Source organism: Panicum virgatum, chromosome 3N (genome assembly GCF_016808335.1).
Source record: "Panicum virgatum strain AP13 chromosome 3N, P.virgatum_v5, whole genome shotgun sequence".
Taxonomy (NCBI): domain Eukaryota; kingdom Viridiplantae; phylum Streptophyta; class Magnoliopsida; order Poales; family Poaceae; genus Panicum; species Panicum virgatum.
In genome coordinates, this window is record NC_053147.1 from 31637007 (window position 1) to 31780065 (window position 143059).

Consider the following 143059-nt stretch of genomic DNA (forward strand, 5'->3'; position numbering starts at 1 on the left):
TAGGTTAATGTTTTTGGTATAAGTGTGCGTAGCCCGCCAAGCTGCCAGTATAATGAAAATTTTCCCCTCGCCCCCTGTCTCGTGCTGCGCCCCCCCCCCCCCCCCGAGCCACCGAGAGTGTCGCGCCGCCCCCTCCCAAGCGACGGACCAGAGCGCCCAAGGCTCAGGTCGCGCGGCCGGCGCAAGGCTGCTCCCCCGATCCGGACTCCAGATCCAGGAAGAGAAGGCCCCACCGCGGCTCCTGGTCTCCGTCGCAGCGCCCCAGGCCTGCTGGACCTGCCCCCCCCCCCCCCCGGAGCGACGGATTTTGCTGTTCCGGCGGCTCGCAGCTCCGGCCTCACCCGCGACCTTCTCTCCGGCCGGCGGCCCAGCTGCGTCGATCTTGGATGTCGCATCCAAGGTAAGCACACATTTCTTCCCACACTAGTTTTAGGGATTTATGCCTAGGGTTTGGATTTGATTAGTTCATGACTGAAAATTGGATGAGCGTAGGTAGAAATATGGGTCTGAGTACTTGTATGTTGCTTATTGTTGGAGTAATTTTGTTAGTATAGATGTAAATAGTAGCCTTTTGGTATTTTGTATGGCTTGGAAAATGCTAGTCATGTTTTAGATGTGCTTTTGTGTAAGCTCAATGAAACAATTGAAATAGTACGATTATATAAACTAATTTTACTATTTAATACCTTGTTTCTATATGAAAATATTCAATATTACTCTATCAAAAAATAATATAAAATAGCATTAACCAAGCTGTTCAGACAAATAATTACGGTTCACAAGTAATCAGGCATTCATTATACCAAAAGGGTATTTCAGACTTTCCACTCAGCTCAGCAGCCAGCCATCCAAAAGCTAGGTTGCCAAACAGGCTTGCTTATCAGGCCAGCAGATTCTCAGACCAGCAGCTTTTTGGACCAACAGGTGAGCTCCTCAGACTAGCAGCTTTTAGAAAAGCTCCAGCTACCCCAAACAGGGCCTATATTGGCCCAGCAGAAGCGAGTTGCACTGATGGAAGGCACGGCTCACGGCTCAGGGCCTCAGATCTCCTCTCCTTTCCCTTCTCTCGAACCCTCTCCTCCCTTGCTCTTCCTTCCCTGGCGGCGACGGCTGGGCGAGCGGCGGTGCCATTTATCACGTCTTCACCCAGTCCTTTGCCGGCGCCGGGCATCCACTAGGTATGCCCCCGCCCCTTCTCTTTCCTTCTGCTGTGCGAGACGGAGCACCCCGAACCCTAACAACACTATCTGTATTCGGATCTAAATCCAGTTACAATATATTACCTACTAACTATAGAACTTACCTTTTAGTTTTTGTGGCACCCTCCTGTCACAGAGGACACCAGAAGCTTGACGCCATTTCAACCAACCAGCTGAGATTCTATGTCTAACATCTTCATCAATGTCGCCATCTTTTTGTAGCATCGAACCTAAATACCGAAAAGTGTCCTTATGGGCCACCACTTGCCCATCGAGACTAACGTCACCACCCTCGTGCCTAGATGCGCTGAAATCGCACATCATGTACTCGGTCTTGGTCCTACTAAATCTGAACCCTTTTGACTCTAACGTGCGTCTCCACAGCTCTAACTTCTTATTTACCCCTGCTCTACTCTCATCCACTAGCACCACATCATCAGCAAAGAGCATACACCAAGGGATATCACCTTGTATGTCCCTTGTGACCTCATTCATCACCAAAGCAAATAAATAAGGGCTCAATACCGACCCCTGTTGAAGGCCTATGTCCGGACAAACGTCATCGCATTCTTGTACATATTTTTGACTTAATATGTTTGAACTAATTATGTTATTCTGTACTTGTATACCGAAGTGTCTTGATTTCCGAATTGTACAATGGATAATACCGAATTGTACTAGGAAAAAGATGGTGCGGCGTACCCTATGTCAAAATCCTAGGTCCCACTGCACCAATGTCCAATGCTGGGTCTGCCCCTGTTAATAGATTGTACCTTTATCCGATTGTCCGAGTTCTTCTGACAGTAAATTGCATATTGTCTGTTTCTCGATTTGGGAATTGCATTTGAAGTCTGTTAAGATAAGCTTCAATGGATGTGATTCAGTTGCTATGTTGGGGAACTTTATTCTTTTTTATGGAAAGAAAAAGGATCATATGCTATGCTTTGAGTTGTATAAGTTCATGATGGTGCCAAGACAAATTGTGGTGTGCTATGTTTATAATTCACAGGCAGGTAATATTCTTTCTGAAATGACGTTCTGTTTTTATTACAAGAATCTGAATTAAGACGAAGTTTAGCGTGATGCCTTTCCTGAGATTGTTACCTCAAAGACTACCCCGACTTATCAGGTGCACTTTACCTTTAAATTTTCACTAAGCTGATGTATGAAAGATACTCCGTTTATGTGTTTCCGCAATTGCCAGTTCATATGCTTTCTTGATGCTCTCTCTCAGGCAAGTGGAGCAAGATGTTGAGACTGTAATCCATGTTCTCCAGCCAGGTACAATAGGAATTGTGGAGCACAAATTCACAGACGTGGAGATCCTGGAGGCTAGGGCCACAGTAAAAAGAGCAGTAGATAATTGGCGAAGGAACTGGGCCCTTGAGAGAAATCTTGGCAGCACTTCTTTTGATAAATGGAAGAAGTAATATACCCCTCATGACTCTCAGCTGCAGTATCTGAAATAATAGGATGCCATTGCTGGATGCAACCTTTGCCATTCAATAGTTGATTTTTTTTCTCCCTTGATGAATTCATGGAACTGTGGAATACTTCATGTTCCTATCTGTGACTGTGTGACATGTTGCTGTGAACAAGGTTTGATTATCGAGAGTTTTGTAGATTGTTCTAATCTCTGAAACTCTCTGCAGGTGCTCTTTGATGTCTGTCTGTGTAATGCATTTTTTTCCACCATACTTATCTACTGCAAATTTCCTTTCGTCCATATCATTGCTGTCTTTGCATATTGAATGTGAGCCAGACTGCTTGCTGTAGTTGCTGCACAAAGATTCAAGTGCACAACTCTAGGATGTTTTATGCTAGTAGTTAGTTACGCACTTCAGGGTAACAGCGAAGTTAGTTATTTACAAAGGCTTCATGCACTGAGGTTGGATTTTGCACATGGTGTAACAGAATGAAATAAGTTTTTTACAATCCTATTGATCAAACTGCTGGAGTAGCTTGGTTAGAGCGTGTCGCGGTTAACCACAAGGTTGGAGGTTCACTAATTTAGTGCTTTATTTTTTAAAAAATTTCAACTTATTCTTTTGAAATGAGGGTGCTTTATTTTTTTTTAATTTTTCCACTCTGACTGTTATTTCACCTGCTTTCCATCCTTTTGTTTCCTTTTTTTTGAAACGAGGGTGCTTTCCATCTTGTTTGAATTGAACTTGAACAGCCCAAGTCGGTGTCTTGTTGGTTTAACAAGCATTGCTGGTCCATAAAAAGTGCATTACTTCTTAAAAAAAAGGCATTGCTTCTTAAAAAAAAGGCATTGCTTTGAACTCGGTCATAGACCTCTGAATATTTCTTTTTGAGAATTCATAGACCTCTGAATCAGGCTGATGCTTTCAGCACTTGGGCATATCTCCCTTCTCCGTTACAATGACCTTATTCCTCTCCCATAGCATCAAGTATTGCTGCTGCTCGTAATTGTTATGCAATTTGCATCTTCCATAGTTCCTCGAACATGCTTTAAGCAGAAGATGCAGGAGCCAGACTTTCTTTATTCATCTGCTTCGGGATGCTACTATGTGCTAGATCTTTAATTTGTTTTGGACATGCTTTTATTGGTAATCTCACATTCACATGCCCTGAACTTCGTTTTTCCAATCAAAAACCTCATCCTCTCCACCAAGCTTGCAGCATGCCATTTTACGGATTGGGTTTTTCTCGATGATTCGACTAATAGCACTAAAGACTTGATTGATAGTAGTATCGTACTATCAAAAATTCAGAAAAGGATTAACGGATTACAATTTTTTACCCCCTTCTGGTTGTTTCTTTGTTCCCTCTCCAAGCAAATTACAATCTTATTTACTTTTTATCGTCTAATTTATTGGCGGTGCTCCTGGGTCTATTTGAGAAATAAACTTATTTTACACCTTTGTGCTAGAGAACTTTCATCAGGTGCTTCTTTTTGGTTGAAGAATCAGTGGGCATTCTTAATAACTACTCCCTCCGTCCCTAAATAACTGTCGCTTTCGCTTCCCGAGAAATAATTTTGATTAATTTTATATAAAAAATATTAACATTTATGATACATAATTAATATCATTAGATAGATCTTTTAATCTAGTTTTTAACAAATTTATTTGGAGATACAAATATTGCACATTTTTTTCTACAAATCGAGTCAAACTTATGGCACGCACACCGATGACGACAGTTAAAAAGGGACAGAGGGAGTATGTCCCCGCAAGGGCTTATGTTCGGATAATGTTTTTGTATCAGAGATATAAGTTACTATAAAACCTGTGATAGTGACTTGTTTTCCTTTTCTGATATGCGTGTTTTGTGTGCCTTGGTGTTTGAATAAGAAGGGGAAAAGAACGAGGTTGACTTAATGATGATTCTAACGTTTTTCACAATATTATTGGAGGATAAGTATATACTGTATACCATTTTGCAAATAACATTTTGCACAATAACTGTCATTTTAAGGAATTTATGTAGACATGGTCATATGGTCATTAGTTTAAATCTTCTTCCTTGTATTTTTAAAGTTCTTCAATGTCGTCCAATCCCAGTACTTCCAGTTTTATGTTAAGGTAATATATGTACTAGATCCATTTCAAGACTTGCGATGCTGCTTCATTCCAGTCAAATGGCTAACTCAAGTCTAGCTCCTTTCATTTTTCTGGGCCCTTTGGAATATATGCCTCCATTAAATTTTAATGCAAATCCTACTGTCATCAAACCCTTAGATTCAACAACAGTACATTCGTTTTGAGGAATATTACAACCCACCATCTTTCCACTCTTAAACTTTTGTTTGGTTTGATTGATGGAATGGGCTGATCCATCACCATTTTCATCCTTGAAAAAGCACATGATAACCATATAGGGTCAATTACTGAACGTAAACGAGACCACAACAACATCTAAAACGAGGTCATCCCGAGTCTTACTTATCTACCTTCAAAAACAGTTACAATCCAGGCATATATAGAAAAACACATGCTGATTATGTTTTTGTATATTCTACTCATACTCCAAGTCTCCAAAGATAAAGTTGGTGAACATAGATGCGTCCCTTTTATAAGCAGCAATCTAGGGTTACATTTTTTTTTGTGATTGCTATATAAATACCTCAGTCATTTCACCACAAATTGGCAATAGATAAATGAGTCTTTTACCTGTATACCATTACGAAAGATAGTCTTTACCTGTGCGACACTAAAAAGTTTGCTCGCACCTCCATACCATTGACCGAACTTTCTTTACCCTCCATGCCATTCCATCCGTCTTCCATCCATCTTCCCACTTGACATGTGGGCTCCAGTGAAAATGTTCAAATACACCCCTCACTCTCTCCCAAGTTCCAATAATTAGTTCATCGCAGCGGTTTCCAATCACCAGACCACCACAACCTCGTCGAGCTCAGCTCCGTGCTCCCTTTCATCCGCTGCTTCTCCAAGGCCGAGGGCGCCACACTATGCAGCAGGGCGAGCAGGTGGCGGCGCGACACTGCATGAGGTCCTCAAAAAACATGAATTCCTGAACGACCCTGACATCATCGTGTCGTAAAGACACGTTTTTGATCACCGCATAACTGCTCACAAGCGATCCAACAGATCTTTTGAGCTTCCTATCTGTCGGAACTAGAATTTCGTCGTCCAAAAAGGCTAACGCAAATTCATCTGAAATGAGGTTTGCTCTGACAGTGGGGTTATTGAGAACATCCACGTCCTGATTCTTGATGCGGCAATGGAGGGATGAAGAGGGGGAATTGATCTGAATAGGTTTCGAGGACAACTCTCCTTCTTTCAGCCATTCGTTACTCATCATGATGATCGTCAGACCCTTTATGATTTCGCGAAGGTATTCCTTCTCGGAGGGATCCAAGGGAGTGACAGGGACTTGTGGTCGTCTCTGATATGAATAATTAGAGGTGTTTCCATAGTCTTCAAAATGATCTTCCTCGAAATTTTGGAGAAACACCTGAGGTTGAGGATCCTCCTTCTCTGGTGTTTCGAATTTGAGTTCAGGAGAGGGTTCAAGAGTCGAATCTATGTATTGGCTTTCTAGTTGTCCAGACTCGATCGCTGGAACTTCCTCATGACACACCTGGGGTTCTACTGAGGATGGTTCGTGCACACAAAAGAAGGAGGTTCTATCCAAGATTTTGTCAAGGATTTCTTCTCTCGGTTGGGGTTAAATGTGCAAAAGATCCTCCAGAAGAGATATTGAGGTGGTGTGCAGACTCCTTGTCAAGCCCCGTATAGAAATGTTGTAGTAACATATACTCGGGCAAAGACAAGTCAGGACCTGATTGAACCAATAAGGTAAATCTGGTTCATGCTACACCGATTGATTCCTTCTCATTCTGGCGGAAAGTCAAAACTTCCACCCGCAGAGCATAAATACGAGGAAACGGAAAGAACGTAGAACAAAATTTGTCCCGAAGTTCAATCCAGTTTCCATGTATGCTTCCTGGGACGCGAGATTACCATTGTTTCGCATCCTCCGAAAGAGATAACAAAAACAACTTTCATTTAAGAGTGTCGTGTGTCATGCCCAACATTTTTAGACATGAGCACACTTGCTAAAATTCGCGCAGACGATGGTAGGAATTCTCAGAATCCTTCCCAGAAAAGGAATTTTTTTGAACTAAGGCTATAAAGCCTGAGCTGAGTTCATAGCTAGATGTGCGGATAGGATCAGAAGGTGATCGCTTATAGAACTTGTTGTTGGGTGAAGAGAGCTGATGAAGGGACAACTGCTCCTTGGATAGCGGGGGCAAAGGTAGAAATCAAGGAAAATGAAAAAGATACGAGAACGAACTGAGTCCAAAGATAAAGTAGCTGTCCTTCCCCGGCGCTAGAAAGCTTGTTGCACTTCCTAACATCACTACTAGTTTAATAGCAGCGACACAAGAAAGCAACCTTGGGTAACAAAACCTCATGAAAGAATTTGCAAGCGTATAGATACTGATGTAGCTTTCACCTCAGAGTATTTCAAGGGTTATCGAATCCAAGGGAACGTGAGTACGATAGCTAAGGTTCAGGCTCATCCAAGGACACAACACCGGTAGGATCAAAGAGTAGAGAGGACTATTCAGATTCAAGGTAAGATCAGACTAAGAATCAGCTGTAAACGTCGGGTGCTGGCTTCGCCTGGTCAAACCAGAAATTCCGACATAGTCTTCTATCATGCAACCGAACATGGAGGATTGCATGGATATACCTTACCTCTTTTGTAACTATCCGAATAGGCATAGGACTAGTTGTACTACAAGGAAACTACCCGATCTGGTTGTACTTTGACTCCAACAGTACTCGGTTAGGACTTTCCATGTAACTCTGTCCCCCAGAGTATACAAGGGTGGGCAGCGACCCCCTCGAAATATAACAACACTTAAGGCAATACAAGCAACCATACAAGACGTAGGGTATTATGCACCTCGCGATCTGAACCTATTTAAACCCTTGTGTTCTTTGCATCATCGAGTTCCAGAGCTAGTCGATCAGCGGGTGCATCCGAAGAAGTGATGTCCTCATCAGAGCGATTGCACGTGACGCCGCAGAGGGGCTGCAGGAGGAATTCCACGACTGGGAAACGGGAAGGACGGGAGGGGGAATAGATGCCAGTGCTTGGATTTTAGCTGTGGCCGTGCTCGGACCTGGGGATACGGTCGTTACTACAAAAATGATTTGTAGGAACATCTCGATTTTTTTCTAGGAGCTGATTAAAATTTGACCCATTGCTATAAATAGAGTGAAGTTACTGTAGCACCTGACTCACCATGAAAATACATTTTTAGGGGCGGGTCACTCCCTCACCTGCCCCTAAAAATGCCATTTGTAGGGGTGGGTCGGATTTTCAAATTTATTTCAGAAGTTTGTTTAAATAAAAATAGCAAAACACGTTAAAAAGTGAAATTTTTATTATAAGCCTATTTTGATCTGTAGAGCTATAAAAAATATTAAAAGCACATTTCATAGTATAAAGTGATTATGAGTGTGGAAACCACAAAGTGAGCCTTGAGTTGTATGAATTAAGTTTGTGTGGAAGCTATTCATTGTGGATTCCACGTCTTGAACTAATATGGGCACTCAAATAAGATTTTGGTATTTTTTCTAAATATTACAGGTCGCAATAAATTTATGGTAAAAATTTCACTTTAAAGTATTTTGCTATTTTTAATGAATTAACAATTTTTAGAATAAATTGAAATTTTTTTAGGGGCAGCCCGCCACTAAAAATGATATAGATGGCTGTGTGGTGTGGTGGTGGTGTCACACCCGTCACCCGCCCCTACAATTCAACTTCAAAATTAATATAAAAGAATATCATACCGATTTGAATCATAAGTCACTGTATGGTGTGGTGGTAAGGAAGGAGCACCCGAGGCTTGAGATTGGTGGTTCAAATCCCAGGTGATGCAAGTGTGCATATTTCGCCAAAAGAACGCATTTCGATAGAGGGCTTGTGGTGGTGGCTGGTTGTTTGGAATATTTTTTTTTATTTTCTTGAATTTTTTATTTTCTGGATAAGGATTTGAAGGGGCGGTCGTCATGCATGGCCCACCCCTAAAAATCTTTTTTTAGTAGTGGGTGGCAATTTGTTGTTTTTGATTTTTTTTAAATTTTTTTATTTTCTGGATATGGATGTAGGGGTGGGTCATGCATCACCCCTCCGTAAATTTTTTTTTGTAGTAGTGGGTGGCACGTACTCACGGAGAAGAGGATGCACAGGTCCTATGTGGTGAGGTATGAGGTGAGGAAGTAAAATAAATAAGAAAGTTCAAAATAGTATGGAATCATATTAAATATGCAATGCTTAGATTGGTAATTTGGCGAATTCATTTTGTTGGATAAGGAAAAGTGGCATGTTTGAAGTAGTAAGAGCCTGTTTGGCAGAGGTCCGGCTCCTCTAAAAACAGCTCTGGCTTCAGCTCCTCTGGTGAAGCGGCTTCTTTTTGTAGCTGGAGCCATTTTAGAGAACGTTTGACAAAACAGTTTCACCCTATTTTCATGAATGGATTGAGGAGGACAAATGTCTAATATGCCCTTAGCTATTTTTTTATTTTTTCTCACTTTCTTTTTCTTTTTATTTTTTTTTTCCTCCATTCTCTCTTCTTATCCGTTTCCTCCCTGTGCGCCTCCTTCCACTGCGGCCGGCGGCCTTCGCCCATGCCTCCACCTCCCGCCGGCGGAAGCATCTGCCCGTGCCGCCTCCTCCCGCCGCCGCAGGCCTGTGGCTGCGGCTCCACCTCCTGTTGGTGCCGGCCTCTGCTTGCGCCGCCTCCTCCCACTGGCGGCGGCCTTGACCTGCGCCTCCACCTCTCGCCGCCGGCCAGCCTCCTACCATGCCACGCCCCGCCCCGCCGCCGGCCGGCCTCCCGCACCGCCCCATCCGGCCTCCTGTCGCCGCCACACCACGCACTCCCTCCCCGCCAGCCACCGCGAGGAGACGCCGCGCGTGAAGAGGCGTAGCGCGCGCGGCCGGGGACAAAATGGTCTTGGACCGCGAGCCTGTGGGAGGAGCCGCTCGGAGCCACGTTTTCGTTAGGGATGAAAATGGACGGGAACGGATGGAAAAATCCCTCAACCATTTCCGTTTCCGTTTTTTATTACAGAAAACGGGAGCGGAATAGCCGGGTACGGGAGCGTAAACGGGATATAATGGTTACGGAAATAGGCGGGAACCGGAAAATCTACCGGAATACATTATTATTTAATCACCATTCACTTTGCATGAATATAACACTGACACTCCTTTACACAAGCTATTTTTCAAAAATATAATCAATGTTTGTTGTTTCCAAGTACATGTATTGATGTTAAAGAACATGAGAGGATACATGATGTGCCTATTATTTTTTTTATGAATTTTATAAATACGAGACTAATACGGGATTATCCCGGCTAAAAAAGGATCCCGCAAATACGAGCGGGATACACCCCTTCCCGCTTTCCGTCCTATTTCTGTATTTTCCGTAAATACGAAAATAGACGGGATAAATATAGAAATACGGGCAGGACAGGACGAGATTTTTTTCGTTCGTTTTCATCCTTAGTTTTCGTGGCTCCACCTCCTTTGTGGAAGCCGCCGCCGGCTCCAGATGCAGCTCCACCCGTGGAGCTGCTGCAAAAACATCCGTTTTGGAGGGCTTGGCCTGGAGCCGCGCAAGAAGCCCTCCCAAACAGGACCTAAGTTGGCAAAAAACTCAATATTTTCTCGTGATTGAATGAAGAGCCGACACACGTAGACCATCAAGCACCTCGAAGGAATGGAGCGCTCAGCCAATCGCGAGAAGTGTCAGTTTGAGATCACACGATGGAAAAAAAAAGAAATTTCACCGATGTGGATGGCGTGACGGGGCGCGGAGCCCCCTCGTTTAACATATAGAAAAGAAATGTAGAGATGAGATGGCCTTTTTATCATAGGATGCTGGCTAGCTGGTATTTGTGGGTTGCGGATCTCCTTAGCTCGTGAGCTCGAGCGGTTTGAGCTGGCTCGTTAAATTTAACGAGCTGAAATGTTAGCTCGGCATGTTACTAAAATTACTGTTTGCGTATACGGCTGTTTGGCTAATTTATACGCTAAACAATTGCTTACCGTGTATGTATAATCAGACATTTATCCCATTTAATCATCATTTAATTCGTTTAAATGACTATTTAACCTGAATAAATAGTTAAACAATAGGTGACCGTTTAGTCCGTTCAACGTTTAGATTGACATTGACTAAAATATAGTGAGTCGAGTTGAGCCGAGCCGAAATAGCATTTAATTGAGCAAGCTAACAAGTCACGTGTTTTTGTCTAGTCCTCCCGGTTGAAGAATGAGAATCATAAAGTTTTTTTATGCTCTTCATCATGCCCTACAATTTGCCATTTTGTCATGGAACTCGTGGAGACTATATATTGTCAAGTCTAAGTCAAAACTTGTAAAACATTAACTGTGCTACGCATTGATCGGCATTCAAACATGACAGACCTATATGATTTTGCTTCGCGAATATGTGCACAAAAGAACAGCCAGTACATACAAAGAATATACATCGTCCAATGGTAAATGGTTGCGCTTGTCTATAAATATCCCCAAATAAACCTGCCATGTTTCCAGGTATAGCATAGCATAGCATAGCATCAAAATTGTTAATAGCTGCTGCCTGGTGCTCGCACCACAGCGCTCCGCCGGTACGGCGGGGACGCGTGTCGCCACGCCGCGCGTCCCACTTACCGCGGCGCGGGAGCGAGAGCGCGCTCCGCGCGGTGGCAGCGGCCACGTAAGTGCCGGGGCTCGCTGACCGGTGGGCCAGCCGTCGGGTGGAGCCCGTTTGGCGGTGGCAGCGCCTTGCTGCGGCGCGTGCCGCGCGGCGGGAGGGAGCGCGCTCTGTGGCGTGCCTGCGGCCTCCTGGGCTCCCGCGCTCGCTGCCCAGTGGGCCTGCCGTCCGGTGGAGCTCGAATGGTGGCGACGCAGCTCCCTGCGGCTAGGGTGGAGAGGGCGTCCACCGCGTTGGTGGATAGGGCCGGGGCGGACCGCAGCGCGGGCGGCGACGCGTCGAAGCGAGCGGCGCGTGGCCGGCCGGCCCTCATCCACAGTCTGATCGGTGGGGGTGCCTCGCTGTGGAGCCCGGCTGGCTGTGGCGGGGGAAGGGAGCGGCGCCCGGGTGCGCGGCTGCGGCGGACACAGTGCCTTTCCAGCTGGGCGCGGCTGGATCCGCCTTGGATTCGCTCGCCTCACCGCGCCGAAACAGTGGCCCCCCACCAGAACAGTGCGCAGGTGGCGCCTCTCCCGACGTCCTGTCGGAGCCGTGCCCCGAGACCACCTCGTCGCGTCGGCATGCTCCCGGAGCTTAATGCCCGGCCCGTTTCCCGCCGAGATAAGAGCCGCGGCCCTTCCCCCTCCTCTTCCTCCTCTTCCCCCGTTTCTTCTCCCTTCTGCTCTCCTCCTCGTGTTCTTCCTCTCTGCCGGCCGCTTTTCCCATCTGCTCTGCAATCTGAGGATCTGTGAGCCCATGCGCCTCTTGCCGTCGCCGATCTTTCCTTTGGTTGCGCATTGCTAGATCCTAGCCTGATGTCTATATTCGTCCTCGTGTTCTGCAGGAGCTGGATCCGCGATAGTGCACGTAACCTAGGGTTTCGACCTCGATCTGCTGGGAGAGGTAGGTCCTCCTCCACTGCCTTCTCTTGCTTCCTACTGGCGTGCCTTGCCTTGGTCCTTGCATGATTTCCCTAATGCCGCCGCTTTTTTTTGATTCATGCATTGGTCCTTGCTCTCTTGGATTCTCTTCGATTATGAAGCTGCGTTCGCGTTGGGTTTGCCTGCGCTACAGATCTTCAAGGTACGCTCGCTGTACATCTAAGCTTCAGTCTTTCCTTAGATTTAAACGATTTCATTTGTGCTGTTGTTCCCTGCTGCTATTAGATGATTGCTTTTGTTGAGCTGGGTGTTCCTGTGGAGCTGATGTGTGTGTGCTACTAGATAGAGAGCTATCGTGTCTTGATGCTTTATGTTGTGATCTTTTTTTCTTATATGTGGTTCTTGCTGGATCTTTCATTTGGAAGAACTTGTCTGAGGATCACCTCGGCAAAGTTTGTGCAAGTGGTCTTATGTACAGCTTCTATTGTCACAGTCTCTGAACAAATGCTTTGGTGTGGTTTCTTTCATGTGTTCCTCAATATGGGTTGGCTGTTTATTGTAGTGTCTATGCAGTATATTTAACCATGTATGATGCTCTTGTGGTGGTGCCTTTTAAAGAGTTGTTAAACCTAGCACTTAGCATCGGGATAGTTTTGATCTAGAACGACAAATAAATATCTGCCAAGATAGGCTTTTTATAGATTGTGGGTGGTTGTGATAATATGGTGACTCTTACTTTGATCTATTTAATTTTGCATAGAAATCATGTGTACCAGATTGTCAAGGCGTGGTTGAGTTTATTTACACAAATTTATGCCTACATTGTGATGATTGTCTTAGCATCTGACTAGACCTGTCTTGTTTGCATTTCTGGAACATGATTTTGCCATTTGACAGATCTATAGAAATTCTATCTATTTGCTTAAAAAAAGACAGATTCTGGATGGTTGCATTAGAATGCACCATCAGATTCTTGCCCTTCAGTTGCTTTTGGTGTGAGACAAATCGATGGGGTGCATGCTTTTGAGATGTGTGTTGTGTAATATGAACTAATGGAAATCTGAATTATCTGTTAATTTAATTGCATGTGCTAATAATGTATTAGTGCACAGGATGCTCTGAAATGTATTAGTAGTGTTTGCTTCTCCATTATTGGGTGACTTCCTTGCTGTTGGAGACTTTAGAGTTAATGGTTCTTTGCATGTTCAAGCTATTAAAGACTGTTTGCCCAAACAGAATTTACTGATTTGTAGCCTTAGATTGATATATTCAGGCCTTATGGCTACGGCCTTGACATGTCCAGAGGTTGTGCCTCTTCAAGTATGAGGCTTCTCCCTTCCTGTGTCTTGCTATTGTGGTGTCCTTTTTAAAAAGTTTGTTATGTGACCCCTATAGGACAGTTTGCAGATATGAAATTTTATTTATATATGTTCTGAAGCTACCAAATTGTATTTATGTGTGTTCTGCTATATGGTTGCTAGGCTGCTGCTGCTGGGCACAAGCTGGTCCCTGCTTTGCTTCTGCTGCAACGTGTTCTTGTGAAGGTAAGTCATGTTCGTCTTTGCCTTCCTTTCATATCAGCTCTTTTATATGCGATCCATTCCCCCTCTCTATGTGCACCTCTCTCTCCTGGTCTTGTGCTTCTTTTACCCCAGCCCATCTTCTATGTTGGAGACTTTCCCTATGCATTTATATCTGAGTAGCTGCTGTGCGTGCGCATGTTTTATTAAATATTTAGTACATGCTTCCTGCTGTTCTTTTTGTTTAGCCATGGCTGGGTGTGCGAGTGAGAGAGTGGCACGTTGTCGTGAGAAGGTCCAAAAAAGGAGGGCTGTGCCACAGAGTGTCCTACATGCTTACCCTATTGTCCGTTCGTTCGGCTGCTCTAGCGAGCATGCTTTTGCTAGCGGCAGTGGCCATTCCTGCGAGCCTGGGTTGTTTGGTCCATCCAGCCAGCCATATCTGGTGCGCTTTGGCCAGCCTTGTCACCAGACTCCGTTTCCCCCAACAAAAACAAGTGAGTTAGTTCCAGACCTAAATGATCCATTGAATTACCCGCGAGCTTCAACGACGATCCTTTACTAATCTGAAATGAGCAGGAAAATGATCCTTGATGGACTGTCCTGCAAACATCGCTGCGCAGAACCGCCGTTACCGAACCAGTAGGATGCGCTATAAGAGATGCTCTATGAATGATCCTGCTGTTACTCTGCCAATCCCTCCTAACAAGGCTTCTGTAGACAAGCTAAAAGGTCTTCCATCTATCCTTTTAGATCGCCTTTTAATTCTTTGACCTGCTAGCCATATAACACTGATCCTGCCTTCCGCTCCTGTAGAAGCTTACCCAGGCAGATCATACTACGGTGGCCCATCTGATGAGTGCCCGTACTGCGGTGCTGTGTTTTGGTTTCAAGAACAAGTGAAAAGCGCAACAAACCTATCGAAAAGAAAAGTTGTGTACAACCTTTGCTGTAGAGCCGGAAAAATCGATCTAAAACCTTTCAAAAGACCTCCTGCACCTCTATCTAACCTCCTCAGATTTGATGGTGATGCGCAATCAAAGCGGTTTCTTAGGCAGATAAGGTCGTATAATTCCCTGTTTGCATTCACTTCTTTAGGTGCACGTGTTGATAAGACGATAAACAATGGTACTGCTCCTTATGTCTTTAAGATAAATGGGGTTGTCCACTACCGTATAGGTTCTTTGGTGCCCCAGCGTGGTGCTAAACCTAAATTTGCCCAGCTGTACGTACATGACCCTGAACACGAGGCACAGAAACAGCTTTCCCTTTTCGAAGATGATGGTGGCTCCGCTAACCAGCCCGACCAAACGATAGCGCTATCCCTTTTACAAATGTTGGACAGCCACAACAACCTTGTGAAGGCGTTTCGTTGCGCTAGAGAACGATTGGAGGATGCTGGCGACCAGTCACTAACTCTAAGGCTGCTAGGATGTAATTCTAGGCAAGATGTCCAGTACAATCTGCCGACCAGTGGTGAAATAGTAGCGATAATAGTCGGTGGCTATTCAGCTGATGAATATACCTACGACATCCTTGTTAATTCTAAAAACGGCTGTTTGAAACGGGTTTCCTGCCTGCACCCATGCTACATGTCCCTTCAATACCCACTTCTGTTTCCCTATGGCGAGCACGGGTTCCATCTTGGCATTAGATACACAGATGCAGACCAGGAAGGCATCACACGTAAATATGTTACCATGCTCGAGTACGGTAGATTCCATATGCACTATAGGCTTAACGAACCAAATCCCTATACTTGCTATGGTAGATTGAGTGATCAGTTAGTTGTTGACTTTTATTCGACTGTTGAAGGCTCTAGGCTAAAATGGATAGCTGACCACCAGAAAGAACTTCGCTATGAATCTGTTCAGGGAATAGCTGATGCGATTGACAAAGGTTTGACTTCCGCGGACTCTGTTGGCGGTAGGATGGTTGTTCCTGCAAGCTTCACTAGGGGTAGAAGGTACCATGTAATGAACTTTCAGGACCCAATGGCCATATGCAGAGTATTTGGACCTCCAGATCTTTTTGTGACTTTTACATGCAATACAAAATGGAGAGAAATAGCTGATGCCCTTCGTTATGAGCCAGGCCAATTACTAAGCGACCGATCTGACTTAGTTGTGCGAGTCTTTCATATGAAAGTTGACGAGTTCATAGAAGATATAAGAGAGGGCAGGACCTTTGGCGCTGTTCGGGCAGGTAGGCCTCCATATAATCTGGCAGGTATTGCCAATTTTCTATGCTTCCTGTAAGCATGACTAACTAGCCCTACTAATCCTGCAGTTCTATACACAGTTGAGTTCCAAAAGCGTGGCCTTCCCCATATACATTGCCTTGTGTGGCTGGCCGATTCAAATGCGCACTTTAACGCTTCCACTGTTGATCACTTTATCTGTGCAGAAATACCTGACATAGAGGTTGACCCACTTGGTTATGCATTAGTTGATGAATTTATGATACATGGTCCATGTGGCAATGACAATAAAAAATGCCCATGCATGAAGGACGATAAGTGCTCAAAGAATTTCCCTAAGTCTTTCCAGGAAGAAACTATAGTAGATGACTTTGGCTTCACCATCTACCGGCGTAGGGAAGACGGTTGGCATGTGATCAAGAATGGTGTTAGACTGGATAACAGAAACGTTGTGCCCTATAACATGAACCTTCTTAAGAAATACAATGCACATATCAACGTTGAATGGTGCAATAAATCAAATATGATCAAGTACTTGTTCAAATACATCACTAAAGGAAGCGATAGGGCCAAAATTTACTTTGAGGTTACTTCGAAAACAGCTAACGCCTCTCCTGGCCCTGGCTTAGCTCCACGCGATGAGATTCAGGAGTACATAGACGCTAGATACCTATTTATCTGCGAAGCCTTGTGGCGTGCCTTTGAGTATGATATCCACTACAGAGTACCTCCTGTAGAGCGGATGTGTGTTCATCTTCCTGGAATGAACCATGTCCGTTATGAGCCAGGGGCTGATTTGCAAGCTTTGCTTTCTAGCCCAGCAGCGAAAAGCACAATGTTGACTGCATGGTTCGATGCTAATGCAAAACACAGTGATGCTAGAAACCTGACCTACTGTGATTTCCCTAAAGAATGGACTTGGTGTGCTTCTGACCGTTGTTGGCGGAAAAGGGCACCTTGTGCCAAAATTGGTTGCATGTATTATGTGCATCCAACCGCTAGGGAGCTCTACTATTTGTGCATGCTCTTGATGATAGTTAAAGGTGCGACAAACTATGCTGATGTCCGAATGTTCAACGGTAGGGTGTACAACACATACCGAGAGGCGTGCGAGGCAAGAGGGTTGCTAGAGAGCGACAATGAGTGGATCCTATTGTTTGATGAGGCTATTGTCTCAGCATCATCCTATCAGCTTAGATATCTATTTGTCACCGTTGTGCTTTACTGCTCTATCGGTAATGTTTGTGATTTATTTGATAAGTACTGGCTTTACCTTACCGATGATATACGCAAAGGACTTGTGAATGCTCTTGGCAACCCCGGATATGCTGTTCCGCACGAGCAGCTGATGAACATTCTTATACTAAAACTGACAGATATGTTTGCAAACTGGGGGGGGGGGGGACATAGCCATGTATGGTCTGCCGAGTTTGACAATACAAACCTATGGTCTGTATGATAACCGACTAATTAACGATGAGCTTGATACTGAGCCTTTGATGCTATCCATGCACGCTTCATCCTTAGTGTCACAGCTAAACCCTGACCAGAAAAATGTTTTCGATCGAATCACTAACTGCATTTTAAACGGGTCAGCTAGTTTTTTCTTTTATGTGCGGTCATGGTGGGACTGGAAAAACATTTTTATGGAACGCTATTATAACTAGACTCCGCTCTGAAAAAATGTCCTGGCAGTTGCATCATCTGGGGTGGCTTCCTTGCTGTTGCCTAGAGGACGCATTGCGCACTCGCGCTTTAAAATACCGTTTGACATAACTGAAACTGCCGTATGTTCTGTCAAAAGGGGTACTATGCTTGCTGAACTTATACAGGTAGCGTCGCTTGTTATATGGGACGAGGCCCCAATGACCAACCGTTGCTGTTTCGAGGCGTTGGATAGAACGATGAAGGACATTCTGTCTGAGCATAAACCTGGCAATGCCATGCTTCCTTTTGGAGGCAAGCTTGTCGTTCTTGGCGGTGATTTTAGGCAAATCTTGCCTGTGGTTCGAAAGGGTTCGCGTGCAGCTGTGGTTGGCGCATCAATTACGAACTCTAGGCTATGGAGGCATGTAGTTCTCCTTAAATTGCATACCAACATGCGCCTGCGGGACCCTTCATTGCAAGGGGCCCAGCGCGATGAGCTTCAGCGCTTTAGTGAATGGATCCTAGCAGTTGGTGACGACACTGTCCATACCGAGAGGAGAGGGGACGAACACGAGCCCTCATGGGTTACTATTCCTGACGATCTACTAATTCACACCGAGGGTGACAAGATTGCTGCCCTTGTATCCGAGGTCTATCCTGGTTTGCTAAGACGCTATCGCGATCCTTCATATTTATCTTCCCGAGCCATTGTCTGCCCAAATAACCAAACGGTCGATGAAATCAATAGCTACATTGTCTCCATGCTGCATGGCGATGCTATGACATATATAAGCTGCGACACCATATCAAAAACATCAGAGCAGATTCCTGATTTTGACATCGTGTATCCCGTTGAATTTCTAAACTCTATTGAAGCAAATAATTTCCCTACACATAAACTTGTGCTTAAAAAGGAACCATAGTGATGCTGTTACGGAACTTAAACCAAAGTATAGGCCTTTGCAATGGAACTAGGCTTCTTGTTACTGAAACTGGTCAGCGCCTTTTGCACTGTATGATGCTAACAGGGACAAATATTGGAGAGACCGTTTTTATACCTAGAACAGCTCTTAACACAACTGATGTAAAATGGCCTTTCACTTTGCAGCGCAGGCAATTCCCTGTCCACGTGTGCTATGCGATGACAATTAATAAAAGCCAGGGCCAAACACTATCAAGAGTAGGCCTTTATCTAAAAAAACCTGTGTTTACACACGGGCAGCTGTATGTTGCGATTTCAAGAGCCATGTCAAGAAGTGGACTTAGGATTTTGATCGAGAACGATGATGGAACGTGTGGATCTCAAACTCGCAATGTGGTGCATCGAGAGGTTCTTGCTGCCGCTGACGCGGCAGCAGCCTAGACCTTTGCAGTGCAAATTTTTTTGTTGTACATAGATTTTGTGGGCTTATAGGATTCTATTTTGAGACCTCCACTGTGCAAGAAACCCTTGTGCTTTTTGCTGATTTATGCCTAATACGAATAGACAATGGTTCTTTGCATTTTGCTAAGATCCTATTCTTGATTGGCTGCTGTCCTTCATATTTTCTATTCATGCTCTGTTCAGGTTAGCTGCCTATGTTCACACTGTTTTCTTGTGTTTGCAGATGGCTGACCTGCTTCTCCCAAACCTTTTGACTGGGAACTGCAGCGATCGCGTGTGCGTTCACGTTTCCAGGTTCTGGAACTTCTATGACACTAATAACGAAACAAAACTCCTTCACGCTGACATGGTCCTCATTGATGAGGAGGTAAGCACCTCTGATCTGCTCCTTAATTTACCCCTCCAGCCTCTCTTATCTGTTGTTAACCAGTAATTATGGGCTGTTTATGTGGCGGAACCGCCCAAAATACTGGGCCCGGGTGCACTGATCTTCATTGCTAGGCAACTCTGACCCAATTTGGCACGCACCGGTAGTTCCTCAAGTGAAGCCTCGATAAAAGCCACGCTACTCCAGGATCGCACAGACAACACACACACGAAGGTGAGCACAGAGATTACAACACAAATCATCTCATACATCTCAGAGTTTGCAGTGGAAAGGAAATTCATTACAAACCATGTTCAGAGTAGCAAAGTACTACAGAAGTCCAAACTACACAAATTATTCATGTCTGATTATTGCAGCGGAAGGAGTAAACGACTACTAGCGAAACGGGTGACGCATCGATAAAGCCCGTACGAAACGCGTCACTCAGTGGGAGGGTGGTCAGCACCAGCTGAAGGGCCATCCCACTCAACAGATCAGCCCGGAGGCAAAGTGCACGGCCAAGTCAGACTCGCAATCATATCCTCAAAGTTAGTATCTGAAAAACAGTACCACAAGTAAGGCTGAGTATACTAATACTCAGTAAGACTTACCCGTCACCGGATATAACTTAGTCCGATAACTAGACATGCCAGGCTTTTTGGTTTGTGAGGTTTGTTTTGCCAAAAATGCCATTAAGAGTTGATCCTTACTTTCAGATTTTACTTAGCCATATTCTAGTTGAATTAACCGTTCTAAGTTTGTAATCTAACTCTACGCAAACATGGTAGAGCAAACATTTAACCATACTGCAATATTATCATCGTCATGTTCCACTTGTTACTCTATGTGACCGAAAACGTTAAGCAGTCTCATGCCGTGAGAGGCGGATGATTCTGAATCGAATTTCAACCTGTCCAGGGGAACCTAACACACACGCATGGGATCAACGCCGCTTTCGCCCACACAACTTTTCCCCTTTCTTTCTAGTCCGTGGATTCGAGTCACCCTCCTTGACTACAGAGTCTGACCACTCTGCACCCGTACGTCGCGACAAAAATAAATCCTACTTCTACAAAGAGGGTGAATGGTCGTTCCACTCGCCGGTCCAATCAGGTACTTAAGCTTACCGATTACCATATTTCTCGGCATCTGGCTAGTACTTTTAAATGCTTAACGAAATGAGCCACACACCGCGATCTTAACCAATTTCAACTACACCAACAGGGTATCACAACTACACAACCCCGCCCGTTGTCCTTATATTTCAGCAGGAATTAAAGTCAGTCAATTCCTAGATGCTCGCGAGAGGCAGGAAACCACTCGACTTCTACCGTTCCTAGTTAGCGGGGCAATTAGTCGATAAAAAGATCCGGATGTCAAACATAGGTTCCTATGGGTCAAGCATATAAGGTTTTCGATCAATGCCTAGAAAACATAAATGTATAAATAAAAATTATTACAACATATACAAATAGTTAGATGAAAGTTAACGCGGAAAATAATGGGTTATGCATCGGGGCTTGACTTCTTGGGCACCGTCAAACTGAGAGTCCTCTGGGGCTTGGCCCAGGTCTTGAGCTATGTTAGTACAGTTAAGATCAATGCCCACCGCAGTAAGAGAGTCTGAAGGAACCAATTCGTAATCGCCGTCAACGAGATTAACCGATTCTATATGCGAATGCAAAGATGTGTCATTATGACATGATATGATTTTCTTTCCTTCACGATAAAGTTGTAGTCCAACAAAAGTTAATTCAGTGATGATCTCAAATTTCATTCCATGGGCAGTCATTTATGGAGTAGTAATTACCACTATGTTTCTTCATGAATGAGTGTGGGGGTTTGGTTTTCATTTTCAACATTAAAACATAGCAGGTTTTCACAATTTCATAACAGAAAATCTACTCAAGATCTAGTGATGAAAATTAACTGCAGAACAGCTCAGATACTCTAGCATCTACTGTAGAAATTTCAGCACCTAACAACAAAGCATTTAAACATGAAAAATCTTGCAAACAGATTAACATAGGAACTTCACCAAATTGCACAGGTTGTTAGACATGGTTTCTGAAGCTAATATTTTTACAGAAGCATCTAGACAAGGCATACTCTGTACTGAAATTTTTCCAGATTTGATCTACTCACATAACAGGAGTTATAAAATTAACAAATGCAACATGCTAGCAAAAAAATAAATTCCACAGAGAGTTCTCATAGGATATGAGTCTCAAAATTTTACCAGAGCCTAAAAATGGACTAAAAATTCTTCAGAAAAATTATCAATCATTATTTCTACTAGATGAATTAATTATGTATTTAAATTTTCATGAGCTAGCGTATTAATTCAAGTTTCAAGATGATCAGTACTGCAGGTGAAAATTTTAACATAGGAAGAATATACTCTAACTAAGAACATGTCCAAAATTCATGATCAGATATGGTCCTGGGCACATGTACATGCACGGCGAGGGAGGTGTGGGGGAAAAGGGTCAGGGCTCGTTTGCGCACCTTGGGGTGGTCGTTGTTGGGTCGGGGATGGTCGGAGGAAGCGGCTCCACGGCGGAGCAGAGACGGCGGGGGAGTTCGTTCAAGTCCGGTGAGCTCCGGCGAGCTCGGGCCGGCGAGGCTGGGCTTGACAGCTTCACTGGAGGCCGAGGAAGTCACGACAGGGTTCAGTTGGGGCAATGCAGGGGCAGAGGAGGCTCATCGGTGCGATGCAGGGCATCGCCGGCAATGGAGGAGGAGGCGGAGCAGGGGAGGCGGCGTTCGCGCGCGCGTGGCTGGGTCTGGGGGTTTATATAGGCGTGGGGAGTAAGAGGGGGCGAGTTTGCTTCGCCTAGGAGGAAACGCGCTGCCGAGGGAGGTCGGAGCCCGCCTGCCGGCGAGCTCGGGCGGAGCTGGCAGCCGGCGGGTATCGTGGCGGCTCGGGGAGGCGTCGGGGACGCGTGCCTGCGCGAGGAGGGGCCAAGGGGCAGGCCAGGTGGCCTTGGAGGGCTCCCTCGGATGCACTTGGCCGCGGACGCGTCATGGACGAGGTCCACCGGAGGCGTACGGGCGAGCGGCGGCAAAACAGAGAGAGGAGGGGGAGCAGGGACTCGTTTGCAAATTTCAAAAGTTTAGGGACCTCCCGATAAACTAAAATTATCTCTTTCTTGGAGGGCTCAAATGGAAAAGTGTTGAATACCAAACTTGTGTAAATTTTCAAGATTTACAAATTTTGTTTTAGGCAAATTTTCATTTGAAGTTCATATTTTGAACTAATTCATAATTTCAAACTTGCAATGAAGGGCATTGATTTTTATTTGATTTTTGAGTGGATTTAGCTGAAACATGAATTAGGCACATGTCATTTAAGGTACTAGCTGCAACCCAAACTTATTTTTTTGTAGTTTTTTAAACATGATTTGAATATGTTTTTAAATTGTTTTAGCCCTCACATTCAATATCCAATTTGTGGTTTGAATTATATTTGACTTTTTCTTATGAATTTAATTCCCATATCCCCTTCCATGATTTATTTGAATTAAATGGAGTGTCCTTTAGTGTACAGACACCAGGGGTGTCACAACCTACCCCCCTTAAAAAGAATCTCATCCCGAGATTGGATGAATAAAGCAGGAACAGAGATAAAGGTACCTGAGGTAGAGCTAAGAAAACCCGGAAAATGTCGATTGAGATAGTCCTCCGTCTCCCAGGTGGCTTCTTCTTCAGTGTGGTGTGACCACTAAATTTTGTACATCTTTACCACCTTTCGACGAGTACCTCTCTTTTTGATCCAAGACTCGAAGTGGATATTCGACATAAGAGAGATCGGGCTCCACTGATATTTCCTATTGATCAATGATTTCAGTCGGAACTCGGATACATTTCTTGAGTTGGGATACGTGGAAAGCATCATGGATGGCTGCGAGTCGCGAAGGAAGTCGCAGTCGATAAGCCACGGGTCCACATTCTTCAATGATCTCATATGGTCCGACGTAGCGAGGTGCTAACTTGCCTTTGACTCCGAAACGCTGAACGCCTCAAGTTGGTGATACTCGTAAATAAACATAGTCACCAACTCTGAACTTCAAAGGGTCCCTTCTCTTATTAAAATAACTCTTTTGCTGGGATTGGGCTGCTCAAAGATTTGCTTGTACTATTTTTACCTTCTCCTCAGCCTCGACCACTAATTCGGGTCCAAATATTTTGCGTTCTCCAGTCTGAGTCCAACTCAAAGGAGTTCGACACTGTCGACCATACAAAGCCTCGAATGGCGCCATTTTCAGACTGGCCTGATAACTGTTGTTATAAGCAAACTCGGCCAAGGATAAACATTTGTCCCAGTTCTTGTCATAATGGATGACACACTCTCGAAACATGTCCTCAAGAATTTGATTTACCCTTTCGGTCTATCCGTCAGTCTGTGGATGGTAAGCTAAGCTTCGAATTAATTTAGTTCCGAGAGCCTCTTGGAGCTGCTCCCAAAACCTTGCCACAAACTGAGTACCACGATCAGAGATAATGGTTTTAGGTACACCGTGCAAACAGACGATTCGATCGATATAGATCTCGGCATACTTCTTGGCCTCGATATTTAGTATGTACTGGAATAAAATGAGCGGTCTTGGTGAGCCTATCGACAATAACCCAAATGGAATCATGATGCTGAGAGGTATTTGGTAAGCCCACAATGAAATACATGCTGATATCTTCCCATTTCTAGGACGAAATTGGCAGAGGTTGGAGAGTTCCAGCAACTTTCAAGTGACTAGCCTTCACTCTCTGACATGTGTCACACTCTGCGACATATCTAGCAATTTATCGCTTCATGCGAGTCCACCAGAAATTTTGCCTGAGATCCTGATACATCTTGGTGCTACCCGGATGAATGGAAAATTTAGAGAGATATGCTTCGTCCATAATTTGTTTCCGCAGTTCGTGATTTTAAGGAATGACAAGGCGATCCTCGAACCATAAGATTTCTTTATGGTCCACACGGAAACACTTGTATTTGTTTTCGCCCTCTAGCACTTTCTGTTTGATGATTCGGACACTCTTATCATATAATTGTGCCATGTTGACTTGGTCATGAAGTGTCGGTTCCACAGAAATGTGAGTCAACGATCCTTGGGGAATGATTTCCAAATTCAACCTTTGCATTTCAGCACACAACGATTGTTTGTACGTCTCTGCTGAAAGGCAGTTGCAGTGAATCTTGCGACTAAGCGCATCGGCTACGACATTGGCTTTGCCCGGATGATAATGAACTTCCAGGTCATAATCCTTGATTAATTTCAGCCATCTTCGTTGCCTTATATTCAGCTCACTTTGGGTGAAAATGTATTTGAGACTCTTATGGTCGGTATAGATATTGCAGTGAGTGCCCATAAGATAGTGTCTCCAAATCTTAAGAGCATGAATAACTGCTGCTAGCTCAAGATCAATAATTTAGCTCATGTGGCCGAAGAGCTCGGGAAGCGTATACAATAACCCAATTGTCTTGCATTAGAACACAACCAAGAACAGTACCCGATGCATCACAGTAAACATCGTAGCACTTGTTGTTGTCAGGTTGAGCTAAAACTGGTGTTGTGGTTAAATGTGCTCTCAATGTATGGAATGCTTCATCGCACTTTGCATCCCATTTAAACTTGACATCCTTCTTTAGCAGTTCTGTCATTGGCTTTGCAATTCTGAAAAAGTCCGGAATAAACCTACGGTAATAACCCGCCAAGCCGAGAAAACTGCGAATCTTATGAACTGAAGTAGGAGGTTTCCAGTCCATCACTTCTTAAACTTTGCTGGGGTCAACGGAGATGCCTTCACTGGATATAGTGTGACCCAAAAATTTGACTGTGTCCAGCCAGAATTCACACTTGGAGAATTTCGCATACAGCTTATGATCTCGAAGGCGTTGAAGAATAATACGCAGATGTTGTTCATATTCTACCTCATTCTTGGAATAGATCAGAATATCATCGATGAAAACCACAACAAACTTGTCAAGTTCTGGCATGAATACCGAGTTCATGAGATACATGAAATAGGCGGGAGCGTTTGTGAGACCGAAAGACATCACTAGATATTCATAGAGACCATATCTGGTTGAGAATGTGGTCTTGGGAATATCGCAGGGTCTGATTTTTATTTGATGATACGCCGAAACGAAGATCAATCTTGGAGAAGATCTTTGCTCCAGCCAATTGGTCAAACAGTACATCAATGCGGGGAAGTGGATATTTATTTTTGATGGTTACCGCATTGAGAGGCCGGTAGTCAACACACAACCTCAGACTGTCATCCTTCTTCTTTACGAATAATGCTGGACAGCCCCAAGGTGAAGCACTTGGGTGAATAAAACCCTTGTCCAGAAGTTCTTGCAGCTGGATTTTTAATTCAGCCAATTCTTTAGGCGGCATTCGGTACGGCCTTTTTGAAATAGGTGTTGTACCAGGCTGCAGTTCAATAACAAATTTGATATCCCGATCTGGTAGCATACCAGGCAAGTCGTCCAGAAAAACATCTGCATATTCCCGGACTACAGGAATATCTTCTAAACGAATTTCTTTCATGGCATAGGCACAAGAGTGGTTGCATTGGTGATGAGGTAAATATAGAACCGAATGACCATGAGTTGGAGAATTTATTTCAATGGCTCGGGAAGAGATATCTAACAGTACCCCATGTCTATTCATCCATTCCATTCCTAGGATGACATCCATTCCTTCTAGTGGTAATAGGATTAAATCGGTTGAAATTATTTTACTGCCCAACTTAAGCGGTGCGGTTCTAACCATTTGGTTGGATGCTACTTTACGACCCGGAGTAGATATCATGTAAGAGCCTTTGGTGTGACAAAAATCTAACCCAACTTTTGCTCCAAATTTAGAACTAATGAAGCTATGAGATGCACCAGAATCGAATAAGATAATTGCGTGGTGATGGTTTATAGAGAATGTACCCGACATAATTGGTACTCCCTCTGAAAGATCAGCCAAGTTGGTAAAGTTAAGTCGGCCTTGCCTGACTTGAAAAATTTGTTTCTTGCCCTTGTTCTGATCATTTCTGCGAGAAGCCTGGCCCTGAGATTGTCCCGCCTGGGGGCACATCTTGGCAAAGTGATCCGGACTCCCGCATTTGAAACAGTGGTTATTGTTGTCAGGGCGAGCGGCTTGCTGAGTATTCGGCCTAGGGCTGGTCTACTGCTGCTATGGTGCAAATCGAGCTTGCTGAGGTGGCCCCGAATCGAGCCGGATGCTGCTGCTGAGGAGGACGAAAAATCCAACGCCCTGGCTGAGGGGCCTTCTGAGAGGGTGCGGGTGGGTTATTTTGCACAATGCAATACCTCGGTGCATAGGCACTCGAGGGTCCAGCAGGTGCCTTGCGCTTCTTCTCCGCACGATGAGCCATAATGAGATCCTCCTGAGTGATAGCCAAATTTACTAAATCATTGATAGAGTCCGCACGAACAAGATTCATCCTTTCTTGTAACTTGGTACTAAGGCCTCAACGGAAACGTTCACGCTTCTTAGCGTCGGTGTTCGCATGGTGACTAGCATATTGACTCAAGTGGTTGAAAGCCTGGGCATATTGTAATACGTTTTGAGTGCCCTGAGTTAATGCCAAGAACTCATCGAGTTTCCGATCGAGAATACCAGCCGGAATATGATGAGCTCGGAAAGCATCCTTGAACTCATTCCAATTCACCACGTGATCATCCGGTAGCATTCCGTGGTAATGATCCCACCACATTCGAACTGATCCGCGAAGTTGCTACGTGGCATAGCGAGTCTTGTTCGCTTCGGAACAAGGAACAAACATCAAAGAAAACTTGGATTCAATCATGCAAATCCAAGCATCCGCATTGAGTGGCTCTTCTGCCTTGGTGAAAAGCGGGGGCTGCGTACTCAGGAAATCTTGATAGCTCGGTTCTTGCGGTTGATGAGCATGGTGCCCACCTCGCTGCTGCTATTGAGCTTGCACCAATTGCCGCAAGATTTCGGTTTGAGCGGCTAAGACTTCAGCGATGCCCGGTGGTGGAGGAGGTGGAGGTGGATTGCCATTTCCTCCGGCTCCAAAACCACTAGGACTTCCACGAATTGATCCCACCATCTGAAACATGAGTAGTTTGCATTAGGCACAACATTTTCAACATCTCAAATGGAAATATACAACTCAAGACAGGAATGGAAGAATAGGAATGGCATAAATCGCGTTACACAGAAAACTGTCGATACGAAAAAGTGCATAACTGGAGTTCTATGCATGATATGGACTTGAAAGTTTTACAGGAGATATATAATTTCATGACCTACAACTTTGGTAGTCAACGCAAAGTCAGAATCCCAGAGTAAGTTAGTCGAAAAATTCAATTACTACTCCTCTGGTTTTCTGAGTCCACAGAAAACAGAGCCTCTGTATTTTGCGTATATCTCCTGCTGTACACCTCTGTTTGAGCTGAAATTTGGTGATCATTTAGATGATGAAATTTGGAACAACTTTGGTATTCAACTCATGAGCTGATTCGGAAAGTAAATAAGGATAAAAATTCGAACTTGCTGCTGATTTCAGCTTTTCACTGTCTGCCAACACTTTACATAAGTAGCATAAGTGGCATTAGAGATCCATTACATCCATCATACTCTCACTTCTACTTGATTACTCCTAACATCAGTACTAAGGGGTTACTCAACTCTGAGTTAGCCTAGTAGCCCTTGATCCAAAATTTAGGCTACACTAAGAGGAGTCTACAAAAGTCAGGAAACAACGCCTCGGTCTACATGTTGACCGATGCCTCGCTCTCCGCGGGAGAGTGGGTCTCGACCAGTGCGGGCTGCAGCGCCTGCTCCTCAAAGTCAACCTCAGAAACACCCTGAACCTCCTGGGGCTCGTCCTCACCGTCCACCTGCATCTCGTCGGGTGGTGCGTGAAGGGCGTCATGCATCTCGTGGAGCTGCCCTTGGGCGTCGTCGACCTCTAGCTGAAGGTCATGGATCTGGTCATCGAGGAAGTGAATAGTGGCATCGCGATCCATCACGGTGTCCTGAAGCTCCTAGACCTGGCCCTCGAGCTGGGTGATCAAGGCACCCCTGCTCTCGAGCTCGTCACTGGCCTCGCGAAGCTGCTCGTCCCTCAGCTGGACGGTCAGGTGTAATGCCTGAGCCTGGTTGATCAGCTGAGCGGTGGCATAGCTCTGGGAGATCTGAAGGTGGTAAAGTCTGTCCAAGCACAAGGCTGTCGTCCGCAGTGCTCCAACGGGGTCGAGGGTAGCGATCGCTGCCACGTTGGCCATCCTGTCGCGCCAAAGCGGGTTGGCCGGGTCGTGCGTGGGGAACAACCCGAACGCGGACACAAGAACCTCCATCGGGTGCTGAGAGCAAAAAGTGATCATCGTCCTCATCGCTGTGGTCTCCCAAGTGTCCAGCAAGCGGTGGCCGATCACCTGGGTCACGATCGGCTCCCACCCGTTGAGCGGGTGCTGTGGGATCACCATCGTAACGGTGCAACGATGCACCCCGCTCTCCACGAAGTCGTGGCCCTCGTAGAGCGGTGGCTGGGGGTACCTGGCTGAACTCAGGAGTTCCCAAAGATGGCGAGGAAGTCCGTCCTAGTGCAAACAAGCTGAGTGCACGTGCCCCTGCGCGTCCATCATCACCAGCGCTTCCATCTGTCCCAACAAAAGACTGATGGATCAGCTGACAGTCAAACAGAGGATGGCTGGTTCTGAACAGTTAAAAAGATTGATCAAAACTATAGATATCATGCTCCGAAAATTCTTAAAAATTTACAGAAGATGCCTATGGTAGTGGGAAATATTTCATCTAGTCAACATGAAGGCCATATTAGACCCTAACAAGGTGATATGACCATGATGGTGCAATGATGTCAAACCAGGAATCTGATTGTCCAGAGAGTGTGTAATTTGACCATAACTACCAAACCAGTTAACCAAGATAATTCAAATTTTTTTGGTAAGTTCTTCATCAAGTTACCTACAACTTTTATGTTGTACAATTTTTCATTTGAGCAACTTAAGTAGGTCGAAAATTCAGTTGGTACAGACTGCTCAAGTTTGACAGATTTGCAGAGGGGTACAATAAATTCGAAATATCAAGGTAGAAGGCTTCAAAAATTCTCAACTTTTTACAGTAGTTTGGTGATTTATGTGGATACATTTCATCCTACAGGCCAAACTTAATTTGAGGTTATCTTCATATTTTAAAAATTCAAAGAAAACAGAATTCCAGATTTCACAGATTACCTAGGTTATCCTTAAGAATAGGTTTTTATCCTTTTTGATTGCGATTTCTTGTGCACATTTCTTTGATGATGATTTAGGGATGAATGCAGATCCTAATCGTCCTCACCAAAAGAAAGAACTGCCAAGTAATCTTGGTCTTACGCAGTTAGTTAGCGGTGGCATACGTAATACTCTCTCGCTATATAACTACTCAATATAACTGTCTAGCCTAGGATTCGATTTCGAGTTAGCGTACCTGCAGAAAATTGACAGTATATAAATGAACCTTCTATGCCATCACTCACAAAAGCGTTCTCATATATTACCGATCACTATAGAACCGGCATCCATACAATTCCCGCCATATGGACAACGTTAAGCATATGTCATCGAAGTAACGTATTGACTGAGTACCATCTTGGACGGGGAATTGAATTCCAATTTCGAACCATTACTCCCCATATATTCAACTGATGGTTGCTATATGGGCAGCAGCTCAAGTAGGCCACTGCTTGAGCTCCAGCGTTCGGCTCGCATCACCGATGGGAAGGTCAGACTCCCTCAGCTGACTGAGTAAGCATACCTCCGCGGCGACGATGTAGTTGCAGAATTTAAATTGCGGAATTTAAATACTGAAGGTAATGTGCTAGAAGTTAGCCATACAATATAAGCCACCAAGTTTTGAAGTCAAGTTTTAATTTGTTGTTTTGAAAACTGAGGCTGCCATCTCTAGTAGGCTGTCTGCGAGCTCTGATGCCAGCTGTGGCGGAACCGCCCAAAATACTGGGCCCGGGTGCACTGATCTTCGTTGCTAGGCAACTCTGACCCAATTTGGCACGCCCCGGTTGTTCCTCGAGTGAAGCCTCGATAAAAGCCACGCTACTCCAGGATCGCACAGACAACACTCACACGAAGTTGAGCCCAGAGATTACAACACAGATCATCTCATACATCTCAGAGTTTGCAGCAGAAAGGAAATTTATTACAAACCATGTTCAGAGTAGCAAAGTACTACAGAAGTCCAAATTACACAAATTATTCATGTCTGATTATTGCAGCGGAAGGAGTAAACGACTACTAGCGAAACGGGTGACGCATCGATAAAGCCCGTACGAAACGCGTCACTCAGTGGGAGGGTGGTCAGCACCAGCTGAAGGGCCATCCCACTCAACAGATCAGCCCGGAGGCAAAGTGCATGGCCAAGTCAGACTCGCAATCATATCCTCAAAGTTTATACCTGAAAAATAGTGCCACAAGTAAGGCTGAGTATACTAATACTCAGCAAGACTTACCCGTCACCGGATATAACTTAGTTCGATAACTAGACATGCCAGGCTTTTTGGTTTGTGGGGTTTATTTTGTCAAAAATGCCACTAAGAGTTGATCCTTACTTTCAGATTTTACTTAGCCATATTCTAGTTGAATTAACCATTCTAAGTTTGTAATCTAACTCTACGCAAACATGGTAGAGCAAACATTTAACCATACTGCAATATTATCATCGTCATGTTCCACTTGTTACTCTATGTGACCGAAAACGTTAAGCAGTCTCATGCCGTGAGAGGCGGACGATTCTGAATCGAATTTCAACCTGTCCAGGGGAACCTAACGCACACGCATGGGATCAACGCCGCTTTCGCCCACACAACTTTTTCCCTTTCTTTACAGTCCGTGGATCTGGGTCACCCTCCCTGACTACAGAGTCTAACCACTCTGCACCCGTACGTCGCGACAAAAATAAATCCTACTTCTACAAAGAGGGTGAATGGTCGTTCCACTCGCCAGTCCAATCAGGTACTTAAGCTTACCGATTACCATATTTCTCGGCATCTGGCTAGAACTTTCAAACGCTTAACGAAATGAGCCACACACCGCGACCTTAACCAATTTCAACTACACCAGCAGGGTATCACAACTACACAACCCCGCCCGTTGTCCTTATATTTCAGCAGGAATTAAAGTCAGTCAATTCCTAGATGCTCGCGAGAGGCAGGAAACCACTCGACTTCTACCGTTCCTAGTTAGCGGGGAAATTAGTCGATAAAAAGATTCGGATGTCAAACATAGGTTCCTATGGGTCAAGCATCTAAGGTTTTCGATCAATGCCTAGAAAACGTAAATGCATAAATAAAAATTATTACAACATATACAAATAGTTAGATGAAAGTTAACGCGGAAAATAATGGGTTATGCATCGGGGCTTGACTTCTTGGGCACTGTCAAACTGAGAGTCCTCTGGGGCTTGGCCCAGGTCTTGAGCTACGTTAGTACAGTTAAGATCAACGCCCGCCGCAGTAAGAGAGTCCGAAGGAACCAATTCGTAATCGCTGTCAACGAGATTAACCGATTCTACATGCGAATGCAAAGATGTGTTATTATGACATGATATGATTTTTCTTTCCTTCACGATAAAGTTGTAGTCCAACAAAAGTTAATTCAGTGATGACCTCAAGTTTCATTCCATGGGCAGTCATTTATGGAGTAGTAATTACCACTATGTTTCTTCATGAATGAGTGTGGGGGTTTGGTTTTCATTTTCAACATTAAAACATAGCAGGTTTTCACAATTTCATAACAGAAAATCTACTCAAGATCTAGTGATGAAAATTTACTGCAGAATAGCTCAGATACTCTAGCATCTACTGTAGAAATTTCAGCACCTAATAACAAAGCATTTAAACATGAAAAATCTTGCAACCAGATTAACATAGGAAATTCACCAAATTGCACAGGTTGTTAGACATGGTTTCTGATGCTAAAATTTTTACAGAAGCATCTAGACATGGTATACTCAGTACTAAAATTTTTCCAGATTTTATCTACTCAAATAACAGGAGTTATAAAATTAACAAAAGTAACATGCTAGCAAAAAAATAAATTCCACAGAGAGTTCTGCATAGGATATGAGTCTCAAAATTTTACCAGAGCCTAAACATGTAATAAAAATGCTTCAGAAAAATTATCAATCATTATTTCTTCCAGATGGATTAATTATGCATTTAACTTTTCATGAGCTAGCATATTAATTCAAGTTTCAAGATTATCAGTACTGCAGGTGAAATTTTTACCATATTAAGCATATACTCTAGCTAAGATCATGTCAAAAATTCATAATCAGATATGGTCTACTTTACCCAGAACAAAAAGAACAAACCTAGCCTTGATATACTAAGCAAGATTTTTAACTAGAGCAAAACTCAGTAACTATTCTCAAACTTTGCAGACATGGTTAAAAGGCTAAAACAAAGTTCCAGAATTAAACCTAGATTTTTCTAAGCAAAGAATCTATATACCATGAATTAAGTTCATATAACAAGCAATAATTGGGACATACAGAAAACTAGATCAAAAATTTATCAAACTTGTACAGAAACAAGGATTCAGTACCATGTTCTCACAGAAAAAATTTCATAACCAAAACATGTCTACCTTAACCAGCATTAATGTATGAAGGTAGCTAGTAGATCTAGGGGAAATGATCATTGACACAAGTAAATGAACTCAAATTGTGCTCATCTTTTTACCAGAAGCTTGTAACTCTACTAGGTTCATCATACCCAAAATTCAGAGCCATCTAGTGAGCCAAACTACCAAAACATTTATGTGCCATTTATACTAATCTTTTTTTTAGATTAAAAATTATACAGAATATGAAGATTTGCATGTAACAAAACTTGTAGAGTTCATCTCATAGATTCCATAACATTTAGAATTACATTTTTCTGATTTTTCTACGATTTTATACGCATTTTTGAAGTTCACTGAAAATCATGTTCTTGAGTTCATGTAGCTTTTGCAGTTTAACCCCTAAAATCAAGTTTTTCTCTTACAAAGAGGTCCTGGGCACATGTACACGCACGGAATCCGAGCGATTCCGGTGAGGTCCGTCGTCGGCGGCGAGGGAGGTGTGGGGGAAAAGGGTCAGGGCTCGTTTGCGCACCTTGGGGTGGTCGGGGTTAGGTCGGGGATGGTCGGAGGAAGCGGCTCCACGGCGGAGCAGAGACGGCGGGGAGTTCGTTCAAGTCCGGCGAGGTCCGGCGAGCTCGGGCCGGCGAGGCTGGGCTTGACAGCTTTACTGGAGGTCGAGGAAGTCGCGACGGGGTTCGGTCGGGGCAATGCAAGGGTGGAGGAGGCTCGTCGGCGCGACGCAGGGCATCACCGGCGACGGAGGAGGAGGCAGAACAGGGGAGGTTGCGTTCGCGCGCGCGGGACTGGGTCCGGGGGTTTATATAGGTGCGGGAGAGTGAGAGGGGGCGAGTTTTCTTCGCCTGGGAGGAAACGCGCTGCCGGGGGAGGTCGGAGCTGGCCTGCCGGCGAGCTCGGGCGGCGCTGGCAGCCGACGGGTGTCGTGGCGGCTCGCGGAGGCGTCGGGGACGCGTGCCTGCGCGACGAGGGGCCAAGGGGCAGGCCAAGTGGCCTTGGAGGGCTCCCTCGGGTCCACTTGGCCGCGGGCGCGCCGTGGACGAGGTCCACCGGCGGCGTACTGGCGAGCTGCGGCGAAACAGAGAGAGGAGGGGGAGCAGGGACTCGTTTGCAAATTTCAAAAGTTCAGGGACCTCCCAATAAACTAAAATTATCTCTATCTTGGAGGGCTCAAATGAAAAAGTGTTGAATACCAAACTTGTGTAACTTTTCAAGATCTACAACTTTTGTTTTAGGCAAATTTTCATTTGAAGTTCATATTTTGAAATAATTCATAATTTCAGACTTGCAATGAAGGGCTTTGATTTTTTTTGATTTTTGAGTGGATTTGGCTGAAACATGAATTAGGCACATGTCATTTAAGGTACTAGCTGCAACCCAAACTTGTTTTTGTGTAGTTTTTCAAACATGATTTGAATATGTTTTTAAATTGTTTTAGCCCACACATTCAATATCCAATATGTGGTTTGAATTATATTTGACTTTTTCTTATGAATTTAATTCCGATATCCCCTTCCATGATTTATTTGAATTAAATGGAGTGTCCTTTAGTGTACAGACACCAAGGGTGTCACAGTTTATTTTTTCCCTCAACAGGGTAATAGCATCCATGCTTAGGTCTATCCTCCAGCTGATGAATTGTTCAAGAACCGTGTCAAGGAAGGCGGTGTCTACACCTTCTCCTACTTTCGGGTCAGAGCCTCCAACATCTACTACAAGCCAGTAGAAAATGACCAGATGCTTGTGTTCACAAAATGGACCAAGGTGGAAGAAGTCCTTGCTGTTCCTCCTGCTTTCCCAATGTATGTCTACTCAATTGCCTCACAAGAACAGCTTCAAGCACGTATTGACAGCAGGGTACAGTTTACAGGTAAACAATGCTTTTCCTGTTGTGTACATTCGTTTTACAGTATCGATGCGGTATATTCCTCCATACGTACCCTGTTTAACCCATGCCTGTTTCTCCATGTAGACGTTATTGGAGTCATAACTGCCATTTCAAATACTGGGACAACACAAACAAAGCTAAGGCAGGGCGGCAACACCAAGAGGACCGTCACTATACAGACACCAAGGTGATTTTATTGCTCAATATATACTTATGCACATTCTGCCATTTTAGGCTAATTTTTCTATTGTATTACAGCCTATAGATCCCGCCCCACCAATAGTTATAGGATTTTGTTTAAATGCCTATCTCTAACTAAGCCTTTCATCAATGGTGCAGCAACATCCTCTTAGATGTTGTGCTTTGGTCAGAGCGTGCCACAACTTTCCCAGCAGATGAAGTACTCAAAGATGGCCAGACTTCTCCACAGGTTGTGTTGTTTGTTGGTACTCTTGTCAAAAGCTTTGGAGGTATGTCCTTGTCCGGGAGTTCGTCTTGCAAGTGGTACATCAATCCTGACATTCCTGACACAAAGAAACTTCTAGCTAGGTGATGTGCTCATCTACATAGCTGAATTTTTAGATTGCCAGTATTTATTCAGCAGCTTCTAATGCCTCATCATTCCTAACAGCGCCACAGCAGGGTATAAAGCCAATTGCTTGGTCTGAGAGCTCAAGTGCTGCTGTCCAAAAAGAACCTGCTCAGGAAAAAAACTCTCTGAGATTTTAGATCTCAATCCATTTGAGTTCCAGGTGCAAATTTCAATCCCTTCACGCATTCCATGCTGCTTCCATACTGCACTTCTACTGTCAGGATTTTATTAGAATCTTTTAGGTTTAGTCTCATTCAACAATTTATTGTAGCCTTTGTTCTCTTCTGACTTATGCTACTATATGCAGAAAATTGAGTTTATAGTCACTGTCACTGTAAAGAAGATCGGCAGCAACTGGTGGTACAATGCGTGCAAGAAATGCATGAAGACAGCAAAACGCCATGGTGATTCCTACAAGTGCACAAATGTTAAGTGTAACAACATTGGGATACCCAATCCAAGGTTAGTTATCTGAATTTGAACTTCTCATCCTTCTTGATCAGATACTTTCTGTTGCCTATTCTGATCTTAGCGTCAATAGGTTCAAGTTATCCATACTAGCTGGTGACGACACAAATGCTGCCGAGTTCATTCTGTTTGGGAGGCAAGCTCAGCGACTGACAAGGAAATCGGCTGACACCCTTGTGCCTGAAAACCCAACTGACTTCATTCCAGATGAGATTACAAGGCTGCTTGAGAAGATGTTCACATGGATAATCAGTTTTACTGATAGCACCATAGATTCCGGCACCATAACACTCCAAGTCAACACAGTGGTTGGAGAAGTCGGTCAAGGAGGCTCTGTCATTCCAGCCATGCCGGCCACATCCCAAACATCCTCACTCATGCTGTCAGAAGGTGGCACCACCAGCGTGCATGGTGCTTCTCACCAGGGTGCTTCTCACCAGAACCAGGCTCTTCCTATGTCACCACTTGCTGCCAGCTCTATTGATAGCCATGCCTCCAACGCCTCCCCAGTTAGGCCTGCCTTACCTACATCTGATGCGCCGCAGTCTCCACAAAGTGTGAAGAGCACAGCTAATTATAAGGTACACGCTCCTCGATTTGTTATAAACTGCCTGCTGCTTCTTACAGCACACATTTCTGATCGACTTTGCATCTGTCATCATAAGACAAGTCTGAAAATCCTGCTGTGAAGCCTTCTAAGAGTGCTCTGGTGCCACAGAAGACATCCACTAGGAAAAGGTGAGCCATCCTTACAAATTCTCACATAGACACACGTCTTTCTAGAAATGCTTATAATGCTGCTTATAGGTCCCGTTCAACAAGCAAAGGAAATGTGGCCAAGAAACTCCTAATTGATGAGGAGGCCGAGGAAGACGACGGTGGCAGCAGCGGGGTGCGGCCTCTACTGATCAGCAAAGGTGCCCTTTCTATGTCTCTCTTTTAAATCAAAAGCCTAGCCTATAGACCCTAACAAATATGTTGATGTTCCTTTCAATCCAGTTATGTGATCGAGGCTTATATATCTGATCACATACATTTGCTCATGAACAAACTGAAACCTGATCTGCAAAGCTTCCATGAGCCTTCTTGATTTATAGACCAAAAGATGGATATAAACATATACATCCTGCATTTTTTTTGTTGAGTTTATGAAACAAATATTTTGCCTAGCTGCTGCCTACTTTTTTAGAACACTTGGTTGATATGTGGATGTTCAAATGAACTAGACATGTCAGGTTAGATGTGAATTTGAAAATGATAGCCTAGGTGGATATACTTGCTATGCTATTGCTCAAAGTTCTCTCGATGCACTCCCTCAAACCAGGTTCATCACTGTAAATTCTATGTTCCTAGGATACATGTGCTAAGCCTGGAATGAGCTGGCTATTCTAACTAACCCAGAATACCTCCGGTACATTATAGCAAGTAACTTTATAGCAAAATGTGGCAAGTAACTTTATTTACACATTACATGAGGACTCTCCAACGTGTTTTGCGTGCTTCTTTTACATCACCATGGTAGATACATATTGGGAATTTAACTTCTGTCATTTTGCAGCCCTAGCAAGGAGGCATGAGCAGACAGGCTTGTGCTCATTTTGCCGCTCCATGTTGCATCCAACTTTTGGGGGTCTTTAGTCTGTGTCGACGCATCATCTTCGTCGGCATGTGCCTGCAACATGTGTAGTGTTTTGGTTAGGTTTCTCTTCCAAAGACAATTCAAGTTAGTATCAAAAGCTACCGGCTAGGCTGCTTGGTAGCTACTGATACTGGTTGTACCATTTATGGTGATCGGATGTGCTCTAGCTATGATGTCCTTGATGCCAGACATATGCAAAAAAACCGGTAGGATAGTTAGGTGATAGGATGTGCTGTAATCTTATGTTTCAAATTGCCGGACGGACACCTCAGATCTTATCGGTAGGGTAGCCCAGCTGGATGAATGTGTTGTAATATTCGTCGTTTAAGTGCCGAACAAACACATAGACAAGGTGGTGCATGTGTTGTCATGTTAATCGTCTAAATGCCAAACAATCACCTTCGATTATAACTTCCTCGGATGTGTTTATATGCCTGGAATGCACATGCCAAATAACTCATGACGATTACCTTTTATTTTCTTACGTGCTTTTTGATTGTTTATATGGTACGGCGCGCATCGCGTGCCGAATGGTCTAGTCTTTTTAACAGGTTGCTGCATTCCGTACGTAATCACGAGGCATCCGTCACGGCAGTAGTAGTAGGTTAGAAACAACAATGCAAATTAATTTAAAGTTGCAAACCGTATGAGAAAGCGACTAGGAATCACATCTAATTTTAGCCGTGCGCCATGCGATCCCGAAAAGATCAGTCGCGATGCCACACGTGCGCCATGCATGACACGACACGGCCCAACCACGGAGGCTCGCTATTTCCTCGCTTCGTTCTCGCTGCCGGTGACTGCGCGCGTCACCCGTGGCATGCGGCGCTGCCCTCTCCGATCGCCGCCGCCTGCCCCGGGGTGTCTATTCCTCGCACAACTCACATGCGAGCTCGCACGGAGCTGTCGCAGAAGCCGTCCTCCGTCCCGTTCTTTTCTCCCCCGCCATCCCCTGCCTCCCCTACCTCCGACGCCGCCTTCGGCACCTCCACCGCCGCTAACCCTAACCGAGCACGCCGCCCGTCCACCGCCCACCGGTTGTCCGGCCCCACCCGACCGGCGGCGCTCTCGCACCACCTCGCCCTTCGCCGGCCGAACCGCCGCCCCCCCGGCCCCCTCCTCTTCTATAGCCGGAGGCCAGGGAGCCATCCCAGACCCCGGCAACCCGAAACTTAAAGGCCGCCGCCGCCCACCACCACCCCTGCCGTCGGCGACCTCGCCGGCAGCCGCTCCCCCCACATACTATCTCCGGACCCCGGGCACCCTCACCTCCTAGCTCGCAACCCCTCACCGGCCGCCGTGGCTGGAGAAAGAAGATTTATAGTTCTTCGTCTTGTCAGGAAATCGCATATGCGATGAAATGATTTCCCGCCTGCCCCGCCTCACGTTTTCCCCGGGCGCGGGCCACATCCCCGCGTCCCGCCGGCGACCCCCGCACGAGCGGCGGCGACACGTCACGGCCGTACGTGCGCGTCCCCGCCGTCCGACGGCCACCCTCCACGCGCGCGGAGGAAACCCAGAAAACCCGTGTTCCCCGGGGGCCTCCTCGCAAAAGCGCCGACGCCGTCGGATACGGGTACCTACCTGGGATCCCCACGAAATTAATTGTCGGCCCCGCCCGTATCGTAAATGGTATTTCTCCTTTCCTTTTCTTTTTTCCCCGCGTCCCCTTGGCTGCTCTTCTCCAGTTCTCCTGACCACCTCCGAGGAAGACGCGCATCACCACCGAGGGCGACGAGCGCGTAGGGAAGGAGAGAAAGGGGGAAAAATAAAGGGAAAAATTAATAAAAAAATCGAAACCGCAGGAAAGGACAAAAGGGGTGGGGCGCGAAATACCCTAGGCCACGCGCGATCCCGGCGGCGGGCGCGCCGGCGATCCCCCGCCGGCGCCGGCGCCGGCGCGGGAGAGATGCCGGGGCGGCGCGGCGACATGGGGTACGAGGAGGGGGAGCTCCAGCTAGAGGAGGGCGAGGCGGCCCTCAGCTGCGCGGACGGCTACGGGTACGGCGGCGGCGAGCTCGTTGATATGGACGCGACCACCTACATCGTAAGAGACGCCCTCCGCTCCTTGTTTCGGTTGTTTGCTTTTCCTTTCGGATTGGATGGATGGCGGACGAGCTGGTGGTGTGCGGTTTCCTCCTGGTCTCTGCGACGAGCTGATTGTTGTTTCGCTCGTCGCACCGTTGCAAATTTCGTTCTTTCTTTCTCGTGTTGCGCTGATTGTTTCCAGATCAATTTTACAGTGCAATTCGAGGTGTTTGCTGATTGTTTTTTTCTTCGAATCTAACATGGTTCACCCTTTACCGTGGCTACCGGGTGAACGTGGCTTTTACGGTTTTGCCAGTTAATCGCTGGCCCCAGCGGGGGAATTGGAATTCGGTTAACATGCTAGCTCTAGCTAGCTGGTTCGGGAGGAACCATGTAACGTATTGGGCCCGGCGTTTCAATGTGAACCGGTTCGTGGTTACTTACACAATCCTTGGATCGTAGTACTGCTTTACAGCGATTTTTGGTACCCCTTTGGTGAACTAGGGAGCTTTCAGTGCTAGTTTTAACAGGTCATTGGGAGTATCTCTGACACAACACCTAGGGTTCTGTTACTTGGAAGATGTTAGCTGGTGGTTGGCGGTAGCATGATTTTGAGGTTCATTCACGGGCACAATTTGGTTTCATTTGCTTTGGAATGATCTATTGTTACATGAGCTTTTGGGTAAAAACTCTGCAATGTTATGATGGATTGTGTATCAACAGGATGGAGTGATCAACGTGGTAGTCGATACTATTGTTAACAAGGCCAAGACTTACTGTGCATAGCTCGTGCTGTTTTCTGGTTAAGATTTGAATTTCGTATCTTGCAATATTAGGTTTCCTAGATCATTATCCACATTCTCAATTGGGAAACAGAAGCATGCACCTAAATTTTGATGGTGGATAGAGCAAAAAGGTTTTCAGTTTTCCTGTTCGTCTTGTCTAATTCCACAACAGCTTCTTTTGTCTAATTCCAGACTCCGCACAGTGCGGGAAGCCTGCTGATACTGGGTACACCCTTTTTTTTTACCGTAACACAACTTTAATAATACCATGGTACTGTACGACTAATGAAGTAAAAATAGAAGTATTATCTTTTTCTGATGGTAAATTGTATGAACAGATTCCACTATGGGATCCGTGAACAGATGTCTTAGCTGTATCTACTGTAGCATAAGAAGAACCGTATATTTGCTAGGCCAATGTGCTTTATGATTCTTTTTTTTTCTCGATCTAGACAACAGAAATGGATTTGTATCATCCTAAGAATCATAAAGCACATTATGATTCTTAGGATGATACAAATCCATTTCTGTTGTCTAGATCGGTGCTGTATGAGGATATGGAAATTCTTCTCTGTTTCACTCTGATTTTTTCAGTGGAATTTATTTTTATGTATTCTTATTTTTAATTATTTTTCCTTTTTTTACTGATGTAGTTGTTTTTAGCTTTTTAGCTAAATGCTACATCCGTTCTTAAATATATGACACCATTGACTTTTTCCATTCGTTTGGCCTTTCGTCTTTTCTATAAATGTTTATACAAATACATAAATCTACTGTCAAACTTAATTTGATGACTAATCTAGTGGTATTTATTTTACTTTACTGAACTAATTGAGTAAGTAAATATTGGTTGTCAAACTTTGAAAAAAAAAGTTAGTGGTGGCATATATTTAAGAACGGTGGGAGTAGATTTGTGTGGGGGACTATTACTGCAACAACAAAGTCACTAGTCTAAGCAATTATCAAAAAAAAAAGTCACTAGTCTAAGCAAGTTGGGTTAGGCTAGAATTGAAACCCAACAAGAGCCACATAAACCAAAGAGAAAATGAACGAAAAAAATATTGCAATAGAACTTAATAGTGATACTAACAAGTAGTTAAGGTTTTGGATTTCTAAGCCTTTGTTCTGGCACGTGGATTGCTTGTTTCCATCTGTCTATGCAAAGACTACTGTCATTATGTGTAGAGATTAATACTTTGTCATTAGCAATGCAATATTATATGGTATATTTTTTTTATTCTAGAATTTTGTTCGTCATTCATAACTATTGCTACATTGATATTGCTCACTTTATTGTGCTGCTTGATGTCCCTGTGTGGACGTGTAGTTTTTTTGGGGTTAAAAATACCATATTGTCAGCTATTCATATGTGAAGTCCAGCTTTTAGTTATTATTAAGAGTGAGGGAGTTGATTATGCATCTAACATACGTGGGGAGGTAACTCATGCAAGCTTGTTTGGACTCAAGGGATTTTATTTATTTTTTTATAAGAAAGTTTTGGGGTTCTTACCTCTATAATTATGTAAGTGGATAATCAGTATTTTGAGGGCAGAATTATTCTTGCTGAGTTTATGCTTCACTGCTTCTATAGATAGTTCTGTGCCGAGAAAGGGTGCATTTAACTTTGTTGCTCCATACCTACATACGCTTCAAGAAATATGATTTCTCATTCTATGCATACTTTATATTTTTGGTATACACTCCAATGATACAGCTCTGCCCTTATGGAAATCAACTTTTAAACTTTTACGTACATCCTGGTAAAAGAATAAAGCATGTTGTATTGTTTTCAGGATGAACAAGTTCAAAAATTGTTGGGCCATTTCCGTAAGAAATTTGATGGCCCAATAACTTATGAGAATTTAGGTAAGAGGACAAAAAAATTGCCACCCTGTTTGCTCTGCAGAGTTATTGATGTTTTACTTGCTTATGTGAAAAATCATTCACAATACATAGGGCCGCTATATGGGAAAAGTGGTTCATTCTTGCCAACATACCTGGCCTTTCCTCAGTATAGGAGCCCTGCAGATCCACTGAACCATGCCAGTGCCTCTAGATCACCATATTTGGCAACAGAGGTACACTTCTATAAAGTTTACATATGCTGACTTACTAGGATTACTGCCTAAATGTGACTATTACAATGTACTTTCAGGCTGCACAAAAGCACCATTTTGTTAAGACCAAATTAGACAGCAGCAGGAAAAGTGATTACTATCAAATATCCAATGAGTGCAATGGCAATCTCTCAGGACAGATGTTAAAAAGAGCAATCAATTATTATGAGCAGAAAACACCAAAAATACGTATCAAGGTGAATAACAATAAAAGTTTGGCAAGAAATACTGCTGCTATATACAGTGGTTTGGGCCTTGACATTTCTCCATCTTCATCCACGGAAGACAACCTAGATGGGACTGCTGGGGCTCCGGTGCCTGAAGTTTTGGCTGATGAATCTCCATGTACCATTTTTGAGGTTAAGTTTTGCCCTACTTGTGTTTATCATGGTAAAGGATGATTCTTTTGAGAGTTAAGTAGTTAACGCATTGTGTTGCTTGAACAGATAATGACCTGCCATTTTATTCCTGGAGGTCATTTGCTCTCACCCCTCACAGGAAATGTTCTGGAACTGAGACAAAAGTCTAAAGCTATGATAAAACATGAAGCACCTGAATTTCATGATGGCAAAGCAGAATTGCACAGAGGTCGGGGCCAAACAGTCGCTGCTACGCTGGATATCAAAGATAAGAATGCCAAGGAAGTCAAGTATGATAAAAAGAAAGAAAGGGTTCCCAAATTCAAGAGTTCAAAATGCAGAGTTAACAAATCATCTACTGTGAATAAGGGAACCATGCCTCATGTACAGGATGTTTCGGATGATACTGGTTCAGATTTCTTACCTACGATCATAAAGACAGAACATTCAGTTGAGGCATCTGAAAAATTTACTGGTGGGATTTCAGATCAAATGCAGGGATCAAAGAAGGGTCCATTAAAAGGACACCTTAGTGACAAAAACAAAGACAGTAAGAAAGAAACTTCACTTGATCATGGATTTTCAGATAAAATCAGTTATGATTCTGAAGAGTACAACAATCAACATTCTATCAGTTCTAGTCACCTTGAAAGCATTCCTAGCAAAACTTTGTCGCTGGAGTGGGACAAGGAAAAAGTAGTGCATGTAAAACAGGAAGTATCTCAGTGCAAAAGTAAGGAAATGAGAAGCCTGTTTGGTGAAGAATCCGTGGATATCATGGAAGGTAATGTTGATAGAAATTATTCAGGACTGATAAAAGGGAAGAACAAGAAAGTTTCCTCTTCGGAAGCTGCCCTGTCTGTGAAGAAGCTCAAGTTCAAGGCGCAGAAACAATTGAATGAAGACAGAGACAGAAAATCTTATGGTGAAGATCAAGATTATGCTTTAGACCATAGAATTGATTTGGCTAATTCATATCCAAAAGATAAGAGTGTGAAGCTTGATAAAAAAACCATTTTATTTGGGGAGCCTGGTACCAAATCAGGAGTTGGAAATGATGGTGAGCTCAAGATCTCTACCTTGTATGATAACAAATCAGATCCTTTGCCATTAGTATATAGGAATGGGACTGCAGAATCATCCACAGCCCTGACTGTGCCAGCACCTATTGTAATAAATGAACAATGGGTGTGCTGTGACAAGTGTGAGAATTGGCGCCTTTTACCCTATGGGATGAATCCAGATATACTTCCCAAAAAATGGCGGTGTAGCATGCAGAGTTGGCTGTAAGTCCATTCACTCTATTCATTTCTTGCAAGTACTGTTATATGTGTTGTTTTGTATAAGCATGTTTATTTCGATATTTGGTACATATTGTAGGCCTGGAATGAATAGCTGCAAAATAACTGAAGATGAGACCACAAGTGCCCTTCGTGCTCTTTATATGGTTCCTGCACCTGAAAATAATATTAAGGATGGTGGTCATGATGCTACGGCAGGCATAGTCGCAGCTATTGCTCCAACTTTTAACGGAAATATACAGTACATCAGTATATCAGGGAAGTTGAAAGGTTCCCATGATGGAGCCAATGTAGGAAATGCTTTTGACTTGGCTGATATGTCAAAGCCCTCAAAGGAGCCACATGTTCCTTCTAGTAGAAAAACTGATGGTGTTGATTGCTTCGCTAAACTCAAGGAAAAAGGGAAGGTAGCAGAATCATCAGATAAAGGTGAATCACCTAAAGTATTGTGAGGTTTACTAATACCTTTCTCTTATTTTGATTCTAATGGTTTACATGTCTGCAGGAAAAATTGTTGAAAAAAATCAGTCAAATCTAATGAGGAGTAGTGTAGGAGTTGATCGTGATAACCTGAGAGCATCAAAGAAAATGAAGAAAGAATCTAATGGCCCTGTGGTGAAGCTTCAGCCCTTGGATTTTGATATCAGCAAAAGTAGTCCTGCCAATGTGACTCTGAAAGACATGCAGAAGCGTAGTGGTATTTCACCTGGCATGGGAAAGTATGGTTCATCTTCATCAGGTAAACATTCGCATGGTGAAGACAAAGGTTTTTCGGATGGGGTCATTAAAACATCAGACGCAGAAAATTCTGGTCTTCCAGATTCGTCTATTAAGAAGAGAAAATTGAAAAGAAGGCAGTCAAGCCAGCATGATCTTGACCCGGGGCGTAGCAACACTGACAGAAATGTAAAGCAAAATATTATTGGAACCAGTGTTGTGAAGAAAAAACCCATGCCAGAACTGAAGTTGTCAAAGACAGATAGGACAGCGGCTCATTCTAGAGACACATTTGCTGAAACTGATGATGATAGAATATCTGCTGACAAAGAGTGTTTAAGTGAGCAAAATCAAGAAAATACCTGTTTCCAGTATCCATTGCTCTCTGAAAGTTCCACAAGGAGGAATGATTGTCATGCCCAAACATCTACAGCGACCACTTCGAGTTCATCCAAGGTGTCTAACTCCTACAAGTGTAAAGTTGTTTTTCAGGAAACAAGGGCCTCACCTGTAGATTCAGTTTCTTCTTCACCCTTGAGAACTTCAGATAAGAATCCTTTGGATAGACATAGAAGCTCTTCACAGGCAGAAGCAGAAAATGTGCATTCTCAGGAGTCAGGGAAGAAAGGTTCTTCATGCTCCAACAGAAACACCGCCGTTGGATCTGATTCCGATCAAGCGAAGGCTCATGTTTCTGGTTTATTTAATGGAGACACAGGCCATCATGTTCAGAATGATAGGGAGTTGCTGAAAGATAAACAAGACTTGACGAATGCATGCCTTATAAACAAGTGTTCTGGGCTCAGTATTAAAAATGTCCAGTTGAATCCTGAACGTAAAGTTAATCGAGATGCCCTTTCGTTACATGATCAAAAGCAACCAACAAGCCGACAGAATGGAAAAACGCCACCCCATTTTGATTCAAACCGAAGCGACCACACAAACTTGACTTATGGAAATATTAAGCCTGATAATATACCACATAATGACCTGAAAATAAATCCATCTACAGTCAAAGGAAACAAGCAGCAGCAATTATTAAACAATGCATCAAATGGTGATGCCTCTTCAAAGGAAAACCAAATAGTAAAGTCTGTTATTGAAAATTTGGAAACTAGGAAGCAAGTAACTGTTGATGGTGATGCTTCAAATCTAACAAATGCTTCTGTTCTGCTGAAGGAAGCTCGAGATTTGAAGCACTTGTCTAAACGTCTGAAGGTTCGATTCCTCAGAACATTTTTTAATTCACTGTTCTTCCTGTTCAAATCATGTGTCTTATTGCAGGGAAAAGGGGATGACTTTGACAGTACAACCATGTGCTTTGAGGCGGGTCTGAAATTTCTCCATGTTGCTTCTCTATGGGAGGGTCCAACTGTTGATAGCTCCAAACAAGGGGATTCTGTACAAGCTATGAAACTATATTCTGAAACAGGAAACCTTTTTGTGTAAGAAACATCCTTACGGCTTTATTTCTTTATGGGGCAGACCACAGCCAATCTATCAACTCTTTAAGTTTAATTACCATTTCTTAATGATAGTTGTGCCTGTTGTGCTGAGTTTAACATAGATTTTTGTTTTGTTTAACGGAAAGTTGATTAGATTGGTTGAGGACCATTTTACAAACGATGGCTTTCTAAAGGGATACCTGTTATGAACTGAGCCAAGCTTGGTTGGTCGAGGTTTTGTGATGTATGTTGGGTGCCATTCCATCTTAATAAAAAAGTTGCCTTGCTCCTCCTAGGCTGGTCTCTGAAAAAGTAGATACCTTTGGTTCTAGACTTTAGTATGTTAGAACTTCCATTGTAAGCCTTTGTCGCCTACGTGCCATAGTTTAATTTAACTGTCATTATGGTACTTATTTCTTTAACTCCTATGTGCATTATCATTTGGTGCTTAGGTGGTATGGTTCACTAATCTCTCTCTGTTGGCTTTGTTGTATTCAACAGATTCTGCGCTTCAGAATTTGAGAGACTTAAGAAAATGGCGAATGCTGCATTGGCATATAAATGTGTAGAAGTGGCATATATGAAGGCAGCTTTCTTTAAACATCCTGGTGCAATTAAAGATAGGCAGGCATTGCAGGCAGCATCTTTGATGGTTCCTCCAGGTTTTTTTTTTCACGTACACTTTAGCTCATGTATTTGCATAATCATTTGAATATATCTTAAGCCATTAGGGTCGTTACGACCTGTTTGGTTTGAGGAATGGCCTCCTTTGGGTTATCCCAGTATGGGAATATAGATTGAACTTATTATCTATTGGAAAAAGTCCAGTTTACACCCTCGAACTATCACAAAAGTCTGATTTTCATCCTTCAACTATAAAACCGGATAACGGAGGCTATCAAACTGTCGAAACCGGGCAAGTTTGGCCCTTAGGTTGGTTTCAAAGGAGGTTTTTTAATTTTGTGAAATGAAAAATATTCGAATTTAAACTAAAAATTCTTAAGTAATTCATTTTATATCAGAAAAATATGAAACTAGTACAATTTTTTTTAAAAACGCAATGTATCTATTGGCACTCTACTTCTCAGTTATCTGGATCCAATTTGTCCATATTATAAGTTTCATTTGCTTGTAGTTATGCCTATTATTTTTTAGTAAATAAGATTCACATAGATTATTAATAGTCCCCCTTGCTTAGCTCTTCCTCTAACGGGCTGTTGGGTAACAAGTGAGTAAGGCCTAGTAGAACGTCCATGAATTTTTTCATCAACTTGATGAATTAATTTTAAGATATAGGACTTCCCTATTAGAACAGGCTGTTCGAAGGGATCTCTTGTTCTTCCATCAAATATTCTGCTTTTTCCAGGGTACTCGGGTTCAAATACCCATGGATTTTTTGTTTGTTTACTAGCTTCATATAATTCTGAAAACACAACTTTTCTTGAAGCCTCTTGCTCATTGGGGATAAAGTCGCCGGAAGACACGGGAATAAGGGGATCATTTCAAAATTTTTGCCTAGACAAGATATGCCCTATTTGCAAGATGGAACACCTATTGATATGGTCTTCAATCCCTTAGGAGTACCCTCACGAATGAATGTGGGACAAATATTTGAAAGCTCGCTCGAATTAGCAGGGGATCTGCTAAAGAAACATTATAGAATAGCACCCTTTGATGAGAGATATGAGCAAGAGGCTCCAAGAAAAGTTGTGTTTTCGGAATTATATGAAGCTAGTAAACAAACAAAAAATCCATGGGTATTTGAACCCGAGTACCCTGTACATTTTTCGAAAAATTTTGGTACCCGTTCATATTTTTCTGACTTAAAAATGAATTAGTTTTGATTTTTTAGATCTAACTAGAATTAGAATTGTTAATTTTTTTAAAACACAAAACCACCTTTGAAACCAGTAAACCACCCCAAGGGCCAAACTTTTCCAGTTACAATAGTTGGATGGCCTCCATTATCCGACTTTGTAGTTGAAGGTTGAAAATTGGACTTTTGTGATAGTTGGAGAGTGTAAACTGGACTTTTCCGTTATCTGTTTTATCAGTAATGTGATGGATCCATTCTCAAACCAAACTGGATTTAGAATGATCATACATGCTTCAAAACAAACTGTTTTATCTGAGGACCTGATCTGTTTTATATTCTATCATAAGTTAGGAAACATCATTTTCAAGAACTTGTGTTGGAGAACTTATATTTTTGTGCTCTTGACTAGTTAGGTGCTTAGCGCATTATGTAGGAAGTAGGAAGTAAAGTAAGTTTCCTAATGATTCTCTAATTTCATCCTTACACATGTTTTGGTGAATCTCGTATCAAATTTTGATCACGTCTCTTGCTCATAAAGGTAGATGCCTAATGTGGCTTTCAGCTGCATGAAACAATGTAAATCTTCATTTGTTTTGCTGTGAGATAAATGCAATTAAGTTTATCATCCATTTTTTTGTTTATATGGTTAACATTCTGATTCTTAAATTTTTCTCTCTTTTTCTAGCTGAGTCTCCATCATCTTCTGCTTCAGATATCGATAACTTAAATAACCAGAGCACAGTTGCTAAGGCTGTTTCTGCATGGGGCGTATACTCTCCTCAGATTGCTAGCAATCCCATATCTCGGAACAATCATCACTTGATGGGATTGCTTTCCTATGTAAGTTCTTGGTGTCATTTTCAGTTTTATTGCTAGGATTTGCCTGTGTGCTTAATCAAGAAATATGAACGCCATCCACAACTTATTTTCTCTTTCTCTCTGTTTCTTTTTTATGGAGAGAATAATGGCTTGTATTCCTCCAAACCCTAGAAGGGTGGGATATATAGATCTTATACATGGGTCTCTAGATGGGCCTCTATACATGTGCTCAATATACTCCAACACCCCCCCGCAGTCTGAACTACCGGCGCAGCGGTGTTCAAGACTGGACAACAAGAAAGCTAACACCCCCCGCAGTCTGAACTACCGACGCAGCGGTGGTCAAGACTGGACAAGAAGAGAGTACAAAGGGCAAATACCCCCGCAGCCACAACTAGCCACCGGCTACGTTGAGGCGGGATCGAAACTCCGAGAAGGTCGAGGAGGGCAGCACCTTGGTGAAGATGTCAGCAAACTGGGAGGTAGTCGGGACATGGAGTACCTGAACATCGCCGATTGCGACTCTGTCGCGCATGAAGTGTAGGTCGATCACGTGCTTCGTCCGCTGATGCTGGGCGGGGTTGGTGGAGAGATACACGGCGCTGACGTTGTCGCAGTAGACGAGCGTGCTCTTGGCGAGCGGGCTGTGGAGCTCCGCCAAGAGCTGTCCTAGCCAGGACGCCTCCGCCACGCCATTAGCGACAGCCCGGTACTTCGGCTCGGCACTGGAGCGGGAGACAACCGGCTGCCGCTTGGACGACCAGGAGACCAGGTTGCCGCCCAGGAAGACGGCGTAGCCGGAAGTGGAGCGACGAATGTCCGGACAGCCAGCCCAGTCAGCGTCGGTGTAGACCACCAGCTCAGCAGAGGACGAGCGGTGAAGCACCAGGCCGAGCTCCACAGTGCCACGGACGTACCGGAGGAGACGCTTCAGCGCAGCAAGGTGTGACTCCCGGGGATCATGCATATGGAGACAGGCCTGCTGAACAGCGTAGGTGAGGTCCGGCCTGGTGAAGGTGAGGTACTGCAAAGCGCCGGCCAGACTCTGGTAGGCAGTAGGGTCAGCCACCGGATCACCCAGATCAGCAGACAGCTTCGCCTGAGTGTCGACAGGAGTGGAGCAGGGCTTGCAATCAGTCATCCCAGCCTGCTCCAGAATATCGAGTGCGTACTGCCGCTGGTGAAGGAGAAGACCAGACGGGCGAGGCTCAACAGTGACGCCCAAGAAGTGGTGGAGCTGATCTAGATCCTTCATAGCAAACTCCTGCTGCAGAGAGGAGATGACACTCTGAAGTAGCTGCTGACTGGAGGCTGTGAGCACAATGTCATCGACATAGAGCAGCAGATATGCAGTCTCATCCCCACGGCGGTAAATGAAGAGAGACGTGTCGGACTTGCCTCGGTGAACCCCAATGTCAGCAAGAACGTGGCGAACCGAGAGTACCAAGCCCGAGGAGCCTGTTTCAGACCATAGAGAGACTTGTTGAGCCGGCAGACCATATCCGGACGACTCGAGTCCACAAATCCCGCTGGCTGAGAGCAGTAGACAGTCTCTGAGAGAGTGCCGTGAAGAAACGCATTCTTCACGTCCAGCTAGTGCACAGGCTAGGAGCGCGAGAACGCAAGCGAGAGGACCGTGCGCACCGTAGCGGGCTTCACCATTAGACTGAAGGTCTCGTCATAGTCCACACCAGTGGCGGAACCAGGATTGAGTTGAACCCCGGGCCGAGTTTTAAATATAGTTGTGACAAAAACCAGACGTCGACAAACTCATAGTTCAAAAAATACACGAGAACATAATGGAAGTTCAAAAGATACACGAGAACATAATGGAAAGATAGAAAACATACAACAAATGTCATCGCGAAGTAGTATATTTATTCTTCTTCAGCAATTTTTTGGGTTTCTTCAGCAATTTTTTGGGCCGAACCCCAGGCCATGGCCCGGGTGGCCCGGGGTGTACCTCCGCCACTGGTCCACACCAGGTCGCTGAGTGAACCCCCGAAGAACCCAGCGAGCCTTGTAGCGCTCCAATGTGCCATCAGCCCGACACTTATGCGTCCAGATCCACTTGCCAGTCACCACATTGCAACCAGACGGACGCGGCACGAGGTCCCATGTCTGGTTGGCAAGAAGAGCCGTGTACTCCTCTACCATCGCGCGGCGCCAGTGAGGATCCGCCAAGGCGTCGCGGACAGAGGAGGGTACCGGAGAGACCCGCGGCTCTCTCTCGGTGGCGGAGAGAGTCGCGGCCTGAGACGCCATCCGCCGAGTCACCATGGGATGAATATGCCGAGGATCCCGATGGATGACTGGCGGGTGGTACACCTCCGGCTCGGCTCGAGAGGGAGCCGGAGGCGGTGGCGGCGGCGGCGACGGCTCCGGTGTAGGCGTCGTAGGAGCCTCCGGAGCAGGAGGCGGCGCCGGTGTCGACGCCGAGCGGCGCCGGTACACCTGCACCGGCTGAGCGTATCGCGCAGGGGCAGGGGAAGGCACCGGGTCCGCGCGCGGCACGACCGGAGGTCCGGGGGCCGCGCGTGGCGCGACCGCGGGCACCGGGCCGCGCTCGGCGCAGCAGGGATCACCGGAAGCGGTGCCGGTGCGCCGGGAAAACCTGCAGGAAAAGGACAGACAGGTAACGGTGGCTGAACTACCGGGTCAGTCGGAAACAAAGACTCCAGCTCGGGGTCAGGAGAAGGTGTGGAGGAGGTGGAGTAGGGGAAATCCGACTCGTCAAAGACGACGTGTCGGGAGATAAGAACGCGGCGAGAGGTGAGGTAAAAGCATCGGTACCTCTTGTGGTCAGGGGAGTACCCGAGGAACACACAACGAGTCGAGCGGGGCGCCAGCTTGTGAGAAGCGGTGGCGGAGGTGTTAGGGTAACACGCACACCCGAAGACCCGAAGGTGGTCGTAGCGAGGAGGGGTACCGAAGAGAGCGTGGTGTGGAGTGGGAGCAGGAGAAGCAGTGGACGGAAGGCAGTTGAGCAGTTAGGTGGCGGTGTGGAGGCTCTCAGCCCAGAAGCGCGGGGGCAGAGAGGCCTGGATCAGATGGGTGCGCACGACGTCGTTCGTCGTGCAAATCATCCGCTCAGCCTTGCCGTTCTAAGGAGAGGTATACGGACAAGACATACGCAGCTGAACACTCCGATAGAGGAAGAAGGAACGGGAGGTGGAGTTATCGAACTCCCGCCCGTTGTCACACTGGACGGCTTTAACGGTGAGGCCGAACTGAGTGGACACCCAAGCAAAGAAGTGGAGATTGGGGAAGGTCTCAGACTTGGCGCGCAAAAGGAAAGTCCAAGAGTAATGAGAAAAATCATCACCAATGACCAGATAATATTTATATCCAGACATGCTGAGTACAGGAGATGTCCACAGGTCAGTGAATAAGATCAAAAGCATGCACAGCATGCGAAGAAGAAAACGGAAGTCTAACATGACGACCTAACTGGCACGCATGACAGAGGTGCTCAGCAGGAGCCCTAGGACATGGAACATCGGTACTACGACTGATCTGAGCCAAAACGTCGCGGCCGGGGTGACCAAGCCGGCGGTGCCAGGTGGTGGAAGAAGGCGTCACGGCAAAAGCAGTAGACGAAGAAGTCGAAGATGGAGCAGCGGAAGCAGGAAGCCGAAGAGTGTAAAGGGGCCCCGTGCTGTCACATCTGAGGAGCGGACGCCGGGAAGCCGAATCCTTCACAGTAAGACCAGAAGAGTCAAATTCGATAGAACAGGAGTTGTCAGCAGCAAACTGGCGAATGGAAAGAAGATTGTGAACCATTTGAGGAGCAACAAGAACATTAGGAAGACGAGCAGAACCCACGGCGGTGACAGGAAGGCAAGACCCATCACCAACCATGATAGAAGAGGGACAAGAGGGGTGTGGGGTCGGACAGAAGAGAGGATACCGGCATCAGGAGTGGTGTGGAACGAAGCACCCGAGTCGGCGATCCACTCGGTGCTACCCGGCAGCGTCAGTCCCATGGTGCTGAAGGACTGCGCCATAGCGGCCTGGTCCCACCCCCCAGGCCAGGTCGGCTGCTGGCTGGGCTGAGCGGGCGGGGTCCAGTACGGCGCGGAGAAGGGAGTAGCACTGGTGAACATGGCCGCCGGCTGGAGCTGAGGACGAGGCCCCCCCTCCCAGACTCTGGAACGGCCACATCGAGATGCGCCCTGACCATGGGTTGCTGAAGGATGGCCAGGGCGTACCTCCAGGGGCAGGGGCAGGGGCAGGAGCGGGAGTCGGAGGAGTCGGCGCGCCCCGACGGCCCCCACCGGTACCGGTACCCCCAGAAGCAGGGCCACCACCACCACCACGTCCCCCCCCGCCAACGACGTCCACGCCCCCCCCCCCCACCTCCGGTCTGCTCGGCGGGAGCAGCACCAAGGAGAGAGGTGGCAGGGGTGGCGGAGGAAACCGGTGGAGCAGCGACGAGCGCGATGGAGGTGGACGAGGGCGATCCGGGCGCGAGACCTCGGGTGATCTCCTCGAGGGCGAGGTCGTCCCGGACCTGCAGGAAGGAGGGGAAGGGCCTCTGGCGGGCGATCTAGCTCTTTAGGTGGTCATAGGTGCTGCTCAGGCCCCGCAGGACATTGAGCACCAAGACCCGATCGGACACCGGATCCCCGAGGTCGTGAAGAGCATCGGCCATGCCCTTCATCTGCCGGCAGTACTCGCCAACGGAGAGGTCCCCCCTGCACGAAGGTGCGGAAGGTGGCATCGAGCTGGAGGGCGCGGTACTCGGCGTTGCGAGGAACTGCCCCTCGAGCGCCACCCAGGCCTGCCGCGCGGTGCCGCCGTGGGTCCTGACGAGATCTTGAAGATCTAGGGAGATGGTCCCGAAGATCCAGGACATGGCGACGCTGTCGAGGCGCAGCCACGCCACATCCTGCGCCTCGATCGACGTGTCGAGGAGGACGTGGTCGTCGAGGGCGTAGCGGCGGAGGGCGAGCAGGACCTGGTCCCGCCAGCGTCCGTAGGAGGAGGACGTCGGGTCGAGGATGACGGTGACCAGGGCCCTGATGTTCTGGACGCCGGCGGCCTGGAGGTGGAGCTGGGCGACCATGAGGTCGGTTGGGTCGTACCGGGCTCCAGATCCAGCGGGCGGGGCACGGCGGGAGGAAGAGGCACCGGGCTCGGAGTCGACGGGCAGCTGGCGAGAGGAAGCGCTCCGCCTCGGTGACCCGGAGAGCGGAGGCGTCAGCCGCGGCGCGCTCGCGCTCCCAGGCGAGGGCAGCCACGCGGACCCGCTCCTGGGCCGCTGAAGCCTCCGACTTGGCGGCGAGGAGGGCCGCGGCGAGAGCGGCGTCGGCCTGCTGCACGCGGAGGGCGGCGGCGGCGAGCGGCGCATCCGCGGGCGACATCCCCAGCCCCCGCACCCGCGCCAGCAGAGGCTGCGTCGGGCAGGGGGCCCTGCTGGGCGGCGGCGGCGGCGGCCGCGGCAGTCTGCTGGGCCGCGGCCTGCTGGGCAGTGGCGGCGGCCGCGGCAGCTGTGCCCGCGGCTCCCCCAGCGGCTGCCCCTGCTGCGGCGTCTGGCGCTGGCTCAAGGAGAGCCAGCGCGGCGGCCGGGCCGCGCCAGGCCGGCAGGGGCCAGGCGGCAGCGGCAGCAGAGGAGGGAGGCCATGCGGCGGTGGTGGATCCAGCAGCGGCTGCAGCGCGGGGGAAGCCGGATCCGGCGGCGCCAGAGGAGAATCCGGCGCCGGAGGCGGCGGATCCAGCGGCGCCAGAGGCAGGGGAGCGCCCCGCGGCAGAGGCAGGCCAGGTGACGGCCGCGCCAGAGGCAGAGGCCGCGTCGGCGCCAGCAACAGAGGGGAGAGAAGGGAAGGAGGAGAGGGGAGGAGGCACCGGCGGCCGGCCATGGCCGGCGGCGGCGGCGGCTGGTGGAGGTTGGGAGGAGGAGGAGGAGGCTAGGCTAATGATACCATGATGGAGAGAATAATGTCTTGTATTCCTCCAAACTCTAGAAGGGTGGGATATATAGATCCTATACATGGGCCTCTGTATACTCCAACACTTTTAAATGCATCAATCATCTCTCAGAAGCTTTTGATGTGTAATTTGTTAGCAGTAACCTTTTATGTGCGTGTATCTGTCCTGGTACTTGCTATTGCTAGTGTCCTGGTACTTGCTATTGCTAGTGACAATACAATCATGTCAGTAATAGCTGTAATTATTAGCTTTCAATCTCAAGCCTTATTGTAGCTCTTGGCTGTTCATAAGTAGAGAAGAAAGCAGAAAAGGCAGCAAGCAATTGCATCACCAAACTGCTGTGTATGTGTGTGCCTTGTGTGAATGTGTTCGGGGGACCTGTTGGAGCCTTCTTGGCTTACATAATTATAGAAAATTTTTGCTGGCTGGCGCAAAAGGACTTAGTGTTTTGGTTGTTGCTGGCCCTACTTACTGGCTGACAGCCTTGATCAAATTAGTGGTGGTTTCTCCTATAATTTCTCTTGGGCGCCTATGTAACCTGATGAACCCCTTTGGGCTGTGGTGTGTGTGGCGTGCATTGTACAGCTTTTGTGGCCTTTTTGCCCTTCCCTTAATGCAATGATGTGCAGCTCTCCTGCATATTCGAGAAATTTTCTTTTTGGAAATTACAGGACACTGTTAAGTGAATAATCATCTAGCTACTGAAATAGGTTCCAGACATTTGGTTAAAGTCAGAACATGTGATGTTTCTGTTCCACATCACTCTTTTGACTTGACTCTCATATAGATCAACGATTTCAATGGAACCCCTTTCCAGAAAATGTATCTGGGCACTTGTTTGCATCTGCGGTTCTGCATGTCCTTTTTGTCTTTGCTATGCATCTAGATATACGTTATGTCTATGTGCATAGAAAATTTATGAATGTAGAAAAGCTGAAATAACTAATAATTTGGGACGGAGAGAGTATTATCAAAATCATCAATCTGTTTGATTGATATGTATAAATTGGCTTATTTTCTAATTCAGGTGTTCACTAGTTATTTGTTCCTCAGATAATCCACAGCTGATGTCCCTTGGCTTTGTATTGTGAGCTTGTTATAATTTCATGAAATGGTGCAGACAATAGAGCATGAATCTTCTATTCATGACCTGTCAGTTACCATTTCATTTCTTGAGTGTATTTTTCATTTTACAGGCAGAGGACATAAATAATGCATTCGAGGGAACCAGAAAATCGCAAAATTCATTTTCTGCTTATCTTTCTGGTACTGGAAAGGGTAAGGTGAATGGTGTTTATCTTGTGAGGGAAGTACTTGATTTCAGTTTTCATGACGTCAAGGGATTGCTGCAACTGATTCGTCATTCACTGGAGTGTATCAACCATGGAAGTGTTAAATAGTAGAACGAAAATACTTCCTGTGAATAAAGATCTATTATGGCAAGCTTTGGCAATTGTGCTACATTGGTACCTCCAAGGCTCAAATATGGATGTACAGATAAAACAAGATCAGAGAGTAAATGTCTGAATGGAAAGGATTCACGCTGCCTTCTCTTTTGGGGTGATCATTTGGACCAGTTCAGACTGCCAAAATATTATTTTACCAAGTCTACTTTTGTCGCCTGAAAGTATTTCTTGCTGATGATCATTTGACTAGTGAACTGGCAAAGGGGATACGAATAAGTAGCCTGCAGATGTAAATTGCTACATCCACCATTCTTTGTTTCCATGTCCTGTGAGTGACCAAATCCAAGTTTTGAATTTGAATCTAATCTACATCTGTTGCAACGGTAAGAAATATTATGCAGTATATTTTGTTGTTTGGAATCTTGCCCCTGTACAGTAATAGTAGGCGAAGAAAGACATGCCACTATGGATCATCCTGAACTAGTAACCCCTCAAGTGACTTGCTCATTTTGTGTTTGTTTTCATGAAATGAAATGCCGCATATTTATTTTTTATTGATTATTGTATGTGGGCGGCCTGGTGTAAGTGGTAGTGCTTGCTGCTTGTGAACCGAGAGATCACAGGTTCGAGCGGTGGTCTCTACATATTGCACGGTGTGTGGGAAAGACCTCCCGCAAATAACCTCCCCCAGACCCCGCACAGTGCGGGAGCCTACGGCACTGGGTACATCCTTTTTTTTATTGTATGTGGGCCCAAATATCATGTACCGAGTAAAGATCCTTTCATAGATGTCCACTCCTTCAGACAATTTGTTTATTTACAGATGTATTCTTCATTTCATTTACAGATGTATTCTTGATTTCAGTTTTGGAGATGCACTGGTAGTGTGAAATTTTCGAAGTTACAGAGGTTCGATGAGGCTTATATATAGCTGTGTATATAGGACCAATCATCGGTGTTTCCTTCCCTTTTTCTCGATACCTGTGTATATTATACGAGAAAAAAGGAAACAATTTTGTCATGATTTTTGCTTAATGATTGTAATTGTTCAGGTGTTTTTTTAGGGGTAATTGTTCTGGTGTTGCAAAATTGGTTCTTTGGTGGCCTGGGGAAAGCTGGTCCAGTCAGACTATTAGATTGCTAGTTTTCAGTATTTGATTTATTTTTTTATTATGGAGCTAACCTAACAACAAATGACGATGGCGCAATCTGCTGCTGATCTGAGTGTTGTTTGGGGGTCCTGCTTGAGCACTGCCTGGGAAGTTATGTAAATGCCCGTGCTGCTAATGAAAAGAGAGGTTTCGTTTCCATTCTGCAATGGTCCTTTATTCAGAGTGCTTTGTTTAGATGTTCTGGTTCTACATTCAGAGGTATACAGCTCGAAGTCTTGTTTCTGTTGTGAATTTTGTTTGATCTTTTCTCTGGTGATGAGACTCTGTAATATAGCTTGGGGGTCCTCTGCTTGAGCCCCACAATCTTTTGTGTAACCCGTTGTGGTGCTCCAAAGAGTAGCGTCTCTTGTTTGCCACACCAGAGAACTCTTTTTTTATAATGGAGATAACACCAGAGAACTTATTGAAAGCAGGAATATTGGGAGACAAGGCTGGATTGATTAACTGTGATACACATACACGGGTGTACATTATATAGGAAAGAAACCCTAGGGATGGTTTATAGAAACAGCACCAATCATGCGATCCTTGCCTAATCTACAATCAATACCATAAAAACCCTAGGCAGCACAAGACAGCAAGGCCGGGGCGCCAAAGCCCACACGGGCTGGCCCATTAACCCATTTTAACAAGCTCTTGCAATTGGAATGTTAGCCACTCTACACATTCAGACTGGATCTGAACTCCGTAAATACCTAAGTGGGAAGATCTTTGGTGAAGATGTTGGCATACTGGGACAAAGTTGGGACATGCAAGACACGAACATCACCAATAGCGACATGCTCTCGGACAAAGTGGAGATCAATCTTGATGTGCTTCGTGCGCTGATGTTGCACCGGGTTGGAGGACATGTATACAGCGCTGATGTTGTCGCAGAAGATCATCGTAGCGCAGCGAAGGGGACCATGGAGCTCAGCCAAGAGTTGCGCAGCCAAGATGCCTCAGCAACGCCATTCGCCACTGCGCGATACTCAACCTCAACATTGGATCCGGAGACGGTGTTCTGACGCTTCAAGGACTGAGAGATGAGGTTAATCACCGAGAAACACAGCATAGCCCGAGGTGGACTTGCGCGTGTCGGGACATCCAACCCAATCAGCATCAATGTAGACAACAAGATCCGGTGTAGACGATGGTCGCAGCAGAAGGCCCAGATGAAGAGTGCCTTTGATGTAACGAAGAATGCGCTTCAAAGCCAACAAGTGAGGCTCCCGAGGATAGTGCATGTAAAGACATACTTGCTGAACGGCGTAAGCAATATCTGGCCGAGTGAAGGTTAAATACTGGAGAGGGCTTGCAAGACCCCTGAAATTAGATGCATCTGCAACAGAATCACCATCAACTGCCATCTTCGGATGTGTATCGACCGGAGTAGAGCACAGCTTGCAATCGGCCATGCCAGCACGATCCAAAATATCCACCATGTACTATCGCTGAGAGAAGCATGCCATCACCAGAGCGCTGAACCTGCATGCCCAGAAAGTGATGCAGCTCACCGAGGTCCTCCATGGAGAATTCACGCTGTAAAGCTTCAATAATCCGACGAAGAAGCCTGGTGGAGGAGGCGGTAACGACAACATCATCAACATCAACATACAGTAGCATATAGACTATATCTGATCCGTGCTGGAAGACAAAGAGAGACGAGTCTGACTTGGCTTCAACAAATCCAATAGACAGTAGATAGCTTGCAAAGCGACTGTACTAGGCCCAGGGAGCCTGTTTCAACCCACACAAAGACTTGTTGAGGCGGCAAACATAGTCTGGATGGATGGAGTCATCGAATCCATTAGGCTGCACACAGTAGACGGTCTCAATCAGAGTGCCATCAAAAAGGAATTCTTCACATCGAGCTGGTGCACCGGCCAGCGGCTGAAGAGAGCTAGGGAAAGCACAATGCGAAGTGTGGCTGGCTTGATGACCGGGCTGAATGTCTTTGAAAAATCCACACTAGGCCGCTAGGTGAAGCCTCGAAAGACCCAGCAAGCCTTGTATCGCTCAAGTGATCCGTCAGCACCGAGAACTTGTGCTTGAAGATCCACTTCCCTGTAACCACGTTGGCCCGAGGTGGGCGCGGCAGGAGGTCCCAGGTGTTGTTCTTCAAAAGAGTAGCATGTTCTTCCTCCATAGCCGCGCGCCATAGAGGATCGGCAAGCGCGCTACTGAAGCTCTTGGGCACGGGAGACAGTGGTGTGGCGCTGAACAGAGCGGGCATCCGGAAGCCACTCTTTGCACGAGTCGCCACAGGGTGCTGGTTGCTGATTGGCAGGGGCGGATACAGGAGGGGGGCTAGGGGGGCTCAAGCCCCCCATAAGCTCCCCTAATTACACGTAAAATACTGTAGCAAGACCTTCAAATCACCATTAAATCTTCACACAAATCAACATCTCTATTGTTTCAGCCCCCCCTTGCCTCCAATCCTGCATCCGCCACTGCTGATTGGTGGAACAACAACTGCACCATTAGGCAAGGGAGCCGAGGAAGCGGTTGTCAGGGCAGACGATGTAGGTCGTGCGGATGAGGACGCAGGAGCTGCCCGTGGCAGTGCGGGCATCAAATAGGTCACCGTGGAAGCCTAGGGCGCGTTGGGAGGCGGAGAGCCGGCTTGGAGCGCATGAAGCTCTACTGGACCAGCCGGAGGTGCGCCATGCACAGCCGCACGTGGCTGTGCGGATGGTGGAGCATCGGTACCTGTAGGCAAAAACTTGTACACAGATCCGATAGGAGCTGGTACATAGTTATTGATGTTCAGGAAATCAAAAAGTCTGCGGGTGAGGGAGGAGAGCAACACTCAGCAAAGGGAAACGCGGACTCGTCGAAAACGACATGACGGGAGATAATGACCTTGTTGGAAGAGAGATCAAGGCAGAGGTGATGAGCCCACGGCTCCTCAAATTATTTAACCTGGCTCGTTTCTTTTTGATATGAAGAAAAATAATATGGATGGAGTTCATTCAACTACGGAAATTAATTCGTCCAAATTAATATTTAGTGGGGCTAATCTGCGCAAAAGTATAGAGAAGAAGAAAAGAAGATGTATCCATATTGGTTCCATAGAGGAGAATACGCAGGAAGTTTGAAGAGAAGCAAGAAAGAAAACTAAACACTATTCAGCCTGGTTCCATGCTGTTGACGGAGCCAACGTGAAGCTGCATCCATGCTCTGGTGTGTTTGGCTAATGACGTGATAGCATTGGAGACCAATTGGCATATTAGTTAAGCTGCCGCATTATTATATACTTTCTTGGTTTTCTATAGCTACGTTCTGCTACACGAGTGCACAGTATGGTTGAGTCGAACCAGGTGGGGCCTGCGTGCCTATATCAGGAGTCGTCCTTTGTAATAGGAGATTATGAGCCCGTTTAGTTCCCAAAAATTTTCACATGCTACAGTAACTTACAACGTTTGACCACTAATTTAGAGTATTAAATGTGGATAACTGACAAAACTCATTCCATAACCCCCGGGTGAAATCGCGAGACAAATCTAATGAACCTAATTATGCAATGATTAGACATGTTGTGCTACAGTAACCAAACTCTAATGACAAATTAATTAGCCTTAATAGATTCGCCTCGCGATTTTCCGTCCATCCGTGTAATTAGTTTTATAATTAATTTATATTTAATACTCCTAATTAGTAGTCAAACGGCTCCAAAAAATTTTGGGAACTAAACGGCCCCTATATTGTTTTTTATCAGACTTGCTGTCGAGAGTTTCCTCCGGCGGAGAAAAGAGGACCGATCGCGTTACCTTGCCGATCATCTATCAGGATTGAGTGCGAGACTTATTGCCCTGGCTTCTATGATCAACAGCTGATTTAGGTTTTGATTTGAGGCTATCCTGGTCTGCTGGACCCAACACAAGTATTCATCCTTTCCAATCTGAAAAAGGTGTTGCTGCAGTCTTACCCTCTTCCACACGGATGAACGATGAGATCAGAAAGGCCATCATTGGGGCAAACAATGCAATAGCTTCGGTTAGAGCAAAGCCCAAAATAGCATAAGCATATGATTGTTTAGCCAATGAAGGATTTCGCGCCACGGAATGAATCGAGGAACTGAGAATGTTTCCAATACCGGCAGCAGCTCCAGCTAAAGCAATTGTAGCCCTGATCAGATCATCTCTGTCTGGGCGTGTCTCGGATCCCTGCGTGGATTCACTTCTTCTGATCGTGTCCATACTGCACGGGTGGAAGAATTTATCTAGGGTTTGGTTTGCAACTCTCTGTAAGCCGAATTCATCTATCCTACCAGTCTTTTGAATCTTACTTTATTCTTTGGGAAAAAGAAGTTCAATTGCTATTGGCTACTGATCATTGTGTACGTGCGTGAGATCCATTGTTGGTTGCCCATAAAGTTATACTATAATAAGGTGTTCAATTGAGAATCCGTTTTGCTGGTGTGTGATTATCATTGGCCGTGAGAGTTGTGTCTGCTTTGTAATTGTGGCTGGCCGTCGATTACACTGATTATTTACAGCTTGGATTATTCTAGTGTTTGGGCTAGCGGATATTCTGAATATTGAATCACTTATATAAATATAGTACCATGAAAGATAGGGACAGATTTCGGGCATCGTCGGCGTGTCCTTATCAAGCGGTATCCTTTGTGATGAGCGGAGTAACCCAGGAAGACACATAGTGCAGACCGAGGGGACAACTTATGGGGAGCTATGGCAGACAGGTTAGGGTAACATTTGCAACCAAAATCACGAAGGTGATCATAGGAGGGCGTGGTGTCGAAGAGGGCGTGCAGCGTCCCAGATTGGAGCATTTTGGTTGGCAAAATGTTAAGCAGGTGAGTGGCTGTCTGCAGAGCTTCGACCTAGTAAGATGGAAAAAGAGAAGCCTGGAACAGAAGGGAGCGCACAATGTTATTACTGGAATGGATGATGCGCTCGGCCTTACCGTTCTGGGCGGAAGTGTAAGGGCACAGCGAAGAGCTAGTGTCATGACGACAAGTTGGGAGCCCAGATGATGCGAGCTGGGAGAGGGCCTCATGCCTAGGGTGACCGACGCGGCGATGCCAAAGTATATACTTAGTGGTGGCGACCAGTGAGTGAGCGGCGGACGAAGACGGTACAATGGCCCAGAGCTATTGCACCTGACAATATGTCTTCCAGATAGAAAGTCCTTCACAGAACAACCATACGGGTGAAACTCGACAGAACAATTATTATCGGTGGTAAACTGATGGACGGAAATTAAATTCTTAATAAGTTGCGTGGAGACCAACACATTATTAAGATGGAGAATAGACGCCAATTCAGTATTACTAGTGGAAGTAACAGAGAGCAAGGAACCATTACCGACAGCAATTGAACAAGGAGTGGGATACCACGAGGGAGAAACATGTGAAAAAACACTAGAAGTAGAAGACATGTGGGAGGTAGCACCTGAGTCTGCTGGGCTGGTTCAGCATCATGGTGCTGAACATCAACGCCAGGGATAGCTGGTCCTAGGATGGGAGGCCAGCAAGTGGGTTGTAGTACCCAGGAGGTGGTGCAGTCCACTGCCCCGCATACTCTATGGGTGCGTGGGGTGTCACCAGCTGCTGGGGAGGTTGCTGCGCCATGAAGGCCTGCTGTGGAGGGTGCGCAGGCAGGGGCGTCGATGCAGGTCGTGGACCGGGCCACATCTGGATGGTGCCGGTCCACAGGGTGCCAAAGGAGGGCCAGGAGGTGAGCGGGGCACTACTACATAAATGGTTGTAGGGGCAGACAAAGATGCATTTGTAGGGGTGGGTATCAGACTCGCTGTAAGGATCACCGGGGTGTCCGACCCTAGAGGGGGAGGGGGTGAATAGGGTCGCTAATCGCTTTTCTGTCCTAGGGCTCAATCTAATTGCATAAGATAAACCTAACACGTCCTACACAAGCTAGTTATGACTAAGGTTTATCTATGCTACCCTCTACTTACCCCAAAAGACTTGCAACCTATAGCTAATCCTAATCAAACTAACTAGGAAAGTAAAGGTAAACAAGAAAGAGTAAATGCGGAAACGTAATGCGGTAAGTAAAGCGGTAAGGGAGAGGATATGCAAACTCCCGAGTAGACACGGTCATGTAACGTGGTTCGGCACAAACGCCTACGTCCACGGGACACCGAGGCTCTTCCGATCACCGTCTTGCACTACGCCACCAAGGCGATGCCGGCAAGCAAAGGCAAGTGCGCACAAGACACCGAGTCTAGTGCACCGCCACCGTCTCTCTCGGTCACCCGGCCTAAATCCACTACGGAGCTTCTCCACCAAGGAGGGGGCCTCCTCTTCCCCCGCACAAAGTGTCGTTGCCACTCCACACCAAGACGGAGGGTCACACGACGGATCACAAGTTGCTTGCCGCAGCAAGACTTCTCTCAAGGGAGCTCTCGCAAGAACTAATCCCTAAACAAGCACTAAGCACTCTCACAAGTGTGCTTAAGCCTATATGATGTACAATGAAGCTCTATGGTGGTTGGAGATGTTCTTGGGTGTGTTTTGGATGTTCAGCAACTCCAGCACACTTCAAATGGCCGGGGTGAGGCGTATATATAGGCCACCAAGTCTTGTAGCCGTTGCTCCAACGGTCAGCTGAAAATCTGCTACCACCGGAAGAACCGATGCCTCTTGGCAGGGTAGCGTCGGTTCATCCGGTCACTCACAACATGAAGTAGCCGTTGAAGTCCTGACAGCTGACGCAGAGACCACCGGTTGAACCGATGCAATGCACCGATGCCTCACCGGTTCAACCGGTGCTGAAAAAATCTTCTCCTGGATGCTGACGTCATTACACCGGTGGTATGCACCGATGCACCGTCGGTTGAACCGGTGCTGAAGAAACCTCTTCTGGGCACTTGACATCGTCTCTGGTACAAAGGACGGCCATTGCACCGATGCCCTATTTTGGACCGTCGGTTCAACCGGTGCCCCCGTAGGGGCAGTCCATCGGGCCTTGCTACGCCTATCTTCTCTTTCTCTTTGTCATCACTTGAACCTAAAAGCCTGAGAATGATCATCTTAACAATCATATTAGTCCAAGTGTTGTGTTGTCATTCGATCACCAAAATCACTCGAAATGGCATCAATGGTGCCATGTTCGTTACACTCGCCCCTACCTTTCACCGCTAAAAATGTCATTTCTAGAGATGGGTAACAGACCCGCCTCTGGAAATCGATTTCTAGGGGCTGGTCACCCCATCACCCGCCCCTAGTAACCGATTTAAAAAACAAAAAAAATAGTTGTGCCGGCCATCCGGACCAGCCGACGCCGCGCATCCGCGTCGATGCCACTGCTCGTCTAGGCCGCCACCGCTGCGCGTCCATGCCACCGCCGCTGCCGTGCGTCCATGCCACCGTCGCGTGTCCTGGACGTTGCAGCTCGTCCGGTGCTGCTGCGCGTCTAGGCCGCTGCCGACGCGTGTCCAGGGCGCCACCGTGCGTCCACGCAGACGCCGTGCATCAATACTTCACCGATTCAAACGAGATTTGAGCCATAGATGCATAGTCTCAAGGTCTAATAGATCCATGAAAAAGATCGCGAAACAATTAAGAAACCACTGTGAATCGAGTGAAAATCTGAACATCTCTTCCAAGCACGTGATTGGGGGAAAACTGAAAATCCGATCTGATTCGCAAGAGATTTGCGGGTTGGGGGGGGGGTTGAATCAGAGATGCACACAAGAATCCTAGCAATAAAAGCCCTCAAACAATTTCACGAATCTGCACCGAAATCGTGATGAACAAAAATTCACGCGAAAATAGCGATGAACAAAAGGCGTCGCCGCGCCCATGCTGCTATGGCCATCCAGAGCCGCGCCGCCAGTGCTCGCTGCGGAGGCTAGGAGGAGGCTGTCGTGGGAGACGGCCGGTCGGAGCGAGGGCATCGGCACCATCGCAGGATGAGGGAGAGAGAAGGATGTGCATGGGTGAGAGGAGAGAAAGGTTCGGATATATACAGATACCCGCCTACAAATGGACCGCGGGCGGTCCAGCCATAGCTAGCGGACGGTCTGCGAGTTCGGACGTCCAAACCTTTTGCAGTGGGGTTCGAACGTCCAAACTAGTGCGGTCCATGGCCGGACCGCCATGCTATTTTCTTTGAATTACGTAAATTTCTGGAATAAAATTTAAAATTATTTGTAGAGGCGGGTGAGGGATGGCCCGCCCCTATAAACTGTATTTTTAGGGGCGGGTCATCCCCTCACCCGCCCCTACAAAAAAATTTCAAACTTATTCCAGAGATTTATTTAATTAAAAAAGCATTGCTATCGGTCTGGCCATAGCTGGTGGACGATCCATGGGTTCGGACGTCCGAACTTCACTGCCTTCTACAGTGTAAAGACGTGCGGACGTCCGAACCTTTTGCAGTGAGATTTGGACGTCCAGCGGACGGTCCTCCCACTAAGGCCGGACAGTCCTCCTAGCCTTTTTAATTAAATAAAATAAAATTTAAAATCATTTGTAGGGCAGGTGAGGTAGTGACCTGCCCAAATGCATTTTTAGGGGCGAGTCTGTTGCTACAGTAATTCCACTTCATTGGTAGCAACGGATCCGCCCCTAAAAAATCGGAGCGTTGCTACAAATCGTTCTTGCAGTAGTGGGTCCTGAGTGTATTATGCTCCTTGGCCGGCCTGTGCACCCTGGCTGCCCTGGCCGCTGGAGGACTTGCCGCCACGCTTGCTACGGCGACTTGGAGGCCGGCGCACGGGTGCCACCGGAGGTCGCTCCACCCTTGGCTCTAGAGTTGCCCTCGGAGCCCGTGCTGCCGCCAGGGGCTGGGTGTTGGGTGCGCGAGTGGAGGAGGTGGAGGCCGCCAGAGCCACTGGTGACGTCTAGTGTTCCATCGTGAGCTTCGCAAGGAGGAGGTCGGCCTGGGCACCGGCGTAGGTGGGGAAGGGGCGCCCGCAACGAAGGTGCATGCCGACAGTCTTGAACCGCTCGCTGAGGCCACGAATGACATTAAGAACGAGGGTGCAGTCGCTGATGGCCTCACCCAGGTCTACAAGCATGTCGGCCATGCATTTCATCTGCTTGTAGTACTTGGCTATGGACAGATCACCCTGCGAGAAGATACGAAACTTGGCCACCAGGAGCAAAGTGTGCGTCTCGCGGTTGCTGAGGAATTGGGATTCCACAACAACCCAAGCATCGTGGGCAGTGGAGTCCTGTGCGGAGATGGTGGCAGCGAGATCGTTAGTGATGGTGCCGATGATCCATGACTTGACGACGCAGTCCGTGCATTGCCAATCGGGGAAGGTGGGCGCATGGTCGCCCTGCAAGACATGATCCTGCAGAGAATACTTGCCAACGACGAGGAGAAGCTGATCGCACCAGCGAGTGTAGTTGCCGGCGTTCAGGTCGTGGACAACTGGGAGGAGAGCCCAGATATTCTAGACAGTCACCGCCTGGGCGTGGAGGTTGGCGATCGCTGCTGCCGGATGGAAGTGAGAGCGATGGAGGTCGCACGAATTGGAGACGTCGTAGGCCTCCTCATCAGAGAAGGGGTTGATGTCGCCATCAGGCGCATCTGCAGCGGCGTGCTCCTAGGCGGCGCGGGTGAGGCCGTCGCTGGCGTGCTTGTCCGCAGCCTCACGATCGAGGGCGGCCGCCTAGGCTTCGGCTTTGGCGGCAGCGACGCATTGCAGAGCAACCTCACGTGTGGCTTGACAAGCGGTCGCACACGCAGTGCGTTCATCGGTCTTAGCCTTGGCGTCGGCGGCCGCCTTTACCTTGGCATCGGTGGCAGCTTGGGCCTAGGCATCGGCAGCGGCCGCCGCCTTGGGGGAGAGGGGTCAGGTCCTCGTCATTGCAGCGCAGTAGGAACCGGCGCGAGGGGAGGGACAGGCGCAACCGAGAGGGCGCGCGGATGCAACCGATGAGGCGCGCTTGGCAGCAGAAGAGGAATTCGATACCCGAACTCTTACCATGAAAGCAGGAATATTGGGATGCAAAACTAGATTGATTAACTGTGATACACATATGTACGTTATATAAACAAGGAACCCTAGAGATGGTTTATACTACCTCTGTCCCGAAATATAAGCATTTGTTGATTTCTGCTGATCATGTTTGACCAGTCGTCTTATTCAAAAAAATTGTAAAAATATTATTTATTTTGTTATGACATGTTTTATCATCGTATATTTTTGAAGTATATCTTAATTGTTTTTTTCCTTAAATTTTTTAATAAGATAAATAGTCACATATGATCAACAGAAGTCAATAAATACTTATATTTTGGGACGGAGGTAGTACAACCCTAGGCAAAACAGCACCAGATCCTTGCTTATTTTACAATCAATACCATAAAAACACACAGCACCCGGCAGCAAGGCCGGGGCGCCAAAGCCCACACGAGCTGGCCCATTAACCCATTATAACACTTTGTGCACTCCTGATTCCGGGTTTCCATAAGAATACTTAACCTTGTTTACGGAAACTAAGATGGAAAGTGCAAACTTCACCTGTTGTCTCCATGATTAAAAACAAGTCCATCAAATCCTCTATCAAACCCCATACTCTAAATTTGAAGAGTGAAATTAAGAAAAACAACTCCAGCAGACACTCTATTTGAGTCCCTAAACTAGAGAGGTCTCCAAATCTCCCACTCCACCCCCTAGGCCTGGGGAGTCTCTAGGAAGCCCTCCATCTATGGGTCCCAATCACCAGCCCCTCTGGATTTGGATGAGGACTCAAATATGAGGGGTTCTGCTAGAGTTGGATGTATTATTTAGTATAAGATAGGAACTAGCCCCCAAAAACTATATAAGGATTGTGATTTGGGGGTTAATTCTGGAGATGCTCTAAAAATTAATATTTTTATTAGATTGACACATGGAGTAAATGAACCGAGTCTTATCTATATATTATCAAGGATGAAACTTTCTAATACATTTTGAACCAATATTAATCCACTTATATCCTTCATAAAACATCTCCTAATAGCCCACGTGGAAGGGCCAGATGCTTACCAAACAAGGTGGACCGAAAAAAAAAACAGTGCCTCGTGGGATGATTCCGCCTGTTCGCCTTTGTTTTTTTCACCGAGCCTTCTACGCGCCCGCATACCCACCGCTTCCCGATTTGCGCCGCCGGAGACCCCGCCAGCGCCCGATTTGCGCCGCAATCACCGCCTCCAACCCGCCAGAGCCCGATTTGCGCCACCGGAGACCCCGCCAGCCGCCCGATTTGCGAACGCGCCGCAACCACCTCCGTCCTGCACGACACCATCCTTGTCGCCGTGGGTGGAGGCAGGCGGGCGGCAGCACGAGATCCGCGCGGGGGTTGAGGCGGCCTGCCGGTGCGGGATCTCGACGCGGGGCGTGGGACGACATGGGAGCTCCGCCCACCATGCGGCCGCCGGCGATGCTCCGCTGGGACGCAGTGGCGCGGGCTCTTGCGGCCACGACGCTCCTCGCCTCCGCACCGGCCGCCGTCCGTCTCTCCGCCTCCCCGATTCCTCCCAGCCTTTCCTTCGTGGTGTTTTATCTGACCCGTTCTTCTGTTCCTCAGCGCAGGGAAAGGGGGACTGGTCCATCACCTCCGTCCTGCACGACACCATCACCATTCACCGGGGTAACCACGGGATCCCTCCCTCGCTCCCTCGATGTGCTGATTAGATCCCTCCCCGCCATGCCGCTGCCGCACACCACACGCGCGGCGGTCATCAGGGATACATCTCTTCGCCCACACGGCCGCACCACTGCATTCTCCTTGCGCACGATCGCCGAGGATAGGGTCCTGCACGTGTTGCCCCTATGGATGAGGGGACCTCGCGCTGCTCCTGGGTGGTGGTGCCATGGGCGCCGGCGCTCCCAGCTCCCACGCAAGACTTGCTCCTTTTTTAATCCAGGTGCGGCTCCTCTGGCTCTTCTTCCCAATCTCCTTCTACACATAACCCCTTTACCCTTTCCTTAATCAGGTTGTATAGATATGCTAATAGTACTAATCAATGAATATATTTGATGTCGAGCCCTGCGGATGTGAGCTTCCATTTTGTTGTCTGATTTAATTATGTTTTGAACTTGTAAACATTGAAATAGGAATAACTAATTATTTGCAGAGTAAAAAAAAAGATAGCATTCAGAAGCCATCTTTTAGGAAGAGTGATCTTCTGCATTGCTTCTTCCATGTTAAGTTATACCATAGTTGCATCAAGGAGAATGGTCATAGCCATTACGCATATAGATATTGGAATAGAATGATTGTAGTGTCTGCAACTTGGTAATAGGTTGACAAGATGACTGGCATACTGTTCTTGTTTTTCAGATTCTTCTTGTTCTACTTCTCACATCTGGGCGTGATCCTGGAATTGTTCCTCGAAACGCTCACCCCCCAGAGCCTGAAGACATTGGTGAATCCCCAGATTGGCCTGGCGGCCAACATGGTTCAACAGGTTTACCACTTACAAGGGATGTTCTTGTCAATGGCGTTTCGGTCAAGGTCAAATATTGACATACATGTATGCTGTATCGTCCACCAAGGTGCTCCCATTGCTCAATCTGCAACAACTGTGTAGAACGTTTTGATCACCACTGTCCATGGGTAGGTCAGTGCATTGGAAAGGTAAGTATAATGTTGTGCCAACAAAATGGATCGGATAATGTTGTCTGATGAAAGAAATGAAGTGATAAGTAATCATCTTATGGTCATATAGTAGAGGTACTTTTTGGATAATAATATAAGACCTTTCTAGATTGCTGAGGCAGCAGTTCCCTCGCAAGTCTAATAGGGAATGAGATATATGCAGTTATATGCTTTCTTTTAATGTTGTGTGTGGGATATAGGTCTGTGATTAATTTAATTTTAAATGTGTGTGTTGCTAATTATGCCTTGAATTCTCTTTTCTTGCAGAGGAACTACCGTTTCTTCTTCATGTTTGTGTCTTCAACTACCCTACTCTGCATATATGTGTTTGCATTCTGCTGGGTCAATCTCAAGAGAATTATGGACATGCATGAATGTAAAATTGGTAGAGCCCTTTTGAAGTCTCCTATCTCTGGGCTTCTCATTCTATACACATTTATTGCTGTGTGGTTTGTAGGAGGATTGACTTCATTCCATCTCTATTTGATTTCTACAAATCAGGTTAGCCTATTCTTGAGTAACTGGAGTAACAGTCAGTCTGCTTTGCACTTTATGAGCATTGATCAAGCTAAGCTGGCATATTGAAATCTCATGAAAAAAAACTTTTTGCAGACTACTTATGAGAACTTCCGATACCGTTATGACCGGAAAACAAATCCTTACAACCTTGGAGTGGCCCAGAATTTCATCGGCATCTTATTTTCAAGGATCCCCAACTCAAAAAACAATTTCAGAGCAAAAGTTAAGGAGGATTCTGCTACCTTCACGACATCCCTCAGTATGGGATGGGTTCTAAGTCCGCCCAAGATGAGTGTGGACCTTGAAATGGGCATGAAAAGGCAAGCTGTGGCTGCAGAGGACTTGCACAGCCAGATCGGCAGTGCTATGGGTCTGGAGAGATGTGGCACTGAACCCCCGCATTTTGTTGGTCGAAAAGGCTGCTCTGAGATTTCATCTGACATAGAGGCATTTGCAGAAGAGTTTGGCATGGAATGTGGGCTCAGTGAGAGGAAAAAGATTGAGCGACGCACAAATGATGGTCCATAGAAAGTTTCGCTATCATAAGCCCCTCTCCAACATTCTGTCAACCCTCAACTTAGGCAGGAAAAGTTTGGAAAGATGAAAAGGAAGTAGGACAAAATGGTAGAATGAATTTGACAGGCATTGGTTAGTTCAGTTTGGCTGAAATTTCCAGCCAAGACTTCATGTAGAAGTCATTATTTTCCCGTAGCAACTTATATGCATTTTGACTAGCAAACTAAAATGCGAATTTGGTGGAGTCATTATTTTCTTTTACTGAACACCCAACCTTAAAAGATCATGCACTGTTACTGTCTAGCATTGGGGTCAATACCTATTTTCTATACTTGTGCACATATTCTGATTTTGGGTGCTTGATCACCCAAGGTTGGAAGGGTGCTACAAGGGAAAAAGGATGCACATATTCTTATTATATGAATTTTGGATCTCATGTTATTTTTAAATATAATTATTCTTTAAACATACGATATTTTTAAATATAAATATTATTTAAACACAAGCACGTGCATCTCCATCTCCACTAGTATTTGTAACTACAGGAAGTACAGCTCAACAGAGAGAAAAACTGGGCCCTTCTGGTTCAAAAGAAAAGAGAAAAAATATTGGGCCAGCTGTTGCACCGAATGGGCTTGGACACAACTGACAAATTGGCCGCAGAAGCCCAAACCACCGCGTCTGCTGAGAAACCCTAGCCCACACCGTCCTCAGTCACTATATATGATGGCGAGGTTTGCCCCTCATCTTCTACCTCCGCTCTCCGCCGCCGTCTGCAAATCGTCCGGCCAATTCCCATCATTTCACGGTTCTATGCGTGGCTTCTCGTCGTTTTACGGTTCGATGCGTGGTCTTTGTGTTTGCGTTTTTGCTTTGGTATCTTGCTATTCGGAGGCTGTGATGCGTCATGATAAGGGATTTTCTGAGGGACGGAGACCGCCTGGTTTCCGCCCTGCTGATTGAGAGAAACCAATGGATCCTTCTGAGCCTCTTCATGCAATCTATTCGATTGATTTTTCCCTTGTATTTTCTTTCATTTTTCCCAGCTGATAAATATGTCCAAGATTTGGTCCGGTTGATGTGAGGATAAACCTTCATAGAAACGCTTAGTTGTGTTGACTCAAAAAATCAGACTACAATTATCTGATCATCTGCCAAATCTTGCTCGAAATCTTGTCTTTTTTTATGTAGGTTCGAAATTTCTCTGGTTTTGAATGGTCTTTTTTTTGCTTTCATACGGGTACCCGTGCACAATAAGCCGATGCTCTGGATGAAGAGGAGGAAGGAAGCATGGTAGTGTGCACGGAGAGCACACCAGCGGGGTCTGCATGTCTGCTCGCCGGGACGCCTTCGGGCTTTGATCGTGCGGGCCTGGATTCGACCCACATTTTCATTCTCTTGCTTACCTCGTGCTCATAAGAGATACCATTGCGTCTACCCCAAAACAGGCTTTGTTGCCACAATGTTCTTCTGTTAGGCTCCGAAAAGAAAACGACTCGGTGACGAAAATTATGATAGCTGTTTGGTGTTACATTTAAAAAATGTCACATACGCCACGAATGCGTGCTACTCTCCGACTAAGATCTCGATGAGCTAATCAATCCAATTACAGGGAGATGGGATGAAGAGCTCATTCAGTCAATCTTTTGGCAGGTGGATTGTCACAGAATCCTCCAAATCCCGATTGGCCAGGGTCTTGAGGATGTGGTAGCGGGGCATTATAATCGGAATGGTCTCTTCTCAGTACGATCAGCTTACCATACCCAATGGATGTATAAGTTCCGAAATCATCACCACATACCAGTCGAGGGCGGTACGGGTCCTAGCTCTGGATGGCGTCAGTTGTGGAAACTCTCGATTTCCAGCAAGATTAAGATTTTTGCATGGAAGGTATTGCAGGGGTGTCTACCTTGTTTTGTTATTCTAGCAAACAGGAATATAGCTTTGAGTGGTGTTAATTGTCCCAGATGCTCGACGGAGGCCGAAGACATCAAGCATGCACTGTTTTCTTGCAGCAAAGCAAAGGAGGTTTGGGTGTCCCTGGGAATGTGGAAACATAATCGAAAAATTGCTGCTTGTTGACAGATCGGGGTCTGTACTGATACAAGACATAATCAGGCAAGAAGGTGCATCCACATACCTTAAACTTGTGGGTTTGCCTGAGCTGCTGCTTACGGCCTGCTGGTTTATATGGTGGCAACGTCGTCGAATGGTTCATGGGGAGGAAATTCAAACTGCAGCACAATCAGCTTTGTCGATAGAGGTAATAGCAACAAATTACTATGCGCTAGCGACTAAGCCATCGACAAAAATAAACAAGACCTGGAAGAAGCCTGCAGAGGGTTTCCTGATGATCAATGTTTACAGTTACATTTCTAATGTGCTGGATGCACACATGGCGGAAGCCTCGGCCCTGAGGGAGACTTTTATTAGCACAAAGATTGGTTCTAGCCAAGTACAAAATCCAAGCTGACTGTATGGAGGTAGTTGATACAATGCTGGAGGGAGGATATTCAGCTACGGCATCGGCTGCCATTTATGATGAATGCTCACAACTTTGGGAAGATTTTGATGCAATTTCTATTAGCCATTGTAATAGGGAGAGCAATGTAGTAGCTCATGAGCTAGCTAGGCAAGCTATGTTAGAAGAATTCTTGTGTTTGGATTGATGATCAGCATCTATCCGACAATCGCTGGTGAACGATGTAACTATTATTTCGAATCGATAAAGCTTGCCGACTGGCTTAACCACAAAAAAAAAAGATCTCGATGAGCTTTCAAACATTGGCTCGCAACAGTTTCTAAATGTTCAAGAAATTTAATTATGCTTGCAGGTTTGAACTAGAAACTTTTCTTATAATAATCTGGGAACTTCATGATACAACTATTCCCTCCGTCCCAAAAATAAAATGCAGCTCCTTTTTTAAGTTTGACCACATTTGCAACCCCAAATCTTAAACCTAACTCTTCCCTTTGAGGAGGCAAAATATACTTATTTCTAAAATATGTAACATTTCCACCTAAATTTTTAATTTGATGTGCTTGCGTCAATAAAAGGTAGGTTTTTTATCTAAATTTTTAGTTTGCTTCGCTTATGTCATTGACAAGTGAGTTTTAGTACATTCCATATTCGAGTTGGACTAGCTTTTTGTCCAAGACTCGATCACGTAGATCTTTATAAATTAATTAACATATGGATAACTATGCATATGATATTTAAATCAGTTTTGTCCGAATATTTGTCTTGTACTCCCTTCGTTCTGAAATATAAGACATTCCAACATTCATGGAGAGCCAAAGTTTTTTAAATTTGACCAAATTTATACAATAAAGTAATAACATTTATGATATCAAATATGTACCATTAGATTCTCCTTTAAATATATTTTGATAATATATCTATTTAGTGCCATAGATTTTATGATTCTCTCTAAAAATTTGGCGAAACTTGAAAAACTTTGACTCTCCAAGAATGTTGGAATGCCTTATATTTAAGAACATAGAGAGTAATTCTAAAGTTTGATCAAATTTATATTTATGTTATAAAATAGGTATCATAGTAAATCTATTTAAACATTACTAATTTTTTTATAAATTGGTCAACTTTAAAATTATTTGACTTCCCATGAGTGAGAGTTGAGTTCTTTTTGAAGTCTTATTCCTAATGTAAAATTATTGTTTCATTAGAGCGGAACTTTGAAATTTGGCAACTGAAAACATCTTGAATTGAAACTCGAAAAAGGATCTGTGACTATTTGTTGATTGAACAAAAGAGGAAGCACAGAACAGGCTAATTATAAAATGTAGTTAATGACCCTATAATTGCCTTGAGACTGTAACATAATATTCCACATGTTCCATAAAGTACAACTTTCATTATGTTGTAATATAATTGTAATATATAAAAAGTGTTGTTATTAGAAAGGAGCCGTAATATACACGTAATAACACGTTAACAGCAGTACAGTACCTTAGGTTCCAATGAAGATCAAGTATGGAGCCGATGTGTTGGTCAAGGCTGGCGAAGAAATCAAAGCCCCATGTGTTCTCAGAGCAGGTACAATAAGGGTTTATTAGCCTGTTCATGTCTGCAACAGTTCTATGTGGATGAGAGAAAATGAGGTGAGAGAGTGCCATGAGTTCTTCTATAAGAGACACCTCTAGCACGAGAAATAAAGCACAAGAGTCGATTTTGGAGCCCAACCTGTCTCTTGCGCACACATTTCATGAGCTTTCATTTATTTTTGTATGTAAAAATTTAGTGTTCCAATACCCCCATAAGAGACAATTTAAAAGACAATTATTGTAGTATATGTCTTTAAGTGGTGTCTCTAAATGACATGGAAGGAGCTTAAAATCCCCCTTATTGTCCTTGCTCTAATGAAGATCAACCATGAAGCCGGAGTAAGGCTGGTGAAGAAATCAAAGCTACATGTTCAGCTAATAGTGCTCCCATTAGACCGATAGTTGGCCATTCGGGCCGCCGGCACGGCACGAGTCGGACCGACTCGGCCCAGCCCAATTAGGCTCGGCCCGACTAGCTCGATTATTTATTCATGCCGGGTCGGGCCGGCCCACGTGTCGAGGCCTCGGCCCAGGCACGACACGAGGGCTTGTTTTTCGTGCCGAGTCAGCCCATCGGCCCGATTAACCCATTAAGCTTGTAGGCCCGATTAGCCCATCCGTAGGAGAGGATGGTGGCACCGGTCGCGGTGCTTCGGCGTGGGGAGGAGGCGGCGGCAACGCCAGCTGCCGCGCGGCGATGCAGGGAGGGGAGGGGTGAGGTGGCCTTAGCGCCAGTAGGTGGTGCCGGTCGCGGTGCGCCGGTGCGGGGAGAAGGCGGCGGCAGCGCCGGCCGCCGCGCGGCGATGCGAGGAGAGGAGGGGAGGGGCTGTCGCGGCCGCGACATGGAGGAGGAGGCCACGCGAGGAAGGGAGGAGGAAGAGCCAGCGCAGGCGCTCGGCGGCGAATTCGAAGCCGAAAAGGAAGGAGGAGGACGTCGCATGATGGGGAGGAGTGTCGGGCTGGCAGCAGCACGTGGGATAGAATGAGGGAGGAATAATCTAGGATTTGGAGGGATTGTAAGTATATATGTATGGGCTGGTGAGGATGTTTTCTATTTGGGCCAGTTGCTAATCAGGCCGAAATCGTGCCAGCCTGCTAATCGTGCTAGACTGGACCGGCCCACGTGTCGAGGCTTCGGCCGGCAGGCGACCTGTGCCGGGCCAGCCCGGGCCCGATTAGCTTCGTGCCGTGCCGGGCCTGTGCCGGGCCAAAAAGCCGTGTCGTGGGCCGGCCCGTGGGCCTCGGGCCGAATGGGCAACTATAATTAGACTTTAATTTCTGCTCCCTCCGTCCACAAAAGAATTCAACTCTCACTTGTTAAAAAGTCAAACAATTTTAAGTTTGACTAAATCTATGCAATAAATTATGAATATTTATATTTTTAAGTAGATTTATTATAAAAAATATATCATGATTAATCTAATGCTATTATTTGTACCATAATGTTAGTGTTATCTTATATAGATTTAGTTAAATTTAAAATTGTTTTATTTTTCAAGAAACAAGAGTTGTATTAAGAGCAACTCCAACAGATTGATTTTTCTCTTTTCTTTTTTTTTCATCTTATAAGGAAATCTCACATCACAATTTTAGCCTATTGGAGTGATGTGCTCCAGCAGATTGATTTTTTTCTTTCCCCTTTAATTCATGAGTGGCCAGAATCTTCTCATGCATGTGGATCTTGTGGCTAGGAAAGAATAGATAGAAAAAGAGAAGGAAAGGGAAAATGTGGAATTTCCCTTTAAAAAGGGGAGAGGGGAGGGAAATAAAGGGGAAAGGGGATAGGGAAAAAGGAAAATCATTTGGAGTTAAATTTTTTCCCTAAATCCCCTTTATGGCTAAAAGGTGGAAAGGGAAAAAGGGAAAAATCAATTTAAAGTTACTCTTAATAGAGTTTATTTTTTTAACTCAAGAGACCTCCGGTGACATGACTCATCGAGAGTCCTCCCCTCACCCTTCCTTATCCACTAGTGTAAGGATCACCGGGGTGTCCGACCCTAGAGGGGAGGGGGTGAATAGGGTCGCTAATTCGCTTTATAACCTAGGGCTCAATCTACTTGCATAAGATAAACCTAACACGTCCTACACATACTAGTTATGACTAAGGTTTATCTATGATACTCTCTACTTACTCGAAAAGACTTGCAACCTATAGTCAATCCTAATCAAACTAACTAGGAAAGTAAAGGCACGCAAGATAGAGTAAGTGTGGAAACGTAATGCGGTAAGTAAAGAGGTAAGTACAAGAGTGATGCAAACTCCCGAGTAGACACGGTCATGTAACGTGGTTCGGCTCAAATGCCTATGTCCACGGGACACCGAGGCTCTTCCGATCACCGTCTTGCACTAGGCCACCAAGGCGCACCGTCAAGCAAAGAAAAGTGCCCACAAAACACCGAGTCTCGTGCACCGCCACCGTCTCTCTCGGTCACCCGGCCGAAATCCACTACGGAGCTTCTCCACCAAGGAGGGGGTCTCCTCTTCCCCGTACAAAGTGTCGGCACCGGTCCACACCAAGTCGGAGGGTCGTCGACGGGAATGCTTTGCTTGCCTCGGCAAGACTTCTCTTAAGCTAGCTCTCTCAAGAACTAAGCCTATACAAGTGCACAAAGCACTCTCTCAAAACTTCTCACATGCTAGATATAGCACTAAGCACTTCTAGGATGGTTGGTGATTGATCTTTGCTTGGGCAGCACTTTCTTCAGCTCTTGAGGCTTCCAACCATGTGTGACAACTGACCATGGGGGTATATATAGGCAGCACAAGCAAATATAGCCATTGGAGAAAAGCTGCCTGAAAAGTACCTAACGCCGGTTAATCCAACGCTCCCCCAATAGCCATCGTCGGTTCAACCGGTGAATGCAATTTGCCCGACTGAAATACTAGCCGTTACTTGTACGGGCAATTAACCGATGTAGCGTCGGTTCAACCGGTGAACGTAGTTGTCCTCTGATCAACTGAAAAACCAACTCTCTGGACAACTACACCGACGTAATTGACCGGTGCATCATCGGTTCAACCGATGTATGCATTTTCCTTGGTCTTCTTCTGCCATTGCACCGACGTATTCAATATCTTCATCGTCGGTTCATCCGGTGCACTCTGCTAACTGAGTCTTCTCTGAGCCCATTGCACCGGTGAGTGTAATTTGCCTCACGCCGGTTCAACCGGTGAGTGCAAATTACCTCTGTCTTGGTCCTTTCGACCTATTTTCTTCGGGGTTTTGTATATTTTCATCCCTTGGACCTATAAGCCTGATAATGATCATCTTAACACATATATTAGTACAAGTATTGTGTGTGTCATCAATTGCCAAAACATTATATTGAAATATGGCATGAGAGACCATTTTCGCTACAACTAGTATTTGTCGCGCGCTCATGCGCGCGATGAACAAATGTTTTGGGATTTCAAAGCAATTATAATAGAAGTAAAAGTAAACAGATAGTAGTAGGTATATCACAATCGTCGATGTTTTCAAGAAAATTATCTAATGATATATTAATTAAATTTAATAGATTCGTCTCGCGATTTTCCGTCCATGTGTGTAAATAGTTTTATAATTATTTTATGTTTAATACTTCCAATTAGTGTTGCAAATGTTTGCAAATGATGCTAAATTTTTTTGCTAACTAAACGGGTCCAGCAAAGAAGACGATGGAGATCAAAGGCATGATGACTTAGGCTCTGTTTAGTTCCCTAAACTTTTTGTACAGTACCAATCACATCGAATCTTTGGACACATGTACGCGGTATTAAATACAGTTGAAAAAATAACTAATTATACAATTCAATTGTAAATGACGAGACGAATCTTTTAAATCTAATTAGTTCATAATTGGATATTAATTGCTAAATAACAATGAAAGTGTTACAGTACTCAAACTCAAAAAATTTCATGAACTAAACATAGCCTTGTCTTAGAAGGGCAGCAAACAGCAGCCCTAACGCAGCAACGGCAGACCGCACGGCTTTTGGTAAACGGCGCACGCGTCGGCAGCAGGATAAGCCGCAAAGCCAGGCAGCAGGCACCTGCGTGCCCGGCGAGGCGGCGACACAGTGCAGGAGCCGATGGTCCAAAATGCTGCTAAGCGCCTGATGAGCATCGCATGGTCCAGCGTTTTGGGGCGACGTGGCCGGGCTGGCCCCGCGCCTCCCCCGGCGCGTTTGTTACTTTAGACTAGAACGTTAAGCGCGTTTTGCGCGCCCTAGCCTGACTACTATAAATTTTATTAATATAAATGAATCGAAGAGCATCTACTTCTTCAAAAAGTATGTAAAAAAATTATATCTAGTATCCCTAATATATTGTGCTTTGCTAAGCCTATGCTTCCCTTTTCTTATTCTCAATAATCAATTTATTACAATTACTTTAAATAGCATCTGGCAAAAACTTTGATGGAGTTATGATGATGAATAGAAGCTCAGACGATCAGCTATTAATTCTACAAAATAAAGTTGCATGTTCCCAATTAACATCTACTCCCTCTATTCTGAAATATAAGTCATTCTGGCATTTTACCAGATTTATTGAATATTCTCTGAATCTAGACAAACTGTATGTCCAGATTCATTGAACATTCTATAAATCTGGATACAGTAAAACACTCTCAGAATGACTTATATTTCAGGACGGAGGGAGTACACTATATTAGTGATAAGAATGTAACAAATCTTGTTCTTTTCTATTTATTGTCTTCCTTCGCTTATTTCTCTTGCTCTTTTCTTCTCTTTTCTATTTCTTGCCTTCTATGTCTATTTCCCTTCTTTTTCCCAATCCTTTGTATCTATTTATTTATCTATTCTCTCTCTTTCTTTCTTTCCTCATTATAAATATCATGTACATAATCTTTGTTTGAGTATATAATTTATCTTTGTTATAATTTTTATCAACCTTGTTTGTTTCTTTTATAAGATATTAGTAGATCTATACTTACTTACCTTTTACTATGATCTAAAAAAACTTTTACTATAGTATCAAACAATTTGATCACAATTGAGAATGAGCCATGCTTATTTATATTAATTTATTTGTGTTGTGGACTCATAAGTTGGGGTGTGAAATAATTTATTTCCTTTTATGAGTTAAGCTGTTCATCATGTGTATATATACTTATAGAATATATTTTTTCAATGTAGATGTATTTGTTCTTCACATAAATTTATTTATCTATGTGTAACTATTGTGTTTACAAATGCACAATCATCTGTTCACTTTGTACCTAAATTTTTTGGACTATTTTCTATTATTTATCATATACAATCAAATGTTCGTGATATTTAATATTTTCTTCATAATATATTATTATTTGTTCGATATGTTTAATTTTTTAACAAAATATTTATTCCCAATAGCTGAAATTAATTATTTAGTGTAATTTTTTTTCAAAATGACATGCAAACAAAGGTAATTGGGGTCTTGTTTGAAATATTTTGCCATAAGAAAAACAATGGTGCAATCTAAATTTAATTTGGATGCTTGGTTTAATAGTTATAGTTTTTTTTTAATTTTGAATTTACATGCATGTGGGTTACGCCAGCTAAAATTATCATCCCACAGTACGCGTGGAAACAGTTCCACAGCTGGGCTGATGACGGCCCATCATAGAATGGAAACAGTTTCGCAGTTGGGCTGATGATTGTCCATCTAATATATCCTCTTTTTTGTGGGTATCTAAAATATCCTCCAGATAATGATAGGTGGAAATGTCATCTGAAGTGATATATAACCGCACCCGGAGCCCCATCTGTTGCTTTTGCCCATCGCTCCAGGTGGGGTAGTCACGGCTCAGAACCCATCAATATGTGTGGGTGGAACTTGGGCATACGACACGGATGAATGCTGCCATATTTTTTCCTCCATGTCCGCTCTCATCTGCCAAGCTGAACCTGTTCCGCGCTGACTGTGTGGTCCATCCTTCCGTGTCTAGCACGTTATGGTCCTGATGCCCGGAGCCTCGAAGCTTGTCTAGGCCTCCGCCTGGGGTGTCTACTCATAGCATATGCGACTACCGTCATACCATCGCACAAATCCGTCGGAGTTAAAAATATTCCAGAAATGCAAATAGTTCCAGAACCAAATAAAATATTCCAAAACAGGATAAAATTATCCCAAAATAGAAAATATTCCAGAACAAATAAAAATATTTTTTAAAAAATATCATCTAAATATAATCAAGTGTGGTCTAGTTTTGAAGATCTTGTCGTAAGAAACATAACGGTGTAATCGAAATTTAATTTGGATAACTGGTTTGTAAAGTAGAGTATTTTTAGTTTAGGATGCTCGGAAATCAAAATATATGTGCACATCTACTCTTTTCCTCCAAATGCACGAGCTCAACTTGACGACGTGGGGTGATGCGGAGAGCAGCGGCGGGCATGAAACGCGGAGAAGGTCGGAGGGGAGTCTTTAAGAAACCCGATGTGCCCCATCTGGCGCGCTCATCCATCCCACCTCCATCCTCATTCATACCCCGCCGCCAGCCTCCCTCTCACCGGCATCCGAGGCGATGCCGGCGAGGACTGCAGTTCTTCCTCCCTTCTATGGTGACGACTACCAGAGCTAGGTAGGAGGAGGTCGGGGACCACAGCGGCTACCAAAGCTAGGTAGGGGGTGGGGGACCGGCGGCGGCGCGCTGTGCTTCCCAAGCCACCAGGGAGGGCAACGTTGGGATGCTTGGCGAACCCCGCACATTGTCGATCTTTTCTTCTTTTGCTAATGTGCATCGGACCGAGAGGTCTCATTTGGCGTGCAGCTCCATGGGTATGTTATGTTGTTCTCATCGACATGAAAGGCAAGTGGGGGCATCTGGTTAACTGAAATTGAAATGATCATTTCAGGCTTTCACATCTCAAGAAGAACGTTGGAAGAAAGCAAGTAAGAAAGCATGAAAAGCAATACATTTCAGCCCAAGGAACAAGAGCAACCAGCGCAAGTTGTGTGCACGTTACGCGGAACAACAGATGTGGGTGCAAGAGTCACATCGGGTGGCCATTGGCAATTAGCAGGAAACTAAAGAACCTGATCAAGCGTGAGTGCACAAGCGAATAGGCGAGTACAAAAGCCACCGACACAAGACAACCATCCGAATATAATGCACATTGTTGAGTGAGTGGATGAGCACACCAAGAGGAGCTAAGTCGAAAAAGAAAAGAAAAGGAGAACACATACAACCGCTGAATGTATGAAAGGAATCACTAAAAGCTTAATCACCAGCTAGCCCACTCTTCTTTTCACAAAAGAGAAGGTTGGTTAGAGGAACAAGATATTATTTTTTATTGACTAGACAACCTCTTTCTGCTTTATGTCTGTATGCTTTCCACATAGAATCCTTTAGCCAAGGACAAGCATGTCCCGAGCTCTGATCTCCCCTGTTACTTACTGGTTCGAGCACTGATTTTGAGACCTGAATCCCCATTTCATCATCACCTCAATCTGAATCCTCGAGCCCAGAAGTAGACGTGTTCAAAAATTAAGGTATGTATGTATGCCTCTGATCTCCCATGTTAATTGCTGGTTTGAGCACTGATTTACAGTTTTACACATACATGAAAGCTGAATACCATGCTCAATTTCAGCTCAAGCCATGGAAGCGCTCCTGGATGTTTTGACATCCTATGTGAGCACAGTGCTCGCAGATATGGTGAAAGACGAGGTGGGCATGCTGCTCGGGGTCGCTAGCGAATTTTAGAATTTTGAGGGTAAGCTGCGCAGTCTCAAGGCCTTCCTAGCCGACGCTGAGAGGAGGCGCATCACCGATGAGCATGTGCAAGTGTGGGTGGGGAAGCTCAAGAGCGCCATGTACGATGCCACCGACATCATGGATCTGTGTCAACTCGAGGCCATGAAGTGGCGGGAGGAGTCTATGCCCATTGATCCAGACGTGGGGCGCTGCAAACGGTTCTTCTTGTGCCTGCAAAACCCAGTCTTCACCCATAACATCAGGAGGAGGATCAGGGAGCTCAACCATAGCCTGGATAACATCAAGAAGGATGCTGAGGTATTCAATTTCATCAACCTCGCATCTTTTGAGGATCATCGCAAGGTGGCTCCTCACCTTGCCACCAGGAAGTCTGGCCCAGCAATTGACCGGTCTGCTATGGTTGGGGAGATCGAAGAAAATACAGGAGGAGAACACAAAGAACGTGAGATGTCAAGTTGACAAGTACCTTGACCTCATATATTGTGATGAGTGATTGTCGTGATGACTTGGAGGTTTTGGCGTGTTAGCTTGATTTTGACTTGTGTTTGTGTCAGGCTAACCGCTGTGTGTGCGTTTTGTTTATGTTCTTGTGTTTTCTTCTTCAGTGCCCGTGTGGAGCGTTAGGTGTTGACGGGTGGTCAACACGTGGAGTGGACTAACCGTGGTGTAGTCGCGACTCTGTGGAGATTGCGCCGTGTGCTTGGTCTTTGGATTGCAGGTACACGGGCGTCAAGTGTCGATGGAGAGCTGCCGTGGAGGTGCTGTGGCCGATGGACCGTGCGGTGGACGGCGGTGAAGGGCAGCCGGGACCGGAGCTCAGGTCGGGCGGCAGCTGTGGCGTCCACTCCTGGATCGAGGGCGCAAGCGGCGACGGAAGGCGGGTTTCTTGGTTTGCGCCACAAAACCAAGTAGGCGGACGGCGGTTGAAGATGCCAAGTCGTGGAGGCACGGGCGTCGGTCTCGGGACTGGCGGAGGCGACGAGCGTCGACAGCGTCTAGGGCCTCGCTGCGGGCGAGGAGGTGGCGGGCATCGGTCGGCGTCTAGGGCCGTCAGAAGGCCGAGGCAGGAACGACGTCTAAGGCCACGGCGTGGAGGCGGGAATCTTCCCGCACGAGGAGTTTTGGCGGTTTTCACAAAACCGGCCATCTACTCGGGTTTCACGGACCTTCCAAAACCGTGGACCAGATCTTCATCAAGATGGCGGCATCGTGGAGAAGACTTCGTTCCGAAGAAAGAACCTCAGCCGTCAGATGGGATCGTGTACAGGGGGATGCTGCAGACCAACCGGTCTGACCGGTCCCTGGCGCCGGTCTGACCGGTCCATGGAACTGGTCTGACCGGTCTCTGCGGGTATAAATACCCCTTCACTTGTATTAGGTTAGTGCGGCTTTTGTAACTCGTCCGTGGATTGCTTGTTCCTCCAGGCCACCGCCCTGTGTCTCTCCCCCCGTTCTTCTCTTTAGAATAGGATTTGCTTATGGATTTGTGAGACTTTGTATTGGATTTGATTGGGAAAGGAGGCCCCATCCTCCTTGTGCCCTCTGGGCTTTTGAATCAATCCAATCCCGTCTCTCTTGTGCTCTTTTGTGATGGATTTTCGTTTCGTTTTTGGTGCACATGATCGTGACGGTTCGTAGAGCTCTTTGTGGCGATTCCCGTACCCCTAGCCTCGTCCCAAATTCTCTGGAATCACGAGTTCTCACGAATTGAAGTTTTTGAGTTCTTGAGAAAACCCCAATCCTTCTTGATCTTCTTTTAAATTCTCAAGATTCTTTGATCTTTTGGGAAAGATCTCTTGGGGATATGTTCGCAGGTTAGTTGCGGAGGTATCCTGCAAGTTTCACTGATTTGGACTTCGTTTGCTCGAGATTTGCCATTTGGAGCTTTGTTTGCGATCTGTCTGGGTGCAACCGGTCTGACCGGTCTCTGAAACCGGTCTGACCGGTCTGGGTTTTTGAACTCCAGCCCGACCGGTCTGACCGGTTAGAGGGAGCGGTCTGACCGGTCCGAGTCTGCCAGGTCTGCAGATTTTATCGTTCGCTTCCGTATTTTCTCTAGCATGTTCTAGGGGTGTTTTGTGTTGGTTTAGCTCTTCCATAGCTATTACAAACTTCACCTAGAACTCTTGAGGGCTCGTGGTGATTTTGGGATATAGGCCGACGGATCAATTTCGAGAGAAATTTTGATCGGCTCTCATTCACCCCCCCCCTCTGGTCGCCAGTTTCGGTCCCTCAATTGGTATCAGAGTCTGGTTGAGGTTTTCAGTACCTTAACCGGTTCGAAAACCACTTGGTGACGTTTGTGGGAGTTTTGGCTTTGGGCTTTTTGTTTTGAGCCTTGGTTGTGCTAACCCTAACAATGCCTTTATGTTTGCACCAAGCTCTTCTCTTTGTGCATCCTTGTCTCTAGGTTTGAGTGGTGTAGTGATGGCTTCGAGAGATGACCAAAAGATGAGGAGTGAGGTTGAAATGGAGCTGAAGACTGAGGAGGAGTTGAGTGCGAAGGAGCAAGAGATGACCTTGCTGACGCTCTTGTTTGAGAAGCAACAAGAACCAGAAGAACTCAAGGACAAGCTTCTCAAGATGAGCCAAAGTCGTCTTGCTCAAGGTATACTTAGCCTGTTCACTCGTCTTTGTGCGCATGATGAGCATAGTGATGAGCGCATAAGAAAGATCGATAGACTTGAGGATTCTATTGCATCTTCTTCATGTGACTCTTGTGAATGTTTGCATGACGATCTTGTTGAGTCTCATGAGCTTTGTGATGCTTTACATAGAAAAGTTGGGAAGTTAGGGGATTCTTGCTCTAGGCTTAGATGTGGGCTTGTTTATTGGAAATCTCGTGCTTTAGCTCCATGCCTTGATTTTGTAGCCTTGCATAGGAAAAATGATGAACTGTGCTCCTTGCTTGCTTGTGCTAGATCTGAACATGAGCTTTTAGAGAAGAACCTTACGTCTAGCTTAGACCAATTAGAACATGCTAAGGCTTTGATTGTTGCCTCACATGTTGATCTTGGTGTTGCTAGAGATGAGATTGCTTTGTTGCATTCCGTAGCTTCCTTGCTAGATGATGTTGATGATCATGCCATGCTTGATAAGAATGATTTGGATATGTTGCTTGCATGTGACTTTGAGCATGATCATTTGCACAATAATTTCTTGTCTAGCTTTGATACTATTGAACATGCTAAGGCTTTGCTTGATGTCTTGCATGATAATCATGATGCTGCTAGACATGAGGTTTCTTTGGTGCATTATATTGCCTCTTTACCATGTGTTTGTTGCAATTCTTTGAATGCTAAGTTTGATGAGCTTAAGTTTGTCCACAACACTTGTGTAGCTAATCTTGAGCATGCTAGGGCTGAGATTGATGAGATGAGATGTAGGCCCAGCTGTTTCTCTTTTGCTGATGTTGCTTGCTAGACCTCTTGTGCTTCAGATTCTTTGCATGATGTTGATGCCTCTTCTGGTGTTATTTTTTGCACATCGTGTTTTGATTTGAAAGTTGAGGTTATGGCTTTGGAGATCTTGCGCGATGATATGAGCGCTGAGTTGGTTGTGCACAAGGATATGAGTGCCAACCTTGAGAAGGAAGTTGACCTCTTGCGTACCACTTATGCCAAGTGCATCGAAAAGGAAATGGAGAACTTGAGAAATGCTCCGTGTGGTACTTGTGATTGGCTCAAATATCAAAATGAGGTTTTGGTCACAACATGCAAGGGTCTTTGTGCTACGTTCCTTGGTTCTCACACTTCTCTCCACTCTGTTGCTGGCTTTTCTTCCCCCTTGCCACCAGAGTTAGATACTCATGTTGAGAGTGAATCCATGGACAAGAGCACTTGTGGTGTGGCTAAGGATAGCTCTTCCATAGCTAGTCCTAAGCTGTGTGTTGAGTCAGGTGATGTCCAAGGGAATTCACATGGCAATGGTGCTACTTCCATATTCGGGACTCAGATTCCCAAACCAAAATTCAAGTGCACTTTTTGCAAGAATGATGGGCATACATTCGATTTCTACTTCCGCCGTGTCAAACATGAGCGAAGAGTTCGAGCTAAGGCTTTTAGGAAGTCTCGTGGCCTTTCCCATGGCACGAGCATTCCTAGTGCGGGACTAAGTTTCAGGCTAGTGCTCCTTGTGCTAAGTCCCAAGGGATCTCTCACTTGTCTGAGAATTGTGTGCCTCCCTCTAGGCCTTTGTACCATTTCACTTTTTGTGAGAGAGATGGGCATCAAGATAGCTTTTGCTATAGGCGTGCCAAATGCATCCGCCGTGCTCGGGCTTCTAGGCCGTTGGATGTTCATTGCCCTTCTCATGGCATGAACACTTGTGAGTCTTCTGAGAAGCAGTGTGCTAGCTCTAGTGAGGTAAGCCAGGGTACGTGTGTGGGTAAGTCTCAAAAGACCTTGGATGGTCATTGCCTCTTTTCCAGTGGTGACTCTCGTTTTCCTCGAGTTTCTCCCGTGAGACATAACTCCAAGGATGTTTCAAAAACTATTTTGAACCCGCATTTGCATCATGCTAATCCTCGTATTATTATCCATGCTTCTCGTGATCATGTGGCCAAGTCTTGGGTTCCCAAGTACATGCTTGCTAACCCTTCGGGATCCAAGACTCGGGCTTCTTCTTCCTCTCTTTTATAGGCGAGAGGACGCGGATGGAGAACATGTGCTCCACAGTTCTTGATCCTTTGCAAGGTAGATCAAGACAAGATGGTTCTCCATGCCGGCTGGTGACCCTATGGATCTTTGTATCATTTGTATATACATGAGCTTTTACTCCTTTGTTCTTTGTGTTTTATTTTGCATGTGCCCTGTCTAGTCCCCCCCCCTTTTCTAGACTTGTGCTCTGCTTTATTTGTTTTGATATCATATGTGGTCCCTCTAGGATTGTTCTAGGGGTATCTTTTGTCTTGGTATCCACCTAGATTTTCTATTGGTATCTCTATGCTTGGGTAGCCTGACTAATGCCTAACCATATGCTTGAGCTTGTTTTCTCTTGGTACTTGGCTTCCTCTTGTTGGTGTCTAGCTTTGTCTTGTGCTAGGTCCCAGTCTATTGAGGGGGAGCTCTATCCCAAGTTGATGACCGTGATCCGGAGTTACTGTGCCGGCTGCAGGCTCCGGCCCCTTCTGCTTCGACTACCTCAGCTCAGGAGGACGATCCAGTACCACTACTTCTACTTCGATCGTTCACCTCTACAAGAACCTGTTCGAGCAGAAGGTGGACCCGCTGAGGACGCAGGGGAGGTGACCTCGAGCTTGCTATGCTCTAGGTCCAGCGGGATCTTCATCGAGGTATGTAAGTGTTTGACTTGTACGATTTCTTCCCAGGATAGACTTGTGGTTTTCTGATTGTTACCTTTTCATGGTACTCAGTTGGATCCATTCTGGTCTAGTCCTGTGTGTCCTTGAGCCTATGTATTTGCTGAGTGCTTCATTTGCTTAGCTTTTGGCTTGTCTTTGTCTTTCTCTTAGTTTTAGCTTGGTTAGTTGCATTGTGCATATGCATTGTACATGTTTGCATTTTGCATTGCTTCACTGCACTGGCATTCTTGCATACACTGTTATGATCTTCTAGTGCTTGCTAGTGTAGTTTCTTAGACTTGATCATGTATAGCTTGCTCCATAGTATATGTCATATCATCTGAGTTAAGCTTTTATTTTTTATTTGAAAATCTGAAAATATGGTCACCCTGTCTTGGCTACTAGCATGATAGGGTGTATTGATGTGCTTTGCTATCTCATTCATGCTAGTATGGCTTGTATTCTTTGACATGAGCTAAAATTGTTAAATTTGTTCAAAATATGTCTGAAATGGAATGAAAAGATCCAGATGAGATTGCTTGTCGCACTGATCGAGCTTTCGGGACGGCTCACATAGCACTAGTGAGAACCCGGGCAAGGCTGTGCATGACTGAAGCGAGTGCCTTAAGCTTCTGACTGCCTTTGGCATAGGCTTGGCTTCGTTGCTAAGTAAAGCATGACAAGCTTTTAACCCCTGGCAAAATCACTTGCTTGATAAGTTTTGATATGCAGAATTAATTCGTGATAAAATATAATGGCTGTTTTGGATCACCTTGTATGAGTTTGACTAGCACTGCATTCTTTCTCCTACTTGCTGTTGCTAGATCATGGGTGATGCTTTTATATTTTGCTGAACTAAACTTGCTAGCTCTAGACTTGATTGATATATCCTGTTGAGCTAGATTCAGTTCCTGTTTATGAAGCACACATGCCTGTCACTCGATGATCATATCTTTGTATGCCTGAATGTTTCACGTACACCCTCTGCACAGCATTCATTGCATAGCATGCTTTGAGGGGGAGTAGGCATTCAGGTTGAGCATTTATCCAGGGGGAGTTGACAATTTGAGTGCTGCACTCATGGGGAGTTGTGCATATTGTGAGAGGTTAAGCATTTTGGGGGAGTTTGAGCTTTTGCATGCTCTCGCATCGGTTGTGTTGAGCCTTTGCCTCTTTCTGGAGGAACCGGTGCTTTGCCATTGCATGACTGTGTTGAGCCCTGCCTCTTTCTTGAGGGGTCATGCTTTGTTGATCGGTTGCGTAGAGCCGTTGCCCATGTCTTTGGGGACCGATTTTTGGCTTTGGTTTGTCTCATTCCGTGTGATCCTTCTTGACTTTTCTTTGGCTTTTGATCATTTGGATGAGATTTTTGGGTTTTTGCACTTCAAACCATTTCTTTGTGCTTGATTCGTGTAAGTCACTCATCAAGGGGGAGAAATGTTCCAAACCATGTCAATAAATAACCATGTCAATAAATACCTTGGTTTGCTTGGTGATGTGTGATTGACAACGCTTGTCGAAATTGGTTTGAGTGTTTTGCTTCTTGGATCTTTCGAAGATGTCCTTTGACTCCTTGGCGGCATTGAGCTGTGATCCTTTTCTTTGGGAGCCAAGCAGTTTTTCTGTGGAGTCTTCTAGATCCTTGCTCATGTCGAGTGGCCTTGTTCTTGGCTTTTATCTGGCTTTTGGGCACTCGCTTGGGTTGTTCTTGCTTTCATGTCATCTTTTCGACAATGTACTCATCAAGGGGGAGATTGAGAGGTCAAGTTGACAAGTACCTTGACCTCATATATTGTGATGAGTGATTGTTGTGATGACTTGGAGGTTTTGGCGTGTTAGCTTGATTTTGGCTTGAGTTTGTGTCAGGCTAACAGCTGTGTGTGCGTTTTGTTTATGTTCATATGTTTCCTTCTTCAGTGACCGTGTGGAGCGTTAGGTGTTGACGGGTGGTCAACACGTGGAGTGGACTAACCGTGGTGTAGTCGCGACTCTGTGGAGATTGCACCGTGTGCTTGGTCTTTGGATTGCAGGTACACGGGAGTCAAGTGTCGACGGAGAGCTGCCGTGGAGGTGCTGTGGCCGATGGACCGTGCGGTGGACGGCGGTGAAGGGCAGCCGGGACCGGAGCTCAGGCCGGGCGGCAGCTGTGGCGTCCACTCCTGGATCGAGGGCGCAAGCGGCGATGGAAGGCGGGTTTCTTGGTTTGCGCCACAAAACCAAGCAGGCGGACGGCGGTTGAAGACGCCAAGTCGTGGAGGCACGGGCGTCGGTCTCGGGACTGGCGGGCGTCGACGGCATCTAGGGCCTCGCTGCGGGCGAGGAGGTGACGGGCGTCGGGCGGCGTCTAGGGCCGTTATAAGGCCGAGGCAGGAACAGCGTCTAGGGCCACGGCGTGGAGGCGGGAATCTTCCCGCGCGAGGAGTTTTGGCGGTTTTCTCAAAACCGACCATCTACCCGGGTTTCACGGACCTTCCAAAACCGTAGACCAGATCTTCATCAAGATGGTGGCATCATGGAGAAGACTTCGTTCCGAAAAAAGAACCTCAGCCGTCAGATGGGATCGTGTACAGGGGGATGCTGCAGACCAACCGGTCTGACCGGTCCATGGAACCGGTCTGACCGGTCTCCGCGGGTATAAATACCCCTTCACTTGTATTAGGTTAGTGCAGCTTTTGTAACTCGTCCGTGGATTGCTTGTTCCTCCAGGCCGCCGCCCCTGTGTCTCTCCCCCCCAGTTCTTCTCTTTAGAATAGGATTTGCTTATGGATTTATGAGACTTTTTATTGGATTTGATTGGGAAAGGAGGCCCCATCCTCCTTGTGCCCTCTGGGCTTTTAAATCAATCCAATCCTGTCCCTCTTGTGCTCTTTTGTGATGGATTTTCATTTCGTTTTTTGTGCACATGATCATGACGGTTCGTAGAGCTCTTTGTGGTGATTCCCGTACCCCTAGCCTCGTCCCAAATTCTCTGGAATCACGAGTTCTCACGAATTGAAGTTTTTGAGTTCTTGAGAAAACCCCAATCCTTCTTGATCTTCCTTTAAATTCTCAAGATTCTTTGATCTTTTGGGAAAGATCTCTTGGGGATATGTTCGCAGGTTAGTTGCGGAGGTATCCTCCAAGTTTGACTGGATTTGGACTTTGTTTGCTCGAGATTTGCCATTTGGAGCTTTGTTTGCGATCTATCTGGGTGCAACCGGTCTGACCGGTCTCTGAAACCGGTCTGACCGGTCTAGGTTTTTGAACTCCAGCCCGACCGGTCTGACCGGTTAGAGAGAGCGGTCTGATCGGTCCGAGTCTGCCAGGTCTGCAGATTTTATCGTTCGCTTCCGTGTTTTCTCTAGCACGTTCTAGGGGTGTTTTGTGTTGGTTTAGCTCTTCCATAGCTATTCCAAACTTCACCTAGAACTCTTGAGGGCTCGTGGTGATTTCGGGACATAGGCCGACGGATCAATTTCGAGAGAAATTTTGATCGGCTCCCATTCACCCCCTCTGGTCGCCAGTTTCGGTCCCTCAGAACGATAGCAACATCAAGGTTGTCGCTATTGTGGGGGTCGGCGGTATTGGCAAGACCACCCTTGCCCAGATGATATTCAACAACGAAACAATCAAGAACAAGTTTGACATAAAAATATGGTTGAGCATTAACAAGGACTTTGATGAGGCTGAGCTATTGCGGACTATCATTTCTGAAGCTGGAGGTAATCATTATGGTGATAAACAACTGTTCCTGCTACAGACAAACCTCATCACTACTCTGTAAGCGAAGAAGATCCTTCTGGTCATGGATGATGTCTGGAGCGACAAAGTATGGAATGATTTGCTTAGAGTCCCATTGGCTAATGCCGCTGCTCGAGGTAGTAGGATCCTTGTCACCACAAGAGATATAAGGGTAGCACGGGGTATGAAAGCCTTGCACCCTTACCACCATGTCAACAAGTTAGAGCCAGAGGATGCTTGGTGTTTGCTCAAAAACCAGCTGCGTCCGTAATTTACAAATCTAATATCTATCTACAAATTTCCTTGTAAATAAGCATTTCTAGTAGAAAAAAGGTCATGAATCTTGAGTAGAAACACCTGGTTACGTGGTAATATTGTAGCTTAAATTTGGTCCAGTACTCACCTTTCAGGAACCCACTGGTGTTTGTCTTAATGATTTCTGTGTTAAGAAGATTGTGTTGCGACTTGAACCCGGGCTGGCTCAGCGAACCGCTTCTCTGGCGTGTTCAGCGGACCGGTTGCATTGTGAGAGTGTTGGCACCCATATCTGTTTATACTGATATGTTGCACAATTTTTGTTGGTACAAGATTTACGTATGTTATTATGTTTGATACAAATTTAAAAGAGTAAGTACTTAACCAATCACAAGGATCTACTGCTGAATGAAAACTTTGAGATATATTGGGAAGCCATAAACAGGCTACAACTTTAGTGCTTGAGAACTTACATTATTTTTTTCGCAATTTTCTACAGCATTGTCTGCTTTTGTTTTTCCATTGTTGTTAATCAACTTTAGCACACCCTCCTTTATTCTCATGTTGACTCCTATCAATTGCAGCATCATGTTATCTAAATAATATGGTTACCATTTATTTATTTTAGAGGAAACAGGACGGGCAACCCTAACCCGACCCCCTACTTGTTATATATATATATATATATATATATATATATATATATATATATTCTACACATGGGGTGTTAAATAGTATTCAACACACCGGTGGCGCCGCCCAACTCCGGCGAGGAAAAACACACTCGATATTTACTACTCCACCAGCACGCACCACATTCAACGCAATTAAAAGCAACACCATGGCCACCACGTACGCATGCAAACCAAAGCTTTTACGGTATAAAAAACAACCCTTTACTGGCCATTGATTGCTATTTATTGGTGGCACATAAAATAGACACTATTGCTGTATCTATTATGGTCATTCTGCTCTATAATTGGTGGCCATTAATTAGCCGTTATTAATTTTGTTTACCTTAATACCCTCCTCCACAGTCAAAATTGCTAAGCAATAATGCATAGATTATAATAGCAACCATAAAAACTTCAGCGGACCCATAAAATGCCAATGGTGCAAGGTATATAAACAAAGGGTAATCAACCTGTGTTTCCTTCAGCTTTCACCGCCACCATCCATCACCTTCTGGATACAGTAGGTTTTATCAGCTTTCACGAATCCGGCAGGCGACAGTCATCAACAAGCCACATTTTGTGGATACAGTAGGTAAGTCAGGCTACCACATTTCATCATGTTGTCTCCTGGATGCAAGCCGCATCGAGGTCCGAACCTCTCTTCAGGACAAGCACCAATCTCACCACCGACGTCCACCAACTTGGTAGCAACACGGAACGCCCATCAGTGACGGTAGCAGGTTAGTTCGTATGTGCCCTCAAATGCTTTCAATTGGTAGTTCATCTGCTGCTGTACACCCCACATGCATGAAGTTCTGCTGCCCCTGTGTGTTCGAGCAGAGGGCAACTGAGTAGTATTTTCACACTTTTGAGTAGTATTGTTCTATAAATGAATGATAAATATTGTAGTAGTAATTTTTTGCCAATGGTTAAATCAATTGGGGCAATATCCAAAATAGTAGTAGTACAAGCAATACTGTAGTAGAAATTTTCATAGCATCAAAAAATATCATTGTGTTTCCACGTTGCAAGGCAAATGCATGCCAGAGTAGTATTTTTTATAATTCAGAGTAGAATTTGGCTCTTATTCAAGTAGTATTTTCACACTTTTGAGTAGTATATTGTTTTTTATAAATGAGAGTAGTATTTTTTTCTTACTAAAGTAGTATTTTCCACAATTTAGAGAAGTACTTTCATAATTTTGAGTAGTATCTTTTTATAATATAGAGTAGTATTTTTGTTCTCTATAGTACTTCATAACTTGTGAATCATGCAACCATTAGGTCATGCTTACCACGCAACTAATTTCTAGTTGCTTATTGGAGCCAATCGAAACTAATATGTAAATCGCAAGACATAATTATCGCTTAGGAGTAATTTACAACTTTATTAGTATGTCAATTGCTAATATTTTCTGTTGGCCAAAGAATCTTCATAGCAAAAGCAGCTTGACCTCTTTGTTTCTAATGTTGTGCATATAACCTTGTATACCTTTTGTTGGAGAAGCTGCAAGCTAGAAGGATGTAGGGACAGATACATGCATGGATGTTTATTCGCTTTCTTTTATTCTTAGAATGAGTGTAGTCAAATTTTGTTCATCTGTGTATATGGAGATATCTAGGAGTAATTATTAGTTGATTGTATAAATATTACTTATCAGTGCATTTATAATTACTCCCTTAGGTGAAAAGGAGTAAGTACTCTTTGTATCACATCCTTCACTTACAAACTAATTCTTATTCTGACGACTAATTACTCCTCTCCTTTGGCTATGTAGTCCATTCACTTTACAAAATAATTTGTTTCAAAAGAGAACTTTGGAAAATAAAAATGAGTCAGGTTATGTCTAACTACTTTTTTGTATGAATAATTACTCCGGGCAAATTCACTCCTTTATTCCCATGACTAACTTTTGCAAATTACTCCATGTCATTTTGGTGGAGAAATTGGCCATTGGGGGTGAAAAATAACTGCACCCGTGCGCAAGCAAGCCTTAACTGCACCTGAAATCCCTTCATCAACTGGAATGAACCCTCATGGAGAACTCACTCACCGCATGAAAAAAAAAATCATGCATGCACCATTAAGGTTTAATCAGTCTTAAATCCTTGGGGCGATTTTCATGCCGGCCCAATGGTCAGGTGACCGCGTCGTTGATGGCATTGACAACCTAGCATTCAAATGAGTAATAAATCGGAATCATAACTAAAATGCTGCACAATTTTTACTACTCGCAGTGAACAATAGTAAAAAGTCATCTAGAGGGCTTGTCGGAGCTCCACTAAAAGCTGTAGTACACGCAGAATATTACAAACTCATTTTGTTACTTTGTGTGATGGATTTCGTCACAAATTACGGTCACATGATCTCACTGGAGCTCCAAGAGCTAGCTGCTGTCAATTTTTACGGCTGCGGCACAAAAATAATGGATTTTACGGTCGCCGAGGCTTGCTGGACCTCTGGCTGCAAGCGTCGCTGGAGCGCTTAAATCAAAAAGGCATACACTCTTTGTCAATTGGGAAAATACTTGTTCCATTTTGAAAGAAATACTCCTATTGTCAATTGAAAAATATTCCTATTATTTGCAAAAATAACTTCGTGTCACGCTCCAGTAAAAGAAATTCTACTCATACAAAATTTCATGCTAATGGGTGGTCAACTGCACATTACGACACGCAACAAACATTTACTTAATTACTTATTGCGAAATTAACTTTCTATGCATTGGAAAATTACTTTTAAAATATTGTCAACGGCCCAAATCCATGCCCAAATCCATGCGTACATTGCTCCCTGCACAAATCTCGCCGGACAATTTTAAAGCCCACTCTCACAGCCTCACTAGCCGTGGTTCGCATGCAAGCATTAATTCCGGCCGTGATAAGCCATTAAATCTCTGGTCAAATATGCATTAAAGCACCAGCATGCTCGCTTTTTACTGCCCGCACAGTGTGGCACCGTAAATTCAGCTCGCCGGAGTACGGGCGGCGCTCCGCCGTGGGTGTTGAATATTATTCAACACCCGATGTGCTGAATAGACCAGTCCTATATATATATTGGCTAAGTATGTGCTTAAACCTTAATTAGGAATATGAACAGTACACGAGCACTCACCAGAGAGTGGCTCAGGCACCCAACTCTACGCTATTGAACGATAGCGACTTACGTGGGTGGTGGATATAAGTGCGCGATTATTATGTGCGTGTTCTCGAATATATCCAGAGAATATCACGTGAAAGAAGTGGACAAGACAAAAGAAATAAACAGTAATCTGAACAGTGAGTTCTACTATAGCCAGGACAATTATTGAAGGCAGCACCACCGTCCAGCTGTCCAGACAACAGCAAAGGAGAATAATTGAAGACACCGGGTGTCCAGGTGCTTCCTTAAGCCAGAAGGTTTCTCCCGTCTATAAAAGGGTAAGCCAGACTCACGCATTCATAGCAGGACCAAGAAGAGGAGAGAAGACACTGACCGCCGAATACTCAGAGCGCATCCGCAACCACTCCACCTAATTAGTACCACTCCACTCCCATTGTAATATAGAAATAAGGGAGCTGTTGTAATCGCCCTTCGCCTGTAAGGTAATCTCAGGTTTGTGCTAGTGCTTAGGGCTTCCCAAAAAGGAAAACCGTATGTAAGTTTGCTCTGTGGAAATGGATTAAGCTTTTCTATGAATTTCCCTACTTTCCTTTGAGCTCGTTCATACGGGGTGATGTCTCTACGCTAGGGACCCTAGAGGAGAAACCTCTGCGTTGAGTTGCTCTCATTTAGCCCATGGAGAGGCGTCTGAGAGAACCTGTGTCCGCAGAGAAGTGTTCCCTTCGGGTGGAACTGCCTGAGGAGACGGTAGAGCCTGAGTCCTGTATGCGCGTGGCTGGGGTTAGCTTGGGAGATGACCGGGTAGGCCTAGTTCTGAAGCGAGCTAGCGATGCATGCGGTGAGTACCGAGTAGGATTTACACAAGCATAGTTGCACGACCGGCTGAATTTTGGTTTCGCCAACCTGCCAAGATCCTGAGAAGCACGCATATCCATACTTTGCATATTCACTAATCACGCACATAATAATCGCGCACTTATATCCACCACCCACGTAAGTCGCTATCGTTCAATAGCGTAGAGTTGGGTGCCTGAGTCACTCTCTGGTGAGTGCTCGTGCACTATTCATATTCCTAATTAAGGTTTAAGCACATACTTAGCCAATATATATTGCCAGAATATTGCTGCAAATAGTAGCGTGAAAGCGACACTCTGATTTGTTAAATACTCCCTAAATATTATTAAGAATAGTGCATAACGAGAAACCCTCTGAAGTGGTTCATCCACCTTGTTAGTGGATTTTTGCTATTCATATTCCGAATTTGAATAGTACATAATATTTTGAATAGTGCTATGAATTTGAATAGTGTCAGTGGAATTTGAATAGTAAACTGCTGAATTTGAATAGTGTAGTGAATAGTAACTCGAGATTTTAAATTTGCTAGTTTGAAAATCCGTTTCATGAGGGGAGAGTCTCCCCTACTGATCATATATATATATATATATATATATATATATATATATATATATATATATAAGTAAAATGAACAAAAAGTTATTACAGGTCTCAAGAAATAAAAAAGGAGACAAAGAAAATAAGAGAGATTACAAATGGTTGTCTATCCATTCTTTCAACATGTCAACTAACGAATTTTTAGCTCTGTGCACAACCAGAGCTAATTCTTTCTTGTAATAGGTCCGGCAACTCTGAACCGAGGGTGCTAACAGAGCTGCTTGTTATATATTGATAAAAGAAAAGGTATTACAGGGAAAAAACCGAGAGAACTTAAATCTCACTAAAAGTATCTAGTCACTCAATCATTGAAAATTTCTTTACAGCCCTGCGGGTTGGCACTCTTGATCTATCTTAAGAGTTAAGACCCACCTGCTAGCACTCAAGTCCTGATCTCATCATCTTTGATCCTGGCTAACAGAGACAACACAGGCAGCTCCTGACAGTCGAAAACCCAAAGCCATGAAAACTATTATGGAGCGGAGGAGCCCTTTCTTTGGCACTCCCGCATCCTCATTGAGGTTCAACCTTCATTGACTTGCAAGATCACGTACGACACCGGAGACAAGATAACGGACGACATCTCGAAACATGACTACGAGCGCTCCTTCCCAATACCGCAACACCGGCTGCTTTAGGATCCCAGCATATCGTGCCGCCTCCCTCCTACGTGCTTTGTCGTTATCATCATGGTTACAACAACATCCCTCCTCTCATATTTATGAGGAGATCTGGGTTATAGAGTTTGATACGACCTAGATCTACCCTATACTGCTAAATACAACTAAAGCTCAATCATAACCTGACTCATATAAATATTCGACACAATATCCAATATAGGGGACAATGACTGCTATGTGGCTATCCTTGTCGTCAATCAATTGAAAATCTATAGTCTATTTTGTATGGTCAACCAAGCAAATATTTTGCATATATTTTATTTATTAGACTTATCTTATGCGTTTGATTTCCAACAGGTTGCCTCATTTGAGACAGATGAGATCACGATTGAGACACTAAAGGATATTGGGATGGGAATTATTGAAAGATGTGATGGTTTACCACTAGCTGTCAAAGCAATTGGAGGACTACTGAGCCAAAGAAGCATCAACGGAGACGAGTCGGATAAAATACTTAAAAATCCTTCATGGTTAGTTAAGGGATTTCCAGAAGATGTACACCATGCAATATACCTAAGCTATGAAGATCTGGTTCCTCCTTTGAAACAATGCTTCATGCACATCTCACTTTTTTCTAGAAAAATTGAGATCCACAGAGCTATGGTTGTTAACATGTGGATTAGTGAAGGATTTTTTCATGGAAGCTCAAATGAACAAGAAGAACTAGGCAAAGAGTACTTTAATGAATTAATATCGAGGAATCTTATAGAGCCAGATCACAAGTATGCTGAAAAATCAGCTTGCACAATGCATGATGTTGTTCGCTCATTTGCTCACTATATTTCCAGAGATGAAGCATTGGCAATTCATGAGGTGCCGACTAATTTTGGTGATCTTGATTCAGCCAAAATCCGTCGTCTGTCTATTGAAATCAGAGGGTCAGGGTCAAATAAATTAGACTGGAGCGTCATACAAAAGCATAAGTCACTGAGAACATTGATATTAGATGGTTGCATCATGTTTACGCCCCATGATTCTTTGAGTTGCTTTTCGAGACTACGGACACTCTACATAGTAGGTGCAAGAATTGGTGAATTGGTTGACTCTCTATGTCAACTCAAGCACCTGAGGTTTTTGCGCTTGGTATCTACGGATATATCTAGATTGCCTGAGGGAATAGACAAGATGAAATTTTTACAATATATTACCCTTCGGAATTATGAAAAAGTGTACAAATTCCAAGTAGTATCCTAAAACTAAGGCAGCTAAGATGTCTTGACTTTATGGACACAGAAGTAAGTGGTGTGCCTAGGGGGTTTGGTGGGCTAACAAATTTGAAGGAAATACTTGGTTTTCCAGCTCACATGGACACAACTGGTGCTTCATCAAAGAAAAATGATTGGTGCAGTTTGGAAGAGCTGGGAACCATATCTCAACTCAGATGGCTTGAATTAAACAAATTGGAGAATGTATCTGCAAGCTTTTTTGCTACAAAGGCCAGACTTGCTAGCAAGGAACACCTTACCACTCTGAAGTTAGCATGCACCCGGACCCATCTACCAGACACCCGTGTGTTGTTTGATGAAGCCATCTCGAGGGACAATCAACAGATCATTGAGGACGTATTTGATGAGCTTTGTCCTCCGCCATGCTTGGCCTCTCTGTCCATCAAAGGATATTTTGGGTGTCGACTCCCCCGCTGGATGATGTTCCCGACATCAGTGGCGCCTCTCAAAGGTCTGAAATCCCTATTCCTCCAGAACTTGGCTTGTTGCATCCAACTGCCCGATGGCTTATGCGAGATCCCCTTCTTGGAATTCATACAAATCGATCGAGCTCCAGCCATCACTCATGTTGGACCTACATTCGTGCAGGCACAACACCACCATCATTATTCCAGTAGGCTGCTCACATTTCCCAGACTCCAGAAGCTGCTTTTCTTGGATATGAAGGAGTGGGAGGAGTGGAAGTGGGAGGCGAAAGCCAATGTGCAAACCATGCCACTCCTAGACTCACTCCTTATCCACCGTTGCAAAGTGAGGTCTCTTCCACTTGGCCTTACCTTCCATGCTACGTCTTTGAGAAAACTAGAGGTGTCCGAAGTTGAGCACCTGAAGTCCTTGGCTAGCTTTACTTCTGTCACCGATCTAGAGGTGGAGGACAACGACGATCTGGTGAGGATTGTTGATCTCCCCGTGTTGCAGAAGCTTTCCATCACTCGCTGCCCGAAACTAATGGAGTTGGAGGGTATGCCAGAACTCATTAGCCTCAAGCTGAAGGATTACTACATGGATACACTACCAGAATATCTACGACAAGTAAAGGCAAGGCAGAGCTGGAGCTGGACTGCAGCTTCGGTCTGCTCACTTCGCTAACCTTGGTGAACACTGGGCCAGAGTGGGGGAAGATCGATCGGCCACATCCAACAAGTGAAGGCATATGCAAAGGATGGAAATAGGAAGAGGGGATGGCACTTCCTGTACAAAGCAGATCCCAACAACATAGACACAAATATTAGCCAGCATTACAGTTCAAAAGATAAATTAATGCATTTAATAACTGCATCGTCTTAGTTGGCTCATTTAATTTGAAGCTTTTTGTTTAGTCGCACCTGCTGATTCTATCAGCTATTTTGTATCCTACCGACGGAACTTAAGCTCTCCTATTCTGTATTTGCATGAATGAATCAGGTGATGAAGAGGATGTAAGGACCTGACAGAGTATTCCTGGTTTCGTGGTCATTTATCGCTAATCAAGAATATTAGTATGTTATTATGCTTTACAACCTATGCTGCTCTATGCATACATCTCTTTGTACACGCACAGTGATCTGTGTTTGTCAAGTCACCTCCAGAATAATATGGTGGATATGAAGCACAACACCTTCCTAAATCCTTACAAAGGAAACGGAGAAACCAGATGAGCTTAGTCATATTTAGGTCCTGTATTGCCAGAATAATATGGATTGAACAAGTTTGTAAGTGTAACTTAGCCATGATTGTGCAACCCCATCGACCATCAGGTCTGTTCATGTACCACATTAGCAGGAGGAGGATATTGTTCCTACTTCCTACAGATTTGAAACAATTAAACTCGGTCATGGTGTTTGTATACTCGTATATAATGCTTCACTGTGGTATTTTGGATCCACATACTCAAAAGGTGCGACAACACACCAGCAACGCAAAGCACCATATTTCTATCTGTCGCTGCTTCAATTGTTGGCAATTCTGATGAGGAGCTCAACCAGCTGGTCTGGCCTTGAGAGCATGGCCATGTGGTCAGCTCCGGCGATCTCCTCCACCTCTATGCGGGGGCTCTGCGCAACCATGTGGCTCTGGAACTCCACTGGGATGCCATGGTCGTCCTCCACCACAAGAACACTCGCCTCACTGACCCGTACCGCTCCTCTGTGAGCAACTTGGCGTCCCTCATGAGCACTTCATCTGGGTTTCCCGTTGTGAATGCATTGGCCGGCTTGATCAGCATTAGGCCCAGAGTCAAGTCCTACATGCAAATTAAAGTGGTCTTGAGGGGCAAAACAACAGGAAAGTATAGCAGTAATGAAATTTTCTCATGCTTCAATATTTCCCCTTTGATGAGGCGTTTTTAGGCTTATTTAGAGAAGGCAGCAATTAACGCAGTCACTAGTGTAGGTTACTTATTTTCTTTAGCGACCAAAATACAAGACTCATGCTTTCAAAGTGCTAACAAACACCTAATGCAAAAATATGGAAACTTAAAGCTCGGAGTTAAGTCCATATTTCCTAACGCAGTCATATAATATATATTTTTCTACTAGCAAACTTAAAAAGTTGGAATGAAATGTGAATTTGGGATGTAGCATCGAGTTTGAATGTTACCTCTGGTGGGCTCAATTGGTAAAGTCTTTGGGCCATGAAGTTAGGCCCAAAGATAAATGGTTTGCCCTTGATATCAGGATTCTCTTGTTGAAGCTCCATTGAGTCCAGGAAGAAATTCGGCCCAACATATGCTAATAACTGATGATATATAGCAAGGGCAAAAAAAAAAAAAATCTGTTATACTCCGTCGTTCCAAATTGTAGGTCATTTTAGCATCTCTAGAGATAATGTATGTCTAGTACACAGCACATGTAATGTATCTACAAAATCCTAAAACGAACTACAATTTGAAACAGAACGATAGTACAAACAACAGTCGCGTCGAACATTTCTGGTTATAAACGCAAACGCAGTACAACAAGCATCCAGGTCACCTCGTCACTGGTGGCAGCCATGGGACGGCCGACGGCCGGCATGGACGCGGCGACGAACACGGCCGCGGCGACCCTGTCCGGGAACCTCTCGACCGCGAGCTCCACGCTGTACCCGCCGTGGCTGTGCGCGACGAGCACCACGCGCTCCCCGGGCGGCAGCGCGGCCATGGCGTCGAGCAGCGGGCGCGAGTACTCCTCGAAGCTGCGGACCTCATCGACGCGCGCCGGGTGCGTGCCGCAGCCGGCCATGTCGAGCACCGCGGCGCGGTGGCCGGCGCGCCGAAGCGCCGTGACGGCCTTGTACCAGCACCACGCGCCGTGGCACATCCCGTGCACCAGCATGAACTGGTGGCGGTGGTGGTAATGAGCCCGCTTGGTCTCCGCGGCGGCCATTGGCGTAGTATGTGCGGGGTCTCGGCTTCTTGCAGAGTATATATACAAATAAAGAAACCTTGCTTGCACCGAAGGCTAGATGCGCTGACAGTGAAAATGGATCTATTTTCTTTCTGTTTCCTTTTCACGTGGATGGTGTGCGAAGCTATCCTTGTCCATGTAAGTATCTTGAGCAGATTACTCATATCCTGTACTTAAAAAATTATAAACCAATAATTATTTGTGCATTTTTTATGATCATAGTTGCAGCAGACTACTAAAATATTCGATCACCGTTAAATAGGGTTGAAGAATGCATCCCCTCAATTTATTATGTGAGATTAAGGTGTGTTTTGATGATAAAAGATTTTAGTAATAGAATTTGGATTAGCAATTTGCTAAAGCACCTCTGATCAACAAAAGAATAGTTTTATGATATTGGAGAGATAAATGAGTAATTATTTGACGGAGATACTCTCATGTGTCTTCAAGTGAGCTAAAACCTATTTGCCACAGTCAGCCTAGCATCAGTCTACTATAGTACCATGTGTTGTTTTTTATTATTCTTGTTTTAGGATTAGTTTGTTGTTATGTCCATGTTCATACCCTTTATTCTACATTGTTATGTAAAACTTTGTTATTCTGTTTTTAGCAGGGATAAACTTTAGTCTCCTCTTATTTGTATACCAATTAGAAGGATAAAATACTGTATAGATAAGGACTAATTTATGGTTAGAATCTAGTAGTCCTAATTATTAGATTCTAATTGTCCCATGCTAAGTCCATTAACACAACTAGGCAGGTTGGCGCGCTTTGCGCGCCTGTAGCAAAAGATTTGATGTAAAATAATAATAAAAATATATTATCGTATATTACAGTTAAAACAATATCGTGTTGATATATTTTGGCAACGTGTTGATGTATTGAATGAAGTGTGATAGGTATAGTTGATAGATTGTCATATAATTATATTTTGCGAGTTTATGAAGTGGAATTAAAATCCAATAAGTAGTAGGGGCTAGCACGTGTAGACGTAGTGTATGAAATATGGTTATTGTTTTCATGTAAATAAATAATTAAATATATTTTGTGGGTGGATTCCAATTGAATATTATGTGGGTAACACCTAAATAACACACAGGGCCCACATGGGCCCTGTATAAATAGTACATAGAAGAATTTATTTTGTGTATGTTAGTAGATATAATTGATGGATTAGCTTACACTAATTATTAATTTTGGTAGAAAAAATGATAGGGTTAGAAATGAATGTATGATTCAATTATATTTTGCGAGTTCATAAAGTGAAAATAAAATCCAATATATAATAGAGGTAAATGTAGTATATAATTTTTTTTCATAAAAAACTTAACATTTAAACACATGGGGCCACTTTTTAATTTTTTTATTTTTAATTTCGAATTATATTTTTTTATTATGAACAGTACCCGGTGGGCCACATAAATAGTACTTTTTTTATTATTTTTTATTATAAACAGTACCCCCGGCCCCACATGAACAGTACATTTTATTATTATTTTAAATGATGAACAGTACCCCCGGCCCACGTGGGCCGCGACGCATGAGCGCGCGCCAATTCCTGGCGCGTTAGTATAGTACTCAATGAGGACTAAACTTTAGCCTCTCTGTCTTAGTCCATCCAAACAGAACCTTAGTTGCATTAAAATGTTCATGAGAGAATTCAATCCCACAACATTTCATGTCCTAACCCAGACTATGTTGCTCACAAATTTTGTCAACCGAACCCAAACAGAAACAAGCCAGTACTGGTCACATTGGCGTTCGTGTCCTAACCCTGGTCAACCGAAACGAGCGCCAATGTGGCCATGTCTAGGTCTGGTAAAATTTTCCGAACATGAACACCGAATCTGATGTACCTGAATCTGCTCCCGAAATACCCAAATCCGAAATAACCTATTGCTCTTTCGGATATGACATCGAGAAACACGAATTTAGTTCGGAAAATTCGAGTCCATATTTACGGTGCCCAACATTTCGCGCTTTTTTCTTTTTTATATTTTTTAAAAATAAAAATTTCAAAAATATATGTTCGTTTTGAAATATTTCAAAAATACCCCCGGTCGCCTCCCATAGGGCGACAGGGCCTAAGTGTAATTTTTTTCTTCAAATTTGCAACGAGATCCCTGGAAAAAAAAGGGGGCCTGTCGCCCCCCCTTGGGCGACCACTGGGCCCAGCCCACGGGAGCGGCAGGGGGGCCTGTCGCCCCCCCCCCCCCCGCGCGGGCGACCGGGGTAACCCCCCTTATATAAGATCCAACCCCCCCTTCCCTCCTCATTTGAGCCCGAAAATTCCACCAAAAATATAGGAAAAAAGAGAGGGGTGAGGAGAAGGAAAGCGGCGAAGCCCTGCCGGATTCAGCACTTGTGATCTGCAGGTTAGTACATTTAGTTTATATATTTTTCTATTTAAGTACTACACATTTAAGTAGGAGTAATTTAAGTAGGGGTGGGTAATTTAATTTAATTAGTGTTATAGTAGAACCATTTAAGTAGGAGTTTAATGATACTTTAGTTTGTAGTTACGTAGTAGTAAATTAGTTTAGAAAATTAGTACTACGCATTTATTATTACAATTGCAGTACTATTAGAGACGTGTTTATAAATTAATTATGATTTAGAATAGAATTTGGCATATGCAGTATAGAATTTGATTGTCATCACATAGTTATGAATACTTATATGTTGTAGTTGAATTTCATACTTAGTTTTTACGGATTATTGAATAAGGTAGTGAAGTAAAGAGTATAACTCGATAAGTATTATGTGATATACAGATATGTCGAGTAAGATGCAATTTCAAGTATTTTATGGTGACTACAATATTATGTATGGGTCAAATGGAGTAGATCTTTCTGCCTTTAAGTGCACATCTAGCGACATAGATAAACCTCTGGAAATGAGTTTTGGTTCCATATGTAAGTGGCTGCAGCGTGGGTTCCGTATTGATCCATTGACACATGTGATCACCGTCCAGTCTCTTGTTAATTGGGAGATAGAAAGTGAATTATGGGAATTGATGATGATACACAGCACTGATGACTGGCAGAAGTACATGCAAGCAGCTCTAAAGCGTGGGTGGCCTCTGGCCATTCTTGTTCAAATTCGGGAGAAGACACAAAATGAAATCCAACATTGTGCAGATCAAGGAACTCCGAGTATTCGAAGAGAGACCAATTATGTTGAGCAAGATGAGTCAGAAGAGACAGAGAACCAAAATATGGGACCACAGGGCCTTGCTGATGAGGGAGAGAGGATACATAGCATTGTGGACGAGATGGAGGCAGAAGATCAAACCGCAATAGAGATGGAAGAATATGAGGGCTCATCTGATGACGAGCAGTACTCATTGCCAAAAGAGTGGAAGGAGCATGGTTTTGGCTGTCATGTCGCAGAAGATGTACGAAATCAGGAGTGGGAGTACAGAGGGAATGAGGTAGTGCAAGGTGCAACATATCCAAATATTGAAGCCGTAAAAGATGCTGTGAGACTATGGGCAATATCATTGAAACGAGAATTCAGAGTCGTAAAGTCTGGTAGTAAAGAATATGAGGTGAAGTGTGTGAATGATGGATGTCCATGGCGAGTACATGCATTCAAGGGAAAATGGAAGTCAAACTGGAAATGTTTCATTGTGACAGAGCACACTTGTTTGCTGTCAGAAGTTCTTCCCTCGCATCGCAATATATCATGCTACTTTGTTGCAAAGCAAATGTATGGGTTTATTATGGACAACCTAAATTATGAGCCAAAAATGATTGTTCGACACATTGAGCAGACTTACCAGTACACCATCAGTTATTTGAAGGCATGGCGGGCTAAACAAAGGGTGTTCGAGATGCGGTTCGGCACATACGAGGCATCATATGATAACCTATCTCGTATGTTATCCCAGGTTGCTGCTAGAAATCCTGGAAGTTTTTATGACACATACCTCATACCAGCCGTGACTAGGGGACAAAGAATTATGCAACGAGCCTTCTTTTGCATAGGTGCTTGTGTTAGAGCATTTTAGTTTTGTCTTCCGGTGATCTGCATTGATGGCACATTTTTGACTGGAATGTATAAAGGTCAGATACTCACCGCAATCGGTGTAGATTGCAACAACCAAATAGTTCCACTCGCATTTACATTTGTTGAGAATGAGAACATAGACGGTTGGTATTGGTTCCTTGGACGAGTGAAGATTCATGTTGTTGCTGCACGTCCAGATGTGTGCCTTATTAGTGATAGGCATGCAGGTCTGCTGCAATCAATACTGAAATTGCAACGTGGAACTGCGACAACGCCTCCATTGTGGCCCGATGTCCAAAACAGATGGTGCATTAGGCATATGGGTGCAAACTTCTATGACCACTTCAAGAACAAGGATCTTAAGAATCTGTTTAAGAGGTTGTGCACCCAAAATCAACAGAGAAAATTCAATGCATTATGGCAGATACTTGATCAGTTGACTGCAGAGCTAGTGAAGGTAAGGGCATCAGGAGCAGGCACGAGTCAGGCTGCAGAGGCTAGGGATTCAATTGAGAAGCCATTTTCACACTGGATTCGAGGTGCACCTAAGGAGAAATGGTCATTCCTTTATGATACCAACGGAATACAGTATGGTATTCAGACAACGAACCATGCAGAGTGTTTCAATATGGTTATGCGTTCTTGTCTTGCCTTTCCTCTTGTGGGAATTGTTGAGTTCATCATGTATGGGTGCATGAAGTATTTCAGAGAGCGTTACACGGCTGCAAGCATAAACATCAGCAACCCCCAGATTCAGTTTTGCAAAAGAGTGACACAATATATGCAAGAGAAGATTGAAAAGGCCAAACTGCACCGCGTCATATCGACAGGTACAATGGAGTATAGATTTGAGGTTCTATGCAAGGATAGAAATGGTCGTGGTATCCGTAGAGATAGGGTGGTACAGGAGAGTTTGATTACAGTAGATGGCAAAGCCTTCTGCTCCTGCATGAAGCCTAAGTTATTGCATTTGCCATGCTCTCATCTCATTGCGGCATGTGCAGAGTCTGCGTTGCAGCCAGGAGTATTTGTTTCACCTTACTTCAGCAAGGAAGCAGCTGTATCCACCTGGGGACATGAGGTATACGGGATTGGAATTGTGGGGCCTTTCACTCAGGATAATGAGAATAAGATGTATATTCCTGATCCAGCCACTAAGAAAGGCAAAGGCTTCCGTCAGACACATCATATTCGGAATGGTATGGACGAGTCGGAAGCAAGCAAGGCACAAAAGCGTTGCAGCCAATGTGGAGCATTGGGTCACAACTACAAGAAGTGTCCTCAGAATGCACTTCACGATGCTGCTGACGTCGGTCCTTCCGGAAATCTTAGAGATGGAGCACCTCCTACGTTCAAACGAGCATCGGCGAGAATTGCTCGTGGAAGGCATTCGGTGTCATGATCCACAATTGTATTTCATTATTTGTAATATGTAGTAATGAAATATTGTAGGTATGTAATGAAGTATTATTGTACCTATGTGTCCAGTTTGTATGAAATATATATTTACCTATGTGTTCTCATATATTTTTGAATGCAGGTATGGAGATGGACTCCTTGCTAGACCCAGTTATCGACTCGAGCCACAGGTCTTACTTTGCAGCTGTTGAGCACCGTGCCCTAGAGGTGCTACGTCCTCGTCCACCCGGGGAGGCGATCTCTATACACCACGATTGGTGTGACCGATATGTAATGAAATAATATTGTTTATCACTTATGTATTCGTCGGTATTCTTTTGTTTCGACAATTTTGTTTTTTTGCATGTTACGTGAGGCCGGTCTACTGACTCTGAGCCGTCTTGTCGAGGTTGGGCCTATTCAGCTCGCCCGATCCCTCCTGACGGCGCTCGTTGACAGATGGAGGCCGGAGACACACACGTTCCACCTCCCGTGTGGGGAGATGACTCCTACGCTGCAGGACGTGGCCTACCTCCTCGGCCTCCCTATCGTCGGGGAGGCTGTAGGTCCGCGTGTGGTGGCGGCATCGTGGAAGGATGACCTGGAGGCCCGTTTTGCCCTGGTTGACCGCGTGGAAGAAGCAGGTCCGATCAACCCGCACCCGCGAGCAGCAGGTCCTTCGAAGACCTGGTTCCTATAGTTTACAGTACGTATTCATTCCATATATAAATTTAATTGTTACAATTCACATGTTCCATTGACAGTTGAAACCATTAATCTTAATTGTTTATGCAGCCTGCCCTGTTGGCTGCGGATGCCTACGAGTACAGTGTGACCAGATCGCTGGAGGCGTATCTACTTTGGTTGTTTGGTTACATCATGTTCAACAACACTCATGGCAACTCGGTCGATGGGATTCTCCTTCCGTATGCACGGGAGATTGCGGATGGGGACGAGGACGTACCACCCTACAGCTGGGGTGAGGCGGTACTTGCAGCCACTTACGGTGGACTCTGCGACGGCTGCATGAAGACACATGGGAACACTATCCTGGCAGGGAGCCCACTACTGCTACAGCTTTGGTCGTACGAGAGGCTAGCCGTTGGTCGGCCCATAGTCAGCCACGAGCCTTACCACGGGGGCATGTACGGCGACGAGGAGGACGAGAGGCCCACTATGGGAACTATCTGGATCTGGCGTCAGGTACATTCGCAACAAATCTAATTTTGTTATTCATTGTTACATGATGTATTAGCGCACTTTTAATTTTACTTATTCGGAATGCAGAGGTCCTGGGCGATTGCGCAGGTTAGACGCGCATATCCTGAGTTTGTTTCGGAGCTCGACATGCTGACGCCCGAGGACGTTGTCTGGGAGCCTTATAGCCCAGAGGCTGTGGCTACCCGTGCACCAGCAGGCCTATCTTCACACTGCTCCGCGAATGCGAGCCTGTGGCTTACTACCGCCGTCCTAGTTTATGACATCGCGGTTGAGGCATATTGCCCCTGGAGAGTCAGGAGACAGTTTGGGCAGCGCCAGGAGTTTCCGGTGCCCACCGCGTTGGAGCGTGTCAGTCGCCAGGACCACAGGTAATTATGAATAAACTTGGCTAATACATTCGTGTCGAATCTAACGATTCTTCATGGTCCACTTTTGCAGGTTGTCAAGGAGTGGCTTGCCGTGCTCTGATGATTGGCTCACCAAGCTGCAGCCGTGGGTGGACCAATGGGAACAGGCAGACGAGCACTTGGTCCATCCAACAGGACCACACACAGACAGCTCCTTTAGGGCTTACCTCACCTGGTACTTACCCCGGACTCGGGCTCGTCTTGTTTATGTTGACACTCACCCGCAGCCACACCAGGTGAGGCCTCAGGATGGCTATGCCCGGCACCACATGGAGGCACTAGCTGGCGCGGTGAGTCTCTTGATCATATTTGCATATATATATATATAAATTCATATTCGTAAGATAATTCATGTGTTTCTAACTGTACCTTTACTGAATGGATGCAGTTTCGCCTTTGCAACATGATGGAGACGGACTGCTCGACTTACCTGACGAGGGTACGTGCCGGATCCCTAATGACCCAGTTTGAGCAGACAGAGGCATGTTCGAGGCAGCGTGATCAGTTGCGTCAGGTAGTGCACAACTTGGGAAGCCGTGTGCAGTACGAAGACAGCCACGGGTCGTCCCAGGCCTCGTCGTCGTTCCCGTGTCCGTCGACCGTGCACAGGCCGACGTCGCAGTTCTTCCCAAGTGCAGGTAACGTACATATCTCTTTAAAATTAGATCAAGTGTCACTACATATTTACTAATATCACATACAGAATACGATCCAGCTACTGCGTTCGGCCATACTGGAATGTTTAGAGGGACAGCACCAGTTGGCGGACCGTATCCAGGGATGGTACCGGGGCCACAGATACCGGTCTACACAGGTTAGTTTATGTTTCGTATTTTGGTTTCTACATGTCATGACGAAATACACGGGCGTACGCTAACATCCACATTTTATGCGTAGGATTCTACCCAGATGCGGGCGCCGGACCTTCTTCTTCCTCCTTTCGACCAGATAACGAGTCCTTCACCTTAGACGACCTCAATAGCTTGACTCCAGAAGAGCCTGCCGCGCAAGGTGACCCCGATGTCTTGGGGTATTCACAGCTAGGAGGAGCACCACTTGGGATCTCTCAGCAGCAGACACCGCAGCCCCTTGCGCGTCTAGAGCGACAGGTGAGGTCTCCGGATGTTCTCACCTACTCCGAGGGCCATGTCCGTGCCCAGCAGAGGGCTAAGAGGGTCCGACGCCCTAGGGGTGGTTAGATATATCTGATTTTTATTTGTAATGAGATAGCTGTGGACCGCTTATTTGTATCCGATGTTTATGATTGTGCTAGTTTACTTGTCATTTGTTTCTATACATAGTATCGATGTGAACTTGTTATCTTTATGGGTTCCATAATGCTCGTGAAATAAGGGAAGTTCTTGCGAATTTTTTCCGTGATTTAATGAAGGACAAGTTAGGTGCGGTAGGAGTTAGCGGCCGAGATCCTGCCGACGATGATGACGACTACACGCTCGAATAGCTCAAAATAGGAACCATAGTGTATCTAGCTGCGAGTACGAGATCACAGGTTGCCACTGCTCAGCACGGCGATCACGGGTTTCCCAAATATCGCATTCTTTGCCCAGACATACGTGGCATGTTTTGCAGTGCCCTTCCACCATTTTAAAAAGATGTGACAACACGGCAACCACTCCAGCTCACCTTCAAAGCAGTCTCTCTGGCGAGGACGACGAACCTGTCATTCTACAGCGCAGGTCTGTGGCGTGTAGTGGGGAAGGCGGCATCTAGGCGCGATCGACCGAGCGGCATCAATGCAGCGCTGTGAGTCTGCATGCACAGAGATGCATCGAGTAGTCATTTCAAGAATCGAATCTAGCCTTTTCAGAGTTAGGTCAGCTAGCCTCTTCACTGTGTTGTCATGTTGGCTTTTTAGGTGCATTTACACTCCACACTCCGGGTATCAGACCTTTGTGCGCCTATAAATACTCCGAAGTTTGTGAACTCCCAGCAGCACTTAAACACCAAAGCTCATTGTATACCCAATGTCAGGAGGTGGGTCTAGCGGGAAGAATTACTACGGTTTTGGGAAAGGAAAAGGTGGAAGAAAGGGAGACCCCATAATATGGGAGGGGCCCCTTGGACCTGATTCCTTTCCGAAACCAGTGTTTGAGTTTCCGCCACAGCACAAGAGTGAATTTACCAATGAAACTCCTCTTCGACAATACGATAACCGTAGAGAACCGTAGCCAAAATACAGATATGGTGAGGACTGCTTAGTGCAGATGTGCACCGACGGGATGGATGGCGGTCGGCGTTTCTTTAAATATCCACACTCATGGGTAATACTCGGTTCTTTCATTTCTTTATCTTCAATGAGACACCTTACATGAAATTTATTTTGTAGTCTTCCGATGCTCCAGAAAACTGTGGTTTTACTAGGTGGGTCGATCCTGCACCAATTGATTCTGTTCAGGAGTTCATCGAGTACCTCCAGATAAAGATCTTTGATCTGGAATGCAAGGTGAACCATTATGAGGAAGTGAGCGAGGGTAACAAAGACGACGAAGTTGATGATACCAGCAATCCTGCCGGTTCACAGGATAAACCATGCACTATTCCTTACTGCAACTGCCCTTGTCACAAGAAAAAGGGCCCTGTGCCTCCGGCACCACCGCCTGCACCACCTTCAATGGGTGGATACTGCGGAGAAGGCTCAACGCAGTTTGCTACATGGGGGTACGGCTACTAGGACTACCCTAGTGGTAGTGACATGCTCCATCGTTGTGTTTGTTCTGTTTTTTTTTAAATTTACCTAAGGCATGTTAGGTTAGTCCGGAACCTGTTTACCGTAGTTTGCAACGGATTCTTCCATGCCACTGCATGTGTGATGTGTGTTTCATTATCGTTGTATTATGATGTAAAATTTGATGGTTCACATTATGTAATGCATTTCTTAGTTCTTATTTCTTATTGTTATATTAATTAAATGTGTGCTTTTTAGTATTCTAGTGACATGTTTATACTTCGATGCTCCATTACGACTAAGTACGATTCAAACTCGACATTATGTACATGTCCAGTGAATGCAAGTTAGGTACGAGACATACATAGAAGTATAATACAACATTAACAATACTAAATGCGAATACATCTTAAACCGATGAACATCATATGTTATAGATCATGGCATGAAATCATCTAGGTTGTCATCCCAGTTGATAGATGGTGGTACTGCAGGTGGTGTAGTATGGCTCGACGAACCTCTTGGCTTTCCCTTTCTCTCTTTTCTGGATCTACGTTCATGTACAGGGCGAGGAACATCATGTGTTGGAGGCCATGGTTTGGGGGGCATGAAGTCATCCATGTCGTCATCCCAGTTAACACAAGTTTGTGCTGCAGGTGGTGCAACATGACTTGATGAACCTCTTGCCTTTCCCTTTGTCTCCTTTCTGATTCTAGGTTCATGTACAGGGGGAGGAACATCATGTGTTGGAGGCCATGGTTTGGGGGGCATGAAATCATCCATGTCGTCATCACAGTTAACACAAGTAGGTGGTTGAGGTGCTGAAGCATGACTCGACGAACCTCCGGGCATCTGTTCTTGCACAGGCCAAGTACTATCACCCGAAGATCTTATCCGCCTCCTTCGTCTAGTTTGCGGCATAAGTCCACCGAAGATACATACCAATTTACGGAAATTTGGTATCGTTTTGTTAATCAACTCTGTGTCCTTGGGGTAATCCTAGCATATAATTAAAAAACAATGTTACTGTTTTATAAATATGGATTCGAAATGACGGATGGGATTACAACTGAATGAGAGTTACCTTAATGTGCATCTCATACACCTCTGGCCGCATCCATATCTTACAAGAACTTTGTAAGAATCCAATGGTATTAGGATGATTCGTTAGTTCACATACTCTCATGTATATCTTCCGACGTTCTAGCCGGTGTCCTTTTACATTTTGCGTCGTAATACCTCAAAATAATGTGAAATCTTTAAACTCTACTACTTTGGACAACACCATCTCTATCGTACCATCCGCTACCGGATCCAACTTCTTACTGATAACAAGATGGGTCATGATATCAAGTATTATACTAGATTTTTCTTCGGACCATGAAAATCCTCCACAATTGGAGGCAGCCATGCCTTATGCTGCAATATCAATAAGGTACTTTCATAATTCTATTCTAATTCATAATTAATTTAAAAACAAGTCTGTAATAGTACTGAAATTGTAATACTAAACGAGTGTTCTAAAGCACCAAATCTAATTCAGCTAATCCGCTAATTAAATTAAATTTTTATACAATATCAATGGATTCATACGGAAGTTACCGGTAGATCACAAGTACGCAATTCGGCAGAGCTTCGCCGCTTTTCTTCTCCTCACCCCTCTATTTTTTCCTGAATTTTTTGGCTCAAATGACAAAGGGGATGGCGGCATATGGCGGCCAGGGCTTATATAGGGGGAGGGCTGTCGCCCGTTGGGTGGGCGACAGGCCATTTTTTTTTGCCAGGGACTTCGTTGCGAATTTGAAGAAAAAAAAATACATTTAGGGCCTGTCGCCCTATGGGGGCGACCGGGGGATATTTTTGAAATATTTCAAAACGGACATATATTTTTGAAATTTTTATTTTTCAAAAATATAAAAAAGAAAAAACCGCAACATTTCCAAAATACCCGAATTTCCCTTAGGGGCGCAAGTTCCAGGGCCCATCGCAGTCTCAGGCCCAGCTAGCCAGCCGCATCATGGAAAACCTAGAGCCAACCAAGGCGCCTTTTTTATTTTTATATTTTTCGAATTTTTTTTTACAGAAATATATTTTCAATATCACAATTTACAGTTTTGTACCCCTACCGCCCAGCAGGGGCGCGGCAGGGGGCCTGCCGCCCAGCAGAGGGGCGGCAGGGACTTATATGTAAATTAAAAAAAAATTATTTGCGCGGAAGCCCTTAGCGGGAGCCTGCCGCCCCCCTGGCGGGCGGTAGGCCCCTTGCCGCCAACCCATTGGGCGGCAGGGGGCCTGCCGCCCGCCAGGGGGGCGGCAGGCTCCCTGCTGTGGACAACTTGTTGTGGCCATTAGATGTGTTTTAGATATGGATACAAATGATGTGTTTTAGATATGGATACAAATAAAAACCATTAGTAAAGAACATGAGTATGAAAAGTATAAGCTAGCAATTCACACACATACGCAAATGAGAACGAAATAGGTGATGTATGAGAACGAAATAAGTATAACATGATGACATGTCCATAACAAAAATACAGAAACAGCTAGAAGCACATCCTAACCACCCCGGCCACCCCGACCATGTCGACCTCTTTTACGCTGAGCGTGGACGTAGTCTGTAGAGTAGGTGTGTCGCTCTGGAGGCCCTACGTCTCTACCTGGACGTCCGGTGGGCATAGGTGTCTGGAAGGTAATATCGGCCTGCGGGTTAGGTGTAGAAAATAACCAACTCCAATCTTCGAAGTTCGCCTCAAAGGTATCCTGTGTGGGCCCTATACAGTAGCAATTAAGATATCTTAATATCGTCTTATAAGTCATATATTTTGGTATATATTCATCATACGTACCTGGTGGTGGTGGATACGAGGAATGACCCATATCAGGAAGCTGGTGGTGCGATCCTGTAAACCGTTCAAATTATTTAAAATATTCATAGAGATAAGAAGCACATGATAAATTCGGGCTACAGATTAGGTATTTACCTTGCGTTCCTTCTGCTGTCGCCGTAGGGTAATACGAAGAAGGTCCAGCATCATACCCCTGTTGTGATCCTATATGTAAATACAAAAGGAATTAGACTTCATACCACAATTAATTGAAATTAAGATATTGACTATATGTTTACCGAAAGGTCGTGGTGGTGCCTGTGTTGGTTGAAATGACATCCCTGCAGCTGGTGCCATGGTACTAAACTGAGTCCCTCCGTGAGGTTGGTAAGGTGGGTGTGCATCAGCTATATGGACTGGGAATTAATTGTTGGCTTCAAAGTAGGAAGTTAGTAAGTATCCTCACGTACCTGGATAATGCTGCTGAGACCAATAAGGTGCTTGGGAAGACTGCTGCTGTGTGGGACCACAAAGAAACGAGGTCAAGGCTTGAGACGAACCGTACGAGTCATCGTACGATGTCCGGCTACCAAAGGCTTCAAGCATGGAATGGGCTCTTTCTGAAACTCGGGTCCAGGCCGACTCTTGCTCATTCCTATCCATCATAGATCCCCCTCGAATCCTCATCAAATTCGCCCTGGCATCTAAGTCCATCAACCTGCACATTTCAAACTGCAAGCAAGAAAAAAGGACATTAACACTGTAATCCAAAGTATTTGAAAAACGATGATAACTTTGACTCACCGCCCCAGCTAATGCTTCATCCCTATGTCGTGCATACCCATCCTGTGCTGTCGCAACATGCGGCTGTGGTTGCATGTCAGCATATATCAAGCGGCAATGAGTCTGAGGCTGGTACCAGCTCAGGTACGCCCTGTACGAAGCCTCCGTGTGTGCAGGGGTCGCAAGCGCCACGTTCTCCTCTGCCTGGTACCAGCCATCGACCCAAGGCTGCACCCTTGTCGCCCACATGTTGGAGAAGGGTTGCCCAGTCCTCGATAAACTAAATATTGAAAACAATTTAGTCAAATATGATTAGTTAACTATACAATGCATAGTCACTGAAATAGTATATGAATTGTTACCTGTGGTCATGGCGTTCGACCCGATCCAATGCTGACGGCACAGGATACAACTGCCTTTGACCGAACTGTCTCCTGACTCTGTCCGGGCAGTGAGCCTCAATGTAAACGTCGTACACCAACGCTGTAGTTGTCATCCACAAGGCTTGGTCCTGAAAGCAAACCGAAGATATCCCGATCGGTGCACGAGTGTTTATAGCCAACTCGGAGTAGGGCTCCCACATGACGTCTTCAGGTGTCAACCGATCAAACTCAGCCACAAAATCAGGATAGGCCCGACGAGACTGTACATGGGCCCACCTCTTCTGCACAAAATTAATAATAATATGTACAAATAAGAAATACAAAGAGGGTAAAACAAAGCAACAGAATTGCCAACAGAATTGCCAACAGAATAGTACGAGTAGCAGTTATTTCCGTACCTGACGAGCGTACCAGAGAGTCCCCATGGTGGGCCTATCGTCCTCGGTGTCACCGTACATATCCAGCTCATACGGTGAGTGGTCGACAAGCGGGCGACCAATTACTATCCTCTCGTACGACCAAAGCTGTAGCAGAATTGGACATTCTGTAAGAATTGCATTGTGCTTATTTTGCACCGATGCCTTGCAGAGGCCACGGTACGTGGCTGCAAGTACCGCTGCACCCCAACTGTATTGAGGCATTTCCTCCACAGCTGACTCTGCGATCTCCAGTGCGTAAGGCACAAGCACCCTATCCACATAGGCCCCGTGTGAGTTGTTGAACATTATGTATCCAAACAACCACAACAGGTATGTCTCAAGGGATCGAGTGACGCTATCATCATCAGCATCAAGTGCCAAATTGTCGGGCTGCATAGAAAAGATGAACATTTATGAGTACGAGATCAATTATAAAATAAAACCATAACTGCACTAGTAAAAAGCATAACTCTAACATTAATCGTTCCATAACAAGGTATGTACCTGGAACTGGAGGATCCATGCCTTGGCAGGGCCTGTTGCTTTTGGGTGCTCTTCTACATCAATCGCGATGTCAATATTTGCAAAACGCTCTTCTAGATCGTCCAACCACGTAAGTGGGACGACACGAGGCCCTACGGCATCCCCACTGATAGGAAGACCCAGCAGCATCGCAACGTCCTGTAGGGTTGGTGTCATCTCCCCACAAGGGAGGTGAAAGGTGTTTGTCTCAGGCCTCCATCTATCAACTAGAGCCGTCAGTAGGGACCTGTCCAGCTATACTAAACCACTCTCAGCAAGACGACCTATAGTAAGAAGACCAGCCTCACTCAACCTGAAAAATAGAACGATCAAATGTAAGTACATTATGTACGAAACATATACGAAACAAACGTATTTTTAAAAACATAATCCGACGACATATCACCTGGGCACCCATCGTGGCTCAACAGGAATAAACTCCGCTGGTGGACGTGGACGCAGCACGTTAAGTTTCACGCGCTGAACCACAGCAAGAAATGACCGGTGCGACGAGTCTATGACTCCGTCAAGTATAGCTGGCGTATCTCCGGCCATACCTAACACAAAAAAATATAAGTTTTCTGCATTTTCTACAATTTTTCTGCATTTTTCTACAATTTATCTTAAATTTTCATAAACTTTTCTAACATTTTCATGCATTCCCTACAATTTTTTACAATATATTTTTATAAATATATTTTTCTAACATTTTCTAAATTTTTCTGCATTTTCTACAATTTTTCTGCATGTTTCATATACTTTTCTAATATTTTCTACGATTTCTGACTATTTCTCGAAATTTTTTCTCGTATTAAACAATTAATCAATACCACAAAAGTTGTTGGTAAACCTAATTGGTTTTTCTAAAAACTAATCTTAATTCTACCTAAATTATATTAAAAACATTACCTAAATCGCTATAATATCATTACTGCTGCATACACTAATTATAGAATTAAACATACAATAAATTTAGATTGAGAAAGTTGAGAAATATTTATTACCTGCGGTTAGGATCCAAAATCCGGCAGGGCTTCGCCGTTACAACTCTCTCCCTCACCCCTCCTCTCTCCCTCCCGCTCTCTGGATGTCGTGGGAAGCAAATGAGGGGGGAGAGGGAGGGAAACCCTTTTATACAGGATTGGGGAGCCTGCCGCCCCCTTGGCGGGCGGCAGGCCCCCTGCCGCCCAGTGGGTTGGCGGCAGGGGGCCTGCCGCCCGCCAGGGGGGCGGCAGGCTCCCGCCAAGGGCTTCCGTGCAAATATTTTTTTTTAAATTTACATATAAGTCCCTGCCGCCCCGCTGCTGGGCGGCAGGCCCCCTGCCGGGCGGTAGGGGTATAAAACTGTAAATTGTGATATTGAAAATATATTTCTGTAAAAAATATTTTCGAAAAATATAAAAATAAAAAAGGCGCCCAACCAAGCCAGGCACGCACCCGGCCGCCCACGGCCCACACCTGACACCACCCCACGGAAATGGATTCTGTGCAGTACTTTGAGTCACTGGTACGTGGACCCCACCCCACAACACCCCGCCGCCGGCCGAGCTGGCCCAGGCCAGGCACCCAGCGTGCCGCCGCTCCCTGCAGGCCGCAGCCGGCCGCCGTCTAGTGCCCCTCGCCGGCTCGCCCTTCCCTGCCCTCGATCAGCGCGGCCGGCCGGCGCACCCTCGCGGCCTCACTCCTCGCCCAGCGCGGCAGTCGCGCAGCACAGCAGTCTTCGCCCCTCAGCCCTTGCCAGGGCCGGCCCTGACTTTTTGGTGGCCCAGTGCGAAAAAAATAATGGAGGCCCCATTAACTATAAAAATATAAAAAGTCAAATTGGTAATGGGCATGACAAGTAGGTAGCAAATCGGCGATCTGTAGACAGCGGCAGCGTCTCGCGAGGATGTCAAGGAGGCACTGAAGCATGTAGTTGGGCAGATGTTGGAGAAGTTGTCGATTGATTTTCCTCTATCAGATAGGACGCGGCTTTATTCCTCCAACTAGGCAGATATGTCACGCCCAACAATATCGGTTACAAAATTTATGAGGGGGTCATGAGTCTGTTTGGATACATAGAGATAATAGTTATCCCTCACCTTTTAGTTCCAAATTATCCCACATGTTTGGATGTATGAGGGATAATTTTGAGTTAAAGTGGATTATCTCTCCTAAAATTCTTAGCCCCTCCAAGAGGTGATAATGGGGCTAATTTAGTATGAACCCCACAAAAAATGAGAGTATACACACACACCTAGATATGGGAATGAGAGAGAGGGTGGGCATTAGCCCATGAATCCAAACAACCTACCTTGGGCTAATGCTTAGCCTACCAATTTAAGACTAAACATTAGCTCTCAAAATTAGCCCTGGGCTAATGTTCTAAAGCCCATGCCAAATACTTAGATGATCCGAGTCTCTTTCAACATCTAAATGAGCTGGCTTATAAGCAAAGATGTTACTTATAACTTAATATGCTTCATAACATAGAAATATTTGGAGGCCCCGATTTTTGGAGGACCGGTGCGGTCGCACCGTCTGCACCCGCTCAGGGCCGGCCCTGGCCCTTGCCTCGCCGGCCGCGTCCCAGACTCCCATGTCCCAGCCAGTCCCCAGCTCGGCCAGCCGCTCGCGTCTCGCCGGCCGCCGCTGAGTAGCGCCGAGAGGTTAAGGACCCTGAAATCTGAATGCAATCAAACATCGTGCTGTTCCTCCGCCACGTCTCCTTCCCTCCGGACCCGCACCTCCTCCCCACCGCGCTCAAGTCATGCCCGGCGCTGCCGCTCGCCCGCGCGCTCCACGCCGCCGCCGTGTCCGCGGGCGTCGCGCGGGACCCGTTCGTCTCCTCCTCGCTCCTCCACACCTACCTCCGCTTCGGCGCCACCGCCGACGCCCGCGCCGTGTTCGACGGAACGCCGCAGAAGACCGTCGTCGGCTGGAGCGCGCTCGTCGCGGGGCACGCGGCCCGCGGGGACGCCGATGGCGCGTGGCGCCTCCTCGAGGAGATGAGGCGGGGGACTGCTGGCGGCGGCAGGGGCGGCGTAGAGCCGAACGTCATCACCTGGAACGGGCTCGTGTCTGGGTTCAACCGGAGCGGGCGGGCGCGCGACGCGGTTCTGGCACTGGTGCGGATGCACGGAGAAGGGACCCTGCGCCCCGACTCCACGGGTGTTTCGTGCGCCCTCTCCGCCATCGGGGACCTGGGAATGGAGGCCATTGCTGTCGGCGAGCAGCTGCATGGGTACGCTGTTAAGGCGGGGTGCAGGTTGGATGCCTGTGTGGTCACCGCGCTCATCGACATGTACGGCAAGTGCGGACGTGCTGATGGGATTGTTCGGGTGTTCGATGAGTCCTGCCATATGGATGTTGCTTCCTGCAATGCCCTCATCACTGGGCTATCTCGGAACACGCAGGCCTCAGAGGCACTAAGGTTGTTCAGGGAGCTTGTTGCCCGAGGAGTAGAGCTGAATGTGGTGTCCTGGACATCGATTGTTGCTTGCTGCGTGCAGAATGGGAGGGATTTGGAGGCTGTGGACTTTTTCAGGGAGATGCAGGCACAGGGGATTGAGCCCAACTCTGTCACCATACCTTGCGTGCTGCCAGCATTTGCCAATGTTGCAGCTCTGATGCATGGGCGTTCAGCACACTGTTTTGTTCTTAGGAAGGGCTTTTTTCATGACGTTTATGTGGGCAGTGCTTTGGTGGACATGTATGCAAAGTGTGGCAGGTTCAGAGATGGGAGGAAAATCTTTGATGCAATGCCATCCAGGAATGTTGTGTCATGGAATGCAATGATTGGTGGCTATGCTATGCATGGGGAAGCTGCAAGCGCTGTTCAGTTGTTTCACTCCATGCTGAAATGCAAACAGAAGCCTGACATGGTCACCTTCACCTGTGTTCTTGCTGCCTGCAGCCAAGCTGGCCTGACGGAGGAGGGGCGCCGCTATTTTAATGAAATGCAGAAAGAGCATGGCATTTCCCCGAGGATGGAGCATTATGCATGTATGGTTACTCTTCTAGGGCGAGCTGGAAAGCTTGATGAGGCATATGATCTCATAAGTGACATGCCATTTGAGCCAGATGGTTGCATTTGGGGCTCATTATTGGGCTCCTGCCGCGTTTATGGGAATGTGGATCTGGCTGAGGTTGCAGCAGAAAAGCTCTTCTATCTAGAGCCACAAAATGCTGGTAATTATGTCCTGCTTTCTAACATTTATGCTTCTAAGAAAATGTGGGAGGGGGTTAATAGGGTGAGAGAGATGATGAAGGATGTGGGCTTGAAGAAGGAAAAGGGTTGTAGCTGGATAGAGATCAAGAAAAAGGTGCACATGCTGTTGGCTGGTGACAACTCACACCCAATGATAGCTGCAATAACTGAGAAACTAAAGCAGCTTAATATTGAAATGAGGAGGCTGGGCTTTGCACCAAGCACAGATTTTGTCCTACATGATGTGGAGGAGCAAGAAAAAGATGATATTCTTGCTGTCCACAGTGAGAAGCTAGCTGTTGCACTGGGTCTCATAAGCACAAGCCCAGGAACACCCATTCGGGTGATAAAGAACCTCCGAATATGTGATGACTGCCACGAAGCAATGAAATTTATATCAAGTTTTGAGGGGAGGGAGTTATCTGTTAGAGATACCAACAGGTTCCATCACTTTACGGATGGGAAATGTTCCTGTGGAGATTATTGGTGATCTCTGTTGTGCTTCCCTGCAATACAATATGCATAACAACCTGAGGATGATGGCTATGAGAGTAGAGCATGCATATCCACAAGGTAATTGTTTAACAAATGTTCTACAAAGACTGACTTTCATATGAAAGGAAGAAACGAATACAACATCATGACTAATGCATTGTGCAAGAAAGCAAAAATCACTGTTGTATAGTGTCCAGTGTTTTAAAGGCGGTAAGGCGAGGCGAGACAAGCTGGGTACGCCTGGACGCCTAGGCGGTGCCTAGGCGACAAGGCGGCACTATAACCCAAGGCGAGCTGGGTCCGCCTGGACGCCTAGGCGACGCCTTTAAAACACTTGTAGTGTCTTCAGCCGAAAATTTTAGAATTTATTTATCTGACATCTCGATCCCAACCAATCTTAGTTTTGCTATGTTGTTCTGTATTCATGGAACTATGCACATACAGTGCCTGAGTTCTTTAGTTAACAGTTTGTGCAAGAAACTGAATTTCAAATACATAATGTAAAGCTTAAACTTGGAATATCATAACCAATGTGGTATAGCAGCAAGGTTTCATTGCCTACTTTTTTCATTTTTTTTTGTATCACATGGCATTTTATTTTCTGGAACTCTCCAAAGGCATTTTGTATAATGCTTCACTATCTTTGTTATACAAATGGTGGAAATCCTTAGCTTGCAAAGATACATTGGTTTGGTCTATTTTTTTCCTATTATTTCAGTTGGAATGTGTATATATTTATTATAAGAATATCAATAATAGCTTTATCCGCAGCTTCCTTCATTTGAATGATTGAATCCATGGAAGTGGCTAGCAGGTTAGGAGGATACGAAAAATAATAAAGAAAAACTCTACCCAAGGGGAGAGACATCACGAAGGCAGTGCTGGAAAGGTATTGAATTTATCGATGGTATACCGTTGGAGGCTAAATACAAGTTATAGGGGCTCAGTAATACAATCTGCAAGTTCCAAGCATATAAACAGTAAGTTCGTGGGAATATGAATTCATCACAAGTTCCATGATTGCAGTGTGATTGTGGAAATGTCCTTAAAGAGTTTATATTTCTTTTTGCAAGTTCCAAGGACGTAAACAGTAAGTTCGTGGGAATATGAATTCATCACTAGTTCCATGATTGCAGTGTGATTGTGGAAATGTCCTTAAAGAATTTATATTTCTTGGGTGTAGCTTCTATTTTCAATAACCTTTCAATAATAGGTATGTAGGTGTAGTTGATGACCGTAAGCCATTTGTTGACAATATATGCTACTATTTCGAAAAAAAGGTTCAAATATATCATTAAAGTTTTTCGTATTTATCAACAAATATGATTGATAGCAGCATTGGAGCAATCTAATCTTCCCTGCTATTCCTATCAGCAGTCAAAGTTAGGTCTTATGGCAAACTGACACAGTAGAGTAGATATTGAATTTCCAGTTGAAGTTAACTTCCCCCAAGAATACTATTTAGATGAACAGTAATGTTCTAACAGTTTAAAACTTCTAAACTGCACATGATCTTCATCAAATTCTGGTTGCATTTTTTGTGAATGTTGAATCTGTAAAAAAAATATTCCTTCTTAATGAACTTAATCATCTCTTTAGATGGTGGCCCAAGTTGTTGATCTTTGGAATAAGGACAATTTGCGATATTGTTAACCTTTCTGCTTAAAATAGAAAAGGAAGAAGTTCATTTTTGACCATCCAACTTTTGTCTCAGTTTGGTTTTGGCCATCGAACTCCAAAACCGGTTATCTTTGCCATCAAACTATCAAAACTGTTCAAATTTGACCATCGGGGCTGTTTTGATGGGTGGTTTTAATTTTTTATTTACAATTAAGTCCTTATATCTTAAAATAATTATTACTTTTTGTCCGTACCTCCGATTTAGGTCATTCTTGCGGTCACGCGTTCGTAATGGTGAGCTTTATCTTTTAAAATATTCTTTATACTATTTTATCACTATTTGTAATATTATTCTTATGTTGTTGTGTAAAAACAACAATATAATAAAAATAAAACAAATAATTACAAAATAATATAAATAATATTTTAAAAGATAAAACTTATCGTTACGAACGCATGACCACAAAAATCACTTAAATCGGAGATACGAGAAAAAAATAGTAATTCTTGGATCTTAAAATGATTACTATTTTTTTCCATTTTAAGATCTATCTTAAAATAATTACTATTTTTTTTCTCGTATCTCCGATTTAAGTGATTCTTGTGGCCATGCGTTCGTAACGATAAGTTTTATCTTTTAAAATATTGTTTATATTATTTTGTAACTATTTGTTTTATTTTTATTATATTATTTTTACACAACAACATAAGAATAATATGACAAATAGTGATAAAATAGTATAAAGAATATTTTAAAAGATAAAGCTCACCATTACGAACACGTGACCACAAGAATGACCTAAATCGGAGGTACGGACCAAAAATAATAATCATTTTAAGATCTAAGGACTTAATTATAAATAAAAAAATTAAAACCACCCATCAAAACAGCCCCGATGGTCAAATTTGAACGGTTTTGATAGTTCGATGGCAAAGATAACCGGTTTTGGAGTTCGATGGCCAAAACCAAACTGAGACAAAAGTTGGATGGTCAAAAATGGACTTCTTCCAATAGAAAATAAAGAGTGCCTCTGTGAAAGAATTTGCTATCTACAGGTCTGGGATTCTCTTCAGGGTTTCAAGCTCCAGCAGAGTGGCAGATCAACACATTTGGCAGCTATGGAATCGTTTCCACGAAATCTCTTATCTATCATTCTTTAGTGTTCAATTCAAGCCTTGGGAGTAGTTACGGAGATCTTGGGCTCCTCGTCATTGTAAGTTTTCTCTTTGGTTGTCTGTTCAAAACCGGTTCTGGACAGCGCACCGATTGGCACATCACGCTATGCATCCTGAGTTATGCTCCTTGTTAGAGGAGGAAACAATCCAGCATGTGCTGTGTTGTTGTGTCTTTGCTAGTGAGATGTAACTTCTGCTGCAAGGCTCTGGCCTCCAGCAACTTGCACCTTCCATGTGTGATTATTCCTTCTCTGAGTGGTGTTATTATGCAAGGCAAAGGGTGGGCTAAGATTTACGCGAGGGACTGAATTCACTGATGATTCTTTGTGCATGGTGGTTACCGAAACACCAAAACGACTTCCTTAAGCGATAATCCTCCTCGAGTCTAGTTGGTCCTCCAGGAGATGTGGATCAGGGTGGGCGCCAAGGGTCTGGGCACTCTATCGTCTCACAATCTTTTAGTGTTTCTATACAGGGCCATGGGTCGTCTTTTATATTTCTTTTCTTTCTCCATGTGACTGTAATGGGATGGCTTCTCTTTCTCTATTAATACAGAGACACACAGCTCTCTTGCATGTTCGAGAAGAAATAATGGAAAACTTATTGCTAGAGTGAGCATAGTTTGTCAATTTACTATATCTGTTAGCGAGGTGTTTAGGGAGATGATTAGCAGGCCCTGATGGGCCATGGGTGACCGGCGCCCAGCCTCCTTGGCTCTGTGCGCCGCCCCCTCCTGTTTGGTAGATGGCGGTAGGGTTCTGTTTCTATAAGCCATCTAGGATTCCCTGCCTTTATATGTACACCCTTTGTGCACCTCTATCAATCTATCTATTATTTCCCAGCAATCTCTATTGCTTACATGGTATGACGAGTTAGGGTTTCGATCCTTGCTCCTTCCGCTGCCATCGCGCGCCACACCTAGGCTGCGCCGCACGCCCCAACGGCTGCGCACCCCCTGCCAGCTGCCATGGCCAGCACCCCACCCGCCTCCCCCAAGCGCGGCGACCCCAAGGCCGCCGACGCCTCTGCCGTCGCCGACGCCCAGCACGAGGAGCGCGCCAAAGCCCTCCAGGCCAGGCGCGACGCTGCCCTCGCTAGGGCCCTCACGGCCGAGCAGGAGACCGCCATCGCCGCGCAGGAGCGTGACGCCGCCGCCCAGCACGTCCGCGACACCCACGCCAAGGCTGCCCGCGAGCGCGCCATCGCCGCCGAGGGCGATCCCTACGCCCAGCGCGAGGAGGAGGACACCGTCTCCATCGACATCAACGACCACGATCTTCATCAGTCTGTTCTGGCCCATGAAGCCGCCGCCCTCGTCAATCTGCACGCCCAGGCCATCGGCGTGCAGAATATCCGGAGCCTCCTCCCCGTCATCCTCGACCTCACCGCTGGGAACTACACTAGCTGGCGCGATCAGATCCTCCTCGTCATCGGCAAGTACTCCCTGGAGTCCCACGTCCTCGCCGATCTCCCTATGCCCTGATTCCCGGACTGGACCCACATGGACTACGTGGTCAAGTCCTGGATCGCTGGGACTATCTCCACCGACCTCGCCGAGACTGGTCATCGATCGCGCCGCCACAGCCTGCGCCGTCTGGTGCGCCCTCGAGGACCAGCTCCTCGGCAACAAGGAGACTCGTGCCCTCCACCTCGACGTCCAGTTTCGCAACCTTGTCCAAGGTAATCTAACCATCACCGACTTCTGCAGGAGCCTAAAGAGCATGGCGCAGCAGCTTGCGGATCTTGGGGAACCCGTGACTGACCGCACATTGACCGTCAACCTCATCCAAGGGCTCAACGAGCGCTTCCGTGATGCCGGCCGCCACATCCGTCGCGGTAACCCCTTCCCCAAGTTCAAGGACACCGTCATCGAGGTGATCCTGGAAGAGCTCACCATGGTGCACCAACCCTCGGCCTACTCGACAGCCCTCCTCGCCGCCGCCAAGCCTGCTGCTTCCAGGGCACCTTCGGCGACAGGATCCCGCCCCCCTAGCAGCCCTCACGTGCTGGAGGCTCCAACTCTGGGGGCGGGACTTCCAGCAGCAAGTCCAAGGACCGCCGCAGCAAGCGGGGCGGCAAGCCTCGCTCCGGAGGGGCGCCATCGCCCTCCAGCAGCGGCAAGCCCGGGGGCGCCTCCACACCCAGTGCAGGCGGCGCTGGCGGAGCCCCCTGGCCCTCCTACCTACACCCGTGGGCCGGTGCCATCCAGATGTGGCCCGGCCCGCAGCCCTCGACGCCGCTCCCGCTAGCCCCGATGCAGCAGTAGCAGCTGGCGCTGCTGGCTCAGCAGGCCCAGGCGCAGGCGCACGCCATCCATGCGGCCCAGGCTCAGGCGCTGCAGTAGGCACAGGCTGCCCATGCCCAGGCGCTGCAGCAGGCACAGGCCGCCCAGGCCCAGGCGGCACAGGGGCAGATGACCTACTTCCCGTGGGCACCCGGTGTCCGGCAGCAGGTCGTCTCACCAGTAGGCTCGGATCAACAGTCCCTGGCCTCCGCCCTCAGCACCGTCTCTCTGAACCAGCCTGCTACAACTGACTGATTCTTCGACTCAGGTGCTACCTCTGATATGACCTCCGATTCCTCCACTCTTACTCATAATTTTACCTCGCGGTATCCCTCGTCCATTGTTGTCGATAACGGTTCTTTACTCCCTGTCACCTCCACTGGCACAGTCTCCCTACCAGGTCCTTTTTCTCTTAATAATGTTCTAGTTTCACCTAGCCTTATTAGGAATTTGATCTCTGTTCGCCAGTTTACCTCTTGCAACAATTGTTCTGTCGAGTTTTACTCCGTTGGTTGTTCTATGAAGGATCTAGAGTCTCGGAGAGTTCTCGTCAGGTGCAATAGTGCTGGCCCCCTATACCCACTGCGCCTTCCTCTTGCTGCCGCCCTCGTCGTTGGCGCCTCTCCGCCCTGGCACCACCGTCTCGGTCACCCTAGTCATGAAGTCATGACCAATTTAGCTTCTGTCATACCTTCATGTACTAAAGAACCTAGCAACTCTTTATGTCATGCGTGCCACATTCGGTCACCGTTTACTTCTTCCACTTCTCGTGCGTTAAACAATTTCAACCTTTATTCATTGTGATCTCTGGACATCGCCAGTTGTTAGTGTCTCGGGTTACAAATATTATTTGGTCATTCTCGATGATTGTTCGCACCACTTGTGGACTTTTCCTTTACGGTTGAAGTCTGACACGTTTTCCAATCTTGCTAACTTCTTTGCTCATGTGACCAACTCAGTATGGCGCCACCATAAAGGCAGTTCAGTGCGACAATGGCCGCGAGTTCGATAACTCCAGCGCCCACACGCTCTTCCTCACCCATGGGGCCCATCTCAGGATGTCGTGCCCCTACACTTCTTCCCAGAATGGTAAAGCTGAGCGCATAATTCGTTCCACTAAATAAATATTATCTGCTCGCTTTTGTTCCAAGCTAGCATGCCACCATCTTACTGGGTCGAGGCTCTTGGCACTGCCACATATTTGCTTGACATCCTTCCCACCAAAACCCGGGTTTCGTTATGCCACACTTCGCTCTTCACGGGGCACTACCCACGTACGATCACCTACGGGTCTTTGGTTGCGCATGTTACCCAAATCTCGCCGCCACAACTGCTCACAAGCTAGCGCCGCGATTCACTCTTTGTGTCTTCCTTGGCTACTCTCCTCACCATAAGGGATACCGCTGTCTTGATCGTTCCACAAACAGAGTCATCATCTCTCGTCATGTTTCTTTCGACGAGGGCTCGTTTCCCTTTGCTGAGCCTTCTAGCCCTGTCAGCGGGGTAGATTTTGAGTTCTTGGATGACTATACTACTAATGGGCCGGCCCCCATTGGACCGACACCTCTTGTTTCTTCCACTGGACCTTGTGCAGATGGCACCACGTTGCCACACGTGGCCCTTAGAGTCCCGACGATGCCACCAGTAGGCGGCTCAGGCTTCAGCCGAGCTGGGATGCTCCCGGCTTTCCACCGCTCCCGGTCAGCGCCTCTGCACCACTAGCCGGCCACGGTCGGCCTCTTGCTTCAACCGCCGACCCGCCAGACCGGCTGTTGACTTCCAGTCGGCTCCTTTGACACCCGTGACGCCTGGACATCTGTAGCCGACCCCGTCGCCATCTGGACGGCCACGACCAGCCACCTCTGGCCTGTTGTCGCTCTTCACCGACCGCTCTCTGCCTTCCAGCATGTCTACACTCGGCGCCAGCAGCCTGTCACTGCTCCTCCTCCCTTGCCTAAGGGAGTCGTGCCCGTTCCCCCTGTGGTGAGTCAGCACGGGATGATCACCAGGGCAAAGGCTGGGTTTCGTCAGCCGGTGCTTTACCACGCCGCCCCACTATCGCCGATCCTGAAGACCTTCCGCAGCGCCCTTGCCGATCCTAACTGGCGGACTGCTATGGAAGCTGAGTACGACGCCCTGCTGGAGAACAAGACTTGGGATCCCTTTCCTCGCCCACCTCGGGCCAATGTCGTCACCGGCAAGTGGATCTTCAAGCACAAGTATCATGCTGATGGTATTCTGGAGCGGTACAAGGTGCGCTGGGTGCTCCGCGGCTTCACCCAACGTCCTGGTGTGGACTTCGATGAGACCTTCAGTCCGGTTGTGAAACCGGCGATGGTTCGCTTAGTGCTGTCCATCGCACTCTCTTGCCGGTGGCCTATTCATCAGCTGGACGTGAAGAACGCCTTTCTTCACGGTACACTTTTCGAGACGGTGTACTGCGCCCAGCCTGCTGGTTTTGAGGACACAGCCCACCCCGACTTCATCTGTCGCCTGAACAAGTCCCTCTACGGACTTAAACAGGCACCTCATGCTTGGTATAGCAGGTTTGCAGCATATCTACTGTCCCTGGGGTTTGTGGAGGCAGAGTCCGACACTTCGTTGTTCGTCTTCCGTCGCGGTGACGAAATGATCTACCTGCTCCTCTACGTCGATGACATCATCCTCACAGCTTCCTCCGCAGAGCTCCTGCAGCGCACCATCACTACGCTCCAGTCTGTGTTCTCCATGAAGGACCTCGGTGAGCTCCATCACTTCCTGGGGATGCATGTCCAACGGTGGGGTTCCAGCTTACTCCTTTCCTAGCATCAGTACATGCTAGACATCCTAGATCGCGCAGGGATGGCTGAGTGCAAGCCCTCCTCCACGCCTGTCGACATCTATCCGAAGCTGTCTGGGGATGGTCCGCCATTCCAGGACCCTTCGGATTATCGGAGCCTTGCTGGTGCTCTTCAGTGGCTGACGTTCACTCGACTGGACATCGCCTATGCAGTTCAGCAGGTCTGCCTCTACATACACGACCCCCGGGAGCCCCATCTTGCCGCCTTGAAGCGCATTCTGCGCTATGTGCGCGGCACTCTACACTTGGGGCTTGTTCTGCAGCCGTCACGGAGTGGTGATTTGACCGTTTACTCCGACGCAGACTGGGCAGGCTATCCAGACACCAGGGGCTCCACCTCAGGCTACGCTGAGTTCCTTGGTGACAACCTGGTTTCCTGGTCTTCCAAGCAGCAGAACACAGTTTCCCAGTCCAGTGCTGAAGCTAAGTATCGCGCTGTGGCCAATGGTGCGGCCGAGGTCACTTGGCTGCCCCAACTTCTGCTAGAGCTTAACGCTCCTCCTCACCGAGCGCCACTGGTATACTACGACAATATTAGTGCGGTCTACATGTCCTCCAACCCAGTTCAGCATCAGCGCACCAAACACATTGAGATCGATCTTCACTTTGTTCGGGAGCATGTTGCTCTTGGTGATGTCCGTGTTCTGCATGTTCCGACGACCTCTCAGTACGCCGACATCTTCACCAAGGGGTTACCTTCGTCCTTGTTCTAGGAGTTCAGGTCCAGTCTGAACGTCCACTGCTTCGACGATCAGACTGCGGGGGCGTGTTAGCGAGGTGTTTAGGGAGATGATTAGCAGGCCCTGATGGGCCTTGGGTGGCCAGCGCCCAGCCTCCTTGGCTCTGTGCGCCCAGCCTCCTTGGCTCTGTGCGCCGCCCCCTCCCCCTGATGGTTCTGTTTCTATAAGCCATCTAGGGTTCCCTGCCTTTATATGAACACCCTTTGTGCACCTCTATCAATCTATCTATTATTTCCCAGTAATCTCTATTGCTTACAATATCCTCCCCTGTCCGAGTAGCATATTCCAGTTGGATACACCGCTGATCTTTCCATATTAGTAACACATGCAAGTATCTGTTTTTTTCCTTCTCTGTAGAAACTACAATGGAACTATGCATAGGGAAAGTTGATTAGATTGGTTGAGGACCATTTTACAAACGATGAGTTTCTAAAGAGATACCTGTTATGAACTGAGCCATGCTTGGTTGGTCTAGGTTTTGTGATGTATGTTGGGTGCCATTCTATCATAATAAAAAGTTGCCTAGCTTCTCCTAGGCTGATCTCTGAAAAGGTAGATACCTGTGGTTCTAGGCTTTAGTATGTTAGAACTTCCATCCTTTGTAAGCCTTTGTTGCCGACGTGCCATAATTTAATTTAATTGTCATTGTGGTACTTATTTCTTTAACTCTAACATGCATTATCATTTCGTGCTTACGTGGTATCTCTCTGTTGGCTTTGTTGTATTCAACAGATTCTGCGCTTTAGAATCTGAGTGACAAGAAAATGACGAATGCTGCATTGGCATATAAATGTGTGGAAGTGGCGTATATGAAGGCAGCTTTCAAACATCCTGGTGCAATTAAAGATAGGCATGCATCGCAGGCAACATCTTGGATGGTTCCTCCAGTTTTTTCTCTTTTTTTTTCACATACACTTTAGCTCATGTATCTGCATAATCATTTGAATATATCTGAAGTCATTAGGGTTGTTACGTCCTGTTTGGTTTGAGAGGCCTCCTTTGGGTTATCCCATATGGGAATATCCACTTGTTTTTATGGATTGACCTTATTATCTGTTTTATGGGTTATGTCTTATGTGGTGGATCCATTCTCAAACCAAACTGGATATAGAATGATCATTCATTCATGGCAGAAGTCTAGATCACCCCCCTCCCCCCCACCCCCGCCCCAACTACGAGGGATGGACTACATAATCTCCTCAACCATAAAACCGCGTATTCTACCCCCTGAACTTTTCAAAACCGTTCAAATTACCACCTGGGGTGGTTTTGAATGGTGGTTTTGCTACAGTAACACGGTTTTGCCATTTTCTTTTTTTATTTATTTCGGTTGAATCTTTGAAAAATCATAAAATGAAAAATCTAATTTTGTTGGACTCTACATGAGTAGATATATACAGTAAACAAATAATATGCTATGCTTTAGTACAAAGTTTTTTCTTTAAATTTAGATCTATTTTTTCTATAATTAAATCATAGTAAATCACAGAAAAATTATAAAATAAAAAATCCAATTTTGTTGGACTCTACATGAGTAGATCTAAACAGTGAATACATAATTTGCTATGCTTTAGTAAAAGTTTTTTCTTTAAATTTAGATCTATTTTTTCTATAATTAAATGGAATAATTCATAGCTTCAGTTTCTATGGCTCAATTGAGGTGAAATTTTTATGATGGCCTTACTATTGTATGCTTGAATTGTAGTAAAAAATTCATACTCATTAGATCATGTATAACTTAGTTATAAATTTATTTACGTTTATGCTTAGATTTATGCTTGTTAAATATAAATAAATCTATAACTAAGTTAGTCATGATCTAATGAGTATGAAATTTTTACTACAGTTCAAGCATACAATAGTAAGGCCACCATAAAAATTTCACCTCAATTGAGCCATAGAAACTGCGGCTATGAATTATTCCATTTAATTATAGAAAAAATAGATCTAAATTTAAAGAAAAAACTTTGTACTAAAACATATCATATTATGTGTTCACTGTATAGATCTACTCATGTAGAGTCCAACAAAATTATATTTTTCATTTTATGATTTTTCAAAGATTCAACCGAAATAAACAAAAAAAAGAAAATGGCAAATCCGTGTTACTGTAGCAAACCACCGTTCAAAACCGCCCCAGAGGGTAATTTGACCGGTTTTGAAAAGTTCAGGGGCGCCCCAGAGGGTAATTTGACCGGTTTTGAAAAGTTCAGGGGGTAGAATACCCAGTTTTATAGTTGAGGGGATTATGTAGTCCACCCCTCATAGTTGGGGGGGGGTTGATGTAGACTTCTGCCTTCATTCATTAAAACAAACCTCGGAAAAGTAGGGGAGGATGCAATTCTGAGGATCTGATCTGTTTTATATTCTATCATATATAAGTTAGGAAACATCATTTTCAAGAACTTGTCTTTATTTTTGTGCTCTTGACTAGTTAAGTGCTTAGCGCATCATGTAGGAAGTAAAGTAAGTTTCCTAATGATTCTCTAATTTCATCCTTACACATGTTTTGGTGCATCTTGTATCAAATTTTGATCACATCTCTTGCTCATAAAGGTAGATCACATTCTTGATCCTTATCTCTCTGTTTCTTTTAAATGCATCAATCATCTCTCAGAAGCTTTTGATGTGTAATTTATTAGCAGTAACCTTGTGTGTGCGTGTATCTGTCCTGGTACTTGCTAGTGTCCAGGTTCATGGTATTTTGTTAGCAGACTTGCAGCTGCTAGTGACAATAATAATCCAATCAAGTTAGTAATAGCTGTAATTATTAGTTTCAATCTCAGGCCTTATTGTAGCTCTCGGCTGTGCATAAGTAGAGAACAAAGCAGAAAAGGAAGCAAGCAATTGCAGCACCAAACTACTTTGTATGTGTGTGCCTTGTGTGAGTGTGTTCGGGAGTCCTGTTGGAGCCTTCTTGGCTTACATAATTATAGAAAATTGTTGCTGGCTGGCGCAAAAGGACTTACTCCCTCCGTCCTAAAAATAATGTTCCCGATGAGTCAACAACAACAACAACAACAACATAGCTTTTTTTCCCAAGCAAGTTGGGGTAAGTTAGAGATGAAACCCGGAAGAAATAAGTTCAAGGTTCAGGCACATTGATAGCTAGTCTCCAAGCGCTCCTATCCAAAGCTATCTCTTTAGAGATATTCCAATCCTTAAGGTCTCTCTTAACCAACTCATCCCACGTCAGTTTAGGTCTACCTCTACCCCTCTTTACATTATCGACCCGCTCAAGAACCCGATGAGTCAAAGAACTTTAAATTTAACCAAATTTATACAAAATAATATCAATATAAATGTTTGTAGTTTTTATATAAATTTGGTCAAACTTGAAATTTGGTCATATTATAAAATAAATACCATTATATTAAGCATGTAATATATTTTCATACTAAAACTATTTGGAAAGATAAATGTTTGTAGTTTTTATATAAATTTGGTCAAATTTGAAATTATTTGACTCCTCAGGAAGTGAGTGTTGCATTCTTTTTAGGATGGAGTGAGTAGTGTTTTGGTTGATACTGGCCCTACTAGCTGACGGCCTTGATCGAACTAGTGGTGGTCGCCTTCTATAATTTCTCCTGGGCGCGTATGTAGGATGAACCCCTTTGGGGTATGGCGTGCGTTGCACGGCTTTTTTAGCCTTATTCCCCTCCTTAATGTTGGAATGAAAATGATCCGTAGAGGGCTCCACTATTTTCTGTTAGATAACTAGGTAATTTTTGGTATATTTTAATTCCAAATATTACTAACAATTTCATGACATAAATGAGTGATAATATGTGAACAAAATATGTGCTTGTGTTCATGTTATTCTTACTAATAAGCATGAACAAAATTTAAACCAGAACAGGTTTAGAATGTACCCCAAGACGGGACCAGTATCGGAGGCACCGGTTGTGTCGTTACCAGCTAGAATAGACATTCTATTCGACTGGTCTTGCTTGACATAGCCGAACGACGTCGATGCAGAAAGATGTTCGTAGTGCAGTCCCATGAACGGTCACTAGAAAGTAGACGAAGTAGTCATTCTGGTCGCCGAGATGTAGACGAAGTAGTTGTTCAGAGAGCGACCAGTCGTGTCAAGACGCTCCCCAAAAATCTGATTGCCCGCTATCCCGTGCAGGACCTTCAGCGAGCAGAGATTCCAGAGGCCTGCTCTCGCTAGAACTGTGCGCGCAGCACTAGCGATGGGAATGGCAGAAAGCAGCCGATGGAGAAGAGAGAGGTCTCCTAAGCAGGAGTACCTGAAGCAAGTGCTTGTGGTGTAAGGATGAGTGGAGGAGGGGGTGGTTTATATTGGCGTGGAGGTGGATCAGATTCAACGAACCTGGACGTTATAATGGGCTTTGATGAGCGGCAATTACTGGTGCAATTGAATCACAGGAATCTCATTAACCACAAATGTTTTATTCTGTGTCATCATTCACCTGTAAATGTCAACATTTTATTGTCGCTGATTTAATGCTTTCAACAGCAAGACGTTCCCTCATCTCAGCACATCACGTCACACTGCACCGCACCTGCACGTCTGGTCCGTCCGTCCGTCCGGCCGGCCGCGCCACGCCACGCACACGCACACGCACACGCACCACCCGTCCGGCCGCGCCACGCCCACGGCCCGGCTCGACAAGGCGTTCGAGCGCGCGCGCGTGGTTCGCCGACCTCCTCTTACCGGCTTCGCAAGTGGTGTACACAGGGTCCACCTTTTAAGTCGGTTGAGATCCTCCTCAATTTCCGATACAGAATTAAACAATTGATTCTCTAACATTTAATAGTGGGTTTTGAATTCTTTTATTGCATTGAATAAAATAAATGGGCCAAGCTCATAATTCCAACAATCCCCACCAAGAATTTCAAGCCACACTTGAAATTCTCTCATTCCCTCATTGATATACCAGTATTTGACAGAGACTGTTAAGTTGAACTTCCATCTAGGAAAAATGATACACTTATTCACAACTGTACAATGGAATATGCCTTGAATAGGCAGTCTTGTGCAAACAAGTTTGACCAGAGCCCTACACTGGTACTAGACTGCATAAGCATCCCCGCGGTTTGGAGCTTATAAGTCATACTCCATGCCTTTCATGAGTTTCTAGAGAATACCCAGATCTTATAGATTATGACTAGTAGTCAGACTCATATAGGTGTGTTCCTTTCAGATGTTCTATAGGACAACATCTTTGTTTCAAGAAAACAACTCATTTATTTTAAAGAAACCACCTAGAACACATTAAGGTATAGACCAACCTGCCATATAGATTAGAAGAGAAATGCACTTTATACACGGAATGAGCCTTTTACAAAGGTTCTCTTCTCTCGGTCAGACTTTAGTTTGTTTCACCATCCTACTTCACGGGATCTCCGATCACATAGGAAAGGTTTCCACTATAGAATGACTCACGTGGGTTTCAAGCCCAATTCCATAGATGCATTGTCTATCACATTTCATGAAAGACCCTTTGTAAACTGATCTGCCAGATTTTTAGCCATCTGAACATAGTCCAAGGCTATTACTCCAGAGTTTCTCAATTTTCTGACAGATTTCAACCGCCTTTTCACATGTCTTGATGACTTCATGTTATCCTTTGAACTGTTCACCTTGACAATCACCGTTTGATTGTCACAGTTCATTAAAATTGCCGGTATCAGTTTTTCAACTATCGGCAAGTCCATAAGGAGCTCACGTAGTCACTCAGCCTCAACAATGGCGGTATCTAATGTTGTGAGTTCTGCTTTCATAGTTGACCTTGTTAAGATGGTCTGCTTGCAAGACTCCCAGGAAACAGCTCCGCCACCAAGTGTAAACACATATCCACTTGTGGCCTTTATTTCATCAGCATCAGAAATCCAGTTTGAATCACTATACCCTTCTAGTACCCTAGGGTACCCGGTGTAGTGAATTCCATAGTTCATTGTGCCCTTTAGATAGCGCATTACTCTTTCAAGAGCTTTCCAATGATCATCTCCCGGATTTGAAACAAACCGGCTCAGTTTGCTTACAGCAAACGAGATGTCAGGTCTTGTTGCACTAGCTAAATACATCAATGACCCAATGATCTGAGAATATCTCAGCTGATCTCGCATTATCCTTTTGTTCTTCCTTAGAATTAAACTAGCATCATATGGTGTTGAGATAGGTTTATAGTCGCTATAACGAAAGTGACTTAACACCTTCTCCACATAGTGAGACTGTGTAAGAATCACCCCACTATTGCTCTCTTTTACCAGCTTTATATTAAGGATAACATCAGCTTCTCCTAGATCCTTCATCTCAAAACTTTGAGATAAAAAGTCTTCGACTTCCTTAATCACATTAAGGCTAGTGCCAAAGATCAGTATGTCATTCACATACAAGCACAAAATCACTCCTTCAGCCCCACCATAGCGATAGTACACACATTTGTCAACTTGGTTCACAACAAAGCCAGCAGACGTCAAAGTTCTGTCGAACTTTTCATGCCACTGCTTAGGCGCTTGCTTGAGACCATATAAAGATTTCAACAACTTACAAACTATTCTTTCTTGACCCTTTGACACAATCCCATCTGGCTGATCCATATATATCTCCTCTTCCATCTCTCCATTGAGGAAAGCCATCTCAACGTCCATCTGATGAATGAGAAGACCATAAGAGGCTGCCAAGGAAAGTAACACTCGAATTGTGGTCAATTGGGCAACTGGTGAATAAGTGTCAAAGAAATCTTCTCCTTCTTTTTGGGTATAACCCTTGGCCACAAGCCTAGCCTTGTACTTTTCAATAGTACCATCTGGCCTAAGTTTTTTCTTGAACACTCACTTGCATCCAACCGGTTTACATCCATAAGGACGTTAAACGACCTCCCAGGTTCCATTAGACATAATAGAATCCATCTTACTCCTCATTGCTTCCTTTCAATAGTCAGCATCAGGAGATGAATATGCCTCTTCAATGGTTCTGGGTGTATCATCCATGAGGTATACAATGAAATCATCACCAAAAGACTTTACAGTCCTTTGTCTCTTGCTCTTTCTAGGAGCATCATTGTTATCCTCCTCAAGATTTTCAACAAGTGTAGGTTCATTGTGTTCTATCGGCTCCGCAGAGCTAACATCCTTGATGAACTCTTGCCTAGATGAACTTGTTCCATCTCTCATAGCAAAATGTTTTCAAAAAATGTAGCATCTCTGGACTCCATTATTGTACCAACATGCATGTCTAGTACTCCAGATTTCACTATTAAAAATCTATAGCCAACCCTGTGAATAGCATAACCTAGAAAGACACAATCCACATTTTTAGGCCTAAGCTTACATTTCTTGGTTATTGGCACACTCATTTTTGCCAAAGAATCCCATGTACGTAAGTATGAGCGTGTTGGCCTTTTCTTCTCCCATTCCTCGAATGGTGTTATCTCTTTGTTCTTTGTAGGAACACGGTTTAGGACATGGCATGCAGTCAATATAGCCTCACCCCACTATTCCTTGGAAAGTCCCGTTGTATCTAACATGGCGTTAACCAAATCAGTTAGAGTGCGGTTCTTTCTTTCGGCAACCCCATTTGACTGAGGTGAATAGGGAGGCGTCCTCTCATGAATAATATCATGTTCTTCACACAATAAAGTGAATAAATTTAAAAAGTACTCACCACCACGATCTGACCTAACTCTTTTGCTCTTTCTCTCAAGTTGGTTTTCTACTTCAGCTTTATAGATTTTAAAATAGTGTAAAGCTTCATCTTTTGACTTCAACAAATAGATGTAACAAAATCTAGTGCACTCATCGATCAAAGTCATGAAATATCTTTTACCCCCTTTTGTCAACACGCCATTCATTTCACATAAATCGGAATGAATTAATTCTAAAGGTGCCAAGTTCCTTGCCTCCGCGGCCTTATGAGGCTTGCGAGTTTGTTTTGATTCAACACATACATGGCACTTAGAATTTTTGACAAAAGTAAACTTTAAAATTAAACTCAAATTAGCTAAGCACATTATACAACCAAAATTAACATGACAAAGCCTCAAATGCCAAACATTTGATTCATCAACGTTAATAACATTGTACACAACTTTATTGCAAACATCTGATAAAGAAAGACAGAACAAGCCTCCGCTTTCATAGCCTTTTCCAATGAAAGTACCAAACTTAGACAAGATACATTTATTGGACTCAAAGACTAATTTGAAACCATCTCTACATAGTAGAGAGCCGCTGACTAGATTCTTCTTGATGGTGGGTACAAGCTACATGTTCTTCAGCTGCACGGTCTTCCCCGAAATAAACTTTAGATTTACCATACCAACACCAAGAACACGCGCATGCGATCCGTTTCCCATCAGTAAGGAGGAAGTCCCTCCGACCTGGTAAGAAGAAAATAAAGAAGCATCAGCACAAATATGAATATTAGCACTAGTGTCAACCCACCACTCGGGTGAACAAAAAACTGAAAGAACTGTAGGTAATAAATTACCGTACCCCGATGGTCCTCCAGGCTCGCTAATTACCATATTGGCGGAATCCTTGCCTTTGTGGTTTGGACACTTTGCAGCAAAGTGTTCCATACTAGCGCACACATAGCAAGCTCCCTTCTTCTTCTTCTTCTTCTTCTTCTTCTTCTTCTTCTTCTTCTTCTTCTTCTTCTTCTTCTTCTTCTTCTTCTTCTTCTTCAAAGTGGTTGTCTGCTTAGCCTTTGGTTGGTTTAGCGGTGGCTTTTTCTTATTTTTGTGGGAGTTGTTCTTCTAAACAAGATTGACACTTGAAGCACCGACAACTCCTATCCCACGTATGTCCTTTGCTCTTGCCTTCTCCTCAACATCAAGAGTCCCAATGAGTCTATCTATGGTGAACTCCTGTCTCTTGTGTTTCAGTGAAGTAGCAAAGTCCCTCCAAGGAGGTGGTAGCTTAGAGATAATACCTCCGGCCATAAATTTATCGGCCAACACACATGGAGACTCTTTGCTGCAATTTTTGAGATCTTTTGCCAGAGTATGTATTTCATGAGCCTGTTCCACCACAGAACAGTCTTCGACCATCCTATAGTCTAGGAATTGCTCCATCACATACAACTCACTGCCGGCATCAGACACTCCATAATGAGCCTCAAGAGCATCCCACAACGCTTTGCCAGTTGGTAGCCGGATATAATTATCCACCAGGTTTTCAGTGATAACACTAATGATGTAGCCTCGAAAGAGGGTATCAGCCTCATCGAACACACTCTCTTCCTCCGGAGCGAACTGTTCAGGCTTACCCTCTTTTACATGCATCACTCTCAGCACTGTCAACCATAGTATAAGCCGCTCATGCCAACGTTTGTAATTGGAACCATCAAAAGGTGGTGGTTTGATTGTTGCAGCAAAGCTAGATACCGAAAGCCTATTAACAAAATCAGGTTTTTGTATTGTTAGATAACAAGGCAATTTTCGGTATATTTTAATTCCAAATATTACTAGCAATTTCATGACATAAATAAGTGATAATGTGTGAACAAAATATGTGCTTGTGTTCATGTTATTCTTACTAAAAAGCATGAACAAAAATTTAAACCAGAACAAGTTTAGAATGTACCCCAAGACGGGACCAGCGCCGGAGGCACCGGTTGCGTTGTTACCGGCTGGATTAGACATTCTATTCGACTGGCCTTGCTTGATGTAGCCGAATGACATCGATGCAGGAAGATGTTCGCAGTGCAGTCTCACGAACAGTCACCAGGAAGTGGACGAAGTAGTCATTCTGGTCGCCGGGATGTAGACGAATTAGTCGTTCAGGGAGCGAGCAGTCGTGTCAAGATGCTCCCCAAAAACCTGATTGCCCGCTATCCCGTGCAGGACCTTTAGTGAGCAGAGGTTCCGGAGGCCTGCTCTCTGTTGGAACTCCTTAGCCTAACGAATTACTCCGCAAGCGCACAGAGACCGATTCTAGCTTTCACCAGGGAGTATACCTGGGATACCGAATCCAAGGAACGGTAAAGCTTCAACCAAACTTAGAGATCTTCAACCGGATACAACCAACGAGAAGAAGATAAAGAGAAAAGGGCCTAACTACAGATAACCTACTACTCTGACTAATTTATGAGCTTACTACTGACTTGATCTGCTTCGATGGCTGGAAGAGGAAGGACTTCATCAAGAGATGAGAGGGGAGTCCAATGGCAACCTGCACTACTGCTATGAAAACACCCGAACGTGGTGGACTACAAAGGACGGATAGGGCTGTCACTGTTGGCGCCTACCAACATCACCAGCGATGACGCCCGCAGACGCCAATTTGGGGTGGCAGTATTTCATGAACTACGAATAAATCCGCAAGCGCACGGAATACCGCTGTAGCATTTTACCCCGGAGTATACCGGGGTGTCATTTATATTTCCGCAGGGAAGGCGGTGAGTGAGAGAATATATAGATTAGTGGGTGAACTCTATCTAGATTGGATGTTCTCATGCATAAACAGGGGTAAGATAATAACATGATAGGAGGCAGTGTGACACACACACAAACTACCCTCTCGGATAAATAAATAAATAAAAGAAAGATAAAAGAAAGATAAAAGATGCTTTAGGCCGGGAGCAAGGTAAAAGTCAGAGCTCGAGTCAGCTGTACTAGGCTAGCTATATCTATACTTTCTCATTAGTTAGCTCATCAGAGATTAAACTACACAATAGGGAGATCGCTATCGAAGCGACGGGAGGAGCCCGTACACCCCGGCGACTTTATGTACTTCCTGCCCCCCATACTGAACGTGGAGGATTACTAAAAGGCTCGGACAGAGCTGTCACCACCTGCCGGCTACCTCTACAAACCGTGGGTATAGTTGACATCCAGCAATACTTAGCAAATCTAGACACTATGTCTACACTAGTAAGGGATACTCTAGTGTCCCACGTAGAGCCCCCACCCTCCGGATAGACAGACATCACACTAGAGCAATCATACGAATACTGAAGCAGTTGATAGAGTTCTAAGAACAAAAGATTAACCATCTCCAGCACAGGGCGATCATACAATACAAGCATAGAATGATAACGCAACCATGACAAAAAGCATATACTCGATAACTCAGAATATACTTCAAGCAGATATCGGTAACCATAGTCTAATTCTATTACAAACAACCGAATATTACAAGAGAGAGTTAGAGATGAACCCATACCAGACTCTTGAGCAACACTAGCGACTCGATGACTCCTAGACTTCTCCTAAACTCCACTAAGCCTAAAGACTATGCAAGGAATGCAAGAGAGGAGAGGTGAGTGGTGTGTGGTATGTGTGTGTGTCCTATTCTCCACCCCCCTTATATTTATAGCAGGGAGCCACGGGGTGAAGCTAGCACAACCGACATAGGGGACCAATGGGGAAGCACCACGTGCCCTGGTTGAGGCGGTGGGGCCCAAGGCCAGGTCGGCCGACCAGGTAGGTCGGTCGGCCTGCCCGGGCCACCAACCGCCCCCAACTTCTTTTGGTGGGCTGTCTTGGGCCTCTTTGTCTGATCCATGCTAGGGTTGGCCTATCTTAACTTGTTTGAATTGGGTTCTTGCATTACTTTTGGTCCATCTGAGTCTGAATCGGTGCTCTGATAATTTCTGCGATTTTATGTCGGGCCAAAGTGTGCTTGTAATCTGCATATTAGCTTGAAAACACAACTAACATATTCTGAAAGGTAAAGTGTGGTTTAGGGACTTTATTGGATAAGGATGCGTGTAAGAAATGCAAACTCTTATGATTTTCTGATCAAGTTGATGCCTGGAAATGATCGTTAGTGAGCGTCAACAAGATCCCCAAGCTGTCCTTTGCTCGTCCCGAGCAAAGTAGGACAAATCAGGTTGTCGATCAGAAAATCACTTTGACTCGTAGCTTACCTGTCATGTCATAGTCTGAAGCAAAGGGATTCATCTATAAGCTTAAATAAGTTGGTTAGCATACCTTTGCTCAATTACCTTACTCCTTCATGGGGCTTTTTAGCTATCATAAGTCAGAACGGTGCATAAAGTGATACTTACTTGTTCATAGATCCGCAATCCATCTTGAGATACATTTTTGAAAGAATTTTTTGAAAACATGGCAAAGCTCCCAGGATAACTCTCTTGAGGCACTCATCTTGTATTTCCTTACCAGGGCAGTATCTGCCTTTGATCTTTCCTACTACTACAAGCCTTTATGGAGCTCAAGGTAGGATAAGAACAGGGCACACTTGTATTCTATTTATTGTAAAGTCAAAGAGAGGATCCATGGAGAAACAAGTCATGCAATCTCGATCAAAAGGTGCAAGTGTATGAGTGGATGGATGGATATGACTTACTCCTTGAGGTAATGGCTTTTCTCTCTCGAATCATCCCTATGTCTCTTTTTTTTTGAGACACGGCTACCCCTTTTCTCTCTCTCTCTC

General features: G+C 45.4%; 5 protein-coding genes, 4 long non-coding RNA genes, 3 other non-coding genes and 1 pseudogene across 20 annotated transcripts; 10 read left to right on the plus strand and 3 right to left on the minus strand.

Moving 5' to 3' along the window:
* Positions 1-100: 100 nt before the first annotated feature.
* On the plus strand, positions 101-2904 carry LOC120665704. The gene is made up of 3 exons (XM_039945360.1): positions 101-400; positions 2254-2328; positions 2434-2904. Exons 2-3 carry the CDS (start codon positions 2282-2284, stop codon positions 2627-2629), a joined length of 243 nt encoding a protein of 80 aa, XP_039801294.1. The 5' UTR covers positions 101-400; positions 2254-2281; the 3' UTR covers positions 2630-2904.
* A 9549-nt stretch (positions 2905-12453) lies between these two features.
* Positions 12454-34907, plus strand: LOC120668162. Its single transcript, XR_005672267.1, has 4 exons — positions 12454-12498; positions 13778-13840; positions 19271-19414; positions 34656-34907. It is a non-coding gene; the product is annotated as an uncharacterized LOC120668162 (long non-coding RNA).
* Positions 34908-39304: 4397 nt separating this feature from the next.
* On the plus strand, positions 39305-57680 carry LOC120665705 (cysteine-tryptophan domain-containing zinc finger protein 5). 5 transcript variants are annotated; one of them, XR_005671285.1, is made up of 12 exons: positions 39306-39693; positions 42253-42325; positions 42416-42537; positions 42615-42935; positions 43023-44221; positions 44316-44665; positions 44742-46171; positions 46238-46398; positions 46900-47060; positions 48900-49054; positions 56161-56753; positions 57218-57680. XR_005671285.1 is itself a non-coding variant. In XM_039945362.1 (11 exons), the coding sequence occupies exons 1-11, from the start codon at positions 39556-39558 to the stop codon at positions 56362-56364; spliced, it is 4314 nt and encodes a 1437-aa protein (XP_039801296.1). In that variant the 5' UTR covers positions 39306-39555; the 3' UTR covers positions 56365-57680. The 5 variants fall into 5 exon arrangements, 2 of the variants coding, with proteins under 2 accessions (XP_039801297.1, XP_039801296.1); XR_005671286.1 differs by having other exon boundaries at positions 57236-57680; XR_005671287.1 differs by lacking the exon at positions 48900-49054 and having other exon boundaries at positions 39305-39693; positions 57236-57440.
* Positions 57681-68549: 10869 nt separating this feature from the next.
* LOC120665706 (probable protein S-acyltransferase 7) lies at positions 68550-71445 on the plus strand. 3 transcript variants are annotated; one of them, XM_039945364.1, is made up of 5 exons: positions 68550-68955; positions 69034-69373; positions 69790-70086; positions 70375-70608; positions 70720-71445. In XM_039945364.1, exons 3-5 carry the CDS (start codon positions 69985-69987, stop codon positions 71152-71154), a joined length of 771 nt encoding a protein of 256 aa, XP_039801298.1. In that variant the 5' UTR covers positions 68550-68955; positions 69034-69373; positions 69790-69984; the 3' UTR covers positions 71155-71445. The 3 variants fall into 3 exon arrangements, with proteins under 3 accessions (XP_039801298.1, XP_039801299.1, XP_039801300.1); XM_039945365.1 differs by having other exon boundaries at positions 68554-68955; positions 69790-70004; XM_039945366.1 differs by lacking the exons at positions 68550-68955; positions 69034-69373 and having other exon boundaries at positions 69768-70086.
* A 585-nt stretch (positions 71446-72030) lies between these two features.
* On the plus strand, positions 72031-72135 carry LOC120668247. The gene has a single exon (XR_005672344.1). It is a non-coding gene; the product is annotated as a small nucleolar RNA R41 (small nucleolar RNA).
* Positions 72136-72215: 80 nt separating this feature from the next.
* LOC120668268 lies at positions 72216-72295 on the plus strand. The gene has a single exon (XR_005672363.1). It is a non-coding gene; the product is annotated as a small nucleolar RNA Z155 (small nucleolar RNA).
* A 124-nt stretch (positions 72296-72419) lies between these two features.
* LOC120668282 lies at positions 72420-72532 on the plus strand. The gene has a single exon (XR_005672376.1). It is a non-coding gene; the product is annotated as a small nucleolar RNA snoR100 (small nucleolar RNA).
* Positions 72533-81631: 9099 nt separating this feature from the next.
* Positions 81632-83469, plus strand: LOC120665708. Its single transcript, XR_005671288.1, has 3 exons — positions 81632-81970; positions 82048-82684; positions 82786-83469. It is a non-coding gene; the product is annotated as an uncharacterized LOC120665708 (long non-coding RNA).
* Positions 83470-91733: 8264 nt separating this feature from the next.
* LOC120665709 (putative disease resistance RPP13-like protein 1) lies at positions 91734-100616 on the plus strand. Of its 2 annotated transcripts, XR_005671289.1 has the most exons (3): positions 91734-92188; positions 98390-99772; positions 99910-100616. XR_005671289.1 is itself a non-coding variant. In XM_039945367.1 (2 exons), the coding sequence occupies exons 1-2, from the start codon at positions 91997-91999 to the stop codon at positions 99287-99289; spliced, it is 1092 nt and encodes a 363-aa protein (XP_039801301.1). In that variant the 5' UTR covers positions 91734-91996; the 3' UTR covers positions 99290-100616. The 2 variants fall into 2 exon arrangements, 1 of the variants encoding a protein (XP_039801301.1); XM_039945367.1 differs by having other exon boundaries at positions 98390-100616.
* Positions 100617-101060: 444 nt separating this feature from the next.
* On the minus strand, positions 101061-102665 carry LOC120667747 (annotated as a pseudogene).
* A 12752-nt stretch (positions 102666-115417) lies between these two features.
* Positions 115418-115934, minus strand: LOC120668107. The gene is made up of 3 exons (XR_005672238.1): positions 115708-115934; positions 115537-115644; positions 115418-115462 (listed from the first exon to the last, which is right to left on the minus strand). It is a non-coding gene; the product is annotated as an uncharacterized LOC120668107 (long non-coding RNA).
* A 1627-nt stretch (positions 115935-117561) lies between these two features.
* Positions 117562-118404, minus strand: LOC120665606. Its single transcript, XR_005671238.1, has 3 exons — positions 118349-118404; positions 117751-117901; positions 117562-117657 (listed from the first exon to the last, which is right to left on the minus strand). It is a non-coding gene; the product is annotated as an uncharacterized LOC120665606 (long non-coding RNA).
* Positions 118405-119928: 1524 nt separating this feature from the next.
* Positions 119929-123197, plus strand: LOC120665710 (pentatricopeptide repeat-containing protein At1g20230-like). 2 transcript variants are annotated; one of them, XM_039945370.1, is made up of 2 exons: positions 119929-122106; positions 122800-123197. In XM_039945370.1, the coding sequence occupies exon 1, from the start codon at positions 120014-120016 to the stop codon at positions 122021-122023; it is 2010 nt and encodes a 669-aa protein (XP_039801304.1). In that variant the 5' UTR covers positions 119929-120013; the 3' UTR covers positions 122024-122106; positions 122800-123197. The 2 variants fall into 2 exon arrangements, with proteins under 2 accessions (XP_039801304.1, XP_039801303.1); XM_039945369.1 differs by having other exon boundaries at positions 122843-123197.
* Positions 123198-143059: the final 19862 nt, after the last annotated feature.

Coding starts and splice junctions, on each gene's coding strand:
- LOC120665704 (XM_039945360.1), top strand. CDS start 2,282: ATGCCTTTCCTGAGATTGTTACCTCAAAGACTACCCCGACTTATCAG. Junction 2,329..2,433: donor AGACTACCCCGACTTATCAG/GTGCACTTTACC, acceptor GCTCTCTCTCAG/GCAAGTGGAGCAAGATGTTG.
- LOC120665705 (XM_039945362.1), top strand. CDS start 39,556: ATGCCGGGGCGGCGCGGCGACATGGGGTACGAGGAGGGGGAGCTCCAG. Junction 42,936..43,022: donor CTCCATGTACCATTTTTGAG/GTTAAGTTTTGC, acceptor TTGCTTGAACAG/ATAATGACCTGCCATTTTAT. Junction 47,061..48,899: donor ATCTTTGATGGTTCCTCCAG/GTTTTTTTTTTC, acceptor CTCTTTTTCTAG/CTGAGTCTCCATCATCTTCT.
- LOC120665706 (XM_039945364.1), top strand. CDS start 69,985: ATGCTGTATCGTCCACCAAGGTGCTCCCATTGCTCAATCTGCAACAAC. Junction 70,087..70,374: donor TAGGTCAGTGCATTGGAAAG/GTAAGTATAATG, acceptor CTTTTCTTGCAG/AGGAACTACCGTTTCTTCTT. Junction 70,609..70,719: donor ATTTGATTTCTACAAATCAG/GTTAGCCTATTC, acceptor AACTTTTTGCAG/ACTACTTATGAGAACTTCCG.
- LOC120665709 (XM_039945367.1), top strand. CDS start 91,997: ATGGATGATGTCTGGAGCGACAAAGTATGGAATGATTTGCTTAGAGTC. Junction 92,189..98,389: donor CTTGGTGTTTGCTCAAAAAC/CAGCTGCGTCCG, acceptor TTTGATTTCCAA/CAGGTTGCCTCATTTGAGAC.
- LOC120665710 (XM_039945370.1), top strand. CDS start 120,014: ATGCAATCAAACATCGTGCTGTTCCTCCGCCACGTCTCCTTCCCTCCG.